This window comes from Diplotaxodon limnothrissa, linkage group LG4 (genome assembly GCF_057381915.1).
Source record: "Diplotaxodon limnothrissa isolate DT_005_m linkage group LG4, D_limnothrissa_male_GT1.1, whole genome shotgun sequence".
Taxonomy (NCBI): domain Eukaryota; kingdom Metazoa; phylum Chordata; class Actinopteri; order Cichliformes; family Cichlidae; genus Diplotaxodon; species Diplotaxodon limnothrissa.
The window spans coordinates 25690766-25834944 of NC_140599.1; the positions used below are offsets into that span (position 1 = coordinate 25690766).

A 144179-nucleotide genomic window follows, 5' to 3' on the forward strand; every position below is an offset into this window, starting at 1 on the left:
TGCCACTTCTACTGTCCAATCCATTTTTTTAAGGACACACTGCACAGTATGCTGAGATATGCCACGTTTTCAGCTAATAGCTTTTTGGGAATCACTATGTTGGTGTAAAAATACTATCTTATGCCTGTCAAACTGTATTTTCTTTAGCATTTTTCATACATTCAACTAAAGAAATAGGAACAAGTGATATTTTTGCAACAGGCTTTAGTGAAAAGAAGTGCCTAACTATACAATTTGCTAAGTTTTCTCTTATATGTAGACACAACACTGGTTCATCTGTTGAGGTGCTCTGTGTTATTGAATGATGGAATGATTCATGGGTCAGTGTTGAGTGCTTCAGCAAACAAACAAACAATTCCTCTGAAAATCAGATACAAGGTCTGGACTATAAATGTGCGAGAAAGCAGACAACGTCCAAAGAAATACTTTGAAAGACCTTCAGAAGGCCTGGTAGAACTATTGCCACTTTAAAAAAAAAATTACAAGCAAGTCTGGCTCCGTGGAAACAAAATATAAAGAAATAGCAAGTGACTTTTGCACAGTACTGCAATCAGGGACCAAAGCAGCACATAAAAGAGAGAAATTACTTTCCACACTGTGTAAGAGACTGTAGAATAACCACAGCCGCAGTTTTAAAAAGGTAGAAAGTTCATTAAGTCTACAGAAACTGTTAAAGTCAGATTATTCATTGTGGACTAATTATCCAGCATCCGTGACACTATTTCAGCATGAAACCAGTAACTCATATCTATGTATATATGTATATATATATTACACTGTAGGTTAATGTCTCAAAAATATTTTCATAAGTAAGATATGCATGTTGGTACGTGTTACCATAATATAAAAACAGTATCTTAAAAAATATTACGATCCTGTCCAACGCCATCAGTTGTAAAATGAGTTCATGAACGCCATCTGCTTGGGGTTTTTTTTCTTTTAATTTTTACTTTTCCATAACTGAAAATCTTGTGTAAAAGAGTTGGCGAGGTAAAGTCATTTTAAATTTCGAACCTTTACACCTTTTAAGGAAAGACTTAGCCAATAGCCATTGATTAAAGTGCCACCTCCCGGTGTCTCCCTTGCTTTCACAACAACAAAGAAACGAAGCCAAGCGAGAGTATTACGTCTCTTCACTTCCGTGTCCGTTATCTTGGCCGTATGTACATTGGACTGTTCGTGCTTGAAAAAGTGTTTTGTTGCCTTTATGTTTAGCCATAATATATCGACAGTAGCGTTAGCTAACCTGTAACAGTTTTTACAAAAACAAGAAAAAGTTATCTTCAGTTGTTTCAGCGTGCGCATGCGCATTTCCATTATCCCTGTTTGCCCACGAGCTAACTGAAACTATTAACGTTTAAACTTTGTTTGGTTGCGTATAGCTATATTAATAATGCGTTTTCAAAATAAATGATTAAATTGTTTCTGTTTCTACGTTGTCACGCGCGAGTGTGGACAGAAGAACAATTTTAGCTGTTGTTTCCTGAATACTGGACCCATCCTGCTTCCTGTAGTATCTTTGCCACAACCTACAACGGATTGTACACAATCATCATGGCGACGCAGGATGGTGAGTATTGAGAAAATTCAGCAGTATTTCAATAATATCTTTAAATTGAGCTCATATAATGTTAATGAAATTATACGTACCTCTAAATATACTGTAAATATACTGAACTAATAATGGACATTTTCGTCTTTCCGCAGGGTAATTTTTTAACGTTCACTAGTGTTGCGGCTAGCTAATGTTAACGGTTGCTAACTACCATTTACATTTAGCTGGATGTGTGAAGCACTGCGGTTAACGTGATGTCATTTAACATATGTTTTTTGTTTTATCAAGTTAACTTAAGCTGTTAAAGACTTAACTGTATAGGATTAAGTATTGTAGCGATCAAACACTAACATACATATTTACTTTACTAGTTTTGCAGTAAGGCCATTCTTGTTATGAGATGTGTTGTTTTGCGAGTGCTTATTGTTGTTTAAAAACGTTTTTCTGTTTTCTTTTGGCGGCTATTCGCTTTTATGTATCCCATTTCTCAGCACACATCGAAAGACTGCTTACTAGAAGCGGTGGAAAGACCTAGAAAAACCACGAGGGGGAAAGTGGTTAGCAGATAAGACTAAATTAGACTTCGTTACATCTTTGTTATTAACTCATAATAGCTCCATACATAATTGCTTATTGTGTGAAACTATCGGGAACTGCACGAAAGTGAGATTCTTATTAGCTCTCTCTCTCTCTCTCTCTCTCTCTCTCTCTCTATATATATATATATATATATATATATATATATATATATATATATATATATATAAAATAAAGAGTATTAAGTATTAAGTCAACTTCTAGTTTATTGATTTAAACGCTTCCAAACACGTCGATGTTTTGTATTATATCAAGGTAAACAAAACAAAAGTCTTATTTAAAGTTGCAAAGTAGACATAGATATGATAGGTAGCTAAATATAGTTCACAGGAATGTATTTTGTAAGTGATAAAGGTGAGCTGGGTTTCCCCGTTTTATTTTGTTTCGTTTTAAGCCATTGTGAGTAAGCCGTCTAGGTTCAGCCTCATTTAGTTTTATTGTTAGTTTTTAATGAGCAGAGTTTTGACACTTAGTCACTCAGCTATTTCACAACTATTTTGGTAAATTATTTGTGTTAAATACAACCTGCACAATTGTATGTAGTTTGAGTCTTCCATGGAAAGAAAGCATTGCTACCTTTCGCTTAAGTATACATATATGTGTTCTGCCGCAGCAGATACAGTCTGATTCTGTGGGAAGCGCCACATTTATCCCAGAAAGTCAAAATACATAATAAACAACTCAATTGGCACTTTACTCCTGGAATTTTTAGGACTGTAGCCTCTTTGTCAGCCAGTCATTTTTCCTTGATATGCTTACCAACAGTCTTTCAAAACAAGTCCTTCAGTGGAAAGAGCTGTGGAAAAAAACTTAAGTTCAGCATCACAGCTCTGTTTACGTTTAATCTGAGTCACTTCCAGACTAATTGACATTGTGTTAAAGATGTTATGGCTGCATTTTGCTATAACCAACAGCAAAAAAGTCTGTTGTAAACTTTGCTGCAGTTTGCAAAGAAACTGACACGTCATCCAAAGGCAGTAGGTTGACATGAGGCTTTGAGTTCGGACAAAACTGGATTCAAGCTTTGAAACAGATATTGATATTTCGGTGGACGTTTTGTGAAAAAAATATCATGATTTGAGGCTGTTATCATTCTTCAATTGTTCTTGTGCAGGGATTAGCGGTCGACATACAGTTAGTTGAGATAGTTCTATTTATCTGCTGGTCTGCTCATAGATTGCCGTTATCATTTTGTTATGCAATGACTGGGTTAAACTCATTTACTGCAGATACTAGCATTTCATGTCTTATTAATTTACGGTAACAAGGCTGGGAGGATGATTGTTCCCCCCCACTAACAATGAGAACAATAGCCACAATTTCTGACAACTAAGATATCATCACTATGTTAATCTTTCTGTAAAAATCTGATATTATATATGTATGTCTGCCCTAATACTAATCTAATTCATAGGAGACTGCGACAGTGCAGGTGGTTGTCATTTAAGGCAAGGTGGTCAACCTCCAGCATAAAACACAAGAAACACTTGTAATAAAAAAGTTCCCTGAAAGAAAGACATTTGTAACAAATGTCACGGTAGAGTGAATATAATAGGAATATCAACATTTTGGTCTGTTGTTATTTTTAATGCAAAAAGTTTCTTTGTTGTAAAAGAGAGACAAGTGTAATCATCTGATAGGCTGAGACAACACATTTCTTTCTCTCTTTAGAAAACTTTGTGGTTGTTATTGTGATACATTGTTTTTTGCAGTGCTGTTGCTGGCACTGACGGCCTTCCTGTAATCAGCTTCTGTTATGTGTGTCTTTTAACATCTCTTTGGTGATTATGGTGAATGTGATTAACTATAACTGGGAGTTTCCCTTCGCTAGCATAAAAAGATTTGCCTGACAGCACTCATTTGAGTGACCAATAACCAGAACAATTGGAAAGTCCAAGGAACTCAGGGAAGATCTAAGAAGAATTGTAGATGTACACAAGTTGTAAAGGTCTCTTGGAGCCATTTCTAAACAACTGCAGATTTGAACATCATTAGTTCAAACAATTGTACATTAGTACAAGTTAGTCAGATGTGTCATTACTTTGCTGAGGGCTGGAAGAAGAAACAAACTGGAAATTGGTTAAGATGCTCTAGCACCCAATTATTATTTTGTTATTGCCATTAAAGATGTATATTGTACTATCATTCGATCTTGGAAAAATAAATTTTCAAAGAAATCATTAAAATCCCCAAATTACCACCACATGTGAGTGTATGGAGACCTTTGACCACATCTCTATAGGCAGTATCATAATGCATAGGCACTCTTATATGGAAAATTTGAGATATAATAATTTAAACTTGGAAGGGTTACTTTAAAGGAACATAAGTCTAAGATTTCATTCTTTTCCAGGAAGTGAAGAAGTCATAATGGAAACTGAGGCAAAACCAAAAGAAGCTGAATCACTAGGTGAAGATGTTGAAAAAGGTGGTGCAGAAGCGACGTCTCACACAGATGCAGGAAACTCCACAACTCAGGACTCTAATATTAGCAATGGGGATGATACAGAGGACAAGGAAACAGTGGACTTGAAGATCATTTGGAACAAAAATAAATATGATCTGAAAATTCCTGTTGATAGCACCGGAGCCAAACTAAAAGAGAGCATTCACTCACTCACTGGTGAGAGCCAACAGCATACATTTCTTCTTTTAAATTAATTGTTACAATGAGTGTTGTTTAGCAACGCATAAACAATAAGAACTCAAAGATAGTTCTTTCTTTCCTTTTTATTTTAGGTCTTCCACCGGCAATGCAAAAAGTGATGTATAAAGGATTGCTTCCAGAGGACAAGACGCTACGTGAAATAAAGATTACAAATGGTGCAAAAATAATGGTAGTAGGATCTACAATAAATGATGTATTAGCTGTAAATACACCCAAAGAAGTCATCCAGCAGGAAGTTAAAGCTGAAGAAAACAAGAAGGAGCCTTTATGCAGGCAAAAGGTTTGATTTGTCGCCTTATTGTAGAAAGAGTTTTTTTGTTGTTTTTATTTGTCATTTTAAATCTGCACTATTATCTCAGCAACATAGGAAAGTTTTGGACAAAGGTAAACCTGATGACATCATGCCAGCTATTAAAGGAACAAAGGTAAGAGGAAAATTAACCTGTTATTAGCTGTAGATAAAGGTGCTTTTACAGTGATACAGTGTGTTTGAATATACACAACTAAACACAACTGACAGCTGTCTTGTGCCGCTTAACAGGAACGATTACCAACAGTGCCTTTATCCGGAATGTATAACAAATCCGGAGGAAAAGTTAGACTCACATTCAAGCTGGAGCAAGATCAGTTGTGGATTGGAACAAAAGGTAAGATTATAGCTAACCTACTTTTGCTAGCTGCACTGCACCATAAAGATGCTGATAATTTAAATTTCTCATCTGCAGAGAGGACGGAGAAAGTCCCAATGGGCTCCATTAAAAACATAGTGTCTGAACCCATCGAAGGCCATGAGGACTATCACATGATGGTAACTATCTTTTGTGTGGTAAAAAGCTGGTGTGGCTGTTCACTAAAGTGACTGAACTATGTGTGCCTCAACGATGGAGTCACTGTAATAGAAGGTTTTCAGTTAAAAAAAAGTTTCTTTGGTTGGTATACTATCCATTTTTTTAAGTAGTGATGTAATGACACTTGTTCCTAGCTAGGGTTAGGGTTCTTGTCTTTTTAAAGTGCTGTAGCGTTTTGTCTCTTGTTCTTTTGATTTGCGAATAGATACAAAAACCCCAAAAGGGTCACTTACAGGACCCTCAACACATGTCTCAGCTGTGTTCACACGTGACGGAGAAAAGGAGTGGGAGATTAACAGAGTGTGGTGGCAGCAGTGATGTGGGTGCTGTACTGGTCTGTTGTGGTGAAGAAAGAACTCAGTGTGAAAGCAAAGCTGTCTATTTACCAGTCGGTCTACGTTCCTACCCTCACCTATGACCTGTGAGCCCTGGGTAGTGACTGAAAGAATAAGATTGTTGATACAAGTGGTAGAAATAGGGCGAGGAGCTTGGTCACAGTGTAGAGCCACTTCATATCAAAAGGATACAGTTGGTCATTTGGGTTGAATGCCTCCTGGACGCCTCAAAGGAGAGGTGCTTTGGACATTTTCCACTGGGAGGAAGCCCCAATGTAGATTCAGGACATTCAGGAGAGATTATGTCTTCTGCAGGCTTGGGAACACCTCATTGTGGCCAGGGGAAGAGCTGGGAGAGGTATTGGCGAGAGGGAGGTCTCTATTTAGACTGGGATAACCATTGGAAGATGGAGGACCCTCAGACAGTTTAATACTCATCCTGTCATCCTACATCTTTCCTGTCCAGTGTCCATAATAGCCTGACAATAGATCTCTGGCTAGCTACAGTTGTTTCTTGATTGTTTGTTTTTTTATATAAAATGTTCGTCAGGACATGGTATATCATCTTTAGCTAACTAACAGTATTGCTAATTGTATTGCTGCAAGTCTCCTTCTTCATCCAGTTATTGCTTTTTATTGTTGCTTTTTATTGTAATACCTAGTCAAACAGCCACATTGATTATTTTATTGGAGATTAACAAATCTGAAGTATTTTTCACTCTCAGGAGTATCTTGCTGTTCTGGAGTCTTTGTACCCAGAAATGGCTAACAACATCAGGACGAGCAGATACTTTGTGTGTGTATAGAAGTGATCAATACACCAAAAAAGACTTTGAGACCAAAGTATGTCTCTGTGTAATTTTGTTTGAATTCCATAGCAGCTTCACATGAGTGCATCCAATCAAATAGTATAATGTCTGAGCACATATGAGTGGGGCTTTGAGGGACTTCCCTGGTATTGAGCTTTATTACCACCTCATCAGATATCACCCTCAGTGTAACAGATCTAAATGCAGATAATGTTACAGCTGTAGAGCAGAGATATTCAAATGTATGATAGTGGAGTCAAAACAATGCTTTGTGTTGTCATGTTTTTGGCTCAAAAATGAAAAGTGATGCCTGCAGCTTCCTCCGAGTTTGTTTTTGCATCTCTCAACAGTTGAAAACATATTCAAAGCAGATAGACGAGGAGATGGGAATGATTTAAGATAGAAGAAAGATAAAAGCCAAACATTGGATTTGGTTAGCCAGGTTGTTTACTTTAAAATAAAAGAAAGATTCAGTACAGTGGCTGTTTTTAAATTAAGCATACTATATCATATTAAATTGCAAAATAACATTTTAGTGGATTATAATAAATGACGCTTTGTGTTGAAAGGGCTTCTAAGAGGCACTGCGCACACTCAACATGTTAGTACTGGGTTGTACCCCATTTTTCCTTTAGAGCTATCTTAGTGGTGCAGATTCAAAAAAGTACTGGAAACATTCCTTGGAGATTTTGGTCGATGTCATATTCAGTTGACAGCATCACTCCAACATTCATGCCACGTTCACTATCTCTTAAATCACCTTTATTCCCAATTCTGGTGCTCGGTTTGAACTTCTGGTGTTAGTCTTGGCCATGTTTATGTGCTTAAATGCATTGAGTTGCATTAGAATAAGTATGCCTGATAAAGTATCCAGTGAGTATGTATGACAGTAGACATTTAAGGCTTCCTGAAGTCCAGATTTTTGTGTCTTAACATCTGTTCATAATGCAAGTGGTTGAATTTTATTTATTGCAAAATAAGTTATTTTTTCTATAAATTAAATTTGCTTTTAAAATCTATACAAGACACAATGTGTTTATTTATTCTCAATACATGTTTACATTTGCAAATGCCTCTGAAACCACTTAATGTACTTACCGGTTTGTCTTCCACCTTTGCAGGCTTTTCAGCTGGGTCCAACGGAAGCTTCGCAGTATTGGGTCTACTGGGTGCCTGCACAGTTTGTCGATGCAATCAAAGACACAGTCCTTGGAAAATGGCAGTATTTCTAATGTGCCTCTTTTTTGACAATGATGAACTGGGATTGAGAGGAGATGATAACATGAAACTGGAGTCAGCAGTGTCAGCAGTTTAAGGAACCTCTTGGAGTGTATTCCAAGGACACTGACGGATGCCTGTGGACTAATCATATTCTTTTTAGGTTTAAAGTGCACTATGTGGCAGCATAACATTTCTCAGCCCTGTTGATCATTCAAGGTTTTCAGCAAATCCAAGGGAAAACAATTACAAAAAAAATGTACAGAAATTGCTAACACTTTTCTTCAGTTATTCTTAAAGAAATAAAAAAAAAATATTTAATGAATTGAATGTGCCAGATCATTGCTGTCTGTCTTCTCCATTCAGTATTAAATCCACCTAAACTTCGTCTGCATTATTTTATTTTTCCAAGTTTTACACTTAAGAACAGATGCAGTTCTTTCCAATTCTCTTGGCAAAAAACTGCTCGTGCTGTCTAGTGGAATAGAGGCTGTGAACAAGCAGCAATTTTCATGTCCTGCCACAAATTGTGAATTAGATTGAAGTCTGGAATATGCCACTGCAGAACCTTTAAAGTCAATCCTGTGCAGTTTTGGCTTTCTTGTTGTGGGTCATTGTCTTGCAGACAAACAAATCTCCAGAGTAGCAGCTTTTTTGCAGACCGCAGCATGTTTTCCTCCAGGATTTTGCTCTGTTATTAGCCCTGCAGTGATGTGAAGTGCTTGCCTTGTATTAAACAGCCAACAAAAAGTTTTATTATGGACTTGAAATGTTCAGACTTCCTAACCCTTAATTTTCAAGGAAAAGTTACACGATGAGGGGTGGAAGTGAAGCTGAATCTATAAACCACATTATGCAACTTTCTCAAAATGACTTATTAGTCTTGTCATAGCGGAGGTGAGTTGCATAAATTCTAGTAATAAACTCATTTGTCATGATTATTGTCATGTCCAGAGTGGCATTATGTAGTGTTCATTAGTCTTCAACACTTTTTGGCAGATTAATAAACAGCTCTGTATTTTTAGGAGCTGAACAACAGCAGTTGTTGGTATGTTTAATTAGTATTAATTTGTGGTTTTTCATTTTGTTTATTCAAGCAGTGTTTTTCCACAGTAATATTAATCAGCATCACTCACCCCTATAATATGCAACTAAAGCAGTTGTTGAGACCCCCCTCCCATGTGGCTTTAGTGAATATTATGCTGCAGTTAGAGCTATTCCTATGCATCAATGGAGTATGCATCAGATTTAAATAACAAAATGAGCTGCTCCTTGGACTCAGATGTACATTTTTTTTTCTTGGTTTCCCTTCTTTATTATTTTTGATTAAAGTATCACAACCATTATAACGAAGATGCATAAATCGGAAGGTCGGGGGTTCGATTCCCCTGAACAGCTACCCTGAGGTACCCCTGAGCAAGGTACCGTCCCTACACACTGCTCCCCGGGCGCCCAGTGGCTGCCCACTGCTTCACTGAGTGAATGGGTTAAATGCAGAGAGGGATTTTCCCCACGGGGACCAATAAAGTACACTTTCTTTCTTCTTTTCTTTCTTAAATGGCTATCAGTATTTAAAAGAAAAACAAAAATACCAATGGAGACACTTTCTATTTTGTCCATTTTAAAAAACATGTTTTTTTTTATATAGCTTCAGGATTGTCGGATTGTAAACATACACTACTGTACATTTCATTCATTATCACAGTTTGCCAGGCTGATTTCTATACAAGGTTTTAACTCTTTATCACAGCAGACTAAAACTTTGTAACATTCACAAATGGACCTGATGCCCAGAGATCCCCCCTGTGATGCTTACAAACAATACGGAAATGACAGTTACACTAATTAAATGTGTTTTATCTGTGAATTTCCCCTCTATCATATGCTGCCTCCTATTCACCTGCCTGTGATTGAAGTTCAGTTTTGATGCTTTTACTCTGAAGAAATCAGGCGAGGACGTGTTTTATTGCCGGAAAAGAGTGCTGCCACGACTTCCGCTCGTGGGGAGGCGGGAAATGAAAACGCTGTCGCAAGTTGTCCGTCGCTTGACGCCAGCAGCAGTCTGTCAGTGATGTCCAAAGTAGAGAAGACAGACGTGGAAAGGACACGTCCCCCGCCTGTTAAAGTGCTGTCGGGACAGCTGAGGGCGGCAGGGAACTGGGGCACCGCTGATAGCGGGGCCGGCTGTGTAATTAGACTGGGCAGGGGACGCTCTTTGCCTGTCTCGCTGGTGTGGATGCAGGGGACTGTGCTGGAAGTCCAGCAGGACAGAGACACCGTGCTGTTGATGGATGAGACGGGGACTTTCATTGTTCAGGGTGTTAACAACATCCCCAAAGGGAAACCGTGCTTGTCCCAAGGTAACTGACCCAGACCCAAGCTAGATTCTGTTTCAATCCACACAGAAGCTAAAATTTAATTACACCCCCCCGAGAACAATTATTGGCTATTAGGCATATATACCGGTAAGTGAAAAGAAACTGCTTTTGTTGCTTAGTCATTTTTTTTTTTCTAAATGTTGCTTAGTCATTATTATTGGGACCAATTAGAAAGGGGACGTATATTCTGTTTGGTTAGAGAAAAATATAGCTTTGTCCCCATTTACTGCATTTTTATCTAGTGACAGAATCAAACACAAAATGACATTACATTCTAGGAGTTATTATGAAGTATCTTAATAGAAGAAAAAAAATCAACAGGATAGACTCTTTTTTAATTACAAATAAAAAGTAGAACTACTATTGTTAATGAACTCAGACCTGTATTTTAAAATTCTAATACGGTTTTAACACACTGCAAGTTCAAAAGCTGTAGTTGAACAACAATTTTTAAATGAGATCATTTTCACTCTAGATATTAGTGGCCTGTTATTGAATTCATGAGAATCCTGGTTAATGTGAATATTTTCATCAGTGCACAGCTTGTTAGGCTGAAAGGAGAGCATTAATCCTAAAATCTGTAGCAGCAAGCTGGCAGATTTATCTCTCCAACCACGATTTACCGTTGAAATCACTGTCGGTCAACAGTTCACCACTTGCTGCTGTTCTTACAGGGAAATATGTCATGGTGATGGGCATCATTCAGGCGATCTCACCAGAACCAGCCATCCGTGCAGTGAAGATGGCAGACCTCTCGGAGCTTGCTGCACTTCGCAGACGGATGTGGAAGCTTGAGGTGGATGACCTGCAGCAGGTGCTGGCTTGAATGCTGGGCTGAAGTGCTCCTCCTCCTGTAGCTTGCTACATACTACTGAAGTGTCAAATGTTACCTCAGCAGACTTAAAAGATGACTTTCCTTTCTGCTGGACTTGTTTGATGGAGGTCAAGTGATTAAGAAAACTGGTGTGTGGCTCCTAATCCAAAGTTGTCACTGGAGCTGTTAGATGGATAACTTAACCTTGACCAAAAAAAAAAAAAAAAAAAACTATCTTCATTGTACTAGTACCGTTTTGAGGTTTTGACTCTTTTTCAGAATACCTTTGTTAAGTAAACATGGTCAAATAACTTTTCAATAATGCATCAGGTCTTTATTAAAACACTGCATCAGTATTGACATGAGAGTTCAAAACTCCCCATTGTGTATAAAGCCATCACTGAGGATTGCTCTGAACTTGTGTTTAATGTAAATGATTTTAGTTCAACTCTAACAATGTTACCTGTAACATACAGGCTTGTAATATATGGACCATTATAAGACAATACAACAATCAACAATGTATGAAACTGCTTTCATAATGATTACAGTGAGATGGACACCTTTTCTGTATTTAGTTACTGGAATTGGGCATGTGTATGCTTAAATAAAAGCCATTTCAAAACAGATTAAAAAAGGAGCTTTATTTGGTGTGGTGCCCATTACATTGGTAACACTATTAGATAAATGGAAAGTGAAGATGACCTATGCTTACTGATTAAAATAAAAGAATGTCAACTCAACTCTTTATTTAAGTAATTGATACTTAAAACAGTAAAAGGTCATTAACATATACAAACTGTTTGTGGGGGAAAAAAAAATTTGTTTAGGTCAACTGTAAGAATCTGAACATGACTCTGATCAAGGTTTACTCATGCTTCCTCCCTCCCCACCATTTTCAGGTATGACAGAATGGTGCACTGCAAAGCTTCTGGAAAGTGTTTTAACACTCAGTATTTGCTTTTAATGATAACACTCCTGTAATTCTGATCAGAGCAAACAGCCATCATTCAGGGGGCCTGTCCTGTATGCCCTCCTTTAAAATCATGCTGTGATCAGGCTATTTCCTGTGCACGTCAGAGGCCCTCAAAGATGACCTGATTCGAGACTGAATACTGCATCATTTGCAAGTGTGCATGAATATTGTGATCACGTCATTATTTAATGTCTTTAAGCAGAAAACTGTATTTTCCAAAGTCATTGTCATTTGGTGCTATAAGATGGTCTTTTGTGGCTTTGGCAAGTTTCATCAAAAGGAATTCCCTGCGCTCCCTCCATTCTTTTAGTTCCTGCTCCCCGTGAGCCAGCTTACACAAGTCATCCTCTGTGCACGTGCCTTTGAGGAACCTGCCAAAGAGTGACAGCAAATGTCAACCATCGAAAACAATCAGACTCGTAACAAGACACATAGTATGCGTTGTTTCTGATAAACCTACCTCTCACAAACTTTGAAAGTGCCTGTGGGAAATCGATACTGCCAGCAATTCTGATCATCCTCAGAGTTGAAAACTCGTTCTTTGTGTTTTTCTGAAGTGATATGCTGCTGCCACTGCTTCTCACTGTTGCAGTTTTTACCACAGAGCCAACAATGATTGCCAGCCTGCAGAAACAATTCCATTTAATTAATTAACAAATAAATACATTTTAGAAATTTCACAAAAATATGCAGAATAGACACACTAGATCCAACTATTTTCTGCTTCATCAATAAATAGCACTAGGAACAGAATAACATTGTTGTTAATGAAAACACTTTCATGAAAGACAGGATAAATGATGGATTTAGCAATCATGGTATCACCCACTATTTGGCGAAGCCCTGTTACATAAAACTTTCACACTGGCCATCTTGTTCAATTAAAGCTGGATGCGACGAGTGCCGTCCGAATAGGATTGTAAAACCATATGCTAATTGGCTAACACCTATTCAAGCAGAAACCCTGGATAATTGCCACAATGCTTAGAATAACCAACATTTCCAAAAAGAACTTAATGTTCTATACAATAAAACTTAAGTGACAGAGCTTGTTGAACTCGACAAGAACGCCTTTTACAGAGGTCAGCTTGAAGGATAGTTTTCCATAGACTTATACAGGATTTGACCTTTGACCTCATGGCCAATAAATAAAAAGGCACATTTAACGAAATTCAGCACTGGCTTTGCTTCCAGTTAAAAAAAAAAAATTAAATAAAACATTCATAATTCAGGATGCATAATTACGGATGTTGCCACTGAACAAAGCCTCAATTACATTCTACTGAATAGGACACAAATAGACTTTCCGCTTATAATTCTGAAGTATGCTGCCTGGGGCGCATGTGTAGCTAGTGCATTATAATGCAAATTCTTTATATACGAATCCACACAGCCACAAAAAAAATATAGACATCCACATCCTCATAACTCAGTCTAGTCTGATGACTAATTTATATCACACAGACTTTAGCGATCACACGGACGCAGGAAATATAATCCAGGCAAAAGAGTGTACTTAAAGTAAGCACAGGCTTGTACTCCAGTCCCCACATAGCTATTCCTCTCAATTCTACCCCAAACTCACATTCTGTTTAAGGATCTATGCCCAAGTATAATTCTTACTATTTCAGCTCCCATTTCGATCGCCCATTCACTCTCTCTTTCAGACACCCCTTCCAAGTATGTATGAACACAATGAGATTCATAACTTTATGCACTCTTTGGCTTAACTTAATGGGGCGATCGTGGCTCAAGAGTTGGGAGTTCGCCTTGTAATCGGAAGGTTGCCGGTTCGAGCCCCGGCTCCAACAGTCTCGGTCGTTGTGTCCTTGGGCAAGACACTTCACCCGCTGCCTACTGGTGGTGGTCAGAGGGCCCGGTGGCGCCAGTGTCCGGCAGCCTCGTCTCTGTCAGTGCTCCCCAGGGTGGCTGTGGCTACAATGTAGCTTGCCATCACCAGTGTGTGAATGTGTGTGTGAATGGGTGGATGACTGGATATGTAAAGCGCTTTGGGGTCCTTAGGGACTAGTAAAGCGCTATATAAATACAGGCCATTTACCATTTAATTTGGGCAATTTTTGGTCCACGCTTGGGCTTGGTTAACCTTCATACTACCTATCACACCACACCTGGGCCCAAAACGAAAAGCGAGCCAGGACATAATGCACAGCGTTAAAATGTATTCTGGCATGTATGCATCACTCAGTCCAAGTACACTTTAGTGTACTAGTCGATTAAAAACTGCTAACTTATCTAAAAGGCAGAACTCACCAGGAAACAGGAATAATTAGGGACAATCTAAAAAACAAGGTGAAATAGCATCCACACAAATACCATGTTGTTATACATTAATGAAATAGGAATGATTAAACTACCAGGTAGTGTAGTTTACTTGCAAATTAGGGAAAGAACCACAATTTAATAGTCTAGCTGCAAACATCCCTGAGCACAATATTAACTAGATGCCACTGAGCTACATTTCATATCCACTAACTTATCAACTCACCACTTCCTCTGCGTAGTCAGTTGGCATGTGGATCTGTTTCCCATTTTCTCTGACTGAGTTAGTGGAAGTTTCATCACCCCAGCCAGGCCTTTGAGACTGCAGCCATTGCTCATAAAGTTGATCCATATCTCCAACTAAATGAGGGGATATAATGTGTTTGCCACATCACATTCACCAATTAAATTTTACACATTAATAGAGCCAATCGCTTCAACAAAACTCACTGTTGTTTTCCTTCATGTAGGTCCAAAGGTCTCTTTCTTCCACACTGTGAGCAAATGTGCAGTTCCCAATGTACTGACACTTCTTGCCAGCTGTCACATGCATGCAAATCTAAACAGAGACCAGAAAACATTTGGTCTCCATTATTCGAAATCTGAATATATTATATGTCTGGCAAATATAAGATGGGAAGACTGTGCTGGAAACATACCTCAAATTGAGATGGAATGGGTTTTTTGGTTGGAAGCGGTCTTACAGTTGTCCACTTTTTCCTTTCATGGGAACTTACAAGCACCACCCGCCTGTCTTTTGCCCACCTGAGACAGAAAGACAGCGTGACTCAATAATGACATAATGGATTGTAGTCCCCCACATACACAAAGACATCCAAATACTTACGTGTGTCTTGCCTTGGCTGTGCAATACTTCTTGTTTTTGTCAGCTTCACTTAGTTGGCCGTTTCTCCAGCACTGGCCACAAACAAACATCATCTTCAGATTCGGAGGTCCAAATCTTCTCAGTGCACTGGGAAGCTGCTGATTATATTTTGAAGGACTTGTTAAAATCTGTGACTAAATATAAATTTTCCCTTCGCGACAATGAAACAACTAAAAGAATTAAAGGAATGTATATACTGCAAGGCTAATGACAATGGCAACAGCTTAGCGTGGGGAAAATAATTACAAATTCAGCAGCAGATCAAGTAAGTTGGCTCACTTACAAGGAAATGAACAATGTGTCATGTTTGTAGTACTGTCATTTTAATGGAAAGAATATCAACCACAAATCCATAAAAACCACATTACATATAAGTTATAAACTGATTTGGATATCATTGAGTAAAATAACACTGAATCCCCAAACAAAGCATCTTACAGCTTGGTGGAGAAACCCCTGTTGCAGCCTCTTGTAGTTGGTCACCAGGTTTGCACACATCTCAGGAGGGATTTTGGCCTACTCCTCTCTATAGAAGCTGTCTGAATCCTTTAGGCTTCTTGGCTGCCAGTTGGCAACTCAAAGCTTGAGCTCCCACCGATTTACTATAGGATTTAGCACTAGAGACTGGCTAGGCCACTCCATGACCTTAATATGATTCTTTAGCCACTTCTTTGTCTGTTGGCAATGTGTTTTGGATTACTGTAATGCAGGAAGACCCATCCACTACCCATCTTCAGTGTTCTGGTTGAGAGAAAGAGGTTCTCGTCTCGCCTTCTCTTAGACACTTAGAGGTTCACTGGCAAACTTAAGATAGGCCTGTACATGTTGATGGTCTTTCCAGCCTTGTGCAGGTCTACAGTCTTGTCAGTGACATCCTCTGACAGCCCTTTGGTCTTGGTGGTGGAAAGGTTGTAATGGAAGACATTTCATAGCCCTTTTCCACTAGTACTTACTTGACTCAAGATGTTTTCCATTTCAACGGCGCACCACTTAAATGTGCATGGGGTCATTATAGCAACGTAGCGAAAAGTCCTATGACGTCATTTGTATGCAACACAAACACCACAACGATGGAGATGGCATACCTTCTGCTTGGTGTATGTAGGGACCATGGTGTTGTTTTAATTGTAGCAATTTCCCTTGCTGCCGGGTTTCAAAAATGGCCGTTTTTATTTTCATAAAGGAGACGCTCTCATGACTGATCAAGTGACGTCAATCAGTGGCATGCGGTCACATGGTCGGATTGCCTCAGATTGCTTGGAATCCCAGCCAAGTAGGTACTAAAAAGGTTCCAGGTACTATCACCTAATGGAAAGCCCTTAAAAATGAGTTGAGCCGAGCTGACCCAAGTACTTACTAGTGAAAAAGGGCTCTCTGTGAGAGCACAAGTATCTGTAACTGACTAAATGGCTGTTTGCCCAATCTGTGGGAGTCAGAATTCTGTTTGGGCTGTAGGGTATCAAATACTTATTTCACTCATTGACACGCAAATCAATTTATGCAATCGATTTTTTGTTTTGATTGAATTGTTGTCTCCATTAAAATGAATATACCATAAAAATTAGAGACTGTTTATTTCTTTGTGAGCAAAAAAGAAATTCAGCAGAGCATCAAACAATTACTTCCCCCACTGTACTTTAATTCAGGGCAAAAAACGGTCTAAAATACGGGTTCTTCATTTCCTTATTGTTAAATGTAAAACAGAAATGTTTTACACTTAACCCTTAAATTCATATGTCAGAGACAGGAATTTTCCTTTGGGATCAATAAAATTCTTCTTATTGTTATTTTATGTATGTTTAATGTAGAAATACCTACTAGAGAAAGGGAAAAACAAACAAACACTGGTTTTACCTGAGCTCCCTGCAATGAAGCTGTTGCATTCCAAAACTTATTAGCCTCTTGGACAATGTTTTCGTGAGTGATACCTGTGTAATCCAGAAAACCAAATATCCATGTAATTTGATTAATTTTTTAAAAACATAGCATTTAAAATGACAATCTTTTATGGGAAAGAAAAGGGAGCATTTCAGATGCAATACCACCCAGTTCTTGTATCATTTTCAAAGAATAGTCTTACCAAGCTCGTGCTGCATCATCCAGACCTTCAGCTCGATGAGGCTGTGGGCGTAGAAACAGTCATCCTCTCTCACGCAACCGTACCGGACTTCGTGGCGACAAAGATCCAGCTGGCAATGGGGACTCAAGGGTCTTATTTTGGAATACCGGACTGTATTCTCTTTCAAAATGTGGACCAGGCACCTTCAAAAAGAAACAGAGTGATCAAACTCGCAATCTGATAATTCTTATGTATTTCCAGAATATCTTCATATTCTAAGATCTAAACACTGTAAGAGTAAATCCTTTAAGTCACAAATAAAATGAGGATGGTTTCATGTGCTGAAATGGTGATTGACTTACTTATGATCCTCAAAGTCATGCTTTGTCACAGGATGAGAACAAACTGAAGGGTCATCTTTGTTGGTCTTGCTGATTATTCTGGGTTTGTGGTCAAAGCACACCTGCAGAACAGCACATTTCCCATAAAATATCTGTTTTAGGCATTAAACTAACAAGACAATAAACTATATATATACACACTTTTATGCTATACACCAGGGGTGCTCAATACGTCGATCGCGATCGACCAGTCGATCGCAAAGGTAGTATTGGTAGATCGCATGGCATTAAAAAAATAGATGCCAGCCTATCATCCATCCCGTCACTTGATTGATACAGGGAAGCCAGTCAGATGACAGCAGATTTTTTCTGACGCTTAGGTCGCTGCGCATGCGCAAACAGCGGCGCGAAGTGTAGTAAAACTGACAAGCTAGTCAGCGAGTTAACTCCAATTTTTAGCTCTCGGTTTTTTCTCTTAAACCTGGCCGTCAGCAGCTACTGTCCGGACTATGCATCCCTGGCTGATTCAATTCAGTGCAAGTCATCAGAGTAAACTCAGGTAATGACAAAAAATTTACATAGTTAATTGTGTTGTGAAATATTGGATATTGCGGTTATGCATGTATATACATTGTAGATATAAAGAATCCTCAATATATTTATAAATAAGTATATGTTTTGGATTTTTGTAGTGGGTAGATCATTTTGACTTGGTCATTTTATAAGTAGCTCACATGCGGAAAAAGTGTGAGCACCCCTGCTATACACACTTTGATCACCTATAAAACGTGAGCAGCATAAAAAGTGTCTCTCATTCCATTCCAATGAAAATGAAAAATATATTTACTACTGTGGTTAAATGAGCCAGTTTATTCATTTCATAAATGTCTGCATTGTTTTCTGCATTTAACATATTTGAGCAAAAGAATCAATTTACAACGAGGCCAAAGATTTTCTCCTCAACTCACAAGGAAAAAACAAACAAACAAATCCCCACATGGCCACATGCAGCAGCACTACAACACTATCACTACAGTCTATGAGATGAATGCACACTGATAGATATCCTACTTCACCATCTGTGCATCAGCACATTTATTTGAAACAAAACAGTTTCGCACCAAAACATTTAGCATAATATTAAATGTGAGGATTTTTCCCCCTTGAATTTGTATTTCCAATTACTTTTAAAACACTGAACCGAAAATATAAATCTTTTTAAAGCGAAGATTTGGCACTTTAATATAACTTAACCAGAAGTACTGGTCATGCCTTGCATACATCCACACTAGTTTTGGATAAGACACTAAATCAAAATACACACCCCACAGAGAAACATGAATATCCCATGATGCTCCTGCAAGATCTTGGGAACAGTCAACCTGATGTTGGAGTTTGGCCCAAAAGGATCGAAGAGCAGTTCTCTGGAAATAAATCCTTTCCGCTCCAGAGTCCAAACATCAATTTCTTCTTGGCAGTATGCAAATGTGCAGTGGCCAGGATACAAGCAATCTTTTCCAACAGCCACCTCTGCAACACGCAAGGTCACGTTTTATTATCACAAAGAGTGCTAGAAGCAAAGTCAGTCATAAAACATGTTACAGATGTTCCTCTGAAGATAAATGTGTACATGTTCAGTAGGGATAAGTAGGTAAAATAAAACAGGAAATAGCAGTGCTGTTGCATGATTTTTTCCTGCCTTGCTTTTCTGAGTGAAAGGTACAGAGAGGGAATGGGGCATATTGTTGTTGCTCCTTTAAGCCAGAGGCAGACTTAGTCACAGAGCTGAACTGACATCTGTGTTCATGAGAAAGCCAGTGTGGGGGGGGGACACGCTACACTAGACACTGACACTGTTGTAATACACGTCATGCCTCTGATTTCAGAATGCTGGCAAGCTTTCTGAAAACGCACACTGGGACAGCATTACGCCACATTTGTTGGTTTTAGTGTAAACAAGCAAAGAGGGAATGGGACCTACTAAGAGGGATTTCTTATCTTATTCAGTCTCTGTAAAAAGGTGGTAAATGATTCGAGTTTAAAGTGGGGCTATTAAGCTTTTCCTTATTTTCTATGTCATGTATACAGTTAAAATGGTGGATGATCAAATAAAATACAGACCAAACTTCTATTTGGGAGTGGCGACCAATCAGAAGAAAGTTTAAAGACAGCGTAGCCTTAAAAGGGAGAGGAGCTGAACTGGTAATTATATGATAATTAAGGTTTTTTTGCAAAGTTATCAAACAATAACAATGCGGAGCTGAAGATGAACATAACAAAATAAGCGCAATGTAACAATGCAAATGTGCAAAAAGAGCTTTGATAATTCAGGTATTTCTTGGCAAAACAAACGTAAATTAATGTTTTGATTTAGTGTAAAGGAGGGGAACTCCAGGCCGGTGTCCTGCGGGTTTTAGATATCATCCTGGGTTAACACACCTGAATCAAATAATTAGTTCATTACCAGGCTTCTGGAGAACTTCAAGACATGTTGAGGAGGTAATTTAGCCATTTGAATCAGCTGTGTTGGATCAAGGACACATCTAAAACCTGCAGGACACCGGCCCATGAGGCCAAGAGTTCCCCATCCATGCTTTGGGGAATCAACATAAATAAATGAAACAGGTTGTGAGAAAGGCATTTACACTAAAAATAAATTAACTAACCTTTGCAAATGTAATAAGGTCCAACATATTGAGTTTTTGTTGGTCTGGGTCGAATGAGTTTCCATGTTTTGTCTGGCAAATGCTTGATTCTGCCAAGTAATACATCCTTTTTGCATTTATGGTCTTCCGTATGAAGTGTGTAATCCAACACTCCAGGCCCTGTGAATAGAGAAAATATGAAACAAGTTGCACCAAACCCTACTTCCCATCCCATCCTCAAAGACGGTGACAAATTTGAGCTTACAGCAGAACAAAAAGCAGACAGTTAAATAAGTGTACTGTCAAAACAATTCCTCACCAGTTTTGACATAGCACACTGAACAGGCTTGTTTGAATTCATGCGTTTCAGCTAGGGGGTTCTTTGCTAAATCAACAGCAGCAGGGAGGCCTTTTACATCAGGCATACCCACAGCCATCCCCATTGGGGTGTGATTATTGTTGATCTGTAATAACAAAGAAAAACAATGTGATATGAGCCTGTAACAAAGATTGAACTGATGATGGTTCGATATTATTGATAAACAGTAATTACCTGTGGAAGGAATCCACTTGGAGCATAATCTGAAACTGTGACAGTAGGAGGGGAAAAAATGCTTATTTGTGTATCTGATACAGATGGAAAAATAGTGATCTTAGCCCAAGTAAAGAGGTGAAGTAGCATACCTGGTTTAAAGTCTGATATGCTGAGACTATCCAGAGAGTCCAGTGGTGGTGAAATGGGGTCAAAAGTGTCCATACCAAAATACGCACTTGACCCCGATTTGTGATAGAGAGGCGGCAGCGTTACAGTGCACTGATGTGGACCACTGGGGAGAAAAGGGTTGATGTGCGATGGCATCAGGAATGGACTTGACATGGAACTGCCTGAGGCAATACTGGCAGGTAAAGGAAGAGGCCCCTTCACCGTAGGAATAACCTGACAGAGGAGATTAGGGAAAGTCACACGTCTGTTCAAATATAAACTCACTGTCTTATTGATTTGCCAGGGATTCTGCTAACTAACCATAGTAGATTCGGGGCCAGCTTGGTCCAGAAGATCATCTAGGTCGTCCCCAATGATGTCCGTATCAAAATCTTGACTAGTATCAAGAATTGGGTAAGGCTTACTGGCTCGGCACCCATTTACGAATGTGAGTGCAGGGAGGGGATCGGACGTGGATGCAGACACAGGCAGGGCGACAGATTCGAAGCCTGGAGGTTCAGATGAGGGGACAGATGAAATATTGTTGGTAGAGGGGAGTTCATCCACCACTGCTTCATTCAGAGGTAGGTGCACTGCCACCGGAAGTTGGATGGGAGTTGGTCCTGGAGTCAAAACACTGCTATCCTGGGTTAACTGAGGCACTTCTAAAAAACACATAACAGGATGGACAGATTGAGTGATTTTAGCCCTGGCATCTTTTGATATGCAAATAAAAAGGTTATCAAGGACCAAAACTTACCAATTTCTATATTTTCAACCGAATCTGAGCCATAAGAAAACTGGAAAATACAAATTGTTATTGATCACCTTGTGTCTTGGAAAACTACTGCTACATATTTTCTTTTGTGTGGCTGAGGTTGCTTACCTTGTCACATGACGCATCTTGATAACTTGATCCTCTCAAAACATTCAAGGCAGGCTGTAAATAAATAAATAAAATCTTTTTATGAATTCACTTCCTTATCATTCGATTAACACAGCAATTCATTGAAAACCACCTCCATGAATCAGAGTGGTTTTACTTGTTTTGAGCGTAACCGGGGACCCATTATGCTCCAAGCTGGGTTTTTTTTGGACAGAGCAGTTTTAGCTCCTTTTCCTTTAAGCAAACTTTGTTCTGAGTGGCTATTCCATTGTGAACAGAAAGTCTAAACAACAGGTGGTCAGGTGGAGTATGTGTGGAGAGCAGGTGTGGGCTCACAGGCAGGGACAACTGCAGTAAGCAAAGCAACTGATTAGCATCACATTAAGCCAAAAGTTGTAAAATCTGACTCAAGCTTAACTTTTAGTGCACTCTGAATCCTGAGCTTTTGGATTGTAGGGATTACACGTTTATGTCAAATATTTTAGCTGCCTTAAGTCTGACATCATCATCATTTCCAGGTCCAAACTCAAACAAACACTGATATCGCAGAGTTAAAATTGCCCTAACTTGTCAATAAAATGTTCCGTGTGGTTGCTCTCCCACGTGTTACGATAAAGTTTAACATCCGGGTATCCATGAAAAAGGGGCTTTACAGGATTGAAGTGTAACAGAACCTAAAGTCAGCAGGAAGTTAGCTTGCTAGTTTCCATCTAAAGTTGATCCACCTTGTTCTGACAGAGGGATTTATAAATAAAACAAACAAACAAACAAAAAAACAAAAAACGTGCAGCTCTGCTCTCTCTTTGAACATCAATGGAGACTGAAAACTAAACAGGAATGGAGGATGAACGTTAAGTTGAGTGTCCCTGTTGGGCAGAGACAGATGCAATCATGTGGCAGTGAAAAAGATGCTGAAAACAGACCAAACTTCAGTCAAGAGAATGCCTGTGATGATCGATCCACAACACAGGGTTAGTCATGCACCTACTGAGCCTCAGAGATATTCTTTTGTGAAGAATAGTTACATCGCAGGGTTTTAAAAACTAAGCCTAAAGATGTGATACATATGAACTGTGCTAATGAACAGCTAGAGAAGCATACAACAATCACAGGAATTTAAGGGGTTTGTTTATAAATAAAAAAAATATACAGAGCATTGCAACATGTAAAAAAGAGAACAGCCTTAATGAACACAGTAGGAGCTTGGACCCAGAAGCAGGGTTTGTAAGTCATTGCTTAATTAGCGGATATACAAAAAAATAAAGAAAATTCTGAAAAACCTAACAGGTCCCCTTTGTCATCATACATCCATACCTTACTCCTCACATAAGCTTTACGGATTTTCAACCCCAAAGTTTTGGCAAGGTCCTGAGTCAGCTGTGTGACACTGGAGTCCTGGGGAAACAACATAGGACAGTTACCGCCTTTGATTCTTTATGTTTTACAGCTATTAATAATCTCCTACATCCTATTCATGTTAAATTAAGATTTTTTTTTTCTCGAAATTTTTCACTGCACTATTTTACCAACCTGGAGAGTCTATCTAAAATTAAATCTGACAGATACCCCCCTCCATTCATAGTATTCTATACAAATACATGACAGAAACATGGTGCAGTTGAGACCACTACTTTATAAAGCAGAGCTTCTTAAAGCATGGCTGTAATACAAAGTCTTCCTGACATTTTTTGTATCCAAGGTTACATTTGCAGTCCTTCAAGCAAGCAAATTTCTGTACCAGAATGCGTACAGAGGTTAGGGGAAAGAAAGGGTGTGGGTGGAGGTGGACAAAAATTTGGCTACAGACCAAACTTTCTTCATTTTTTATATTATCTATGATGATTCAAAGTGCACATGTAGAATTACTACTTTTATACCTTTACTACAAAGATCCAGTGAATGTAACAGCACATGTTCATACTTCTGGTATATGGTTTATGCAGCACAATACACCTTTTATGAAAACAATCTCTAACTCACTATAACAAAATCTTTAAAATCTCTGTCTGCAAAATACTCCTACACGATCAAGAGTTAAGCAGACAAACTTGGCATACAGGTATGTCTGCCCCTGAAGGTGCTTCTCTGTCATATAGGCCATGTGGCCAAGCAACCACCTACCATTAGGCTAAAATGACCAATTACTGGTGATTTATGCTTCTGATACGTCGTAACCTCAAACTCCTATAAAAACCCTATGGTCTCTGCGCTCTACAAAGTCTACCTGTGGAAGTCTAAAGCAGGCCTTTGTTATGGTCAGGTTTTTCCCCCTTCAGGGGCTAACATTGTTGTCCCTCACGCTTTTCCACATCTTTGTATATTTCCCTCGTATACGACAATTGCCACGATTACCCTTCAAGAATTTGCTGACATTTGTGAATCCTTATGTTGATGCTATGGTTGCTATTCCTTTTATTGAGAGGATGATTGTTATCCTCTCATTGATAAATTCAAAAAGTGCAGCAAAAAAGCAGATAGGAGGAAACAATGATGAACAGGCCAATCACAATATTTTGAGGCTGTGCCAACTTGACATGTAGCTACATTTCTCGGGCGGCGTACGTAAGGCTATGCCGTTTGAGCGGTTTGTAGTTACGACATAGATGGCGTATTTTTCCTGCTGAAGCATAAATCCCCAGAAAGAAGGGAGACCCAGGGGGAAATAAAGTTCCAGCATTTTATTTATTTCTCTCAGCTGGGACACAACCACAAGATAATTAACACAAAGCACCAGCACAAACATAAATACCTGCGACAATGTCAGCCATTTATGTAGGTTTAGTTGTAAAGAAAACTGTAAAGACTCCCCACAGAAATCTAAGTCAGGCCTTATTAGCATTTATGCACTCGTAACACTTAAAGCAGAGTATTGTTTTCATTTCACAGCATTAAGTAGGAATAACTCAGTATTCATTTGAATCCAATTTTATTTATATAGCACCAACATTAGCCACAAGGTGCTCTATACTGAAAGATAAAGACCCTGCAAGAATACAAAGAAAACGCCAACAATCAAATGACCCCCTATGAGCAAGCGCTTTGGCAACAGTGGGAAGGAAAAACTCCCTTTTAGCAGGAAGAAACCTCCAGCAGAACCAGGCTCAGGGAGGGGCGGCCATCTGCCACGACCAGTGGGGGTTGAGTGATTTGGCAACATTTGGTAATTTAAAACTTCTCCTGAGCTGAGATTTGAGCACTATTTGTACGAAAGGAAGAGAAATCAGTAAATTAAGATGGCAGAAAGCAAAACCGATTGCTAATTACACTGAAGACCAGGGTATATCAGTCTATGAAACTTTCTTAAGTCCCGCTCATTTGCTAAAGCAGTCATTTGGTGTATCCTCTATATATATCCAGTATGAGAATTACTAGCTAACTTGTCCATGACAAAAAAAAGGTGGGGTGATTGGGCCTCCTTACCTGAGGCACTGCTAGAGAGCATTTGGCAACAGCCTCATAGGCCTCTTGATGTCGCCCCAACTCTTTCAAGGCTCTTGCTTTTCTGTACAGAGCTCTGTAGTTGCCCTCATTCAACCGGAGAGCCTTTTCACAGTCTTCTAGTGCTTGGTCATAGAGTCCCTATGGAAAAAAAACATGTTACATAGTAAGAATACTGAGGCATGGTCTGTGTGCACAAAACAAAAGTTTCCTGTGTCCTAAATTGACATTACACGTTCAGTGAGTTGACTCAGGTAAGGGTGTGGTGTGTTGTTTTTCCTCCCTGAAGACAGCAGAGTGCTTTTACTGCCATGTAACATGACTCAATACAGGCAAACACACTAACAGGAAAGTAGGGTTGATTTTCCACCAGTTTGATTTACTGGAACCCAGTCTCTCCCATTACTAAGTTACATTTTGATGAATGAAACCTACACCTTTCTGGTGTATTGTTATATGTTTTCAACTAGTTTCAAATGGATTTAATACATGACATACACTATAATTTAATATCTTAGAGCAAGACTAGCCATTTCTTAAGATTCTTTGTCTTTGTGCTAAGCAGTTGCTATCTGTATTTAGACTTGAGAGGTATTACACTCACAAAGAAAGAAAGCAAATGAGCATATTTCCTAAAATGTGACATTTTAAATATATTTTATTTTTTCTAAATGCAGAGTGTTGGTAACAATTTAAATCAAAGTTAAAAGCAGCACGTGTTATTAAATCACTGTCCAAAATCGAATCAATCTAGTGTCAGCTTCACCAGTACAGAACAGAACTCTTGGATGTGTTTTTATAAAGACCAAAAATATATATCTGGCATAAATCGATCTGGTTATCAAAGTTAAACACCCCACATTCAAGAAGAGATATGAAAAAAAGAAAGAAAAAAAAAAACCCCACATGTTTTCAGAGGAGCTAAGCACAGGGTTAAACAGGGGGAAATATAAACCGTCTGTACAGCTATCATCACGAGGAATGCGAGGACCCTGGACAATATCATGGATGAGCTCAGAGCAGTGATTAAGTTCCAGAAGGAATATGGTGAGTGTAGTATGATGTGCTCCAGAGAGACATTGCTACACTTTCTGGACTGCATTTAGACTGTGCTGAGCCCCTGGAATGTGTCCATCTTACTTACAGAGGAAACTTTCTCCTGTCAATGCAGTCTGAATTCAAACTGAATTCAATCTGAACACACTGTTTGTATTCCTTCACTACCAAATTGCTCTGGCAATCAGTTGAGCAACCAAATTTGGCACACAGATAAATCTTAAACCCATTAAGTTTCTTATTTACATGGCAAATAATGACATTATCATGCTGCCTAGCAACCACATACCACTGGGTTAAAATGACCCATTTCTAGCATTTATGCACCTAAGAAACCTTATTAAAACATTCTGTCATTTTAATTTCACAACATCTTCCCATCCACAAAAAATTGAATAGTGCATGACATGTGTCATAGCAACCATCTACCAACAGACTACAATAACAATTACACAGCAGAGCAGGGGAGCAACAAAAAAAAAAAAAAAAAAAAAAAAGGGCAGTAACTATATTTAACTGTATTAACTCAATATGATTAAGTAAATCACTTTGCCAACAGCACAAACAGACCAAACAATAAGGTAGCTTGTTTTTCACATCCAAAATTTTAGTACAGTATCTTATCCTTAAAGTTTTCCTTCTCACCATTATGCATTTTACTAACAAAACTAATATGTAAAATTTAAGAGCAAAGTTTGAAAGTGACTTGTGATCAATGTCGTGCTCACAACTTACCGGAACAATATTTAGGTATGCCGCAGCTCGATTTGCATACAGCTTTTCTAGTAAACCTGTTTGAACACAGATATCTTCTGATTCAGCATAATCTGCTATATTCAGTGCTTCAGTAAACATCTCGATGGATTTTGTCCATTCTCCTTCCCTAAACACGTCGTTTCCTTCTCCAAACAGATTCCACACAAGGTCCTTTATGAACACCTGGAAAATTTAAAACATACAAATAAAACAAAACATACAAAGTCCAGTAATATAGTAATACGTCTTTACACAGATGCAGGAAATTACATGTTGCCTTTTATTTTTTTACCCAATAAATTAAAATAACGTCAAATTTGTTTAACTCAAATTTTGATGGAACTGGGTCACCGTACATTCAAATTTACACTGCTTACCTCATACTGCTCCTGACTCCCAGGAAATGGAAGGGTTGATCTAGAAGAAAGAAATAAAAATGAAATTACAAAGTGCCAGCCATTAAATAAATTATGTATGTGTGTGAGAAACTGTAAATTACATTAATTACGCTGATCTTTTTTACCCTTTTTTTTTTTTTTTTTAAGTAAAACATCCTAAAAACTGTATTGAAACCAAACCATCCATTTTGTAATCGGAAGGTTGCCGGTTCGAGCCCCGGCTCGGACAGTCTCGGACGTTGTGCCCTTGGGCAAGACACTTCACCTACCGCCTACTGGTGTTGGCCAGAGGGGCCGATGGCGTGATATGGCAGCCTTGCCTCTGTCAGTCTGCCCCAGGGCAGCTGTGGCTACAACTGTAGCTTGCCTTCACCAGTGTATGAATGTGAGAGTGAATGAATAGTGGAATTGTAAAGCGCTTTGAGGGGTCCCGAAAAGCGCTATATAAATGCAATCCATTATTATTATTATTATCATCATCATCATCATCATCATCTACTGGTTTGGTTCTGACTGTATTGTTAAGTTATACTAAATAGTAGTGACTGCCAGGAAGTAAAATTGTATTACGATTCTAATCAGGGTGTGGTTTATGTCACAAGCAGTTCACAAACCTACATTTCATTTAGATGTCAACACAGACCTACAGTCATTATCAAGCTTAATATCATCAACAGTCATCAATTATTTGATGCAATGTTAAACTAGCTGGATAAATTGCTACACTAAAAGGTTCCATTGTGCCATTAAATGCTATCATGGAAAAGTTTGTCTTTTTTTTCTCAAAGGCTGTTTTCCACTACAGCTGCTGCCTGGTATGTAGAGTTGCATTTCTTCTTTTAAACAGTGGAGTAGGAGGGCGATATATTCTAGGCAGTCCTTTCAACCAAGGCATGATGAGCTCCTCTGCATACAACAAAATACCACTTCGCTCATTGCCATGTTTTTGAACAATTAAGTATTTAATGATTCGGTGTGAAAAAATCTAAGTGGCAGACCTATTTCATTCATCTTTGTCAACTTTACACACACAGACTACATCAGAGTGACGGCATTCACCATAGTATTTTAAGTATCACTTTTGTTTTAAAACAAAATGCCCTTGGTGGATTAGATGAAATGAAAAGCTAAACTGCTTTGCTCAGCTCTAAAACAACATGTGGTCATAAAGGAATTCTGCCTGATGCTTGAATACGAAGCTAGAAACAAAACTGAAGTAATACCAGTAATCGGCTGTCTCTCTTACCTCCAACTGATATTAACAACCCAATGAGATTGTGGTGGACTGTTAGTTACTCTTAAAGGGGGGGGAGAGACACTGTACCGGTCCATTGTGGTAAAGAGAGAGCTGAGTGTAAAAGCAAAAACTCTCGATTTACTGGTTGACGTGCTTACTTTCACCTACAGTCATGAACTTTGGGTAGTGACTGAAAGAACGGTATCGCAGATCCGAGCGTTAAAAATCAGCTTTCTCCAAAAGGTGGCTGGCCTCTCCCTTAGAGATAGGGTGAGGAGTTTGGCCATCTGGGAGGGGCTCAGAGTAGAGTGAAGAGCAAAATAGTGAAAAAAAAAGAAAAAAAAAAGTGTAATATCATATGAAGAAGCCATGTGCTACATGCTTAAAACCTCAAGAAATGTATTTATATTGTGTGACAGGATTACACTGTAGGGGGGACGTCAGGGATGTCACCAGAATCAATACTACTTATGATTCCATACCAACATCCACAGGCGATGTATGCACAGAGGTGGCCATTCTTCTGAAACTGAAGAAGGATATAAGTGTTCTAATCTAGCCAAACATGCTGAAGTAGAATACTAGAAACAAAGCCCACAAGCACAGGGAAAAATACAAATGGGACAGCAAAAACTACACTTGGAAGATGGCAAGTAGTGCAGCTCTGCTCCAACTCAAGAAAGGCAGATTCAGCTATGAGAGTACTTTGCACTCAAGGGTGGCTGACAAAGGGATAATGGTTCACTCTTAAAAAGCAGTGTTCAAATAAACCAAACCTTCCACGACACAATGGAGCTGTGATGTCAACTCTGAATGATCAGATTTAGGGCGTTAAGTTGGTGCATTGCATTGATGTCTCATTTATGTTAATGTTTGTACGATAATGTTTAGGTTTTTACAGTAATGTTTATGTTAGCTTACCTGTCGGAAAACTTCTCAGCATGATGCTTGCTAAGCGAACACTATGTAAATTTTGTTAGCCAATGAGTGATACGCAAGAGGAAACAATTAAACAGAAGTAGCTACAAACTTAAGTCCCCCCCCTCACACATTAACATTTCTTCTGAATAGTCTTTCACCTATCTTTAGGTAGTTAATCTGTAGGTTGGATCATGTCAATAATTATTTAGTTTAATTGACATTGAACACTACGCCATCTGAGAAACTATGATATATAACTACATTTCTGATAAGTAACAGTTTTTTCTAATTCTGTTTTACTAGTATTAAGATGAGTTTCCAGGCTTTGCACCTCTCAAATGGCTGAAGTAATGACAGAGAGCATCTTTAGGATGGTTATCAGCATCTGGGAACATCATCTCAAAGATAAGAGCAAGCGTCACTCCAGAGCATGTTCACTGCAATCGTGAATTCATGAGCTGGAAAGAAAATCTTTTTGATTTAATTTAAACCCTAACTTATGGACAGAAGCCGTTTTTAATTTCCTATTTGCACATTAACTTTTGTTTAAATCCTACTAGCAATTAAATTTGTATTACTAACCTTTAGTTGCAGCCCTAATGCTGATGTAACGTAGCTGTAATATTAGTAGGCTATTCTGCAAACATCCTAACATTTCAGTCTGTATTCTGTCAACACAACATGCATGCATTTTAAATAAAAGATCTGACTCCATGTTTTACAACAACTTTTTAATACATATTTTGTTTAACTACATAAGAGGATCATTTTGTTTGAGTATTGAGAATCATGCGATTCTATTGAGTACTGACTACTAAATGTTTTGGTATCGTGGCATCACTATATATGTTAATGTCAATGATACCCAAATTCAAAGAAGGAAAAAGTGAGTCAAACTGATGTTAAAAAAAAATGTATGTATGTATGTATATGTAAAAATTCAAAAGTAACTTGTTTGAATACCCAAGTAATCTAATATTCTGATACAAGGATATAAACTATTATTGTCACTGATTCCTTTTGCCTATGAATTTTGAGCTTTTGTACCAGCATGTTTCTCCCACTGTTTCTGCCTTAACCTGGAGTAATGAGTCAATGAACCTCACCTCTGACCACAATACTGAGGAGAGTTGTTGAGGATCTCCTGAACCTAAGTAAGCACAGCTCATTACTCAAATTTTCTTTGAAGTGGGTGTAATGTTGTTAATGACTCGTAAACTTAGCAAATAAACTCTCATACGGTCTGACAATGTAATCAAAATGTGAGTGAAAGTCAGAGTGTTTTAGGACACTGGCATAACATTAGCTTACAGCCATCTGTCGTTAGCTGTCCAGAGACAGAAGGGCTGCAAGTCTGATGACAGCTAGTGACAATAACTTACTGTGACAACACTCATTATAAATAAACATTATATAGAGTTTTCTTTTGTTAGATCCCTAATTTGAAATCAAGAGATTTCCTCCTCACATCAAGGCTTGAAGTGAGGAGGAAGTCGATAAGGTGGAGGCGAGGGAGGAGGCGGATGAAGAGAAAGATGATGAAAATTTTAATGTACGAATCTTAAAACATAAATGAGAGATTGTGGTTTTGCAGACACGTGATCGCTTCCCATGTGACATGAACGTTTCGGCCATTTTAGATGTGTAGCAATCCTGACACGTCAAGTAAGTGAATAACCTACTAAACATTATTATGCTAGAACCCTATGTTTACTTTTAAGTATGGCAACTAACGTCAGTTCAGGAGTGGGGAGAAAGAGGATGAGAGCAATGAGCAGGAGAGAGTAATGGTGTAGGAAGCAGATGAAGAAGAGGCAGTAATATAAATATGAAAAAAAAATATATATATACAAGTTATTGGATGTGATCTCTACCGGTTATCACATCTAATGAGGCGGACAGCTCTTGAGCAATATGCACATGACATCACATGCAAAACCATAATAGAATGAAAAACCACACTTTCACAGACCCTAATTTTTTGTATGTAAACAAACCAATAAGATGATTATCAGATTATCAAAATAGTTGCCAAAGCTGACCAAGACTAACTAATAAATGGCTCAGGAAAACAGTCACACACTGAAGAAAAAGAAACAAACCAGGGACACTTACTGGATGAACTGGAGGCCCTTTTGAATCTCCTGCCAGCGGGTCCTTCTGTCCAGACACGCTCCAGACATGTCTGCGTGTTTTGTCCCTTTCCCTCAGTCAGCACCTGAAATTGTATCAGAATCAGAAGATTCAGTAGAGTCATTTTAAAATGACAGGTGAAAACGAAATAAATAAAAAAATTACTTCTCATCATTGACTGGACACGGGCAGATTGTACTAACTAAAAAGCTCCTTTGCTCAGTGTTAACCGTCAGTATATGATTTCAACTTATCAGGGGCTTCTTTGCCGCTTGCCTTCCATTATTTCTAGCTTCCGCATTTAGTAATGACGACATGCTTTTAGTTCCGGAAAGTGACGCTAAACATTTTGTTAGCTTGCGAGGTAATAACAGTAACAACAGAGCAGATACGGGTTAGTATAATGTAGAAGCCATAGAAAGCTACAAAACCTACACACCTGAAGAGTTTGACAATAAGCAGAGCCGTTAGGACCCATTTAAACTTAGCATCTGGAATCAAGCGCTCCATCATCGGATAGCTCATTGCCTCATGTAAATATTTTTGGGTTTGTCACGAAATTCATCAACACAAAGTGCACACTGTGTGCTAAACAATGTGCACAAGTCTTCGAGCATTTATCACCTTCTGACAGTACTGCGGCCACGGCGCATAAACCCGGTAAATGAAGCAGTCAACCCTGGATGGTCATAAATAACATGATATCACCTGTCATTTCTAAACATTTTCAAAGGCACTTCTTAATTGTGGTTGCTAATCGGAAGAGAATATGGGCTGCTACCGAGTCATGCGGACGGTTATACTAGCTTTAGACAGTCACCCGTTATGTTCCATTAACTTAACAGTCGGACCGAAATTAACTTTATTATTGCAGTGCTTTTGTGTTTAGACACGCTTTTTTTTTTCTTTCTAGCCACTAAGCACTCTCCTCTATATGAAGACAGCACTGTGTGGAGAATACATTTATTTCAACAAAGTTTTACAGGAGAGGAGGGAAAGCGCTTCGTGAATATGTCCGATAATGGGCGCATAACAGTTAGCGCACGTGTGTTACCCGCGGCCAGGGACCGTCCAGTTCTCACCAGCCATCACCATCGGCTAGCAAATATTAGCAATTTTCATACTGTTCCAAAATATACCGAAGTGATACAACACACGTCTTCTATGTATGCAGAAATACGCGGACGTTACCAAAAACACGACGCTACTCGCCTAAGTTTCTAGGAAGTAGACTGAACCTAACAAAGCATAGGCATGCCTAAGTTAAACTAGTTCCTCAACGCAAACAATAGCGAGGTGTAGCTGTTTAGCTGTAGCTAACACACAATAAATATCAAAGAAATGGATAAGAAGTAGCTGTCGTTCACACTTACATGAATGAGTCTTTATTCCGCACAAACCTTACATCGGCTATCTAAAGGGAGGGAAAGTGATTTTTCGTTATAGCTAAAAGAACTTGGCTAAATGTGGGATATCGCTGAAGGCCGCCCTTTGCTTCTTTTTCTGCTCTGATGCAAGCGAGCGCAAACATCGAGTCCATTAGCTCTGGTGCCCCTACAGGCACTGAAAGGTTGTAGCAAGTAGGATTTAGGTGTGTGGCGATTAATAATAAGACAAAACACGTGGATATTTGTTTATTCTTATTAGCAACAACCTGTCCAAAGTGTACCCTACAGCTAGAATAGTCCCCTAATCATTGGAATCAGTGTAGCTTACAGAGATAAACTTTTATGTTTTAGACTTAAGGTTTTTTTTTGTTTTTTTTGTTTTTTTATCTTTTTTGTTGTTGTTGTGATTTTTAACCAATACATTAAAATATACATATGCAGAAATTATAGCTAACTATAATCTGCATATAATTTTACAATATATTATATAATAAACTGATTGATTCTTTTTTCTTTCTTTTTTCCCCTTCTCTCAATCCATACATGGGGCTCACCATAATTCTAAGATTGTCAGTACTTCAGACTCTCTCTAATGCATATACATTGGCAAGGCACCCACTTTCAATCTCCTTACAATCTACAAAGCACAACATTTCAGACCGCTGAGCCCGAGGCATCCACAGCTCCTCTCCATCAACCCTTGTGCAAATCTTTCTTTGACAGCGCGTTTCCTCCTTGAATTTATCAGCACACAGAGCATTTAAAAATAGAAGTGTGGCTCAAAAACTAGAGGGAGGAGCCCATAAGAGACTTTCATGTGATAGAGGTAAAATAAGGTTCACTTTTTCTCGGAGCAACCTGCAAACAGCTCAAGTTGAGTGATTTGGAGACAAAGTTGGAGAGGCAAGGTTGGGGTACTCTGGACATGTGGAGTGGAGGGATGGTGGTTATATATTGAACAAAGGACATTGTATATGGAGCTGCCAGGCAGGAGGAAAAGAAGATAAGCACAGAGATTCATGGAAGTGGTAAAAGAAGACATGTAGATGATTGGTGTAACAGAGGAGGACATTAGGGATAGGATGGGAACAACTTCAAAGAAGAAGAAGAAGACTAAAAAGCAGTTTAAAAAATATGTTACTCCACTGTAAATGAAAAAAAGAAAAAATAACTACTAGTGGTCCACTGCTTCACATTGAGCTTCACACTTATAAACAAACCAAGCTCGAAGTTACTTTACTAACAAAGTCTGCACAACACACTAATTATTCTGTTTTTGTAAAGGAAGAGGATGTGATAATATATACAGGAAATTCAGGAAGTTTTGACCACAAGTAGTACACCAATATATGTGTGTGTGTGTGTGTGTGTGTGTGTGTGTGTGTGTGTGTGTGTGTGTGTGTGTGTGTGTGTGTGTGTGTGTGTATATATATATATATATATATATATAGATATATACACACACATAAAGTGTGTGTGATAAGGACATAAAGTGGTTTTAGTGTGTATATATTAAGTGTTGGTTGATTAAAAAAAAAAAAAAAGACATAGCTGCACAGATCTTTTTGAGCAAGCACACAACCTGTTATTTGCTTCTTTTTCCCTTCCAAACTCAGTTGGAGAATTCAGGAAATTTTGACCACAGGTTGTCAGCAGGGCAGACAGCGCACATTTAAATATTTAACATTTAAGACATTTTCTTTGTTAAATAACAGTAAAAAGCCAGTAATCCTCTGGTACCATGGAAACCTTCAAAAGTGCCTTCATCTTTCTGCAGTTTCTAAATGATGACTAAAATGTCAAATTCATTATAACACCAGTTTAGTAATCTGTGACTCACAGTAACATCTAGTCATTCATCAAACAAACCCAGGTTTGTCCTAACTGGGTAAACTGTAATGTCTGAACCAGGATGAAATGCTGTTCATGTATTAGTATTGCTTCCAGTTTTAGGGAGTTTTATGATAAAAAAAAAAAAAAGAAAGAAAGAAAGAAAGAAGAAGAAGCAACACACTGAATGTCACCATTGTGCTTAGTGCTATTTGACTCATTTTACATTTGTAGTTTGCTCATGTTTAACATTAACATCTTCAGCAGTGTGCATTGAGCCTGATGGGATCCTACTGCTGGCTGGATATTTTGTGGCAATGGCTACGTTGAGATAAGGCTGATCGGATAAACAAGAACTGAAGGATGTGTGCCTCAGGAAGCAGTCTGCCAGGTGTAATAACTGCCAGGAGGAGGCACTTATCTCATATTGTGCAGAAGCATCCCCGAGGAGCCGAATCACAAAAGAAGTGAAGAATACTGTATGTCTTAGCTATCCTTTTTATGATTTAGCTTCCCTGACATTGGCACATTATTGATGACGACAGAGTCAAGTGTGACAGATCTGGAAAAATACTCTCAGAAAAACATAATAAAAAAGATGAGAAGCAGTGATACAACACAGTGCCATTTTCAAATCGGGCTTGAAATTTGTCATTGAAACAGTTTCAGAAGTTAGACACTTGAAGTGCTGCTCTGTAAATCAAACAGACAATAATGATAGCTGCAATATATGCTGAGAGTTTTAAGCAGTGAAAGCCTCTTCTGTTCTCCTCACTGAATTGTTTATTTAGAAAAAGAAGAGTGACAGATGAGACACATGAGCACATCTCTTTATAATTAAGGAAGAAAAGGTATATTATTAGGGTTTAATGACCGTAATTAGCTTGTCTGGTTGCAATTGTTGTGAAGAAGTGGAGACGTATGAATAATGATGTGCTGTTTGAAAGCTTCTATACCTTAAGACGGTGATTCTCAGCCAAGGGTAATTGTAACTTAGATGGTGCTTTTGTAGTTTCCAAGGGATAGTTGAAAAGTTGCAATTGTGTGGCGTTTAAAAAAATAAAACAGATAGTGTCATAGTAAAAAGAAAGCACACCCTCTTTCAGTTCTACATTTTTACATGTCAGGATTAAATAAAAATAACTGGGTCCTTAAAATTAGGAAACTACAAAACATGACTCATTACACAAAATCGTTATTTATTGAGCAAAAACTGAGCCAAAATGCAGAAGTAATGTGTGAAAAACTAAGTACACCCTTCCATAAGAATTAGGAGGCGAAATAGCAGCCAGGTGCTGCTAATCAAATGCACTTAATAACTGATCACCACCAAGTGTGAACACTGTTAAGAAAAGGCAGAGGTTTTAGCAGTTTGCAGGTCAGGTGTGTTAACAGCTAAGGGGGGATTTTCTTTTCTTTTCTTTCTTTCTTTCTTTTTTGTTATGGCTGAATCAGAAAAACATTAGAAATGTACTGTAAAGCACAAGTTGATTAAAAAGAAAAATGAGTCACCAGTGGACAGGAAGATTGTGGCAGTGTAAAATTGATCTAAAAGCAATAAATAAATAGAAAACAATTAGCTGAATAACTCCAAACAATACATATAAAATAGCCAGCTGAAAATAGAAAATGATTGGATAATGATCCTATTATACATTGGTAGATCATCTGACAACAAAAACTCGAATTGTTCAGGAAAAATATTGAAATTATGGAATATGGCCAAAATGTCCAGGTTTAGCTTACAAATACTAACACAAATGCATAAGTATGAGTGGACTATACAATGACTCTTCAATAGTATTAAAATGACTGTTTAAGTTTAAAAAGTTTGAACTCATTTGGAACATGTAGGTTCAGTGGGTTGGGAGTGCTGGAGCTGATCTAAGACATACTTTTATTCTCCAAGAACAAATATTTTATTAGTTTTTATTTACTATTGTATGGAGACAGAACATTTAAAAAGCTGAAAATAGTGCTCTATAATGCCCGAATTACAGCTCTTCCTGTGCCAAATGAAGTATAAGACAGTTCAAAATCTTACATCACACTCACTTCGGCGAAGTGAGTAAGATATGCAAGTTACAACAGGTGTCAGAACACTTGACCCACATGTTTTGGTCATGCCCAGCTTTAATAACATACTGGTCTAAGATTTTTAAAACACTGTCAGAAGCACTTAACATCACTATCCAACCCAGTGCAGTAACGGCCATATTTGTTATTACAGATAGAAGACATTTGACAAGAGGGAAAAAGAGGGAACAGGGAAAAAAGACATAAAAACATCATTGCTTTTATAACACATTACTGCTTTGGTTTGGTTTGGTTTGTGGATGCAATTCATCCAATTAGAAAAAAAAAAACCCTTTCAGAGGGTCTAGGGACAATTTTTTCTTTGTCTGAGATCGAGTGCTAACATATTACGGTAGACTTAAAACCTTTCCCACCTAGCAGCCCCTGATGCTCCCTATGTTCTGAGTGGGTGGGTGGTATTGCTTTCCAAAGGCAAAGGAGGGGAATGTAATAATGATTATATGTCACTGTCAACCCCCCAAAAAAGCTGAAAATCTTTTTTTCTATGTTTAAAATTCTTATAATAACGATAATAACAATAATATGTGTCTTTCCATAAAACTTCGACTCATCTTACACCTCTAGAAAATCTAAAAACAGAACATTTTGTTTTCTCAATATTGCAGTGTTAATGCTAAAACGAAAGAAAAACACAAACATTGATCCAACTTCAATAAAGCACTAGGGGGAGCATAGATTCAAATCAAATCACTTTTTATTGTCACATCACATGTGCAGGCACACTGGCACAGCACATGCGAGTGAAATTCTTGTGTGCGAGCCCCACAAGCAACAGAGATGTGCAAACACAACAACACAAACGAGCAAAATACAAGAATGGCCAACCTGAAACTAATAAATATATGTACAATATATAATAGTGTATGCATTTCTGGATGTGTATACTAAATATTTTCCTACGTGTGTGTGTGTGTGTGTGTGTGTGTACACATTTTTACAAATTAAATAGTAAAAAAATAAAATAATAATAATAATAATAATAATAATAATAATAATAATAATAATAATAATAATAATAAAATATATAAAATATACAGAGTTGAATATGTGCAAAACAAGTGGCATTTATATACAGTGTGGAGTTCACAAACACTGGATTAGCCTCCAGCCAATAGTTACGCTCAGGAGATTATTCAAACAGCGTCTATAAAAAGCTCTCCACTCCTTTCAATGTTACACTCAGAGGGTGGAAGTGAAGAGCACTTACAGATGAGATTTTTAACTACCTGTTGCATGCCATGGCAGTATTTTATCGGATACTTCTCCTGCTATCTGGTAAGGTGATTATTTACTTTAAAAGAGAGCTCCACAGGGAAGCATAGTGAAAACTACACGCTTAAGAAGTTATTTCAAGAGGTAGTCAGTGCATGTTTGAGGGGAAAACTACCTGTGTTTACACAAGAACAGTGATTCAGTGAGCACTTGAAATGGAGCAAATTGTGTTGATTTTGCTGTAAAATAGTATGTGCTTGTCTGTGATTTTAAGCCTTAGGTATGGTGTTCAGGGAGAGTAACAGGAAAGTCAGTCCTCTGAGTACTGTTACCTATTGCAACGGACATCTGAACATTTCAATTCCAGCTACAGAAAGTTTCTTATATCCTAAATCCAATTTGCAGATACATTTTACAATATAAAGCCAGCAAATAGCAGCACAAACGTCTTTGCAACTCTTTAATGTATAATTTTATCAAGATTGTGTTGCATACCAAATCACTAAAGCATATATAGTACATGGACCGGTGTAGGGACAGAGAGATAACTTCTTTCCTTCTCTTGTGTTGTTTGTGTCTCTTTGCAGTGACTGTGGCCTCTGCGGCAACACGCAGATCGCAGCGGACAAAGCGAGGGTTACTTGAGTTGGCAGGAGCAATCAAATGCAGCACCGGGAGATCTGCTTTGGCTTATATGGTGTACGGATGCTACTGTGGTCTGGGCGGCCAAGGCTGGCCCAAGGACAGGGCAGACTGGTGAGGCAGCATTTATTATCACATTCCCTTAAGAACCTGACAGAAGAAAATACAAATTGGTGAGGATAGTATATCTGGTCACCTGAAGATAGCGCACTCCAAAATGTAAACAGTCAGCTGACACTATATATAACCAACCTAGGCATTACACTTCGCAAAAAATATCCTTCCAAGTACTTAGGTCAAGTTTAGCCTTTCGTCGCAGGAGGAGGAAATAATGTGTACATATTATTTTCTCCTCCTAAATGCCGTTGGTTCTTCCCAGTCTATCCACATCCTGATGTGTACGCATAGTTTCCGCTTCTGAATGAGTCGAGTGAACCACAAATGCAGTGCGACGGGATGGAAGGAGGGAATGCTGTGTAAATTCAGCAGACTCACACGGTCCAATACTTACTCCAAAAATTCCACACCCAAATCCTAATTACCGTCTCCTTCTTTTCCTTCTTAACCACAAGACATCTCACCCCCTCAAGCCAGTTAACTTCTAACTATCTGTTGTGAAAACTCATGTGGTGATCCTGCCCTGCCTTTTAAATAGTCCTGGTGTGATTTAAACCACAGCCTTGCAACCACCCACCTACTGTTTTCTTTACCCTGCCTTTCCTAGATTGAGATCGGGCCGAGTTCAGTTTTCAAAATAATGGATTTATCATGTTGTTAATCTGTCTGTGTGCAGGTGCTGCCACAGACATGATTGCTGTTATGGAGATGCAGAACGTCTTGGCTGCTATACAAAATTGAGTCAGTATCGGTGGACCTGTGAGGACAAGACAGCTGAGTGTGGTATTGCGATTTCTATCATTCTTTTGTTTTTCTTTTTGCGATCCATGATTTAAAGTTAAAACAGCTGATGCTCTTATTAATTCCATGGCTTTGAATTTTAGGATGTTCTTCACTAAGTCCAATTGTACTGAGATTGAGATCAGTACCAATATAAAATCTTCCTTTGCTACCCCTCAATGTCTCCTAGATGGATTCACAAAAGGCAGACAGATAGCTTTAGTGTAATCTTACTGACAAACAGTGGCAGAAGCACACAATTTTGAAAGGAATGCCCCAGCGGAGACCATTACTGACATTGCAGCGCTGTTATTTATTCATTTTATTTTGAAATTGGTGGTCAGATGGTCATCGCCCTTGATCACTCACTCTTATAATCAGCTTAACTGCCATGTGGGCACCTGCACCTTCATGTTTATGCCACAGAAAGGATGAGGCTGCTCATGCTTTCCCATAGTGAAACACAGAAAGCAAATAAGAAGACAGTTGATTGGAGAAAAGAAGGATTTATCCAGGATATCTTAATGGCATAAAGCACAGTATTTGCTTATCAAAAAGACCAGCTGTCAAACCCCCCCCCCCAAAAAAAAAACAAGACAAAACAAATATTTTAGAAATCTGTCAAAATCCTGTCTTATCTTAAAATTGTTTTGTTTTTTATTAGGCAAATAGGAAACTGAATTCATGTTTTTATACCTAGCACACTGGGTTTCTCCTAGAGGTCAGAAATGAATCAAGCATATTATTCATTCACTAAATTTTTTTCTGTTTAGAAATAACTGTAATTTGGCATCTGAATCAAAAAATAATAACATGGTTTTTGTATAACAGTAAACTTGGAATTTCGTGGATAACAGCAATAATTATATTTTCACATAAAAAATCTAGTTTTGACTAAAGAACTTGCACTTACTGGCAGATTAACCATGACAGAAATATATAAAAAATGATTTTGGTGATTACCAAGAGTGTTAATTTAGGTCAGCTGTGTCATAAACCTTACTTCGAGTGTTGGTCTGCTAAATTTATTAAGCACTGTACATTATTAGGTTTAAACATGACCCAAATGGTATTTATAACTGGTTACTGAACTTCTCTAATTATAGACAAACTGCTAAAAATGAAACAAAAATATAGCTGGAGTTCTCCAAATGTTTGTATACGTAGCTATGAAACAGAAAAACATAAAAAGAGATTCACAATGTTAATGAAAAATTGACTGAAAATGAGTGAAAATCCTGTTCTTCATTGCAGATAATTTGAAGGACCAATGCGAAAAGCTGCTGTGCAAGTGTGACAGAGATGCTGCCAAATGTTTGAGAAAAGCACCTTTCATTCGGAAATATGCACTATGGCCAGATTTTCTATGTGGCCATGAGCATCCTACATGCAATATTTACTGACACAATAAATACATCTTTATGTGTCTTATGTGCCTTTTCTTTCAATATACGCAGCGTTACAGTAAGTCAGTCACTCTGCTTTTGCAGAAATTGTTTTAATAAAAAACACAAAACGTATTACAGTAAATGAACACCACCTATTTTCTTTCTCGAGTCAAATAGAGGGAACAATCAAATACTCAGACCTAACAATAGTACTTTTATTGGCTAGCATGTGTTACTGAACTGTGAAGTGGAGTGCCTGCTTCATAACAGTGAAGCTGACTCTATGCTTTGGGTGTGTTTTTGACTGGATTTCATTTACTGGAGTTAAAAAAAAAAAACTCCCCACACTTGAGCTAATGGTGAGGGTTGTTTTCTTTATATTTAAAATCTGCTCTGACACGACTTCCTCCACTTTTTTCCAAAGCCAGTGAGGGAAAAGTCTCAGCAGCAGCGCCAAATTTTATTTTTGTATTTATTACTGAAAAAAAAAATTGAAACCTCTTGCATGTTTACTTCCTTTTAAGGTTTTAAAATATGGTCACAGTTGCATGTGTTTTCCTATGATGTGTACAGATTACCTCATAATCCCTAAATAGCTACCAAATGATTTTGCATGTGCAACGGCCTGAAGCCTCTATATCCACTTCCTGGATTCGCGGTTAGGAGAATGACTCAGCTGCGGCAATATTTGGTCTGTGATTTGATTGTTCATCTAAGGTATATAGTGACTCAGTCTTTTTATTTCTCTCCTCCAGCTAATTTGAGATTGTTAGAATATTGCGTGCTTTATTTCTTAATTAATGTACCTACCACAAGTACACACATCTGCATACCACACAGGTTACTGATTAAAAGATTTACATATTTAATTTTAAATTTTTCTTTTCATAAGGGTTAAAGGTGATCTCGGGTGATTTTGTCTGGGTTGCCATTAGGAAACTTTGCTTGCAGAATCTTATTGTTTCTTCAATGGTTTCCTTTAGTCGCTGAAATAAAGAAACTTTTTTTTTTTTTTACATCTTCAGCCCTCTTCATAACAGGAGGCTATATGTAAATACACTGACACATTTGATATTCACCTGTAGATGGAGCCACATCCACAGCTATGCAGGCATCTTTACACATCCAAACAAAGCTCTTGTTAGTGCTTCATAATGATCAGTAACATGTCACTGACTCAATAAAGTATATTAACTAAAAAGCATTAATGTTTTATGTTCTCTTGGATCCACAACTGGTGTTCTGGTTTTGGGACCAATTTTAGATAAAAGGGGTAAAACTTTATTTCCTCTCTGATGTCCAGTAAAGAGTATCTCAGCCAGTAATCAAAGTAGCCAAAGCTTTCTTCAACGTTACTTGATCTGATGTTATCTGATATTACACTTCTGTAAGCTTGGTCAGGGAATTCACATAGGAAACACGTTTTCTTTGAATTAGTGCAGTTCAGTTGTGTGGGCTGAAATGGGAGATGACGCCAAAGTGCTCCACCCAAAGTCCCGAACTGGAATTAAGAATCTGGGTCACAGCCCCAAAACACTTGTGTGATTGTGTCCAGGCTTGGCCATGTGTAAACTCTGAGGTTAAAGAAGTCATCTCTATCCACCGCATGGCAGACAAAGTGACTCAAAATTCCACTCTTCTTCTTTATTTTTTCCTTTTCATTTTCATCTGTAAAAATGAAAAGATAAATACTATGAAAAGCTTCGGTCGCACTGGTCTGGTTGCTACAGACGGTGAATGAATATGAATAAATATGTAAAAATAACACTTTTAGCCATTATAAGTTTCTGAAGAACAAACATTTTATTCCGTTTCTCTTTAAAACACATTTTAGATACACTGTAAGTTTTAGGTAGTCATTACATTTAAACTGCCGAAAATAATGTTTCCTTTAGCGCATACAAATGCAAAACCTGGTCTTAGCTGACCCTATATTAGCATCTTGCAGAGCAATGTGGTCCTCTTGAAGAAATCGTGCATCGACTCATAGCATTTAAATCCCCAAAGGAGAGCTGACAGAATCTGCTCCATGCTAATTGCATTCTTTAATCAACTGTTTGGGTCCCCAACGGAGAGCCAGACGGCACGCAGTGAAGTCTGGCTTAAAGGGCGCAAAACATAAACAACAAACAAATATGTGGATATGCCTTGCTAGACTGGAGGCTATCCACATGCTATGTCAGATGATTTTGTATTCATCTAATTCAGTGATGATACTGAAGGACTTTGATTTCCATAATACAATTACCAACTGAGATCCGAATGTAAGAGCAGGTTGAATGGGTCACTTTCTCTTGCCTTCACTGTATAAAAATCTCTTTTGAAAGCAGAGTATATAGCCCACAAGGAAATCAATGTGAGCGCAGCCTAGACCTGCTGCCAGTCTGCCACGTGCTACTGATTCCTTTGTTCTCCTCCTCCTGTTTTACTCCTGTTATACTCCATTTGTGGTGTTTTTCTTCTTTCTAAGGCTTAAATTGCAGAGGGCAGAAAATGAATTCAAGGGGATTCTATTACAGAGATGATACAGCTCTTCACATGGATTATTCACAAAAATAATAATGTTTATAATTAGGGAAAAGTAGAATCTGTAGAAATCTTAACAGTCCCTTTGTAATAACAACCTGCTACTTAAATACCATGTGTCATTATATAAGCAACAAGTAGCTGAATTTATTCAAGTTTCAGCTTGGGGTGGCACTTTTTATATTTGGAAATACAGCCCTGACTCAGCCCTTTTAAACTAATGAATGACTCTGTGATTCTGTGTGAAGACGCATTTTCAAAGTATTTTCCTCCATGTTTCTCCACACAGCCTCCACCTGTGACGGAAAACTCTAGAGGGAAAAGCGATAAACATCTGTCATTAGGCAGTCCAGAGGCTATTTGAGCTTACTAAGTGTCTTGGTTGTAGTATCTTACTTACTATATTAGGATTTTAAAAGCTGCTGTGAAAGCCAAAGCTATTTTGAAGGCGATAATTGCTTTTCTGATCTCATAGGCACTAAGGTGAGACTGTGTCATTATGCGTACATGCTGGTATATGTCATCTTGGGTGACTAGTATAGATCTTGAGCTGAATCTTGAATTAAAAGCATTAAGCACAAGGTTGAAGGCAACAAATCTTAGGATGGAAAAAACGCCCACAGCATTATATACTTGGATGGATGTAAGTAAAAACTCATCTTAGAAAATTTGTCGTAAACATGTTCCTGAAAACTTCTGCTCATAGAGTCAAAAAGACATTTCCACTTCACAATCATGACAAGAAAACCCTCCAGAACCAGTGAATTTGCCATGTGATATTTTTTAGTGACAAAGGTGCTGATTTAGGACCAAGGAAGTGTAGCACTGAGTCTCAGTGATTGTAGCCAGAGTCTGAAAATCAGCCGTCAGCGGTGTGTTGTCAACATCACTGATTAAAGCTTTTGCAAAGCACTGCAGCATTTTCCAGTTGTTTTCCTTCTATCACCTCTCATTTCACAAAGGGTCACTTCAGCACACAGAACGTGATTGCAATGCAACATGAACCAGATATGAATCATTGATGCTGCAACACGAAGCGTTACCCAGGAAACTGCACTAGTCTACCATCAGTGGTATGTTTGCAGAGCATAAAAAATACAAATATATATTTTTGAGCTAATGAAATGTTTTTGGGGAATAAAATGTACACTCGTGATGTCATAATAGTGTTCAATAAGAAAATGTGGATCTCTGCTAGAGCTGTTTAAACACATGGGTAAATATGCAAATCTACTACAGATTTTTCCATTTCCATGTAATCTTCATCCATGGCTCTTTGCAGTTATGCCTTGCATTGAAATGAGTTCTCATGATACTGATTGCGCCAGTAATTTGATCTTATCCCAAAATTCAAATTAGAAGGTGTGATGTCTCTATACACATAGAGACATCACACCTTGTCCAGTTACTTTTGAGCCTTTATACATTTTTGAAGGCTCAAAAGTAACTGGACAAGCTAATATAATTTTAAATATAACGGGCTATATATAAGTACTCAATGACTGTCTGAAATGTAGAATCCATAGACTTGACTAAATGCTGCATTTACTTCCTTGAGATGCTCTGCTAGGCCTTTACTCCAGCCTCCTGCAGTTGCTGCTTGTTTGTTGCTCTCTCTGCCTTTGTCTTTGGTTTTGTCTTCAGTACATGAGAACAATGTGATATTGAGTTCAGACCAAGTGACTGGCTTGACTATTGAAGAATATCCTGTTTCTCTGTCCTTAGAAACTCTTGGGTTGCTTACGCGATATGTAAGTATAGTCTTTTATAATTAAGAATTTGATTGCACGACCTGTTCCCATGAACAGATGCCAGGTACCTTTTATCTGCTTGTAATGGAATTACAAAGTACCAGGTCTCATTTGTCAGTCAAATATCAAAACCTTTTTGAAAAATATGTATTTAAATTCTTAAACATTCAATACAATACTTTCATCAATGCATTATTTGAAATAGATGAAAATATGCACACCTCGATTGTTTCATTTAAAATTTGCCGTGGTGATGTAAACAACATGTCCAAATATTTATGGACCTTTTATCTATATAGGAAAGAGGGTGGATTCTGAATACATTTTGTAACAAATTGAATTTAATTCTGTCTCAGAGCTGATCACAGTGCTATGTGACCAACATGTGTTTCATTGAGAATTATTGAGCAGATATGGGGTACAGAATTTCAAATTTCATAATGTTGAACTGCTATTTTAGTTTATAAATGACAAAAAAACATATTTTTTTAGTTATCAAGCTCAAGCCAAGTATTATTTGTACAGTATTTTCAATGTATGACAAGACATTAATGCAAGTATTCAACATCCTGGATTACAGTGGCTAATTTTCTAGCTATATACTGTTTGAAAAATAATGAAAAAGGTCCCAAATGCAATTACTCTCACAAAAGTTAACGTTTAAAAGTAATTAATACTACAAAAGGCACGGACGGGGTTCGAACCCGCGATCTTCGGTTTACGAGACCGACGCCTTACCACTTGGCCACCGCGCCTGCGCTGTGTTCGTCATCAAGATATCATTTAATAGTTATAAGAATAGCTGTATTTTCATTGTGAGTTTATATTCCATGACTTATTGTGGAGAGCTGCTACTTCAGGTCTTTTCCCCCCGAGACAGGCGCCATTATGCTGCTGAGATAAAACATGCAATCGGTACAAATGTATTGTCGACATTTGGCCACAAGAGGGCGCTGTTCTCTACTCCGTGAAAACAAGATCGGTTTGTAATCTTTGGCAGGCAGAGGTCTCTGCTCTCCTATGACTAGTGTTAGCAACAGAGAGCTACACAGAAGGTAGGTTTGCTGTTGTTGTTACTCTTTGTTACTCTTTGTTTCTGTTGAAAGCTACTAGAAATGGTGATGTTGCTACACTCTGCAAAACTAAAACAGTACACAATGTAGAATTGAACTAATTTAAGCAATGGGGTCAAGCAAAAGTAAAGATGATGTTACCTGAAGGTTTACCCTTCTTATATATAAATAATTATCTTATTGATAAAGTTATTTTTCTTAAAACAAACAAACAAACAAACAAACAAAAAACTGTTATCAAACAATGTATAAAGTGTAAGTGATTGAAATAATGTCTGCAAGCTCAGGAACTCAAAAACATTGTATTTCCCAGCTTGGCCTAACAGTGGTGCTACAGAAAATGTATGATCAGAACAAATCTAAATCGAATCCAATTTTGTGCAGTCCTATTGTTTTAGTCAGTATGGAATTGACAGAGATGGACATGAATGAGAAGTAGCTACAAAAACCAGTGAGCTGCTTGCAATTCGTTGCTAAGGAATACAAGGAATACAATATGCATGAAATCAGACTGCAGCTTTCCACAGTATTTCTTTGCAAAACATCAAAGATGAATGCTTGGCCGAGCTGCTTTTTATATTTTATTTTATCAGATATGCTAGAGGCTGTTTGAAAAATGAATAAGACTCATTTCCAGTGGGAGTGTGTTAGCAGTGGAAACTGCAGATGTAGAGTACTCACCTTGACCTGCTTATAGCACATACAGCACTACAGACTGAAAATTGGCTTTCTGTGGAATAAAAACACACAGGTAAATTGAATTCAGAGTGCCTTGAAACGTGCCAGTTTCTTTCTGTGCTTTAGTAGACCAAAGCAGCAAACTTTCATCTAAAATAAATAGCAAAGTACTTAAAAACAAGAGTGTTACATTTATTAATATACTAATATATTTTTTCAGACTGTGAGATTTTTTTAAGTTTCTCAAGTATTTAACAAAGGTGACTGTTGAACTACAGTTCCCATCTAGGGAATTATGTGATTTGATTTGGATTGCATGCTCTTAAGATGAACTTTTATTGAGCAGACTGTAACTGTCTTACGGGCAGGTTTCTACAATAAAACCAGATAAGTATCCAGCATTGAATCAAAAGGATTTCAAACTGCTCAAAGGGCCTGTGGTTTATTTTATAGCTCATAGATGATTTTTTCCCTGGTCTTCTTTTTCAAATCATAAACCCCTGCAACATTACAACCTGAGAAATAGAATATTTTCCAGTGTAAGATTACAGTGTGCATTCTTCTTTATGAAGGAAACACCAAGCATCTTACTCCCTGAGAGAATAAGTAGTATCACTGTAGCAGTCTGTTTAATTATTTATTGGTCTGTTGCTGTGAGAAATCCTATTTTGCTATGCTGCCTGTGAATGAATACTCTTTTGCCCTGAAACTATGAGAATATTTATTTATTTATTTTTTGTGGTAAACAGACAAGATTTTTTTTTCCTCTAGACTGAAGCACATTTGCTTTGTCTGAGTTCTGGTAACTGACAGTAAGTGGACAATAAATAAATATAAAAATAAATAGTCTGCACTAACCTTCTGGTTGTTTTTCTATTTTACATCTTTAAGCATTTTTATGGCAGTCACGCTAGACTGGTTTTGATAAAAAGTTGTTCATTTCATAAAAAAATAATTCCCTGTATATTCTTTCATATTGCAGAGATCACAAGTGCTAACCATGTATGCACTATGTTTAAAGTTTGCACTTGTACTTTAGCAGAAAGTATGGAATAAAAGAAAGCCAACAAATTGACAAATTCGACCGAACCAGAAAGTTATCATTCTTGTTTTGATTTGATCGATATAGTTATTAACCTTTTTTTTTGTTGTGGCAGAAAAGCTAATCAATTGCCTTTGGTGCCTTTAAAATTAGTTTTATAGAATTAGTTTGAAGTCAATGTAAAAGTGCCTCTAGATGGTGATGGCTATTATTGCAAAAAGACTCCTGATCCTGTAGAATTTTATCAGAAAATATTTTTTTCTGTTTGGCCCGTTAAACACTTCCCTGCTGTGTTTATGCACTCAGTAACTTATTTTGTGTCACACTAAATAAAAACCTAAATCTATTTTGGAAATTTTGGTCATGCCGTGGCATTTTCTCCCCACTCTCTGGCTAAGGACTTGTTACTAACAAGCTATGGCCAATGAGCCAATGAGCAAGTGATGTTTCAGACACGCCTGTTCTTATCACATCTGTTTTCCTGGAAAGGCTGATCTCAAGGCTTCAAAATGGGACTTCACAAACCAATGGGTGACATCTCTGTAGCTATTTCTATCTTTTATAGTTCCTTAAAAAGGGCTACGTCAACACGAGTTATTTTAAAGAAAGGATTTTCTGTTTTCATTTCATCCATGAAAAATGCAAAGGAAGTGCTGTCAAGAACATCGTAGCACATCAGGTGGTCAACTGTAGAAAAGTGCTGTCGAGAATACTGTGCACAGTCTGAAGTTAAAAATTAGATAAAAGCATGCACAGTCAAAGCTGATGTTGACTCTTATTTTCCTTGTCCATGCATAAAACGCTTAGAGATGTTTTCCTTAATAACCATGTACATGCAGAGCATGCACATTAGCACCACCATCACGATAACAGACCTTCATTAATCCCTGAGGGCTTCTACTAAATGCTGTCAATACATTGCTCCTTTGACTTATCAGTAATTGCAACCATCTTTGGCTGCGTGTTGATACTTTGTAGCTGCTTCCCATCACTGGGGGTCACTGTCACAAGCAAGTGGCCATGGAGAAGAGCAAAGTTATACAAAAAGCTGATGTGAAATGAAGTGTTAAAAAGAAGGAAAAGCATCCACTGTAGCAACCAACTGTGCTTTTTGCTTTTTTGTGTTTCCACTGTTTGTGGTGAACTCTTCTATTCCTCCCATTTCTGTTATGGCCCAATTTTCAGTCAGTCAGCGCACGTTCATTGACTGAGCTTCATACTGTTAGTTCCTTGGAGAGCTGGATGCAAGCGTGTTTGCGTAAGTTGCGTAAGTCCCTCTGCATAGGCAAATACTTATGGAAATGAAGATACATGCAGAACCATAAAATAAACTTTAGAAGTGCAGAAGTATGTTAGATTACCTCAATAAAGATAATTGTTTCCTCCGTTTTTTGTAGAAAATCACATAAAAAGAGCACTAACCTCTGTTAAAGCAATACACAGTAAAGTTACTTGGACAGCTAAGCGGTTGGAATTTTGTTGAGAAAAAGAACAAAGTAACAAAGTGATAGTAATTTTGACAGATTTGCACAAATATGTTTTTTGTTTTTTTTAAATAGAGCAACCTAAATGTAAGTTTTAAGCGTAGATAGTGTAAATTAAATGTGATGAAGTGGCAGCCAACGCTGCAGGTCTCTGCTGGTGTAGTTTGAAGGGAAAATTGGTCATTGTGCGAAGGGTATGCCGGATTTGACCCTGGTCGCAAACAGACATGCAAGTGTGAAATCCACTTGAAAGGTAAGCAACTGATTAAGCTGCATGACAAAGGGAATATCATCTCTCTTTCTCTCTCCAAATATTCTGTTCACCCACATCTCTTCTCTTTTCTTTGCATTCATTTGCTTATTAACGGGGCTGTTTCCACCGCCTTACACAGCACATACGTGTAAGTTTAAATAACAAATCCTCTCATGGCTGAAAAGCCTGCAAGACGTCTAAGAAACAATTCAATTTCAGTTCAGTTCAGTTCAGTTCATTTTTATTTCAAACATTTCAAACATGTGCCTTCACAATCATTACAAAATATCATTCCATTATTTGTTTGAAAAGGAGTAGGCTGAAGTATTTACTTATTTGTCCCTACCCCCTCAAGTTTTACCTCTCATTCATTTAATTTTTTTTTGTCTTAAATTAAACAAACAACATATGAAACATATAAACATATGAAGTAAAACAAAACATAACATACATAAATCAAAAACAAGAAATTAGCAAGCCCCACCACAGTATAGTTTCTTTCATATGAAAAATACAGAATGTGTATATTTGCAGATACACAAGTTATGGAAAAACAACAAACCAAAACAAAACAAAAAAACAAAAAAACAACCAAAAAAGAACTGCAACACCATTACCAGCAACATTACCGTCCTGGGTTAACCCCGTTTTCTTCATTCTTATACTTATTTAAAATTAGGTTTTTATATTTTACTTTAAACTGTTTTATGTTTTGACTGTCTTTTATTTCTTCTGTTAGACTGTTCCATAATTTAACTCCTGCAATTGAGATTGACATAGTTCTTAAAGTTGTTCTAGCACTTTGTATTTTTAAATTCCATTTCCCTCTTAAGTTATACCCACCTTCTCTTTCTATGAACAATTTACAGATTTCTTTGGGAAGCAATTTATTTCTGACTTTATACATTATTTGCGCTGTTTTAAGCTTCACCAAGTCTTGGAATTTAATAGCTTGCATTTTGACAAAGAGTGCATTTGTATGGTCCCTGTACCCTACATTATTTATTAATCTAATGGCCCTTTTCTGTATTATAGTTATTGTTTGTGTGTTACTTTTGTATGTGTTTCCCCAGACCTCTACACAGTAGCTCATATATGGCAGTAGTAAAGCACAGTATAAAATGTGCAGTGCTTTCTGATCCAACATATGCTTTGCTTTTCCCAGGACGGCAATGCCCCGTGCCAATTTCCCCCGAACATACCGGTAAGTAATGTGTGGCTTCCAACAGAGCTTGTGGTCAATGATCACCCCAAGAAATTTTATTTCATTTACTCTTTCTAAATATACATTGTCAACACATATTTCTACTTCGATGTTTTTCTTTTGGTTTCCAAACAACATAAATTTGGTTTTATCGAGATTCAATGATAATTTATTTATATCAAACCACTTCTTTAATATCGTTAATTCCTGTGTGATCATTTCCAAAACCTGTGGCAATTCCCCACCTGCACACAGTATATTTGTGTCATCTGCAAATATTACAAACTTTAAAATCTCCGATACTCTGCAGATATCATTTAAGTACATAATAAACATTTTTGGACCCAGTACTGAACCTTGAGGTACTCCACAAGCTATATCCATCAAATTAGATTTATATTCATTTATTTGTACATATTGTTGCCTATTCCCTACATAGCTTTTTAACCATTCCAAAACCACTCCCCTAAACCCGTACTTTTCCAGTTTTTTTTAATAGAATTTCATGATTAACAGTATCAAACGCCTTCTTTAGATCTAAGAAAACTCCGAGCGCATACCTCTTATTATCCATACATTCCGTTATCTTTTCCATTAAATCTATCAGTGCCAAAGCTGTTGATCTGTTGTTTCTGAACCCATACTGACTATCTGTCATTAATTCATATTTTTCCACAAAACTGTCAAATCTTTTTATGAAGAGTTTTTCCAGTATCTTAGAGAACTGGGAGAGTATTGACACTGGTCTATAGTTTGTAAAATTATGTCTTTCACCGGTTTTGTAAATGGGAATAACTTTAGCAACTTTCATTTTTTGTGGAAAAACTCCTTTTTGAAACGACAAGTTGAATATATATTTTAATGGTTTTACGATACCATCAATAACTGTCTTTACCGTTACCATATCAATATCATTCCAGTCTGTACTGGTTTTGTTCTTAAGTCCTCTAACCATGTCATAAATCTCTTTCTCTTCCACTGCTCTTAAAAACATTGAGCTACTATTCCTTTCAATATTTTCACCAGTGTCCCTTTCTATTCCATCAACCTTTATTTCTTCTGCCAGTTTTGGCCCTATGTTTACGAAGAATTCATTAAAGCCATTTACTATCTCCTCCATGTTATTAATACTTCTTGTCCCTTCTATAAAGTATCCAGGGTAATCATTATTCCTTGATTCATTTTTGATTATTTTGTTTAATACATTCCATATATCTCTTGTGTTATCTTTATTGTGTTCTAACCTTTTAATGTAATACTCTCTTTTACAGGATCTCATTATATTAGTTAATTTATTTTTGTAAGTTTTATACTTCATTTCAGTTTCTATTGTTCTCTTTTTTATGAATTCTCGATATAAGGTATTCTTTTTTTTGCTGGCATTTTGTAGTCCTTTTGTCATCCATGGTCTTCCTGCATAGTTGTGTTTCCTATTGATTTCAATTACTGGGCAGTTTTTATCAAGTAATGTGTTAAATGTTCTTAAAAATCCTTCGTAAGCTTTATTAACTTCTGTTTGTTCATATACAATATTCCAATCTTGCTTTAAAAGTTCGTTTCTAAGACAATTTAAGGTCTTCTCTGTTCTTATTCTTTTGTAAATAATCTTATGTCCATCGTTGTTCACTTTATAATGGCAATTATACGATGCAAAGACTGGTAAATGGTCACTTATATCATTGATTAACAGCCCACTTTTTTATCTTTCCTTCTATTATATTTGTAAATATATTATCTAATAGAGTTGCACAATGAGATGTTATTCTGGTCGGTCTTGTTATCAGTGGAAATAAACCTATGCTGTACATGGAATCAATAAATTCTTCTGTACTCTTATTATGATTTGGATTCAATAAGTCAATATTAAAGTCCCCACAAATAAACATTCTTTTCTGATTTATATTTGTAAATAAGTCCTCCATATTATCCTTAAATATCTCAATCTTAGATCCTGGTGTTCTATATATACAACTGACAATTAGGTTTTTCCTTTTTTCTATAATTATTTCCACTGATAAACATTCCATCACTCCATCAATAACAGTTGTCATTCTTCCCATTCTTTTGTACTTTAGGTTTTTATCAATGTAAAGTGCCACCCCACCTCCTTTCTTGTTGATCCTGTCTACATGAAGGAATTCATATCCATTTATTTTAAAGTCTTCTTCTTTTCCAGGAGTTATCCAGGTCTCCGATATGGCTATCACATTGAATGGCTGTTCAAACTGTGTTATGTAGTCTTTGATGGATTGAAAGTTTGCATATAAGCTTCGACTATTAAAGTGAACCATTGTTATACCCTGTTCTACCTTGAATTCCTTTTTAAGTTGCTCATTTGTATAATAATTGCATTCATTTGTCTTATTGTTAAAGAAATTACAATCAGGATCTATGTTGCTGTCATACATCAATGTCTTATTTTCAATATCTATATGAGTTGTTAGTTGAAAATTGTCAGACATCTGCGTTGGTTGTGCACTTGGACGGTCACATCATATTTAGCACTGCTTTGCATTTATCGGTTATATTTTTCTAGTTCCGTCATCTCTTTGATGACTAGAACCTTAGCCTGCTCTGGTGTTCCATTTAACTTAATGAATATTTTACAGTCTGACGTCCAAGTTGACTGTATTTTCTTCTGTTTTCTTAATATTCTTGCTTGTCTTGCAATGTCTGCATTTTTCTTGATTAGGTGTTCATTTAAATAAACATTTGTACCTTTTAGCTTTCTTCCTTGCTTGAGCAGTTCTTTTTTCTGTTTTCTATTAACAAAACGAATGATAATGGCAGGTATTTGATTTTTTCTCGGAAGAGGATGGCATCCCTCAATATTTTTACTGTCCATTTCTATACCTTTGCTTTTAAAGAAGGCCATTACCTGCTCTTCCAAAGAGCGTAGCTCTTGCTCGGGTGGCTCCCCTCTCTCTGCTGCTGCTACCCGTGCGTATGTCTGATGCTTGGTTTCCAGTTTGACTGAATACTTATATTTCTCCCTCTCTCTCACTCTTTTCCTTACTCTCTCTCTCTCTCTCTCTCTCTCTCTCTCTCTCTCTCTCTCTCTCTTTCTTTTTAAAATTTGTACAAGCAATTAGGTGCACGTCCTCATGCCTGTTGGGTCTGTTACCATAGCTACAATACCATTGTGCATGCAATCATCTGGTCCTTGTTTCCTCCAATAGGGTCGCACGGCTAAAGCTGTAATATAAAGTAAAGATGCTCATCTTTCAGCAACACACTAGTAAGAATCATTATGAGCAGAAAGTATTGTAGAGTGGCAGACAGGGGACTGCGCCCAGTCATGGCGGACAACAGAAATAAGATCCGACGAGCCAAACAGCAGGAGAGAAAGGTGAGAGCATCTACCATTTTGAAATTCAACTCCTTTCATTGTTCATTCAAAGAGTTTGGTGCAACAACAGTGACAGTAAACAATATACGGCTTTGCATTCAAGCTTTGAAAGCCAAAAAGGAGCAAAAAAGAAATGTCACTTTAAATGAAATGCATTAGCTGGACGAAAGCTGGCAGATACAGTCTTTAGACTTATAATTGTGTCCGAAGGTTCTTAAGTCAAACTGAGCTTCAGTTGGTGAGATCAAAGAATTTCAGCTGAGCTTTGCTTTAAAGGAACGATGTTCTTTGTACATTTCATATGACGGAATAGCTGAAAATAAGGGGAAGAGACCCAAAACATTAAAACAGATTTGAGGCTTAAACGATCTGAATCCTGAATAAAAATACATGAATTTAATTGTAGTTACACAGATGTGGCCTAAATCAAAGAGAACCCCAAAACACATCAATCAGAACATCCAAAGAAAAGATGCATTCAGGAGCAATCATGGAGGAGCTTTGAGGCCAGGCTTGTTGAAATCAAAGGCCTGAGAGCAGAAATATGTTACGCGAGCTATCCATATAAGTCAGAGAAAAATAAATGCGGTCAGTTCAACTGCAGCTTGGAAAAGGACAACAGCCAATGCAGCATGTTCAAGCTGCTCCCCTACTGGGCGGCCCATGAGCCTGTCGATATGGTGGTTTGATGTTGGATGGAAAATAAGAACCCCCCCACAACAAACAGAGGGCTGGAACAGAGAGACTGGAACAGAGAAAGAGAGGGTAGAAAGGGAAGAACCATCGACAGATGGACTCTGTTGTGATTAAAGATGGCGGCTGTCTTTACTGCAGACTATGAAGGACTATACTCGATGCCTAGAAAAGCGGTGGGAGTAGTCTGCGATTCAGCACAACAAAACCAAGAAGCACACAGTAAGGTAAACCAGCAGGTCTAATGTTTGCTTTGGAATCTGTGAGGATGAAAATTGGTGTTACGTTCCTTTGTCTTGTGTATCGTTCCCTTACGTCTGTTACCGTCTTTCATGTCTGTGCCGTACTGTTTTGTTGTGTCAGCCCTCTCATCAAAAGCAAAGCACATCATCTGATTTGACCAGTGAGTGTGTATCGGATGACCAGACAAGTGAAGACCACGATAGATTGAACACTTAAATTAATTTGGATTTCTTCCAGCCGGCTGATGTCTGGCAATGTATTTTCGCCATTTGGTACATGGTTCTGCATGTATGTCTTTGGTATTATATCACCATGGGAAATGTAGGCCTTTTAATAAGCTTTATTTTCCCTTTTTCTGGGAATATGGTGCTCTGCAAGCTATAATATCCTGCAAAATAAACTCAAGTCTGCAAATTGCTCAATCCTCTGTGGCTAATCCATTCCAAGACTTGTTAGTCATGATCTATTCAGCCTGGACAAAGGATATCAGCAGGACATCAGAATACATTTTCTGACAGTCTTTTGATATTACTCTTTGGATCATTTCCAGAACTTAAAACAGATACAGAAAAGCTTTAATATTCGTTCGTCATATCAACGGTTTTGAATGTTTTTAGTCCATAAGCCCCGCGATTGCTTTACATTATAGTTTTGAGAGCTTTGAAAGATGCATTGTCCTCTTCGTTGTTTCTTTTATACTTCTTAACTTTTGGCAAACTCTTTGAAGACAGCCAGCTTGAAAAATCTTTATTGTGTGCACTGAAAATGGGAGCTTCCATTTAAATATCTTAATGTGGCTTTGTTCATCAGAGAGTCTTCAGCAGAGATAAGCCTGTTTCAGCCAAAGCCTACAAAAGAGCCTAAATCCACACTGACAGGTGGAACAAAAGAATGCATAAAGAGCTGAACTGGGAGACATGAAGTTGTCCTCTGGTAATGCTTAACTGCAGCAGTAATTTGAGAATATTTTAAAATATGAGAACAGTTTTTAAAAGGTAGCTTTGTAGGGTTGTGAAAAAAAAATCCCCCCTGCAAAGTACAGAATAGTGAATGTGCATTTTTAGAATTTAGTATGAAGGATGGGTGCATGCATAAAGGAATTAAGAATAAAATGTAAAATCTTCTCCTTAAAGGTTTTATACAAGTGTGTTTCCATAACAATTCTGACACAAAGTGCTTATTTTACAATAGGTTTGCTGATTTTAGTGAAAACTTGTTCACACTTCAGAGTTAGGCACAGAGAAGCCTCTTCTATTGTTCCTCTGTGCACTAAGCAGCTTGGCCGAGCCAGTTGCTTGAGGGTTATTTATTTGTAGTTAAAAAGAAAGGGAAGAACATTTTTTTTGTACAAATTTCACACCCAGCTGTTTCAAACTATCAAAGAGGTCCAGTTTGAAAAGCCTTCTGGTTACAGGACTTCTTGAGCTTATGTTTTTAAACCTTTTCACTGTTGCAGTTATTTACAGTTTGTGGTGTTATGTTTTGGACAGCATGCCAAAAGAGGTCAAAGTGTGAATTTGTCTTTTATGATAAAGCACACTTATTTTTAGGGACAGTTCTATGCAGAAAGGCACATTTTATTTCTTGTTAATTGCTGAAGTTAAAAGCAGATAACTGACTTCTGGGAACCATCAAATCTGTTAATTTTGGGGACTTTAACCTCCTCTTATTTACTTTAACTGTAATATGAGAAATCTCTCTCTGATTACTCACAGACACCTCCTGTACAATCAGGAGTTGTGCAACCAAAACTGGCACAGAGATACCTCTTGGGCATCTGAAGGTTCTTATCTATATCAGATGTAATGTTGTCATCATATCATCTTAGCCTGTTACAAAGTTGCAAGACAATGTGACAACATCATTACATGTGGTATAGATAAGAACCTTTAGATGCTCAAGAGGTATCTGTGTGCCAATTGTGGTTGCACAACTCCTGATTGTACAAGAGGAGTTTGTACAAACGGGGAGATTTATTTACGGTAAGATTGTTATTCATCTTTGAACTAAAGGTGGCAGCAGGGCTAAGGTTAGAGAGGATGCTATATTGTGCATGGTTTGCCTGCTTCTTGATTCTTTGACCTACTCCTGTACTTTCCTCAGTGTCAACTTGTGTCAGTGGTTTTTGTAGTGCAACAGATCCTACTTGGGTGGTGACTAAGAAAACATCTCAAATTATCTCAGGAGGGACTGAATGACTCTTCTCTCCAATCATTAAACTGTAAAAAGTTGAGCTTTTTAAGTCAATTCAGTTTTATTTATAGGGCACCAAATCACAACGCCTCAAGGCACTTTATAATCTAAAGTAAAGACCCTACAATTTTATAGTTTTTTACAATTTTAAACTATCGGTGTAATGGACTGGGTCATTGTGTTGGGCATGAGGCCACCCTACCCTAGTGTTAGGAGCTTTAGCTTTGTTTTTTCAAGAATATTTCGAATGTAGATCAGTAATGGTTTTGGTTTCAGATATATTGCAGCAGAAACATCTTCAAATGAAAATGTAACTGTTCCATAATGTTGAACTCCTGCATTTTTTCAGTTATGTAGGAACTAGTCTTAACCAATATTTCTTTCTTTTCAGAAGCAAATGGATGGCAATGGCAAACCATTATGGCGACATTCTGCTTCAGCCAGGACTTTCCATTTCACGGGGGTGAGAAGGGCTTTACCTTTGCAGAAGAAATGTGTGCTGAGTAACAATACAATGGAATCTTCAATAAAAGGATGCACTACTGGAGGATGCGTGAGGAAGTCAATCAAACTCAAGGTAATGCAGGTGGATTTGCTTGCAGATCTGCCTTTTCTCCATCTGTGTGTTCACCAAATATAAACATGTAGACCCAGAAGCTGTTGACCCTTGGAGGAGAAAATTTCCAGTTAACACTACAAAGGAGTATACTACAAAAGAAGTTTGACATAGCAACACTTCCTTTGCGCTAGCTGGCTTGACTAAACCTGAAACTCTCAGTCAGTGATAAGGGGTATCTTTCAACTTTCTCCGTTAAACTTGGTTTTCTGGTTCAGGCTTTGTGTGTCCTGACATAAAAGGAGGCGTTTCACTCGCCATATGACTTTTCTTTTTCACAAAATGATTCCAATCGTAGACATTATCAGGTCATGATGATTCAAAAACAATCTGACAAAAAGTACAACACTACTGGAAATAAGCAAAGAGAGTAATGCTGCAACAAGAGCGTTAAAATAAAGATTTTGACTGGAGTTCATGTATTTATTTTAAAGCTGATTGCACTCTTGGTGCTGCTGGTTGTTTTTAATTGGATTTTTAATTGGAGCTTGGAAACTTTAGATTAGATACAAGTAACATCACATGTTACTATTCCAAGTAGCCCACTAAAGGGGATATTAAAATAGCTTTAGTAATGTACGCCTTAGCAAGTTGCTCATGTAAAACTCTGACTTTAAACTCATCATCGCTAACCCATTGATCTTGCTTCATAGTATACTCTCAAGTCTCCAAAAACAGGTACAAAACGCAAGAACCCATAACAAGGCAATGTGATAACAATAAAAAAAAACTAATAAAATATACAATAAATAAATAAAATGGTATGCAAACCCTAGGATAAAATGATTAATTTGTCAGTTAAAATAAGCACATAAATATGTTCTTATGTGGGACGATTCCAGAGTCTGGTGGCAGAGAATGGTTGCCTTTAGATTATAGACAAGACGAAGAGAAATTGTTGGGATGACCTTAAGGAGCAAAATATGGAATTAAAAAACCTGTAATATTTTTGTGCAGCTGATTCATGAAGGGCTTTAACAATTAAAATGTTTAAAATCAGTTCCTTATTTCACAGCTGGCCAGTGAGTAAAAACAACAGTGATGCGTTGTCTTATAATACTATAAGACTATAATACTATAGCCTGGCCAATGCAAGATTTTTAAGGCCAATACTGATATATGGTCATTTACAAATATAATCAGCCATTTTTTTCCCTTTCAAACATAAACAGATTTGCCTATCATTTGATAGGAGTAGTTATTCACGAGTCCTTATTAAGATAACATCACAATGCTTGATTATTGTCACAGCAAGCCATGGATTACTTGTGTACACTCTGTTTACGCTCTGCCCGACTCTGCTCGGACAAACTGGTTGTTATGATTGGGATATTCCAAACAAGTGTTGCCAACTGGGAAGTTACACAGTGCCCCCTGGCTGACAGACTATGCAACATCTCCCATCTTATATTCATCGGCCATTACAAATTCTGATATCGATATGTCACGAATATGTGCAGGGATTTACAGTTAACCAGCTGAGGAGTGACAAAGGTTTGGATAACTATTTGTATTAGCACTTGTAGTTCGTAAGAAGCTGTTCTTCACAACATTACCTGTTTGATTGTTAAAAGCTAAGAATGAATCCATAAAAACATCAAGATTTAAACTACAGATCTACATATGTGACTAGAGGACCAAATTATTTTTGTTTCACTCAAAGAAAGTACCAGTTAAAAAATTGACAGTGCTGGAATTATTCTGATTTGCTTTTGGAAGAAACAACAATAACACAGAGTAACTGATGCTATAAAGAGAGAACTGTCAGGGTACTTAAAATGCTTAAACTGCTTCTGCACAAAATCAATTTTGCCTCGAGGAGGCTGCAGTGCATTGGGCCTTTTTCATGTTTTATGTTGCCCGCATAAATATTGTAAGAACTACAGTTCACACTTGAAAGGTTTCCAGGTTTGAGCCGGTGTTTGGAGTGATACGTTGAGACAAAGTGTGAAATGTTTGTGTTCTTGTTGTATACACCTGTATCCTGTTATCCTACTCTAGTTTTTTTTTAATGATTTCATGTAATTACTTACTAATCAAAAACAATATGTTATTATAGTGTCCCACTAGCTTTACATCTTAGGCTCAGTAAAACAGTGTGACAGCTGAGGAATTCAAATGACACAATCAGTCAGCAGCTGCACATTGGCTATTGCAAACTGCTTATTATATTTGTTAATTCATGCATTTCAGTTTTCTTCATAAAGACACTCGAACAAGATCTCTTTATCCCAGTTGCTTTAAAAATACTTGCAAAAATTGCATTTACACAGAAAATGTACCATATTTTTTTGTGTCATGAATAATGAGGCCAGCCAGATTCATTGTTTTCACACTATTAGTATGTTAAAGTTTAGCTGATGGCCTCATCATTATGTGTTATGTACCGGTACGTTTGATGTCTGCTTTATCAGATGTTCTAGCGAAACTTCCTGGTGGTAAAAGTTTATGATAAAGGCCGCCTGAATGCAGCACATAACAGGAAGAGTAAACCTTTGCTGATTTTAACTGATCAAAGCGGCTCTTGTAGAATAATCAGTAAAGTCATCTAGTGCAGTCTGTGGTTGGAATGAAACCTGTAGACTCTCTGACTCCGAAACAAGTGGTTGCCCAACCTGCTCTGAAGTGTAGTCTACTCTTGCTGATAAGTGCTACTCATTCCCTGAAGAAGTTCTTTAGTGTCTTTTGTGGATACATTCTGAGTCTGTGTCATGGTTTCTGCCTGGCAAGACACACTCTGACAAAATAAGGCTCCTCAAACCCATTAAGGTAAACATTTGAGCATTTTTGAATCTTTATATATACCAGGGATTAAAAATCAGGGCAACGCTGACATCACAGGTTATCATACTGGCTGTAGATCTGATGTGAACAACAAAAAAACGGCTTTTCAGCTTAATGTGCACAGTGATGCTGATGTGTGTAGCAGTTAATCAGTTGACTTTTTAAATGTGTTGTTATGTCGTATTTCTGTGCATTATGCATGAATTTTCATGTATTTCACCACTTGAAAGAGAGAGAGAGGGGAGGAGGAGGCGGGTGGAGAGGAAAAATCGGTGTACCACATGTACCGAAGCTTAACACCGGCAGTTTGTGAAGTGAACAGGCGAGGCGCTGTGCATCATCTCCTGTAGCCTCAGCTCCATACAGACAGTGAGAGACAGCCATGGAGAGGCGGAGAGCGGGCTGCTTTCTTTGTTATTTTTAAACTCTTGCAATTCGCAACAATGACACTGTCGGCTGGGACTCGTGTCGGTCCGATAGCCCGATGCACTCGCAAGCAGAAAGATTTTCACCGGTTAAGTATATGTCACTTTTTTTAATGGCTCCCCCCTTGCTCAGAGATTGGGATTGCGGTAATCGGGGGGGGGAATATACCATCGCTTTGCTTTGCTGATTGTAAATGTGTTCGGAAATGGTTGCTGGGATTCCCTCTGTGTCCTCTGACGGTAGGGGAAATGTTTACGGGTGCTTATGCTGTGTGTTTAGTTTAGCAGCTGTTAGCGGGTACACCACAGATATTATTAGTGTGACAAAGTTGTGCACTTGTCGGTCGGCTGCTGATAGGCCTGGCTCGCTCTCTCCCTCTATGTGTGTGTGTGTGTGTGTGTGTGTGGAGTTTGTTTCTGGCTCCCCTCCCCCACTCGCTGTCGTTCTGCTCATTCTGGAGAGGCCAAGACATGGATGTGATGAGAGGCTCACTTCAAAGGAACAACCCAACTGACACGGTTTCAGAAAAAAGGGTCATTTCCCCCCCTGTTTTAACTCGACTCTGACCGGCGGAAATTGTATGGAATCCCTTCTAAATATACCTCCGCCGGAGCCGCACACCTGAGAGCACAGAAGGTTCATTTATATATTAATACGCGGATGCATCGTCTTTACAGGTAGCAGCAGTTTGCCCGGGTGATTTATTCCTACCAGCATCGTTAATAGGCCTGAAACGCTCGTTTTCTTGGAGGGGAGGGCTAATTTTCATTCCAGCACATCTGGCCTGATGCACAGTGCACGTGCTGCTCACACTCCAGGGCTCTGCAGCGAGCAGAGCCGCTGCTGCCAGTTTTGTCTTCATACAGCCTTTGTTCAATCAGAAAGAAAAGATTTGTATCAGTACTGAACCAGACAAGAGAGTGGGTGTGCCCTAAAGGGAAGGGTGATCTTGCTACAGTAAACCCACCTGTCATTTGTTCTGAAATCATAATTTGGCAACATTTATATTTAATCCTATTAGTCAACAAGTAGGCTGCACTGGGATTTCGATTGGGAAGTGATTTAGGCTGAAGTCAGGGCTATTTGCGTTCAGCTTCTCTACCCGTGATTTGGATCTGCTTGCAGCTGTCAAGAAGTAGTGGATATGTAGTGGAGCTGCTGTGGATATGTGAATTTAAAGGGTCAGCTGTGGCTGCATTAGACCTTAAATTGAATCCTGACACAGTATCTGGGAAGCTTAGCCATAAGCTAAGCAGTCCGGACTGCGTAGAGGTGGAGATCCGGGCTCTACGGTGTCGTTCCTCAGCAAAAAAGCAGCACACTTGGTTATTACACAAAGACTAAGATGTGTCCTTGATCCCTAAAATCATTTGATACACCATCCCAGGTCCTTCCCTAACACCAGGGGGTATCATATAAAACGAGAATATGGCATAAGGATGTAGAATGTGTCATTTGCAGTACTGCTATGTCAGCTAGTGGGAAATAGACTTGGGCTGCTTCATTATCAATTTAATTTTGTAAACCCCAAGTGAATTTTCACCCTTCCAATACTAATTTGAATGAAACTGGAATAGATGTGTGAGCTAATGATATGCATTTGCTACACTGTATTCATACTGCTGTCTAGTAAAAATACGCCTCTAGACTTTCGGCGCATATTAAAGGCCTAATAGCTGTAGATTTCGATTTCTGCTCAGGTTTGCAGATTGAATGTCGAATATCTGATCCTAGCGCATGAATGCTTTTCTTTCACTTTATGCTTTTTTGATTATAAAGTACCGCTGTACTGATTTTTACTGTGGGTGTGTTATTGGACATGACTCAAATGTGAGATCAATGTGCTTTAGGGCTTTAGAGTAGTTTTCAAAAGCTGACACAGAAATAAGTGATATTTATTTACCTGCTTTAAAAAAATCCGGCAAAAGAAAAAGCCCAAAAACCACATTGGTATTCTATTGATTGTGAATTTCTCAGTGTGGAATAAATTGTATTGTAAAAACCTCAGAGCAATGTTACACTGTTAGTGCCCTGTCACTGAGTAGCAAAAGACTGCCTTTCTATGACGTGTTGAAGCTGCATCTCATTATAAATTTTCCTCCTTGCAGTTCTTTTGCAGTGGCATAAGTAGAACTCTGGATCGAATAGTTGTGCAGTGTGGGCTCTACGGGGACGTGGTATATGGATGCTGGGACTATGAGCATAAGCGACAAACGGGGCTACTTAGCAGACCTAGGAGGCAGCTTCACTGAGGATGCTCCCAGACCTCCTGTCCCCGGTGAAGAAGGAGAGCTCATATGCAGTGATGGTCGCCAGCACAGCAACCTCAGCTTCTCCTCGAAGAATGAGAGCCTCAAATGTGAGCCGTCTGTGGCTACACCCAGGCGATCTGACTTGGACCTGGGTTACGAGCCGGAGGGCAGCGCTTCGCCAACACCACCCTACTTAAAGTGGGCGGAATCTCTTCATTCTCTCCTGGATGACCAGGATGGCATCCTGCTGTTTAGGACGTTCCTCAAGCAAGAGGAATGTGCAGATATGTTGGACTTCTGGTTTGCCTGCAGTGGTTTTCGGAAACTTGAAGCCAGTGAGGTTACTGAGGAGAAGAAGGTGAAACTGGCAAAGCTGATATATAAAAAATACATCCTGGACAACAATGGGATTGTCTCTAGACAGATCAAACCAGCTACAAAGTCCTTCATCAGAGACTGTGTGATGAAGCTTCACATTGATCCTGCCATGTTTGATCAGGCTCAGACTGAAATACAGACTATGATGGAGGAAAATACCTATCCATTATTCCTTAAATCTGACCTATATTTGGAATACACACGGACAGGGGGTGAAAGCCCAAAGTTGTACAGTGACCAGAGCTCGGTTTCTGGCAATGGAAAGGGGCTATCGAGCTATTTACCACCTTTAAAGGAGTATGAGGAATGGAGATGCGACCAAGGACCAGAGGAGCTGCCTGAGTGCGACCCCACGCCAAGCAGCCGTCTGACTCAGAAGCTGCTGATGGAGACGGCACAGCAACGAGTTGCCAACAGCACAAGATTCCAGGACAGTCACGAGTACAGGTAAATCCTCTGAGCAATCGAAAAAGCTTCACTTCAGTTTTAGCTGCACAGCATTCCTCTGAAAACTGCTGAATTAGAAAAATAAAAAAGCCCTGAAACTGCACACCAGCACTTGGGCTGATGTGACTGTGAGTGTAGCTCAGGAGATGGCAAAGACTGTGTGTGAAGAGAGTTTTAAGTATTTGCACTTATGGTGGTGAACAAATCTCAGAAGATAATAAGGCTGCATTACCGACTGTTTGGAGGTTGCAGCAGAAATCTCTGTGGTGCTTGTGAGGGCGCTCTAATAATCATGTGTTTTGCTTAGGCACTGGAACAGACTTTGTATTGAAAGAGTCAAACAATGATTTTGTTTAAGGAGGAGTTCTCCTGAAATCATTGACCCTGGAGTTTGTAATCTTTGCCTTCCCTTTCCTCTGTATATGAGGGCTCCATAATAAAATATTGCAAAAATCCTGTTTGACTGTTTAGTCTAGAGCTCCCAAACATTTTTTTACTGTTAGCCAGGGCTGTTAATAGATCCTTAAAGTAGGGATCCTTTTTGAATTTTAATTCACAAAAATATTAAAATCTTCACAACAATATGACATGTTGGAATGCACAATCCTATATGATCTTTTTTCAGTTTACACATCTGCTACAAGCTTTCAGTACATTACATGGTCAATAGTGCAGCTTAAAGTCAAAGAAAATATGCTAATAAAAAGTGGAATGTGTTATGTAGAATTGGGACAAAGTTCATTTTTTGTATTCTGAAGCACATCAGCTGCATACCAATGTCCAGGTCTACAAAGTCTTGGCTTTTTAGCGCCAGTCAAGTGTTGAGTCGAGGTGTACTGTTTTGTGTTTGCCTGTCATGCTCCTGCACATGCTCTTGTTGTTCACAGTATTTATTCCAGTGCTGATATTTCTGATTGCATTGTTAACAGCTGAACAGAACTGGTGGTTTATTAAATTACCTATAGCTATGTGCTGTTATATTTGGTAATGTCTGCATGAGTGAACTGGAAATGCCCCGGAAGACCAAGTCTGATTAATCAAACAAGACAAATCTTCACTGATGCAACACTTGGATTTCTTTCTTGTTCTTTTTTTTTTTGTATAGGCTGGCCTTAGGTTGTTGGTAATCTTTTCCTTGATTTTTAAATATGCATAATAGTGCAAATAATTAATAGCTTGGAGCTGTATGAAGGGAAAGAAAACTTTGGTTTAAGGTTGGTTATATTACAGAATGTACTGGATATATGTGGGTAGATCTCAGTGATATTTTATGCATGGAACCTTTCCAACATACAGCAGTCGAGAGACTGGCAGAAAGAAGTGATATTTTATTGGCTTTGGTAGGTTCTGAGTATTTAGACCAGGATCTAGATGATTCAAAGGCAAAGGAAATTATAATCCTGTTAAATTAAAAAAAAAAAGCAGCTTAGAAACAGAAACTTTGTTACAAGGGCTGATAGGAAGTCAACTTCTAAAACTTAGTGTGAACTAAGGTTACGGCTTCAGCGGAGGGTTAAGGACTCTTGCAGTAAAAATGGCCAACAGAAGCATGTTTGGTGTGCGTCACTGTTGAAATCTCACAAGGAGCACTTGTAGCATTGTTCGGTTATTGCTACAACGTAAATAGCTACATTGTAAGACTTTAACGCAATTGCCTAATTTGCTGTTATGTATAATTTTCAATTTGCATCACTGTCAGACTACAAAAATGTTGCCATGTTTGACCTCTGTTCCTGCAGTAGCAGCGGTATGATGGTGGGGACAGGAATTTACATCAGCTGACAAACATAGAATACCTTACAGATAGAAAGTTCTCTGTTGCAGCAATATTGAACACAGCCCTGTACTATGTATCTGTGACTGAAAAAATCCCGATAATCATTTGGTCAGTTAAATAGCGTGAGCATGACTACTACCCTTTCTTTCCAAATTCGTTCACTGTGGGCACCTAGACTCTTACTAGCTGATATCTGAAGATTGCAGAATGCAAAAGGCTCTGTTGGAGGATATGAATGTTTGAAATCTTATCCAAAATATAGAAAGGAACAAAAAACAAAAAAAGCTTCTGCCGCAGGCATTTCGGGCGTTTGCTGGTGAAAATCTACACGGCAACTGATAAAGAGGTTTTAAGTTGTGATTGAAACACACTTGTGAGCTTATTTCCACATCATTATTTCAGCAATCAAGCATTTGGCCAGAATTACAAAAAAGCATTTCATTTTTAAAGCATCACCCATTGGGTTTTTGTGAAACTAAATTTTACAGCAGTTTTGTCAGATCTCTTCAGAGACAGGCAACAAGAGACATTAAATAGTCTTTCAGAACAGCTTTAAGAAATCAGATGACTTGAAAGAGAATAGCCTTTAAGTGCGTTAATGTTTTGGGAGATTTTTGCAATGTGAACGAGTCAGATATGTTCTCATTAAAGTTAAAGTTATATTTCAAAGGCACGACTTCACTATATTTGTTATTTTCAATGAAAGTTGTTGTTGCCTCTGAGTAATATTAAAAGCCACCCCACAACAATCACCAGGCTTAAGTAGAGTTGAGTTGCACATGGAATAATAATATTAGTCACAATTTTTATATTGTGTAAGTTAGATAGAGATACTGAGATACTGTATTGCATTTTTCAAGTTAAAATCTTGAACTGCCAGTGCCACCCATGCTTTCTTCCTGGCTGGCAAAGAATGCTGAAATGCACATGTTTCGAGAGCTATGCCTGAATGTATCGAAGAGACGAGTGTTCAGTGTTCGGTGACAGAGATGGTTCGATACGACTAATGGCCCTACGCTCATTATCGCGGGTGTCGTGTGCTGATTTTGACGTAGCTTCGTGTGTTGCATGCCAAAATCTTTGTGGCGCTTCAGCCAGTCAGGTCGTGTACCTCGCCGTTTTTGAAACCGGGTGCCAAAGCTGGGTTGAAGACACGAGTGTACGATCGTGTCGGGTTTTTTACGGCCACTTTAATGATATTCCAGCACAGAAGCTCAAAGACTTACAGATATACAGAGGAAGATTTTGCAACTTTTTGAAAACTTGAGAATTTGTGAATTTGCGAAAACTTTGCAAAAAAACAAAAAGTCAAATCTTTGCTTCTGGTTTTGGCTTATTTTCCTTGTATATCAGTATTTATGTGCCAGTATTATCTGAGTTGCAACACCTATCATTCAGGAGAATACTGCAATTTGAGACAATGTTACAGTGGCGAGAAAAGCGACAATTGGGCCGGGAAAATCTGGCCTTAAAGAAAGCATCTATGTACCCAGTGAATGACTATCATTGAACAGAGGTGGTGGGTTAAGAAACCAGTAAACAGATAACACCTTTTCTTCTTTCAGTTGTATCAAAACTGTTACCACATACTCCACAATTACCAGTTTAAAGGTTTTGATAGAATGCAATTTTTATACTTGTACTAGCCCTTTGCTAACCTGGCGTTCTAATTATTCATAATTATAACATATTTATAAGCTAAATGTTAATGAAGTTGAGTGCAGTGATTTTGTTTTGAACTCTGGCTCTTAACAAGGAAACTCTTAACTCTCAAGGGAGACCTGGCCAAGATAGGCAGCAGCAGGTGTCTCACAGTTACAGAAAAACATTTATAGAAATGTTTTCTAAAAATGTAAAAGGTTTTAAAAGAAGTTTCCCTAAATTTCATTAAATCTATGAGGAAGAATTGCATCTGGATGTGTCTGACATTTGACTGTCCAATACTCTGGTATTGAATTTGAAGAGTATGGCATGATGGTGCAGCAGTCAGCACTGTTGCCTCAGAGCAATAAGATCCCTGATCAGGCCATCTGGAGTTTACATGTTCTCCCAAAGTACTCCAGCTTCCCCCGACTATCCAAAAGCATGCACGTAAGGTGATCCTATAATTGTCCGTAGGTGTGAATGTGAGCGTGAATGGTCATCTCTGTGTTCCTGCTGTGGACTGGTGGTCTGTCCAGGTTGTACCCTGCCTTTTGCCCTATGACAGCTGGAATAGGCCCCAATGCCCTGTGACTCTGATTTGAGCCACAGGGCACACAGGGCATTTGAGTATTTTACATGCTGAAATGCTATCAAAAATGCTGTTGCTAGCCTTTCTTGCTCTCTGTTGCTCTTACTTTACTCTGGTTGAGAGCCTGTTTGTGTAAGCCATGCCAAAGAGATAGAAGTGCGAGTGACAGGATATTACAGCAGCAAAAAAATAAATAAAAAAGATAAAAACCTTTTACACTGTATGAACAAACGGAGTCACTCATAACTCGCAGTTAATGGCTGTTTATGGCCTTTGAAGCCTCTGCTTCCTTGTGCCAGACATTTTTCAGATGTGAATCACTGGCAGTCAGGTGGCGCGAGGGGTCAGGAGGGGTCAGGGGATTGATATAAACTAGCATTAGGCTCACTGTCAAACTTGGGAAAACACTGTATAGTATTTGCAAATGACCTAAGTTGTGTATAATTGGTGGGCCTATATGAACTTAAATCCAATCTCACTTATGCCAACAATGGCAAAAAATTAAGCAAATATGAAGAATTAAATCGAAGGACTCTCATGTTCTCCTATCCTCATTCCTGTGGTTGAAGATAGAAATCTTCATCCAGCTACAAGAGCTGCAGGTTCTGTTATAATAGTAGAGCTTTCTGACAGATGGAAAACATTTAAATGAGTATGTTACAGAAAATAAATAGCAGGAACAAATAAACTCCAGAATGTAGTGACATAGAGTTTATCCATCCTGCTTACTTCATCCTTACTTTGAGGCAAACTCAGTTTAAAAAAAAGCAAGATAAAATATCAATCAATCAACAAATATTCATTCATGTATTGATTTGTTTTTATATGCAAATTGTATGTCCTCTGCTCCTTTATTCTTTGCTTCAAAGTTGTGAAGACAGCACACTGCTGCCTATACTGCACAAAAAACAAAACAAAACTGACTTCTCATTAATGCACTCAGTTCAACTGATTCTTGGCCTGAAGGCTGGTGTTTTACAAGATGTAGCATTTCTAATCTTGTTTATGTTGGTATGTTAACTACCTTAGAAATCATCCAAAAAACTTGAGGATGCCTTTCATATCTCGGTCTACTTCTGTTTGTTACCCTTTTGTCACCATGTCCTGTTTTTTGTTTTTTTCTTCTTTCTTTTTTTCCCCTCATTTTTCCAGGCATGCACCATGTCGGGAGACAATCAACCCGTACTACGTCAACACTGGCCATGTTATGGCTCCTGCCACCAGCGCCAATGACAGTGAGCAACAGAGCATGTCCAGTGACGCAGACACCATTTCCCTTACAGACAGCAGTGTGTATGTATTTTGGCTTCATCCAATCATCCAAACATTTCACACACAGTTGTACCAGTTAAAACAGGCTATGCAGGTTACAACTTTTAGGGGAATGACAGTTTTACCTTCACCAATAAAATAGACAGGATCCTATTATATGTGGGTATAGTTTATATTTTAGTGCAACTTAGATTTCAGTGTTTTTAAGTCATTGCCAGTTGTGTGCTTTTGAATGAAGATATGCAAAATAAAGACTTTTAGTTGCAGATATGACACTGGGGAATTCAGCCAACGAAGCTTCAAAGCATGCACAACTGCACAAAAATGTTTTTGAAGCTGAATGGATTAGAGGCTGTTATCAGCTAACTGATCCAGGACTTCGAGAACAGGAAAAAAACCCCAGAATGAGTAATATCATATAAAATTACACTCTTCTGCATGTGATATGTGACCATAATGTGCAACGCCGCTTGTGCAGAAGGGACACTATTAGCCTGTGAGCATACCTGTCCTGCTTTACGAATTAATCACTATCTAGGTGTTCATTTTAGGAACAAATTCTGTGAAAAGCTTTCAACTTCAAAGCTGCCTCTGTTGTTTATTCATGAGCATGTTTTATGAAAATGTCTTTGTTTAATTCCAGAGACGGGGTTCCACCCTACAGATACCGCAAGCAGCATCGCCGCGAGATGCATGAAAGTGCCAGAGCAAATGGGCTAGTGCCACTACCTCATATTCCAGTGAGTTATTCATGGGTTATTTCCCTTTTCTCTCCATTTCTGCCTCGACACCTTTAGCTGTCGGTTCCTGGCTTATTTTTTTCTGCTCCGCCATTGGAGATGTGCATATTTAAGCTCTGCTGTGTCGCGGGGTCCTGTGATGGAGTATAAGAATAGCTGATGGTGAAAGAGTAGTCTGTCTAAATGCAGCAGCTTGATGCTTTCCTAAGCTGCGTGCGCTTGAAGCCTAGTAGACATGAACCTTTCCCTGTGACAGCCTGATGCCTCCCTCTGCAGCTCCTGCTCTCTCTTGGTAGGAAACTCGAGCTCTAATTAGGCCTTGGAGTAAAGCGTCAAATTAAAATGCCTCATCCAGCCTCTCATTAAGATGTAAGAATTGACTATATAGAAGAGCCCAAATCTCTACCCCTAACAAATTACTCTTCAGTTTTTTTTTAATAAGAAAAAACAGAGATTATGTTTTAAATATGTTTAAAGAAGAGTCTCTTGTCAAGTTATTTTTGCACTTACTGGATTCAAATCGGGGGCACAGTTTGAATAGGTAAGATTGCAGTGTAATTGCATACACTGACAGGAGAAGAAATTGTACACTTTACAAAAAATCCCAAGACTAAAGTTGCAGTTCCTGTGTAATTAAGTAGAATTTCAGTAGAATTTATTTTATTTGAAATGACAATGTAATTATATTAACATACAAATACTTAAAGGTAGGTACACTAAAAAAGCAATCAAACAAGGAAATAAATTAAAGTGGTGGAAAAGTGGAAGGAAATCATGCAGTACTTAATATTATTTAAAACCTTATTTAAAAGAACAAAAAACAACATTAACTGTCTTTCTAAGGTGTTGGGCTAATGAATGCTGGCACAACAGCTTTAGTGCTCATTGGTGTTAATTCTCGAGGTCCCAGGAACTCTACTGGACAGTTCTCCCAAAGCCTCCATTTAGAGTTTTTGTGACTGTGGTGTGTTAAATCTGCAGTCGGTTAACAAGGTTTAAATATGCCTATGGTAAAAGCAGTAGAATATGTTTTACATCATTTTGATACTCATCCCAACCCCCACAAGACCTACGCATGACTGTCTTTCAATTCAGCAGACTACTTCCATCATGACAGACATGAAAGACGAACACCCGGAAAAGCAGGGGTCTAGTTGGGCCCAGCTATGCCAGAAAAATGCTCCCACAGCATAACAGCTCTGGTGGATCCCCCTCACTGTAGGGACCAAGCATTCCTGCTTTAAATTGAATTTGTCACATATCTGTAGAATGAGGCCGTTATTAAATCTGGTCTAAATCTCTTTATGTCCTCACAAAGAAAGACACCTTTATCAAATATATGTATTATAATGTAAGTAAGTAAAATAATGTAAGTGATGTATTTCTAAGATAACTGTGTTTATGAGAAAATGTGATTTGATCTTTATGTTAGTTAAATATATGAACTACATTGCCCTGTTGTTTTTACAACGGGGCAATAGCCCTAATCAGTGCTAACAGCTGACCTGATTAGCTATTTTTGTGGGGGGGGCAATAATGCACAATGAACATTCATTCTTTAATTTATTATTCATATCTTTTTTTTGCACTTTAAGGTTTACTGTGTTGTGTTTTTTTTTTTGTGTTTAGTGCCGACATGGGACAGTTTTCCAATTTCGTTGTGTTATTGTACGAGGTATGACTGTGCAATGACAATTAAGAGTTATCTTATCTTACTTTTATGTCAGAGAACCTCCTTAAGCAGCACAAACAATAATTTTGTGCCATTTTATTCCAACAAAACAGTTTTAGCTCATTAAAATTATCATTAATATTTTTAGTTCATGCCTTAAAACTTCAATAAGATTAACGTCTTGTCATTCATACTTATGTTCTTTCTGTCATTGTCTTTTTCCATTAGTCAACCTCTCCTAAGGTTGTGCTGCCCTGATATTCTTCTGTAAAAGTTCTTTGTACAATATGGCAAGACACTTGTCAATGAAATATTATTAACTGAATTGAAGACTAAATGATTCAGATACCAAACTGGTGAGTCCCTACTGCTGGGGAGCAAACCCACATCTTCAGAAATAATTACTGTTAATACTTATTTTAAGGTTTTTCATGGTTCACACCAATCAGTCTTGAGCAAATACTCAGACTTGCAAGGTTAAGAGTATTTTACAGCAGTGAATGAAGCATACTGAAAAAAAGCCCATCAGCTTTAGTGATATTTAGTGGTAAAGTTGTGGCACATTTGCTAATACTTAAATTTATTATCCCTTTGGTGTTTTTAACACTCAACACCATCTAGTTTAATGTCTTCCTGCTTATGTTTAAGCACTTTAATGTGATTGCTGAAAGGATGTTGGAGGCCAAGGTGGGAAAACATCCTGGGACTGCTGAAGTGGCTTTGACAGTAATGCAGCAGTGCTTACATTTTGACATTTCTTTCTCCAGCGCCCAAACCGGATTCCAAAGGATATACACGTGGAGCCAGAAAGGTTTGCTGCAGAGCTGATCAGGAGACTGGAGGGCGTACTGAAAGAGAGGGAGGCTCAGGAGAAACTAGAGGAACGACTGAAGAGAGTACAGTTGGTATGTTCTCTCTGTTTTCTGAAGAAGCGTATACTATTGAAAGAACAATCAGAAGCTGTATTTTGTTAATTCTGCCTAATTTATATGAATAAGAAGCATCCTTTAGCGGTTTCTACAGAGGTTCAGGCTCAATGGAATCACGTGTTCACTGAATGACCTCTAATATAGTCTCAACAGTGCAGAGCTACTGGTTACACATTCAAGTCATGTGAGGAAGTGTTAGGAGCTGAATATTGCTACTACTGTGTAACACAACTGAAGAATTTTAGTGATGAGGGGATAGGGGAAATTAAAGTATGAGTTCCTAAAGTTAAAAATGCTTTGGGGCAAAGGAACAATTCTTTTTTATTTGCTATATCATCAGTAATATGTCAGCTAATAATGAAAAATGCAGTACAGTGACCTAAAGAACTAAACTTAAAACATTTTTTTCATTTGCAAAGCTTGAGTCAGAGACTGTTTGTGATTGCAACATGAAGGGCTGGTTTTAAAGATCACATTTAAAGTCCTCACAGTGCAAATGGTAAAATCAAAGAGCTCTGTTTTCCCAATTTACTAAGTTTGGTTTACTTTAATAAAAGAATACTTGAATAGATTGTGAAAGCTTATTGAAAAGCAGATTGCTGGTTGAAGTGTAACAGTAGATTCTACCGATGCTTATTTCTGAGCCAGACTGTGAGGTGTGTGCTCGGCCGTTGAGCTTTAAGTCTTCAGTAACAAAGGAGACTTAAATCCACCTGGCCTTAATGAAATTAATGAGGCCAACCATTTGAATAGGGAATAAAAAACATTATGAATCACTTGGAGAATTCTGTCCTTGGCCTGTCAGCAATCTGGCTTTGTCTGTGAATCAGATGGAGCACCTGCACATTCCGCCACTTGTAAGCCTGGAACAGTGAGCCGCCTGTTTGATGTCACTTGAATGTTGATGAAATGGTTCCTGAAACCACAAATGAAATCTCCCTCAGTGTACGGTGCCAAGTATTAAGTCTCAAGGCAGGCAATTTATGTGGGTAGCTATGAAAGGAAAGAAGGTGCCATCACGCAGCTGAAGGTTTGGCCTGTGGAAACGGGAGGCGAGGACGCCATTCATCAAGTAATACTTTGGAAATGTGAGCTTGGGTTTTAGCTTGTAAATGAGGATATCAGAAGCAGTAAAATGTGATATAGTTATGGTGTCTGTAGCATAAAATTAGATTTTTAAGGGTGTGCCATCTTGTTAAAAAATCCAAAATCTGATTCCATGACAATGCAACTTTTCAGCTTTCCACAGCTCCGTCATGCATTCTGCACAAAATTTGATTAGGACTTCACATAATGTAATTATTGTACGGAGTAAGCAAATTATCGGCAAAAGATTGTGAGCAGGGCTCTCATTGATTCCTCGAAATATCTGCTCGTCTCTTCTTCATTGTTCTGTGTGGATTTTGTGGGCTCGGCTAGCGCAGATATCCGGATGGAACGCGGAGATGTAAAGAAACATCAATTACTTAAAAACTTGCCAAAAAATACTTGGCTGCATGGGTCATATTTTGCAATACAGCTGCATCTAAGAAAGCCGTGGGCATGAGAAAGTTAACTGCGTGTATGAACAGGCCGAGTTTCCTTTTCACACAGTTGGAGTAAGAGGATGGCGAGCACAGAGGCAGCGCTCAAAAGATGGTTTGGCATGTTTACAAGTGGAGATCTATTGAAGGTTGATTTAATTATTGACATAGCTGGCATGAAAGGTTTGAGCTTGTGCTGGTTAAAAATGAAAAGTAAAATCTGTCTTTCCATATATACATATTCTCTCCTTTACCTTCTTTCTCTGCCAAAATGTTCCCACCTTTATACAGGAGGCAAAATAAAAGGCGTATGGTGCTCATTTCTCCACCTACAATAAAATGTTTTCTCTTTATCCAAATTTCCCCGGGAAATTATGATGAATATATTATTATCAGGGTAAAACTGAATGCTTAAGGTCTTTACTGTCACCCTGGACAACCTACTGGCATGACTGTTGAGATTACAGGGGGCAGTAGGATTACATGATGACTGTGTCATCAGTTTTAACCACAAGTCAAGAGCCGTTGTTGTAAATAGGTGCTCATTTTGGTTTGGTGTAAACAACATGTGTTTGGATAGGTGGAGAAATAGTTTTAAAGTGCTCATGTAAATCTGCCCTTTGCTTAATGCTGCTTCGTTTAAATAGCCACGGGGCCTTATTGTATAGTAGTGAAGCATGCTAGTGCTAAGCTAAAATATCATTCACATCAAGGATTATGTGGAAACAAGTTAGAAGAGGGGAAATTATATATCATTCGTGATCCTGTCATGATCGGTAATCTCTGATAGGGATTTATTTTTTCAACCACGAGTATCAAATAAAAATGCTCGAGCTCAAGTGTGGATTTCTAGAGACATTACACTCCTAGAAGTTTACATTAAAAAAATCTAGTAATGTTTTATGATGGTTTGTTATGTCAGTATTTCATTTAGAATAAAGTATTTCTGTTAACAGAGGCGTGAGATCCTGGGCCATATAGGAATAACAACATGACCATGCAGTTCTTGACCGGCATTCTCCGTTCAATCTTTCCGTTTAACATTGCACGTCCTGCACTTCCTACAGTGCCTGCTTATCAAAACCTATTATGAAAGCCTGCAGCACCCCACCCTTTAAATCCCCCTGGAGACGAGTCTGTCAGAGAGTTTTGTCCCAGTCAGTCAGCGCTCGAGCTGTAGCAATTCTGCTTGTCATGACACGAAGCCACAGAAATATGCTATTTGGATGCTGAAACGGTTGTATTCATAGATTGTCTCCAAACTGCTGCATTAAGAAGGAGAACACACATTTCAACTTAAGGTTAAACCTGCCATCTTCAGGTTGAAATAAGTACTGCAGCTGCAGCCTGGTGGAATAGCATCAGTTGTGCTGATAGTGCACATGGAACACAGCTGGTGAATAAATAAAATGCACATTTACATATTTTGTATTTCTTTGCTATATGATTTAAACATTCATTGTAATCCATGCTACGAGTATATATACATTATTTATAAATTAGGTTAGCCTTTTTTGTGTTTTCTTTGTGTTATATGTTGTGTTTATCTTTATTTAGATTTTTATTTCAAGGTTTTATCTTTTACATTGTGCGTATATGTGTTTGTGCTAAAGGAAGAGGAGGCTGACGAAGTCATGATGGCCACAGCAACATCATTATCCAGTCACAGGTTCCCCCCTGGTGCTTATTCACAGAATTACAACCCTCGCTATGCTGACAACACCTACAGCGCTCCTTTTGTCGGAGATGCTCATGAAGAAAACCCAGAGAGCATCTTGGACGACCACGTGCAGCGAGTCATGAAGACCCCGGGCTGCCAGTCGCCGGGAACCGGCCGTCATTCTCCGAAGTCGCGCTCACCAGACGGTTTCCCAGGGATAAAAGGGATTGGGATGCCAGGCCAGGGTAAACATGCATCCAGGCACGGTTTCAAGGGAGAAACTAGCCACTTGTACCACCACAAACACCATGGCCACCACACAAGCGTGGGCAAGCCCAAAGAGCAGGTGGAGGCTGATTTAGTCACGCATGTGCATGGGAGCTTTCCCTGGAGCACCGAGTCAAGTCATTACGGATCAAAGTCTCGCAGCTATGCAGACGGCATGGGATCCAACCCCATGGACTATGCAGGGTACATGTAAGGAACAAACTAAGAAAAACTGAATTCACACATGAAAAATACCTGTTGTTTTCTACTTATCAGTTATTTATTTTCTATTTTGCAGCGGCAGAGGTGGCACACAGTGTAAAAGAGCATCAAAGAGAGGTGAGGAATTGCGGCCTTATGACATGCCGGGGCCTGGAGAGGAGATGGAGAAAAACCAGAAGATCCTTTTGTGGCTGATGGAAGGACAGAAAGAAATGGTTCAGCATAAGAGAAGCCCATATGGGTCAGTGATTACCTTTTATTAGAAAACATAATTTTTTTTCCTTTTTTTAAATTAAATAAAACTAAAACATTTTAGACATGTGCTCATGCCACTACGTCACCAGTGCACAAGTAAAGCTAAAATATGCTAAAATAAGCATGTTTCTTTATTTTATTAAATAAATTGCTGATATGTTTTTTATCATAGGAGCACCACTGGGTCCAAAAGGACTGTTGGACATGAGGGATCCCGCCTCGGCTCAACGGGGTCGATGCATCCGTGCATCAGTGGTCAGCTGCGGAACAGTGTGCAGCCGTCTCACCCTTTCATCCAGGATCCCACCATGCCGCCCAACCCAGCTCCCAGCCCCCTCATTCAGCTGGAGGAGGTTTGCCGGCGACTCGAGGAGGAGAAGATGAAGTCCGGAACATTGCAGCCTAAGCAAAGGTAAAAGAACAGATATGACTCATGTCCACTTGTTTAGTTCTTCAGTTTTTCCAAAGAATATAATATTCTGCCATATCTGTACCCTGCTCTGTCGTACTTGTGACAATTGCTCCCCTCTTCAGCTCTGGGAGCTAAGTCATTGCTGGCTGTCAGCAGATAGAAATCTCAAATATATTGTGAAATACAAAGAGATTTAAAAGGCACAGACAAGCTTGTGTAAACGGTTTGAAAAGGGTTTGCATGTCACAGACTGTAATTTATATATATTAGTTAAGCCACAAAAGAGAAAGCCAGCCCTTTCCCTGTTATCTAGTGAAAATCTTTAGCCCGTGTGCCTCTTTTTTTTTTTTTTAAGCTGGTCTGTGTCTAACCACCGGGGTTTTTTGGTCTCTCAGGTATGTGCTGGAGGTGATCCAGAGGGATCGCACAGCAGTCAGGCCCGTACAGTTCCCTCAGCTCAGCAAGCTCTCCGAGCCCGAGTACGTCCACTGTGTTCCACAAATAGCTTTTAACATTGTGTGCGACATGTTAAGTCAGTGGAAAATAATGGACAAATAGCACTTTCCTGCAGTACTGCCCTTTTGCAGGATTATTACTGATTTAATAACAATGGTTTTACTGTTAACTGTATGTGGCAGAATATTTTCATGATCTAAGGTTTATCATTTCCTCAACTGCTCACAAATAAATTGATCAGACTTGAAGGCTGAGATCATCAGATTACTTGGTGATTAGTTTCTGTGAAGACCAAAAAAAAAATTAGGTCACAGAGGAAGTAGGAGTGTATGTTTTCTCTGTTCCCGGAGCGGCAGACTAGCTAGAGTGTTACAAAAAGGATCTGTTTTTGATGTTATTTGAGAAACATGTATTTCTGTTTGATGTCTGACTGCCTGATAGCTGCCTACCAGATGAGGAAGAGCATGAGAACTGCAGATGAAAGAAAGATTACGTGACACCACCTCCTGAATCCTCCTGTTAGATTTGCGAGGTCTGGCATTCGTTTACTGACCGGACCTTTCCGTAACTCGAGTACGCACCTCTAAAAAAATTACTTAAAGATGACAGCAAAATTGGAATACAGAAAATATGAAGGACAATAGGATAATAATAATAATAGTATTTAGGAATTATAATTATACATAAATCTAAATTATAAATATAGAATTTCTGATACTTTTGGTGAGACAGCTGTGGGCTGGGGCGTATACTGGAAACCCTGCATCACTGGCAGTATAAAAGCTGGGCGTAGCCACTGTTGTCACTTATTTTCTTCGAAAGCGTTTTTGTCATCACCGTCTTAATATTTTGAAACTGAACTTGTTATTCACGATTCATTAGCACATGAGCATAAACTGGAGAATCCACCAGTCCTTTTAGATGGGCCGTATTTTACAAAATGAACTTTATTCACTGTGACCCAAAATGACGGAGCCTCTAAACCTGAGGTGTCAAACTCATTTTACATTGCGGGACACATACAGCCCACTTTGATCTTAAGTGGGCCGGACGAGTGAAACTCCGCCTTCCTGTCAGTGTAAAGAAATTCCATGTCCGTTTTTCTACACGATAACGAAAAGGCTCCTGCGACAAAGAAAGAAATCTGTCTTGACTCTTTGGACTTAAATTGTAAGAAATAAATGTGTAAAATTACAAAACAAGTTCTGTTAGCTCATTGCCCAGACTGTCCTTTTTTTCAGCTGTAGTCGTAAAAAAATGTCTACAGTAGAAAGTGAAAAGCAGAAACTATTCTGTCATTTGATTATTTATTGTTTAATTACTTTGTGTAGTATGAATGGCTACAAGGGAGGGTTTTATCAATAGGAAAAGCTGCAAAAAATATGAAAATACAGTTAAAAGTCCAAAATGTCTGCTTGTGCTTGTTTGTGGTGAGCAGCAGATCAAACAAGTTAAGAATTATAAGAATTATAAATGGCTTCATGATGCTCATTTTACATTTTGCTCCTTTCTTCACTTCTTCCCGACACTTTTGAGTTTGCTTCTGTGTACCTGGCCTGTATGCCTATACTGGCTGGCTTCAGAACGTCTGCCCCCCTTTCTTGTTTCACATAAAGGTTTGCATGTGATTGGCCGGATGGTGTGCCCATCAAAATAAAGTCCCACTCCTTCCTGGATTCTCAGCAGGGCTGAAGATTCGGCTCGCACATACCAATGGGCCATTAATAATTGACATATGAAATTATCTCACTCGCCTGATACAATTATATCCGGCCCACGGGCCATATGTTTGACACCGCTGCTCTAAACTCATCAGGAAAGTGTTTACTGAGGTCAGAGCTGAGAGCAGTTTTACCTCAGATTTCTACAGATTAGATTTTCTTCATTTTTGAGACTCGGAAGCTTTTATGCTCTCTGTGCTGTGTACTGGTATTAGATTATTTGAAGTGTCTTATTAAAGAAGCTTAAAGGCTAGGTTCTCACAGAAATTCTGGAGTCATAAGTATCTTCTCTCTAATCTTTCTGTGATTTCTAACTAGATTTATGGATGTTTACTTGAGGGAGCATGTTTGAGGTGGATAATGACATCTTTGGTAAATGTGACACTGAATCCAAAAGCATGCGTGTCGTGTTTGCATGACCAGCTGTGACTCACAAGGATGAGGATTTTGGAAGCAAATTGTGAATATCAGGCTTAATTTGCATCCGCAGTTCTTGCAGAAAAGAGAAAATCATGCGGCAGAGACGTATTAATACGAATGCATCAAAACCAATGTATGTATCCTATAATGAAAGCTGTGTGTTTAGATCGATGGAAAAACGGCCACCTGCATTTTGCCATCTGTTAGAGGCCAGATGGATGCGATGCTATGTAAATGCACTCCTACAGTAACGTGTTGACTAATGATAGCTGCTTATTCATTGACATCTCTCAGTTGTGATTATTGGCCTTGATTCATCATGAAATCACAGGCTATAAATTGCGGACAAAAATCAGTTTATATCTGAAACTTTCCGTAACTTGAATCAAGTTATACAATTGATCAAGTTTGTAGCAAAAATGTAAACCTCCTTTCCAGTCCATGAATTCAATTAGTCTTTTTTTCCCCTGTTCTTCCATCTATTGCTGTGATTTTTTTGAGTAACTTACAATTGTCACTACTCTAAGTCTCAGCAAACTCTATTCAAAGTAGACTTTTTTCCCTCTGTGTGTCTTTTAAGTGAAAAATGTTTTACATAGCTTTGGACATGAGAGAACTTCAAATGTTCTAAAAAAAAATCCTCTCTTTACTCTTTTCAGACACAAAGCTACTAAAAAGCAGCCATGTGAAAACATTACTGTGGCGTACTACTTCTGTGAGGAGCTGATACCTTACAGGACTTCTGTCAAAGGGAGGGTTGTCACGCTGGGCCAGTTCAAAGAACTGCTAACAAAGAAAGGAAATTACAGGTGAGACTCACGGTGCTACTGGGTAACATGTGGGGTGTCTTCTGGTATCAAAGAAAGTCAAGTTGACCTTGTATTATTATTTTTTTCTCTTTTTAGGTATTATTTCAAGAAGGTAAGCGATGAGTTTGACTGTGGGGTGGTGTTTGAAGAGGTACGTGAAGATGACGCTATCCTGCCCATCTTTGAGGAGAAGATCATTGGCAAAGTAGAAAAAGTTGACTAAATTTTAAAGAGGAGAGAGCCGAGTAGCCAGTGTATGATGGACTGAGGAGCAAGTGGATGGTGAAGAGGAAGTGCTTTACAAAGAAGAATGGATAAGGAGGCAAGAAAAAAGGTGGATCCAGCATCAGAAGATTATAGTAGTGGTCATTGACTTCTGTATCACGGCTGCAGTGAAGTTGGACTTGAAGAAGAAAAATCTCATTTTCTTTTTGGAGTGTAATGTAGCATTGTAAAGTTTACTAGAAAACAAGAACAAAAAGTGCTACTAATGCTACGTATTTTTGATAATGACTTATCAAAGGGTTTCCTTTCTAAAATAACTGCACTTGTAATTTTTATATGTATTGATACCAGATGTGTACAGTTTGTGTTAAAATACAGCAAAAATTTTCTATCTATTTAAGTATTTAAATTGCTACTTTTAAGCCTAATTAAAGCTGAAGCGTTGCCCCTCGTGAAGACGATCCGATTCCTCGATAGGGCTGATTCTTGTTTGCTTTTTTTCATTAATTGTAAGAGCCCTCTGGACGCTAATGTTTGTGACTTTAAAGTGCTTTTAATACTTCACTTCTCAGAACTTTATTTAGAGGCATCAAATCAGACTGCTTGTTCGTTATATTATATACTACTGACTCGGTGTAGACCTTCTTAAGAACCCATTCTTGCAACCCAGTGTAGGAATTTTATTAATGTATTTAAAAATATATTTAAAAAGTCCAATACAGAACAGATTATAATGTCTGTCTTATGGCTCAGTCACACATGAGTAAAAGTAGGATGGCAACCTTCTTGCAACAGTTTGATTGCACTGAATTTGTTTGCTGTTGGACTGCAAGTAGTTATGGTCACAAGCCACCAGTGGTTTAATGTGTAACACCCTCAACCTGTGGGTGACCACTTTAGATCTCCTCTGCCATTTGAACAGGGCCAAGCAGTAACGATTTGAGTTGGACTGACTGCAGTCACTCTTAGATTAGCAAAGGCTGACAAATATCTGCCATTTGATTTATAAATGCAGACTGCAAACATATTCCAGTCGTTCTGAGTCAGTCTTGCTGCCTTGCATCATTTTGCATTAGGGGACTTGATAGGTTGTCAAGCACCCATGCTATTTTGCAGTTAAATTACTGTCCTACAGAAACTATGTCACTATTTTTGCAGGAATCTGTGTTTCATATCTGTGAGGTTCTGGCTTGACTCTGAATGTAAGTAGTTAATGTGAATTTCTGTGTATGTTGTTGGAAACAGATTTTCTCTTTTTGGCGATTTATTGCGTGCCAACTTGACCCCAACGAAAGTTGCTTTAAAAATGGCAACTTACTACATCTGGTTGAAGCAACCGTTACAAAGGCAACAAGACCACAAGTTTATTGCATGTGGCTTCAATTAATTTTTTTTGTCACAGTCTCTCAGCCACTGTTTTCCCTGGTATAGGTGACTGTAACAGAGAACAACCATATCCTCCATACATTTGCTGTATATGGCATGTAAGTGTGGCTTATTGCTATGTTCTTTAAGATTTGTCCATTACATTGCTTTTATCCTAAATTAAACTTAACAGGTGAAAATGGATGCAATAATAGTGACGAAAAAGTTGTGATTAAAAATCCCAAGGTGAATACCTATGCAACTTGGTTTATAATTTTGGTTACTTAACAACAACAAAAAAAACATTAGGCGTTGCGTTTTTTAAGTCAAAATAAGCACATTAAATAGAAAAAAAATATATAATTAAAGACTTCACATATCTGTCAGGCTATAAAAAGTCAGTATCAATAAATTAAATAAAGCCAATATTTGAAACGGCACGAGATTTTGCAGATTTTTCGTTCTAATTATTTATTGACTTGTGTAAAACTGATATTACCAGTTAAAATTCTAACTTTTGCTTGTTTGAGGTAAACAAGTTTTAATTTTTTTTTAATTTTTAATTTTTAATTACAGAATCTATTTGAACATCGTGATGCCAAAAAGCATCTCAATATCAATTTCAAGTTTTTTTTTTGTCTTTTCAACTTTGAGGTCCGTAGTTGGCTGGTAAATTAATAAGGGACTGCACTAAGAGCTCATGTCTACTCGATCGCCTTTTCTAGCTTATAACAGTCACATATTGTGCCTGACAGGATGTGTTTATTGACGTTTAGTAAATTTGCAACGGACACATTAAACCAAAGAGGAGGAAAAGGAGGCAAATGCTCATAAATGTTGAAGCCTCGTTTCCAAAATAGCTGTAAGTGAAAGCCTACAGAATTGATTTGATTTCAGCCACTTGCTTCAAAAAAGATTGGGCAGTTTCATAATATACAAACATGTAAAATGTATTATCCAAGTAACAGGGTTTAAACCATTTAGGCTTTAATATATTTGAATAATACAGTTTAACTACAGTGGTGTTTTTCCACCTGTTTGTATTTTCTGACTTTTTGATTATGGCACCAGGTTTATACTGAAATATCTCACACAAAAAAAGTCAGCTAGAGTGTCTAAGGTGACATTAAGATTCAAGGCCTCCATGTTTTATTTTTTCTTATTTTCTGTTCTTCCCCATTGTGCTGAAGCAGTGTGCTCTAATGAGTGTGTATTCCTTTGTAATGGAAAGACCCGTGGGCCTTGAATTCAAAGTGCTGTATTGTATGCGTTGTTGCGTAGAACCTTGTGTAAAGAATGCCTGCTTTTTTTTTCTTGACATGCTGCTTTTTTTAGATTTCTAATTTAAGTCAGTTTAATATATGAAGTGCGTTAGCCTTCTGTTGTCGTTTGCCTGGTAAATTGTGCATTTAACAAATTGAAATTCCCATTTATTATTTCTTTTAAAATATCAACTCTATCATCAGTCTTACTGTAATAGTCCCAGAAGTGAACTTCTCTTATTTAAGATCAGTATGTGGATAACAAACAGCAGAGTGCCTTTATTGCTATGCTAATGATGTCTTTAGTGTAACTTTCAGAGGGATATGGGGACGAGCTTTAATTTTGCATTGCCATGAGTTTAGTTCAGTATTTGTAACAGTTCCACCTTTTAATGTAAATATGTAAAACTTAAATTGCCCCTGACCAGCAGCCCAACTGTCTCATTCAGTACCTTGGAGCGGTTTCTGTTCAGTGACTGGCATGGGAACCATTTGAGGTACCAATAAATACTTGCAATAAAAAAGCACTTGTGTTCAATACAAATTGTTCCGTTGCATCTTTATTTGCTGAATTGGTTACGTAGTAGTGAGTGTTGTGGCACAATAAAATTTGTAGCCGTGCTAGGAAATGTAAAGGTTTTGTCAAAATTTTCCCAAGTGCTTTTGGTCAGATGAGATGAAGCGAGAGCTCTCTGGGCATAGAGACGCTACTTACATTTGTCGTTGTTTTGACTTCCAACATGACAGTGACCCAAAACATATGTCGCTCCCGGTGAAGAACAGCCTCGAGAAGACCAGAGTGAACAATACTGACAGCCCTGCACAAAGCCCTGACTTATTTATCTGTGGGGTGAAGTGAAGGTTGAGGTCCATGCCAGAGAACCACTAAATCTGGGGGATTTGACGAAAAAAGAGTGGGCTGGGATTGCTCAGGAGACGTGTGGGAGACTTGTTGAAAACTCAAATGACTGCAGGCTGTCATCCCCCCCCCCCCCCCAAAAAAAAATACACAATTGACTGTTAGCATCAGTGAGGCTAAATGTTTAAAAAAAAATCCTTGCTCTATTTAAAAGTAATTGGGGAATACTTTAAAAATAAATACTTCATAGGGTTGCTAAAAATGCCTTACTATTTCTATAAGCTTTTAAAGTGCAGCACATTCTGGAGCTACACCTTAAAACAAGTGCTAACCCAGGGATAAAGTAGGCTAAGACACAGTGATAGGGGAAAAATCACATTAGCTAATTTCTTCCTCCATCACAACTATGCAGGTTGAGCTTTTATTTGTTGTTAAAACATTTCATATTGTTGTAGCTTAAATTTATGATCTTAGCGTACTGACACATGCAACTGTACCCATCTGAGTCATGTCATCTTTCAACCAAATTAGAGGTGTTGATGGCTTTTGGAGCACTACAGTACTGCATGATACACACCACTAGAGAACAATTGTGCCTTTGTTTTGGTGAGTGTGGTGGTGGTAAGAATTTTAGCATTTGACTTGTCTGTTTCTACTCATTAATTATCAGGCTTCTATCTTTCATATACAACCTATGGTTGGAGCTCCAGTCCATACGGATGGAGTGACCTGTGACACCAATGAGCAGGCCCCCAGGATAATGATATTTAAAATGTAAACTTACTTTAAATAGCTAATTACATACTGAATATTAAAGAGACTGGATATTCAACCATGTTTTGTGGAAAAAGGCCACGGAACCCTTTGACCCCATAGTTCCAGTATCCTTTAATCATTACCCTTGGGTCAAACCACATTGATCTGTAAACTTGACCTCTATTTTGATCCCAGCCACAAATTTTGTGTCTTGGAAAAAAAATCTGTCCACAGACATATACCACTAACCACACCTAACTTTTTGATATTTACTGCTGTTGTAGTCATCTCCAGGCCCATATTTTGCTGCGATAATCAACATGCATAGACGCACAGACTCATTAGGTGTAAACAACCCTGTCCACACTGTCACTGCTGGTAATCATACCATGCTTCAGATAGCAGCAGCTTGGTACAACTGCAGTGTTTTGTTGCAGACTGTAGATGGCACTCACAGGGTGCTGGTAATAATAGATTTGCTGCACCTTATTTTTACATAATACTCATATTCTTCCAAGCCAAATGGTTAGGACAAGCATATCGGATGCTATACACGAAAAATGAACGGTGGCTCAATGTGTTTACTGAGTATAAAGAAAGAAAGGATATTGTGGATGTGAAGAAATCAGAATCTCGCCGGGAAATCCTGCTGAGCTTTGTTCACCAACATTAGAAGATTACAAGAATGGAGGATGCAAACACTGCTCAGTTCAATTCAGTTCAAAGGGGTCTTATGGGCATGAAAGTTTTATAAAGCAATATTGCTGAGGCTTTAGGATATAATTTGGACAAACATATGGATTGGAAGCTACACAACTACAGTGAAATGAATTTCTGTGCACAATTACCACTGATTCATGTGAAACGTATTTAGTGTGTATAATATGTTTACTTGTCTGAGAGAGAGTGAACAGCTGAACCAGAAGATCTCCTCACACATCTCAAACTTGGACCAAAAAGAAAAGAAAAGAAAAGAAAAAACCCATTTTACAAAATAACATTGAAACAAATCTCCTGCAAGGAGCAGGTAGCAGAGTTAATAACTACTCGCTCTCATTGCTAACGATGGGTTTCCTGCATAGATTACCAGGAAGTGCTGTGTTTGTCACTTTACACATAAAGTCTGATCAGCATTTTATATAATGGAGAGTTAAATGAACATGATGCTGAGAGCAAATAAGGCAATCTCTGCTGATGCTGCCATATTGTTAGTTATGTTGCTGTGGTTTATTATCATATTTGGGGAGGTGGGTGGGGTGTGGGGTCTTTTTAGGTGACTAACATCTCCTGATTCAGTTAAATAAACGAAAGTAATATGAATGGCATTATCAATCAGACTATTTCTCTGCTTTTCTCTTTCTCTTTGTACTTTTGTCTTTCTAGTAGAAAACATAAAAAATACTATATGGATATGCATTTGTGTATAGAACAGTATGCAAATGCTTTTGTGTATACAATGCACAATAGCATTGCGGGAGTTTTGATGTGATTATTCACCTCACCAAGAAACTACATGACAAGGCTACACTTGATCTGTCTGAGCCAGTCTGACCTGAAAATCGACACTATACTTCACTCTCCTCCTCCTTTGAGTCATTTTGCCCATTAGTCTGTAACCTTACTCAGTGAGTCACTGGGTTTAAATGTTAAGGAATATATATGAATATATGTGAGTTGGTCTGCAAAGGCTGTAAGACTGTAGTTACATGGCCTCTGTACAGAAAGTTAAGAGAAACTAGTTTCATATAAGTTAATAACATTTAAAATGTTCTGATCACTGACATAAATGCACAAAATGTCATCATGAAGTCACCATTATGTCACCAATTGAAGTTATACTGAAAATAATCAGGTAGCAATTGTAGAAATAAATATTTTGATAATGATTTCACTATCAAATAATCAGGCAAACATTTGATTTATATTGTTTTGTCATTGATTTATACAAGTTGCCTTCATTATTTTTCTGGAGTTACATGTCAGCTACTCCAGTCCTTCCTGGTTTGAGTAAAAGCGGAGTCAGAGAACAGAGCTAGTTCTAATGGATAGGTCAACAAAATAGACCCAAACACCCACTCTGACTGGATGAGGGAGAACTACATTCCTTTATATCACATTTATTTATTGTTGCAGTGGTTCAACCCTTTGCATTTAAAATGTTTTACTCCACTAGTAAACAGATTAAGCTGGTTCTTATTTTTTAAGGTCTTATTTTGTTAACCATTATTTTTGTGTAGTTCTGTGCATTACAGTTAGTTTAGTTAACTTTTTATGATCCCACTCTTAAAATGCACTTATGTTCATTATGTTTATGTATTATTTTTGTCTTTTTCAGGAATAATAAAACCCACATGTTGAAAGTAAGACCTTCTGCCAGTATTTCCTTTGAATACTTGGGCCCTTACAAATGCAGTCACCAATGTTAGGTACTCTTCAAATGACTATATACACTACACATGAGAATGACGCATCTGCAGCAAGTGAATTTTTATTTTATAACTGGATGTTGTTGAATTCAAATTTAACCCTAAGTTTGATATTTTTCCAATACCTGGGGTCATTAGAGAGAAATCAATCTCCAGATCATATTTTATGTCTTCAGCCATTTTAATTTAGATTTTAGTGTTTTATTTATTTATTTATTTTTTAACATTGCCCTTATCATGTAAGATTATGGATTTTTCCATGTCTTTGGGCTACTAATTGCTGACTCACGGACTCTTGCACTGTTTTATAGTTACAAACAACTCACATTGGGTGATATAATATGTTTGTATTCTTAAGCAACCTCTAACACAAACTGCAGAGTGGTTTCCAAAGCAACCATAAAACCAACACAGACACTGTCAAGGTTGTCAGTGACGTAAGTATAACTTTCCTTGAATCATTTCCAACCTAAGAGGGCTAATTTGTGCATCTTTCTGGCATGAAGCATTATCATTCACTAAAAAAGACCCACAGTGATCCCACTTTGTAGCTACGCACTTAGTCATCTGCAGGTAAGAGGTGTTTTTTTTTTCTATTAAAGCATTGTTCCATCAGGAATAGTACACTAGTCTACTACAACAAAGAAGCTGCTGAAAGTGTTGACACTTCTGACATACAGAAGGCAGAAAACACCACGGGTGTAAAATACTTTTTACAATAAGTATTTTACACCCGTTGCTGTGATAACAGCTATTGAAAAATTCTGGCAGTCACCAAAAAACTGTAGATTTGTGTGTTTGAGATTCTGATATAAAATATGCTTCTATTCTTCTAATATGCATCTATCTATCTATCTATCTATCTATCTATCTATCTATCTATCTATCTATCTATCTATCTATCTATCTATCTACAGACACCAGAATAAGCTGTTCCTGCAGAGGGAATAAAACGTGTATAATAAAATGATGTAAGAACTGCAACAGTGTCTCACTGACTAAGGAAAATTTATTATTCTAGACATGTGTAAGAACATGCACTTGTTCAGTCCCAAAATATAATTTGATATATTGCGTTGAAAAATGCCCTTTCCCCTGATATTTATATATATTTGCAACAGATTGATACTATAATGTAGCCTCTCTTGTTCCGGCCTTCCATTAAGGATTCAAATAGCTGACAGTGGCTGTATCCCAATTCAGGGTCTGCAGCCTTAAAGTACGCATTTCAAGGCCGATTACGTCACAGCGGCGCGCCGAAGGCTGTCCCAATTCAAAGGCTGCTGGAAATGCGGCCCTGAAATGCGTCCTTCATTTCCCTGAATTTTAAGGCTGTGGCAGTGTAGACTTCGTGGCCCAACATATCCCAGAATGCATAGCGCGGCGGTGGGTGTGGCTAATTTTGCTGAAAAAAAACGGCGGATGAGGGGCAGCCGAAGAGCAAACTTTAAGTAAGTACTGAATATTATGTCACTTATTTATGTGCAAATGTTTAATAACGAAGAACATTAAAACATTACTGTTGGCCACATGTCGGCAAAGTTATGTGACATTAGTGACGTTTGTACTAACTTGATTTTAAAGCCTTTACTTTAAAATATACGCCGTTCAATAGCTGAGCTTAATCTTACAGAGAATGATCAAAGCTCATGTAGAAAGAAACAAACAAATGAACAAAAGATTTTCTCCTTCATTTCTGTTAAACAAAGCTGTATGAAACGTTTCCAGCTGTTAGTATCATGGTTGCTAGGCAACCTGGGCAGCGCAACGGAGGCTAGACCGTCCCATTTCACAAGCCTCGCACTTCCGGCCTTAGCGGTCTTTGAGTACGCGGCCCTTGAGGATCGTTGAGGCTGCGTACTTTAAGGCTGCAGACCCTGAATTGGGATACAGCCAGTGTCTTTGTTGCACTTTATTATCCATGATGTACTTACCATTGTGAACCTAACAAATCTTTTAGATCGCTCAGCAGACATCTGCAGCTAAGTCTTGAGTGTAATGCCTAATGCCTCTACAACATCTTTACAACATTCCAGTGTACTGACTGGTTTACCACTTCATTGATTCATTAGTAGCTTTCATTCAAAATGCAACATCGCCTGTAATGCCTCTGGCTTTGCCCTTTATTTTCACTGAAGCAGTAGTCTCTTGGGGAACTCCTCTGGCATGCTGTATGTGTATGTTAATATCTCTTACTCCAGCAGCAAAACAGTAATTAACAATATACAGCAGCAAGTGAACACAGTGGAAAACCAAATCGATTTTTTTGTCCCTGTGGAAGAGGACAGATATGGGCCGTTGAGTTTCTAAGCTTGCTGGAAAAGACGTTAACATGCGGCATTTGGGAAACTCTCCTTCAAAATTAAATTAAAATACAAAAGTAAAAAATGTGAAACAGTAATATTCTGCTACAATATAAAGTGAAAATATCTAACTATGAATTCATCTAAAATGTACAAATAAAAAAAGCAGTAGCATTCTTTCAGGGCAAGCAAGCCGAGCAATGCTTGCCCATTGAAATCGAAACATAGACATCAATTAAAACCTACAAAGTTGAAAGTAATCCCTGTTCTTGCATATCTACCACTGATCTATCCTAAAGCTTGTTGCTGGTTTGCATCCGTCATTCATATTTTGTGGCAGCCACTGGAAATCTGTTGCATCTTTTGTTCCCATATCTGTTTTGTTTCATTTAACAAAAGCTGGTGCTGCTCAAGCTGTGAGGTCAGCGGCCTTTCTGGTTGTTTGTACACTCTGTTCTTTGAGAGGAGACTGATGGGAGACTCACATGCCAGCTAAGCTGCTGCTGACTCTGCTTTTACTGCTCTGAGATCATCTATAATCTGTGCTTTGTGTTGAAACAGAGATAGCATTAGCTAGTAAACAAAAATGTAAAAAACTGAAAAAGAGACTTTGCGTAAGCTTTCGCTTACAGATAAGCTTGCCCAACATGTTTAATATAGAGAAATTAGTGTGCAGGTTGATGATTTAAAAAACTCCTTTAGCATGTTAACAATAAAAGCCTTGATAATGGAGAGCTGACAGCCACTAACGGACACCTGATTTTTAATGCATTATAAGAGGTTGAACACAATGTAAACTGCGCTACTTAAAGTCGGTTATTTAAACTGAACATTAACCCTCAATAAAGAAATATTAGTCCAGATAAAACTGATGGGGAAAGGTTTTTTTCTGCTTTTTCATAGTTTGGTAATACTCCTTTCACTAAAGGATTATAAAAAGCAATACGTCCAGAACTCCCCATTGTATGTAAAAATGGTTCACAAAGCTGAATATAGCAGCTAATATAACCATCATTGCATAATTAAGAATATTAAGTAAAATATTTTGGATTACTAATAGATTTCTCAAAACATACATTCCAAACATAATCTTACAATCAGATTTGTTGTTATTTTTCAAAAACAGTCATTTGCAGTATAGATAGGGACAAAATGCATACTCTTTTTGTGGATTTTGTATCAAAAATGTTTTACAATAGCAGACCAATCACTAGATCTGACAAAAATCTACAGAAAATCCTTTACAGAGCTTTTTTGTGGCTGTTGAACATTTACCCGTTTACTTCACAAACCTCTAACTCAGACAGTTTACCAAGTATGGCGGGGAAATTTTGCATGGCTCTAATTTTAAGCACCGACTCATGTTCAGTTGAATGGCCTAGATGTTAAATATTCTTTGAGCTGCTTAATGCTAAGTTTTATGAAGTAAGCTTCGCAGTAAATGAAATATTTCTTCGCTGAGTGGACAAGAAGAGCATTTGAAGATATTCAACACAAACAGTTTAAAGCTACAGTGAGTGTTGCAAAAGCAGAATTTTTTTTTCTGCTTTTGCATTGGAGAAATAAGAAAGAATTCTATTTACCTCAAGTGTTAAACAGAGCTCCTTATGTAGTATAAAATAAGCAAAGACAGATGGCACTGACCTAGCATTTTTGTTGGTGGCAGGAGAAACCAGAGTACCTTGATAAAAAAAAATACGAAGATGCAAACTCCACACAGGTTTGAACCCAGGACTCTCTTTCTGTGAGACAATAGATCTAACCACTGTTCCACCGTGTGCGAGGTAGCCTCCTGGAGCTTATTTTGCTACAACAAATAACCTCAGTACAGTTTCACAGCAGAAAATAGTTTATTTGTTTTTAGGTGTGATACACATTGTTTTAAATCACTTTGATAGATATTTATTTAAATATATTTTCTTAAAATGTACAACAGAGATATACTTAAGTAAGCTGTATACCATAGGATGGGATGGGAAAGTATTACAGCAAACACATTTCAGTATAATTTTGCAAAGAAACGTGTTGCATCTTGAAAGAAGTGCAATCTTTCAAGGTGAAAACTGCATCTCGCACAACCTGAACAGAAGACAACAAAGAAGCTTTGTACAGCTCTGAGGTAGGAGACAACCATACAGCAACACAAAATAGGGACACCCTGTGGGTGTGCTTTCATTTGGAAAAATAAAGCAAATGTATGATAACCAGTTCACAGTTTTTTAAATACACAAATAAAATACACTTAATACATACATTTTAAAATACATAAATCTCAATATATAAGTATGCCTTTTGAGAAACATATTTATTTAAATATAGCATTTCACACCAAACATGCCATGAATTTGTTAATCACAAAATACAATTATAGCAATAAACTATGCCCAGTTTTTTTTTTAAAGATTTCTACCAACAACTGCTTGGTATCAAATTTTGCTGACACCAAACATGTTATTTTTACTTAACATGTACCACCTGTCAATATCTTGAAAAGACAGAACAGCATCTTCATGCAAAAATACAAAACAATGAATCCAAATAACATTCTGCTCCACTTATGGAGCCCTAATGACTTGGAGGTTGAAGTAGGTCAAAATGTTGTATATAGTGCAGCTAAAATTGAGCTAATGCCGGATATATTAGGGCTCGAAGCACCTGAACACGAAATCTACAGTTGAACATGGTGTTGGAAATGCTAATGAATCCCATAAGATGGTCTTTATATGGAGGAGGAGCACTGCTTTGCTGTGCATTGCCATATTTCTGACTTTGATGCCTGAGCTCTAGAGGGACCCCAATCCTCCATGAAAAAGCTTGTTTGAAGTCAGAAAAGTAGCATATAGTGCTGACTCACATGAAATTCCCTCCCCAGTTGCCAACGTATTAATATTTTTTTTTGGGATCAGGTGAAGCATACCATAACATTATAGGACAGGTTCTGTGTTGGTCCTAGAAAGTGTTAGGACAATATGAAGTCTCAAACATTGTGACAAATGACAATATGAGGTAAAGTGCAAACCATGATTAAGGCAAATAGTGAAGACAGGGGAAAGTGAGAACATTTCTCATTTAGCTTAACAATAAACATTTCTAACTTTCTAAGTAACAGGAAATTGTTTTGGGATATAAAATATATGTTTAGGTAAGTGATAAAACAAATACATTTCTGTAGTGGACTAGCTTTATGCTCCTTAATATCTTGTCTCTCCAAATATGAACAAATCCCTGTTCATCTTTTTTGCCATCAAAAATATGAATATATGACTAGTAAATTTTTAAACATTAGCTTCAACGTCTTTCACAAAAGGCAATCTGTGCTGAGCCAATTTAGCCAATCTGAACCAGTTGTCAAGTCTGCTGCTGCTGAAAGGGCAAATTCAGGGACACGGTGGCTTCTCTTGGCTCTGCGACTGGCCTGTTGATCATTTCACATTCATTCTGTCGCACGTTCTCCTCGTTCATCTGTGACACCTCCGTAGAGCCGGCTTCAAACCCAGGCACAGTGTTGGCCACATGAACCACGTGAACCTTATTTCTCCCATGCTTACTGAGGATGCAGCTGAACACCTTCTTGAAACCTTTGCGAAAGTGTTTGGAGACCAGAGCGTACACGATGGGATTGACACAAGAGTTGGCGTAGGCCATGCAGTGAGAGAGAAGCCTGAAGGCATATGTGGTCTGATTAAATGGGAAATCTCCATACAGGTAACACAAGATCACCACGTGGTACGGCAGCCAGCATATACAGAAAAGTACAGTGACGATGATGATCATTTTGGTGACTTTGCGTTTAGCCCTCTTGGATTCTGACATGCCGTCCAGAGGGTCAACAGCCGTCCACAGGTACTTGATAGTTCGAGTGTACGAGAGGCTCACGATGAGCACAGGGATGACATAGCCAAACAGGAAGGTGCACGTATCCAGCACCTTACGATTCTGCTCCTCCCAGCCGGGGATACACACAGTGCTGTTGGCATAATCAATCAGGTCATAGTAGCTGAGATATGGACCCGCAAAGACCAGGGAAAGACCCCAGATAACTACCATGGCAACCACGGCATTACAAGGGGTTCTTAGCTCCCTGGAGCGCAGAGGATAGCGAATAGCCAGATACCTATAAAGACAAGAAAATAACATGTTTGAGCTGTAATCTAGACTGCAAAATACAGAAAAATGGGGACAGCAGGTTAAAAACTTTAGTAATTAAGTCTGAATTTATAACTGTATAAGTTAAAAAGTAGAAAGTGAAAGATTACTTGTGACTGCATATCTTTAGTCTATATAGCTGTAATGTACTTTAAATGTTTTAACTGTAATAATACAAGAACAATACAAAACAGTCAACATATCAAAAGCACTTAAGGGAGAAAAACAGCTCACATGAGTGTGTGATTATGTTGCATATGTGTCCTAAATTCTTGTATATACTCATGGATAATATAACTGACAACAATGCATTACATTTAATTAGATTTACATTCTGTAATATTTATTCTTAATTTGCAAAATAACCAGTAACCAAAGCTGTAAAACCAATTTTGTGGAATAAAAGGTGAAATATCTGAGCTTCAAGAAACTGAAATCAATGACTTGTCATTTTATCATTGTCTTGACCTATAAAAGTCACTTGAAAGCAACAGTTTCCTCAAAGAATAATTTCAAGGGCAACAAAATAATGGAATTTTATTGCACACAGTCACATGTGATTGTTCAAACACAATTTTCCCTAGTGTGATTGTACTATAAATCCAGAGATTTATAGTAAAGATACCAGCTTTTTGGCATATTTTCCAATACAGCACAAAAAAAATAAAAGAAACACTTTGAAAATAAATCAGATCTCAATTGGGAACAAAAATGAAATCTACACTAATATGAACTGGATAGTGTATTATGAATGAAAGGATGCCACATTATTTGATCAAAAATCAACCTGCAGACGGCTGAAGACAATGAAAATCACAGAGGATAAAATGATGTGACACATTTGTCCATTTTACTGAAACTTCATTGCAGCAACTCAAACAGGTACTTAGTAGCTTGTAAGGCCCACATGTACTTGTATGGATGCATAACAACATTGGGGCATGCTCCTAAAGAGTTAATGCACGGTGTCCTGTGGGATCCTCCTCCCAGATATGGACCAGGCCATCACCAAGCTCCTGACCGAAACATAATTCCCCTCAGGTGTTCTATTAGATTTATGTCATGATATCAGTTCCTTTATTCTCCGAGAACTGCCTACATACTCTCACCACATGAGGCTGGGCATTGTCACATACCAGGAGGAACCCAGGACACAAACCAGTGCAGTCAGACCATCACTGACCCATCCACAAAATGGTCATGCTGAACAATGTTACAGGCAGCATAACGTTCTCCATGACTTCCTTCATGTATGTCCCATTTGCTCACCCACCTGCTGTGGGAAAGGATAGGGTGCCAGTGGTGGACTTGCTAGTTTTGGTATTCTATGGCAAATGCCAACTGGGCTACACAGTTCTGGACAATGAGGAAATCTTAAGTTATTTCTGATTGGTCAGAGAGATTCACTCAAGTGTCCAGCTGAAGGTCATTTTGTAGTGCTCTGGGTGTGCTCATCTTATTCTTACTTGCACAAAGAAGCAGATACCGACCCTCTGATGGCTTAAGGAACTTCTACGGCCCTATCTAATGCTCCTAGAGTAACTGCCTGGAATATCATGCTCTTGTGCTTGACTGTGCTGGGAGACACATCAAACTTTTCAGCAATGGCACATATTAAAGTGCCATCCTGGAGGAGTTGGACTACCTGTGTGATCTCTGTAGGCCCCAGGCATCGCCTCATACCACCAGCAGCAACAGGGACCGCAGCCAAATGTAAAACGAGACTGAAAAAGAGTCAGAAAAGATGTGTAGGGAAAAATGTCCCCTCTAGTGCATCTCTAAGTAATTTCATTGACAACAAAGCACCTGAAATTGATTAACCACCCTCTCTGCTACTTAACCGACCAGATCAGTATCCCAGAATTTTAACTGACTTGATTAAAAAGTGTCTCTTTGATTTTTTGAGCAGTGCAGTTGGATCCTTTGAGTAGGTATTATTGTAACAGTAGTGCCACCTATACATTCACAATGAATTCACTCACACTGAAGTTTTGTGGTTGACTGGTAATCATTCACTTACTCCACTGCTGTTTGTTGGTTCTACTGAATAAGACACCTTAGAGACAGTAATATCCAGAGAGAGGGCTTTTAGGCTTTTTCAGTAAGACGAACTTGCATAAATTGTAAAACAGCAGGAATAACAGAAAACATGCTTGCTGTGCTGTGCTTTTGATTTTACTCAGCAGGTAGGAGATGAAGGCGCAAATCCCACAAGACACTATGATGCTTTCAATAAAAGCTGTCTCTTTCAATAATCTTACAGCATACTGATTATCACATATTATCTCTGCAGTTGGAACCTCATCATTTCTTGGTTGGTTAGTCTTTAAATATTTGGCATATTTAACATGCTGCTTTATGTGTTATATGTTCTCCAAGGGAGTATTTTGCCAAAGGCAGGAATTCTCAGAAAACAAAATGTCCATGTCCTTGCTTTTCACATTTGTAGGACACTTCAGAAAGCCCAGTAGAAACTGAGAAAACAGCCTTTCTGGTTTTTGAAAGCTCAGTGAATTGGGGCCACGGTGTTTTACATTAAATTCAAAAAGCAGTCACTTTGAACCTGCTGGTAACTTGAAACCTCAGTGGTTTTGAAAACTACAAGTATTCAGACATTACTCTTTAGTTAAATTGAATTATCTTTATAAGGATTAATATAAAACAAATGGGTCTGTTTATGCGCTCATGGCAGAAATGAACTCTTTATGTATCCAAATAATGTTTTACTAAATTTAAACAGAAACAACATTTATGAATGATTCATCTGTGAGCCTTTTTTAATACATAATTCTGCACCATAAAATCAGAGAATACATATTATCTGCCTGCAGATAGCACATTCAGCAAGTCATCCCTTTACACCGTTTTGTCTGTGTGTGTGTGTCAGTGCTGCTATTCCCCCAGGCTTATCTGTGGCTTAATTTCTGCTGGGGATTCTTGGTGTAAACTGTAACAGTTAGCTTTTTCTATGCGATGTTGCTGTTTTTGTTTTGTTTTTCCTTAATAATCAGTGAAAGACAAAGGGAGAAGACAGGACATGTTCATTACCCTCCCGACTCAGGTGTTACTGTTCTTTTCCACACTGAGGGGGAAATGACTATTGAATCCTCTGGAGTGTAAACACAGCCAGTGTGAACAGAGGGGTCTGCTGGAGAGGGCAGCTGCACACTTACAGCTCATATTGACTGATTATTGCTGCCCAACAGCTATAATGATGGCTTACGGCTTATTCTCCGAGGGATATAATTTTTAGCTTCTGGAGTCCATGTTTAAACTCCAGATGCGAAAAATGCATTTGTGACCAATTAAATGTGTAATATTTCGCAGACATTGCGGGAGAGTAAACAAAATAAAGCACAACAAAAAAATTAACAGCGTGACCATGCAAATAAAAGCTTTCTCAATGCTTTCCTTAGGGAGTTTTGAAGGCTTATTGTATGTCCTAGAAATGAAAAACAATGGATTCAGTCGTTCAGTTTTTCCCAAAATCTTGGCAGATTGATGTATTTTTTTCTTCCTTTATTTAAAACTATATTTGTTGTCATATTTGCAATGTGGCAGGTGGAATATCACATTTTTCATCATTTACACAGGCATTTTTCATCCCACCTTTAAACTAAATTTGTATTTGAGCCCAGATATTTGTGCCCTCAATATCCTTCTCATTTCCTCTCTTTAATAAATTTATGTCCTTGCATTAAATAATTTCCTTACATTAATAATCCATGCCCTTGCTTGTTTTTCTCTTCTCCTTTCTCTTAGATATAAGACGCTAGAAAGCACTGGCAATACACATTGGCATCAAAGACACTGAATGTCTTAGATGTTAGAGAAAGAACATGTCGGCTTTTAACATGTTTTGTGCAATATCCAAATGCCTACATTTAGAGTTTAACAATAAAGGACAGACTGTGAGAGACACAGCTATAGCTGTTGATTTGATGGAAGTAATTTCTGTGTACAACAAGCTTGAGGCTAATATTTTCTAGATTAAAGAGAAATATGTGAGTGTGTGATTAATTAGGTTTATTTTAATTTCAGATCCATTTTTTTGTGTTAAAAAGTATGTGCCACCTGAGTTCCCTGAAAATTTATGTTGACACCAAGAAAATGACCAACAGCTACTCATAGTTTGATTAATAGAATATTAGTAATGAATAATATCATTTTGGGTGATATATCCAAGCACAAACATAGAGACAAAGAAATACAGCAAATGCTTAAATTGCTGTGGCTCAGACTTCGGTGGTAGATCTGCTAAATGAAACGTAGGTGGTTCGATTGTGTTTTCTTTTTCTTGTTAGCCAAAATGATCGTCCTGTTTAATAAAACAGAGTATTGCAAGGCATGTTGCTAACCAAGCTAGCTAGTCTTAGCTAGCCTTAGCTGATAGAAAAATAAGAGCAATAACAACGAAGTGGCAATAGCCAACATAGCAAACTTCACTTCAAAATGTTATCCACAAATGGGAGATGTTATATATAGGCTATGCATTTATCAAGCAAATAGAACAAATATGATTGATTTCAGATTCTTAAATATGATAATTTGCTAATTTTTCTGTTCTTTGTGGGTGAAATTTGCTTTAGATGTTCGGTATTTCAGCAAAACAAGTATTTTGAAGCAATACCTGTCAACAGACACGGTGGCCAATGTGAAGCTGCTGGCGTACATGGTAAGGTTGATAAAGAAGTGGACGACTTTGCACATGAAGGAACCGAATACCCATCCCTCCAGAGAGTAGATGGTAGCTTGGAAAGGAACGCAAAAGATGATGAAGAAGAAGTCAGCCACGCTCAAGTTGAGTATGAACAGATTGGTCGTGTTGTACGCGACCTGTCCGCTTCGCAGCAGTACAGCGAGCACCAAACTGTTGCCAATGGTGCCGAGCAGGAATATGAGAGAGAAGACCACTGACACAATCACACTGGTGGGGTTCAGTTGATAGCTTTCAGATACATTGGCCTGCCCTCCCGGCCAGGTGAAATCCTCAAAGTCTGACATTGTGCAGGTCTGGAATGAGAGAAGAAAGGAGACAAATGTTAGACACCACTATCTTGGTGGTTTTAGAGTCACTTCTGTGTACGTCTTAAATCCCATTAACTGATAACACTGTTGTCCGAGCCAAACCCTTTCTTATCGGCTTATGCACTGGTGGTCGATGTTGACAATATGATGAAGAGGTAGTTTCTTGACAAGTTATTTACAACTTTTCAGAGTATGCAAAAAAAGGCTGCATGCACCAGAGGATTTTTTCATCCAAATAATCCCTAGTTGGCTCATGTTACATGTATTAATGAGACAACAATGAAAGGCTGCTTTTAATTGGATGATGTTTTTGACAGATGTACTGGGAATATTTTGAGTGTTTAATTGCAAGAAATTTTGCTTTTAAATGTTACAGGATGAATTTCAGTGGTATTGCTTATTTTATTCCCTTTATCACAGCATTAAGTATTTTTATTAATCTTTCTAGGCTTATTCATGTATGGGAGACTTGCAGTTAACAGTTTGCTGCTGTTTAATCATACATCACAGCTGCTGGTTTTGAATATGAAGCAGGTGGTTTTCAGTTTAGTGGATCAATCCATTAACAGGTGCTGATTGAGTAATTCCCCTTTGTAATTCAAGGAATTTTTGCAATGCTCACCGGCAAAATCACTCTGTGAAAATCAGAAGACCAGAAGCTCATCTCTGCTTGAGGGGATTTGCTCTCAGGAAGATTACATCAGAAGGGATCATCTGTTCATGATGACAAATGGTGAGCAGAGTTTTTTTTTTTCTTTGTGTTTCTTTCAGTTTTTGACCAGCAACAATATCATATTAGAGCTTGTGATGTGCTGCAGTTTCATAAAGTGATGTCTCCAGTGAAATCAGGGTGCACTTTCGGCCATTTTTGGTAAATTGTTTTGTGACAAGTGGCGCAAAATAAGGACTTGAAAGTAAAGAAGTGCTCTTAATTGTGACTTAGTGAGACATACATGAGGTAGTCTCCAAATGTTTTATTCAAGCCCTTTTATTTGTCTGATTTCAGCTAGATAAAAATGTTTAATCAGCTGTTTTTAATTATTATTATTCCCAGCTGTCATTTAATAATACTATTAGCTTCTGGTTGTCATTAAAAAGAATGCTTGCTGAGTACATAAGAGCCTAGAGTTTGCTTTGTGTGCTTTGTCCTTTTGGGCCATAAATATTTAATTCAGAAAATTCTGAGTACCATTATAGGTAGCTGGAAACAAATACACTGCTTCCAGCTATTGGGAATACTAATTTTTCTACTGAGTGAACTTCAAGAAAACACTGACATTGGTTCCTAATAAGACATCACAAAAGAAATCAATGATTTATCATCTTTTAAGGATGGGCTGAAAAAATATTTTAAAAAAGTCAATATTTTCCTTTTAATCGTTTTTTTTTTTTTTTTTTTTTGTAGAGTATGCCATTCAATTTGAGCAAAATAAAAAACACACATAAAGCCGATATTTTGAACAGATTATTATTTTCTTAACAATTTATTTATTTGATTGTTATGCCCGGCCATGAAAGCGACTAAAGACAGAAAACCATCCACATATTTGTTGACACCCATCTTTGTCTACCAAGCTCAAACTACAAACATCAAAATCAAAAGAAAAGAAGAAGAAAAAACATTTTTAATAATAGATTGCATTTATATAGCACTTTTCAGGGCCCTCAATGCACTTTACAACTCCACTATTCATTCATTCACTGGTGGAGGCAAGCTACAGTTGTAGCCACAGCTGCCCTGGGGCAGACTGACAGAAGCGAGGCTGCCATATTGCGCCATCGGCCCATCACCAGTAGGTGGTAGGTGAAGTGTCTTGCCCAAGGACACAACAACCGAGACCGTCCGAGCCGGGGCTTGAACCGGCAACCTTCCGGTTACAAGATGAACACTCAACTCTTTGAGCCACGATCGCCCTTCCTGAAACTGGAATCTCCCTAAAGAAGGAAAACAGTTGGACTAAATTGAAGCGATGTGAATAAAGGTTGCTCATTATCCTACCTTAATCAATTTTTTTTATGAAAGACGTGGTGAATGATTAATGCTTCGAGTCTGTGGTAGCAGAAAACTGCTTGTAAAAGAAATCACTGAGCTTGGGTGAAATTACAGCATGGACACGTTCTGACTGCAAATGGACAGAGTGGATTTTAATTTGGCAGTCTCCTTATAAATTATGAAGAAATCAATCTTCTGTTTTTTTAAAGAGAGGGAAGCAAAATCAAAATGAAAAAAAAATGCTGTTAATGCAGATAATAAATCGTCGTATGTTGTGGCTTACTTTGACTCACTCTCAGCCTTTTTTGCTTTTATGTATCAGTCCTCAGCAAGCTGAAGATTAATTATTGAACATTGCTATTAAACATTCAGCATCCTTTGGGTATTACACTGTACTGCCATCTACATCCACATAATCAAAATTGTGACAGAGCAAAATTAGGAGATATACTGATTACAGTCAGTGGCAAGTAAGTGGAACTTAACGTCGTGAGAGGAGATAAAGTAATATATCCTCATTAACCTTACAAAGAGACAGGAGTATAATATCAGCTGGTTGTTGCTGCAGAGGTATTTTCCTCACAGCTTTGAGTTCATGCCAGGCTTTAACTTTCTCAAGCATGGTGAAGATGAGTCCCCTTCTTTCCCACTAGGAAAGGTAGTTGGGGCTGATATTACATTTCCAACTGCAGAGGGATATCTTGGCTAAGACTCCACTGAGCAGGGAACATGTTTAAGCCTCAGTGGAATCGCAGAAAACAGAGACCCGTATACACGAGTTTGATCGTCTCATAGCAGAGCGTGCAGTACCTAACAGGTTGTGAAATTTACAGACTGTGGTTGAACTGCAGACTGAATTTTCGGTGGAGAAGCAATGAAAATAGCAGAGCTAGAGAAAAAATAGAAGTGCGATGGGGATGTAGGGCAGCCTGAAGCAGACATTGCCAAATGCGGCTTTATTGTGAGTCTAAAAATAATGACCACAGAGAAGACATTGCATCACTGGATTTCACATCATTATCAATAAGAAACAGAGCTCGAATAGAGTATGTCATTTTAAATCTTCATGTCCGGCAAACTTTAAATATCAGCAGAGGGGCTACAACATTGTTGCATCCTATAATCAGGTGATACAAATATGCTGATAAATATAGACCGCAAATGTTCTATACATATGAATGTTTACACTGCATGAACAGCAGAATTAGCATGCAGATCAGGCAGATGCAGTATGATAAACCTACCAGATGGGTGGACAGTATCCAAAGCGTCAGTACTCCTCTCAGATTAGGAATGACACTCCCAGACCCTTTCTGTTGAGATGCTCATACTCTTTGCTGTGAAACCTCTGTTCTACCAATGCACACTGATATCTGCCTCCCGTTGCTGGTATCTTACTCTTTCTCCGCCCCCCCACCCCCACCACTCTTTCTCTGGTGAGGACTCCTCCTCCACATTCACTTTAATGTTCACACTTCACTGCAGAAAAGCATTGCAGAGCCAAGGTATGAAGGCAAGCCGCAGCAACTGGCGGTCTATTCATGCTCACTGTAAAATCAGGGGGATCACTGACAAATAACCACAATAAGTGGCAGTGATAGCCCGTCTCTAAAGACTACTCTGCACCCAAGCCAGCCTGCCCTCAAATGAGGTGCGGGTCTTAGCATTTAGGCTTTACCCTATCTTACAGGTTTGTAGCGAGTTTAGCTGAGGGGGAGAACAATTCAATTTACTCAATTCAAGAGGGAGCAAAGGGAATGCAGTATTGTCAGTGGTGGAAGTTGAATTATTGGGTAAAGTTAGGCCAACATTAGGTTTTGATATTTAAAGGGGTGTAAAGTCAATAGGGAATGCAATCCATTTTACTGAATGGATGCTGCTGTGATGTCACATGACCAGTGTCAGAGACTATTTAACTGCAAGTAATTAAACAGAGTTAAAATTAGTAGTTGTTTGCTGGATGTTGGACTACTACTGTTAAACATGAATTTGTAAAGCTGAATGTGAATATTTCAGGTTTTTTCTAGTTACAAGTTTTAATTTTTGTTATTTTGTAGTAGTTTCACAGAGGTTGTTGCATGTCGTTTTAAAAGTGTCCATTAGATGCAGTGCTTCCTCCTGATGGATATGTACTTACACCCAGCGAATATGGGGAAAATGTACTTATTTATTTTTACTGCACAATAAAAAACAGAATGGTCATTAAATACACATAAATAATACTGCACATGCAACATGTAAAACAAGGAAATTGAGATTTTTCTGTATTATATGTAGTTCTCAGTTTTATGCTGGTATTATGAAGAGAAACATTTGGAAGAGCCCATGTTTACTACTGCATTATATTTGCTTTTAACTGAGAGACTGAGCTTGTGACCTAATCTGTGTTCCAGCTGTTTTGACCAGTAAAACAGTTTGCAGTCTCTCATGTTGTAATGTCTCTTTCAAAATGCCCCAAATGTTTTCGGTGGGTTACAAGTATATCATATTGAAAAAAAGCATGCAGGTATAAAACTGTATTTTTGCACCAACGAGGACAATCCCAACATTCCCGTTATGGTGTGCAGCGTACGCATTGCTGTAAATGGAGAGACTCTTGAGGGATGGCTGTTATGAGGAAAGGCAGCACAGAAACTTTACCAGCAGCACATATCGTTGTGTTCCTCAACTTTCGGTCTTTTACCCATCTACAACCATCTACAACCATCTGTAAAAAACACGCCAAAGACTCTATCATTGTTTGGGACTGCATTCAGCCAGTGCTGTTGGGGAGCTTGTCAGAATTGATCCCTGTTTTCTTTTTTTAGCACAAACTCCCAAACACATGGCAAATGCAGTAAAAGCATACCTAGATAGAAACAAAAATACACAATGGAACATTATCAGTCATGGACTAGCTTCCCCAGCGCTCCAGACCTAAACATTATAGAAGCAATGTGGGATCATCTTGACATAGAACAGAACAAAAACCAGGCAACTTACAAATAATAGCTTTGGATATATTCCTCAGTAAGACTGGAGAATCACTCCTGAAAACCTCTTAAAGAAATTACAACAAAGCTTGTCTAAGAGAGTTCAGGCTGTGTTGAGGAATAAAGGGTGGTCATCCAAAATTATTGACTTGCAAGGTCGTTAGAGTTGTGCAAACTGTTTCAATAAACCTATGTCAAAATTTCCTAGCAAAATATAAGGAAATGAGAGGTGGCTCAAGACTTTTGCATAACACTGTAGTGTTTAGAGATTGTCTGTGTCAGACTTCTGTAGTTCTGCCTAATGTTTTACTGTATGCATTCATAGCCAATAGTAGTTGTAAGTGCTTTCATATCACTATGCATGTTTTATATCAACATTACTAGACAACTGCTAACAAACAAACAAACAATAAAAACCATAGATAGAATCTGATTCATGTCAGGTATAAAATTAATGCTTTGAGGGCCAGTAAAGGGTCGAGTTGATCTGATTCATTCAAAATGAAACGGGGGACCAGAATGACTCATGCTGCAGGGAACAGGCACTCATGACCAATATCGCTTATTACTCATGGCGAGTTATGATTCATTTAGTCACAGCCAATACAGTCTGCTAAATAAAAAGCCTCTTAATGACATGTTGTCTGTAATACTACAGAATGAAACATCTGCACATCAATCAAATTTTTTAGTGTTTGTTTACCTGATAAAATAATTTACATTTTATTAATAGCGCTGATTTTTGGGGGGTATTTTTGTTTGTTTGATATTGTGATGTTTTATTGGTTATATTAAGGGTAGATATGGGCTCCTCATGTTTCCTCTTGTTCTTTTTCGCCCGATCAATTGTTCCTCTGGCCACCCATCCATCTATCAAACTGACAAGTGTGCACTCAGCATTACCCACTGCCTCTGCCATCTTTTATAAACAAACCACAGCACATGTCAGAGGGAGTATGGATTACCACTACATGTTACAATGAGGCCAAACAACTTTTATTAACGGGCTGAATTTCACATTGTGTATTTACACACTAATTAAAATGCAAACCCAATTAAACTATTCAAGCTTTTGGGCATTGTCATTCCTACGTCATATTGAGTAGAAAATCAGCAGGATCTGACGTGGGTCTGCCCTCGCTGTGCTGCTTGGAGTGAATCAAATAACATTCAGATTCTATCCCAGGAGCATCAATCTGACACATTTCCACCTCTTCCTGTTCCAAACACAATCTCTGACAGTCTGTTTTCACTGCTGTCAGCCACCATCCATCAAGGAATTACATGAAACCAGGCTGGACCAAACGTCTGGGCACATCATCATTTCTACACCTGTGGATAAAACACACACACACACACACACACACACACACACACACACACACACACACACACACACACACACACACACACACAAAACTACCTCCATCTGCATCCATATTTAAGATGACCATCCTATATAAAAAATGAAGGTCAAAAGAACAGCCAGTGAAAACAGCTTAGTTTGGTCAATGTTGGATTGTGCTCTTGGTGTAGCATGGAATAACATTCAGAAATACCTCTAGGTTTTGTTTTATGTGAGTGTTTCCATGGCAACAGCATGGATCTCTATGAAGTGACACACACACGCACAAACCCACCGCCCCCAAAACAGGACGGATTTCCACCTAGAACACGAGGACTAGAGTAGTGTGACATTTTACAAAGTGGTCTACGAGGAAATGCAATGATTTTCTGAATTATTAAAAGTCAGTCTGAGACTAACGATAGCCAGCATTAGACATTTCTTTGTAGAATTCAGCAGCGTTGTAGTAAAAACACAACAACCTTTTTAGCGTTCACCCTTGACAAGCAACTCAAATCAATCAGGACTCGTTCAATTTAAAAACAAGGGGGCGCACCAACTTATTAGTCTTCTGCTGAAGTACAAAAACAAGCGTTCAGTATCGATGTTTTACAGTATAAGTTATTTTGCGCATTGTTTGTATGCTGCTGTGATCCTGCCTCATTAGTCCTTGCTCAGTGGAGAAGATCAATTACAGCAATGGTCTCAGAGGAAATGAGAAGTGCATATAAGGTGAAATGTTAAACTCACATTCACACCTTGACTCTTGATCATTGGAGCGTTTATATTTGCTGGAGCCTGCTTTGTAGTGATGGGATTTCCGGCTCTTTTTAGAGATCCGGCTCTTTCGGTTCGGCTCACTAAAAAGAGCCGGCTCTTTCGGCTCCGAACCGGCTCTTCAGGTTGTTTTGTTGCTTTAATTAATTTATTATTAACAATAATATAAAATTATGCACAAAAGGAATTACTAACGTAAAAACAAGTGGTTTTATTTATATATGTTTATATATAAATATATGCGGTGGCCCCTAGAGACAAAACACGTACAAACTCCAAAACACATTTTTAGCATTAACTGAACTTCCAAAGCAGAGCTACTAGATCACTTAAATTACACAATTGAAAGCATGTGTGTATTGTTTGTGTATTTATACACAGGCACTCATATATATATTCAAATAATTTAAAAAAAAGTTCATTTACCTGTTATTACCACACACCAAATCCGGTCGTTGGTACTTGCTGGCTTGTGTAGCCACAAGATAACAAAGGCTCAACACTGCGCCCAGCATCCTGGAGCACTTCTGTTGTCTTTTGTACGTGTTTTGAGTTTTTATGTGCTTCTGAGTTTTTATATGCTTCTGAGTTTTTACGTGCTTCGGAGTTTGTACGTGTTTTTACGTGTTTTGGAGTTTTTACGTGTTTTGGAGTTTGTATGTGCTTTGTCTCTAGGGGCCACCGTAAATATACTTTTATTTATTCACTCCACATAAAATGTAATAAATAAATCATATAATACAAAAATCAACTATTCACATTTCAACTTTTAACTATTTAAATTTTCAGCTTTTTCCTTTCACAAATTTAAAGTGAAAAGAACACAAAACACTGCAAACCACAACACAATTAAATATAAATTATAATATGAAAACTAAAAGAACATGCATATTCTCTGTCATATGGACCTGCATGAATAAACTTTCTCAATCCTTTATCATCTGCAACCGAAAATAGTTGTGGATGATTACTATACCTTTCTAATGTTGTTGTCCCTGCCTCTCTTTCTCTCTCTCTGGCTCTGTTCCTGTGCTACTGAGTGTAACTACCGCCCCTCCCCCCTCTGCCCAGCGTAAAGCACAAGGCTCGCGTGCAGAGTGAAACGGAAAAAAAGTGCGAGAGAGAGGCTGAGAGAAAGAAAAAAAAAAAAAAAACCCACGTGACGGCTCGCGATAAGGAGCCGGCTCGCGTCGTTCACGTCAAAGAGTCGGCTCTAAGAGCCATTTCGTTCGCGAACGACCCATCACTACTGCTTTGCACAGACTGGTGAACCTGAACTGTGTCTGCACTGTGCAACTAACCGAAGCTGGTAATGGAAGAAGCACTTTGATGCAACCAGTATGCAACTTTAAAGACAGAAAACATACAAAATCATACAAAATCCCACAGAAGTCCGGTCAGTTGGAGCACAGGTGATTCCAAAATGTCTCCCGTGACTGATATTTGGTATCATAGGAAGTTCTGCTGCACACAGTTTTACTTATTTTTATCACATTATTTGTCATTGTCAATCAACTAGCTCAGAGTTTTTACCAACAGGAAGTAATGAATTGACAGCCAGCTTATTCAAAGCAATTTCAGCACATCAGCCAGGGGGGCTTTACTCAATATGTAATATTTGACAGCAACACATTGAATGAGACTGAACTGGATGATGGTGCAGTGATTTTGTCTTTCTTGTCTCTCTTTGTGCACAACTTTAAACTCTTCTGAAAATGACGCATCATATATAACAAGAGGAAAATCACTATTAAAGGTGAAAAGTGGAAATTTACATTTTGTTCACTGTTGAATTGTTACCAATCACATTTGGGGCCAGTGTTAGCTTGTTCTATGAGCTAGCAAGCTCGGTAGCTAGCAAGTTCTCATTTGTAGCTGAGCTGCTGAACATAAAGAAGCCGGACTGGTGACAAAAATTGGGAAGAAATGTGTTTTAAGCGACTTTGAATGTGGCAGGGTAGATTTCCTATTCTCCTGAGCGTGGTAGAAATATTCTTGCATCACCAGTAAAAGTTGTGTTTTTGCACTTAATATCAACACTGCAGCATGTCCATGGATAGAGCCTGGTCAGTGTTCTGAATGTGGCTTATTTATTAGCAAGTCACAAATATTCAACAATGGCTTTACAGATTACAAGTTTTAGAGTTTTATTACTGTTTACATGGACTACCACCATCTTGGATTGTGAAATTGGGGTTGGTGTGACTGCTCTAACGTTCGATATTGGAAGTCTATCTTGAGGAGAAATTACTGTACTCAGAAATTATGACTTCTGACTTCAAATAAAAAGCATGAATATTCAAGAAACTGCTACTCTACTTGGATTTTCCCACAACCATCTCTAATACCACATGAGTATTGTTGCTGAACATTTACGACCACTATGTATCCATTTTCTGACGACTGCTTTCAGCAAGGTAACACTTCACGTCTTAAAGCTCAAATAATCTCAAACTGGTTTCTTGAATGTGAACATGTTCACTGTGTAAAGTCCTCCACAGTTACGATCATACAATCATACCTGCTATTAATCTCTGTCTCTCTTCCACAGCATTTATCCTGTTTTCCTTCTCTCACCCCAACCGGTCACAGCAGATGGCCCCGCCCCTCCCTGAGCCTGTTTCTGCCGGAGGTTTCTTCCTGTTAAAAAGGAGTTTTTCCTTCCCACTGTCATCAAAGTGCTTGCTCATAGGGGGTCATGTGATTGTTAGGTTTCCTCTGAATCTATTATTGTACGATCTACTGTACAATATAAAGCGCACTGAGGTGACTGTTGTTGTGATTTGGCGCTGTATAAATAAAATTGAATTGAATTGAATTACGAGATATTCATTCTGTAGAGCATGTTTGGAATGTGGTGGAGATATAGCTTCATGCCAACAAATCAGCAGCAAATATGTGATGCTAGCATGCCAATATGGACCAAAATAGAATTGGAGCAATGTTTCCAGCATTGCAAAAAACAACAATAAAAAAAAATTACTCTTAGATGTTAAAAAGGAGCACCTTTTCCACTTTCTCTGTTTTGTTTTGATGGTAAAATTTCATATTAATGTAATGCTACCAGCATGGCTTAAGGACTGTCAGTGGTCAGCCTCAGTTGTTCATTAGGCTTTTCATTCTAGCATCATTAACTAAGATGGTGAATATGGTAGCTTGTCAGTATGCCCCATGTTACCATGGGCACTTCATTAATGAGGCCATAGCAGTCTCTGTGGGTTATCAGCCATAATTGATTATTGATAAAATGAGTCTAAGAAAGAGAGGAAATGTAGAGCGCTAGAATGTCGTAGTACATACAGACGGGGAAGCTAGCCACCCAATCATAAGATAAATACATCAAAACACCACACTAATAAAATGTGGCACAGCAAACTATATCACCATCAGGAAATGGCAAACACTCAGCCCACCACTACAGAGAGTGAGAGGCTAGATTAAATCAATTCTGAAATGGCAAATAAAATGGCAAGATAAAAAAAGAGCTGAAATACCTGATAGTATATTAACTCTAAAGTAAGTGGCAGCCTGCACTCGGTAAACAAACAGGACACTGTCACGGATTTGTTGGCAATCATCTCTTTTCAGCTTCACTACAGGAAGAGTTATGGGAGAACCATTAAATCAATACTAATAATAAAAAAATACAACGCCACCTCTAGAGCCACCATACAATAAAAACACTAAAATTAATACAGCGAGTGAAAGGTTTGGCTTTCCGAAGCCACAAGCATACCAAACAATCTCAGCCACGTGAGCTGACTTTATTGTGTCTGTGTCTCTCACCTGATTGGTTATTGTCTCCTGTTTGGTTCTGAGTGTTCCCAGGAGACATTAGCATTTTGCTCAAAGTGCTGGCCAAGCTACAATTTTAGTCCTCTAATAAGCTTATGGAATAAATTACCTTTTACTGTGAAAGTACTTTTGGTACTTTTTAAGTGAACGTCAAACAACACTTGGGCTGTGTAAAGTACATTAAAGAAAACAGTGTGTTGCAGTGAATCCTTTATGTTTGAGCTGTTCAAACACTAGAAGTTGTTTTACCAACTCTGCTGTGTGCTCTGGGACTGTGAGCCAGAGGAATTAGAGATGAGAAAAGAAATTGAAACAGAACAGATTTCCTTTCCGACTGTCCTAATTGCTTGCTTCATGAAAAGACTAATCACGGTGACAAAATGAGGGTAGATTGCAGACTGAAATAATGCAAGGATTGCAGTGCTCCCACAGGTCAGTCCAGGTCTAAGCTACACACTATATATGAATATCCTGTTGTTGTCATAGAAACCGGTACAAATGATGTCTCATCTGTACTTACTGTTTAGTGCAACACATTTGTCTTACTGTGCATCTGGCAGAAGTGTTTGGTTTTTGTTCTTTTTCTGTCAGGCTGTGCTGAAGCTCTGTGAACAGGCTTCTCCTTCAAAGGGACTTTTTTTTTCTTGAGGTCTCTGTAGGTGACAATGTTTGAACTTTTGCCAGGTTTACTTTCTAAAAACTGGCATCTTAAAAAATGATATCGATCCATGTTACATGCTGTGTTCACGCCATGGGGTTCAAACTGACTGTGAAAACAAGCCATTGTTTGACTTACTTGCAACAGGCTAATTGGTCGCATTACAAACAACTAATTTTCACCACTGTGCTGTAAACACATCTACTGTTATTTATTCAAGCATCCAGTTCAGCTTTGATGTGATCCAAACTTAATGTGGTGACACTAAATGACTGTGTGGATTTTGGTGTGATTTAAGAGAGAAGTCAGTAGTGGCTTGTTCCTGCTGCGAGTACAGTTATGAATGATAAAGGATCATTATTTTTTCAATCCAGTAGTCCCAATGATGTTGAACCTTCTGCTCCATGGAGAATCTGACTGATTTAATTGATTAGCAAAGAGAGAAAACATTCATTAGCCTTAGAGACACCACTTCAAACAAAACATCATCAAAACAACAGATGCACATCTCTTGTGATGTCATGATGAAAGGACTGCTGCTACATAATTAAAACACTTGAAGAAGCAAGAACAAACAATGGAAAGCTGATTGAAAAAGAAGACCCAACTTTTGTCACTGGAAAGAAGACCATGAGATAACTCAGATATGGTTTTTGTGATATTACAAAGTGAAACATTTCAATTAGTAATGTCATAGCTAACTCGTGTCCTGCAGTTTTGAGATGTGTCATCAATCCAACACAGCTGATTTAAATGGCTAAATGACCTCCTCAACATGTCTTGAAGTTCTCCAGAGGCCTGGTAATGAACTCATCATTAGATTCAGGTGTGTTGACCCAGGGTGAGATCTAAAACCTGCAGGACACTGGCCCTCGAGGCCTGGAGTTCGAGACCCCTGCATTAGAGTATTAGCATGAGAATTCATTAATGCAAAAACATTTCCTGTTTACCCCAGAAAGGTAGGCATATTGGTCTGTCAATGAAATTAATCTATTTATTTGTTTGTGTTGATTCTGATGTACCATTGTTGAGTTCTCCAGATAAAATGTTTTTAATAACATTGACATCATCTGGTTCTTACCAGTAGGGCTGGGCCATATCATACCGTTCACGGTAATACCGGTATAATGTTGGGCAACGACAAGAAAATGAAATATCGCGATAGAATATGGGTAAAACGCGCATGTGCAGTGCCTTTGTTTTCATACGCACATGAAAAAGGCACTTCGGCGACGGAGAATGACAAGGGCGAAAGCGGATCGTTGAATAAAACGGATGAACCAGAATTGGTTTGTAAAAATGCTGCAACTTCAGTGGTGTGGAACTGGTTTAGCTTTCGTCCGTTAATACCGTGTTTTTTGGAAAATACGGCACACTTAAAATCAATCCTTTGATTTTTCCGAAAATCGACAGTGCCCCTTATAATCCCGTGTGCCTTATGTTTGAATTCTGGTTGTGTTTACTGACCTCGAAATGATTTTATGTGGTACACGGCGCTCGAAAATCTGTCAAATGTTTTAGTACGACTTTGCAAAGCTACGAAGCCGCACCGCTTGATGGATTGTCGGAGCATTACTGCTATTGTAGGCAGAAGCCTCGCGGAGTGATACGTACTGTGCTTCAACATAATATTACCGTATTGCGTGTGTATAACCTCTTTTTCGGTTTTGTGGATATTATACATGGTTATGCTGAGGATATGTTGGCCAATTTCCACTGGAAATGCCTTTTGGTTAAACTGTCAGCAAGGAATTTGCATTTGCACTGTTACGTTTTTATATAACTTTAATGCAAAAAACAGCTGCTTGTTTAAGTGAAAATACATTGATGTTTTTTTTTTTTGCACTAATAAAATTGTGGAGTTGTAAAGTATTTTGTCTAGTGTCAATTATATTGTCAGTTATATCGTTATCGCAAATTTTCAAATCTATATCGTGATAAATATTTTTGGTCATATCGCCCTGCTCTACTTACCAGGTTCTAAAATTAGGGAAATATCACCTCAAATAACCAAGAACATATAACATATTACACCATATTTAACAAAAATGAAGCCAAAATGCAGAACCAGTGTGTGGAAAAACTCAGTACACTCCATGATTCAACATCTTGAAGAATCGCTTATTGTAGCAGTAAGCTAAAGAAATCATTGTCTGTTTAACTATATCAGTCTCTTACATCATTGTGAAGAATTTTGTCCCACTCGTTTCTTTTTTTTTCTTGCATGACCTTAATTCTTTCATAGATTTACTGCTGCTGTCTTTGAAATCACTGACCTGATGCAGGACCCAACTCCAGTGAAACCTCTGACATCTGACTCTAGAATACTTTGGTACACAGAGAGTTTATGGTTGACTCAGGATGCCCAGGTTGTCACCCCTCCACCATCATGTTTGACGGTGTTTGTTCTGATATGCTGAGTTTGGTTTTCATCAGATGTATTAGGTTAGATTAAAAAAAAAATAGTCCTGTTGCTGTGCATTACAACCAGGCATCTCCACTTTGCCTCTTCTGTCCAAATTACATTTCTCCAGAAGTCTAGTTTGTGCAACTTTGCAAACCTAAGCCATGCTGCCATGTTTTTTTTTTTTTTTAAGATAAGAGGCTTTCTCTTGGCAACCATTCAAAACAAGCCATACTTTTTCAGTAAGCCATAACACTGTTATGAACTTTAACATCTATCATGCTAACTGAGGCGTGTAGAGTCTGAGATGTAGCTTTGGGTATTGGACAATCTGAAGGTAAATTTGCTGGTAAAATTGGCAGCTGTCTTAATATTTTTTTCACTCGTGAATAACCTTTATCATTACAGAATGATGGATTTCAAATTGTTCAGAAATGGCTTTATAACTGTGCCCATATTGATGAGCAGCAACAGTCACATCTTTCAGTTCAGTGCTGATGCCCTGCTTCCTTGACATTGTGCTAACACACACCTGAATGCTTCAGACCAGCAAAACTACCAAAGTCTCTGCTTTTATAGAGGTGCTCACACTTACAGATGAATTTAGATTTTCACTGCTTTTACATTTGGCAAGATTTTTAATGACATGCTGTAATATGTCATTAATATGTCATGCTTTGTTGTTCACCTGAAGTTACATTTACCAAATTTTAAGTCCTACATAAAAAAACAGATACCTTTTCATGTTGTGATACATAAACCCTAAAAAGAGGGTGCATTTTATTTATCATATGAGGACAAAGCAGTGTATCTGCATAGTTAGTTGTTTTTTAAAAAAACCAATAACATGAAATTGCTGTTGTAGGTCAATTGATATCTTAAGCTTGACTTCACACTTAATGATCAGTCCCACACTATGACTTCAACAAATCTATGATCAGTCAAAGTAAGAGGTACAAAAATGTCAGAGCTTACAAAAGACCTTCCTGTTATTCTTTAATTATTTCTTTGTGGAAAAACATGCATACGTTGTCTAAAACAATTTATTCTGAGATATAAATTAAAGTGTGCCCAAGCGTCTCATGCTGTCTTCCTTGGACTGGCTTCTTATTGATCATAGTGCAGTGTCAAGGCAGGCACTCCCCTGGGTCCTTGGACTGACTGAGATATGAATGTAGTGTTGGTTAAATGAAAAGCACAGATAATTACACACAGAGGTACAGAGCCATAGCACAAAAGAAGGCATATCAATTAATGGGAGCTGAAGTGGAAAAATTGGCAGCACTCAGAAATGCCTCAGCAGTTTTTACCAATCTTCCACTAATGCTCATCCATATTTTATGCTTTGAGATTCTATTGAGTGCTTTTGTTATATTTTATAGTCTTTTTCCATCAAGCTGACAGCAATCACACTACCAAGATGACTGGGTCAGATCTGTTAACACTTATATTTAGCTTAACAAAATGCCATAGGTCTGCAAGACATCACATTGACAGACAGGCACACGATAATAGCTGTGCATGTCTCTCAGATTAGTTCAGCTCAGATTGTAATTTGTAACACGACTGAAACATTTGTTTGTGATGCATTATTGTCATTCCTGTTGCAGAAAGGAGATATCTGTGTGTATGTGTGTGTGTGAATCTGAGTGAAGGGCGGGGCAGTATTTATAGTGGCAAGACCTTTGAGTGTTGTTACACCTAAGTAGAGTCTATGCTGCTGCTCTTTGTGTAAAAACTTTAATTTAAAGATGACCTATGTTTGAGTGACATATGTCATTAAAGCGCTGCCACTTTAACAGACTAATGAAACCAGAAACTGGCTTTATAAATCTTTTAAAGTGGCATCATATAATTTTGTTTGAAAGGGGCTTAAAAATGTAATTTTATGTATGACGACTTCCAAACGATTGCATGGTGCTTTAAAGAACATTTGCATTTCATGTCACAATACATTTTAAGCTTTTGCATTCTCCCTTGGCTCTAATTATGAAGTTGTGTTTTGCACCCTGCTTGTATCTGCCAGGCTTTATTCTTGCACACTACTCATCTGTTCAATGACAAAACATGTTACACTGTGGAAAAGAATAATAGCACTCAGCCAGAGCTCTTTCTGTCCACCGTCCCACTTTCAAACCTTAATGAGTGTCAAGTGTACTTAATACCTAGAATAAAATTACTCTGACTGAGCTTCAGAGCTCTTGGTGAGCCTCTAGCTCCCGGTGTTTAATGGCTGAAATTAATGTTTTTCTGCTCAATGACACGTTGTTCTCAGAGAACAAATATTCAGTAAAGCATGAACTGTTGTTCCTGTTTTGAAAATAAAAAATATGAAGCTGCTATTCTGTTCTGCTGCTCGAGTCCTGGGAATAACCAACTGTGCCAATTCAGCTAGCAGTGTGTGTGACTGTGCCAACTGTGTCAGCTGTGCAGGGCTTATGGTTTCTTTGTGCTAAACAAGTTGCACAGGTGCTGGTGCTGCTGGTAAACTAGCAACTCAAGTATAGTGAAAAAGCAAGTTCCTTAAAATTCAGAGTATGCTAACCGCTCCCGAAGCAAAATCCTAAAGAGCACTTTGCTTTGGTTAATCTGTTTTACACACATATACATATGCACAAATTCTAATGTTATAATGTAGAAATAAATACCCTGAATTTCCTACTTATATTAGATGTGCATTTCAAAAATACATGTGGAAGCACCTTGCAGGTTTGGAACTTTTCAGCAGAAGGTTTTCTGACCCCTTAATCTCACAACTTTTCCATTAGCACTGACACAACAAGGCCACGTTTTTGCCCGTTTTCTTGTTTTCCTGCTGTGCTGTGAAATAACATTTGTGATACCGGGAAATTGGAGACTCTTACAGATTTATGTTTTCCTCCTAGGCTATAAAACTCCAGCTGGGAAGCATGGCTCCATCACTCTATACATAACAACATGAGCTCTTATAAATGCATGTGTTTGGTCTTCCTGTGATCCTTATTACCTGTAGACACCCTTTGGTTTAAAATGATTATATTCCTGTTATTGGGAAATGCATATATGTAACTTTTATGAATTTATGATAACAAACTGAATGGTTATTTTTTGTTTTTCACTTAAGAAAGGGAATCTTTACTTTTAAATTTTAATTTACTTTATTTTGGACACACACAGAGAATAACAGCGCTACTGACAAAACACGATTAGTAAAACTGACGCATGCTGAACCACTTGTAAAGTCACTCACTTGATCCATGATCGCATTTCGTGGCAAGCAGAGCTGACTCATTTTCTCCCCACAGAGATAATCTTTACCATTTACCTAGAAACAGTTTGTCAATTTCTCTGCAACAGACACAGCAGCACTCCAGCAAAAATCTCAAAACTTCCCCTGAATCAACAACACAAACGAGATCATGTCTCCATTTATTACCGAGATTAACAACATAATTTGTTTTGGCTCTCTTGATGGATGCTGTCGTGTCTGAGAGCCCAGGTGCATAAAGTGTACGCCTCAGAAACCTCCATTGTGACCTGGAGTCAAACCAGGAGAGACAAGGGCAAGGAGAGACGAAAAGCTGCTATTGTAAACCTGTCAAAGTCTGAATGTTTTCCACACCTAGAGAAATGACCTTTAAGAAAATCCCAGTGAGATTTCTATTTTTTAACATTGGGTTTTCTGCTTTCCCTCTTTTCACTTCAAATTTTACTCACCAGTTATCATGAAAGTAGAGGAATGTGAGAAGGTTTGTCTGCTTTAGTTGTTAGATATCCCAATCACCTTACTTAACAAGTCTGACAATCTAGGGAACAGCCTGTCTTCAGTTTCCACTTATAAAACTATTTACAATGACGCAAGTAGAATCTCTCCTTTTCATAATTATGAAAGTCGTTTCCACCAAGGCCACTGAGACTGCTATCAGGGAAACACAATTATGTTTGACAGTGTTATGCAACCATCTACATTTAATATGAAGCAATTTGTGCCCTTCTCCTTTGTGGCTTATGTAGAGATACTCACTAATAATGTTTAATAATAAGTCTGGAGAGGGAAAAAAATGCTTAGCTTGTTTGCATTTCTCTGGTATAAAAAGAACTTCCAGTGGAGAAGACTGGACACATGGATTTATTGCAATTAAATGCAAAAATTACATTACTGTTGGCTAATAAGGTTGACTGGAATATTTCAAATAGTAACAATTTGGTATTCCTTACAATAAATTAATTGATTAAATTAATGTTGTGCATAAAATGTAGGTTTTAATGTGTGCCCCAAATCCTGTACAGCTGTTAGCATCTACATTAGCTTAAGGAAAATGACTTTCCTAATGAATATGTAAATTTATGCGGCAAGATCTTACAACTGATCAGACCTTCTAGTGGCTACAAAATTAAAAAAAAAAAATCATCCAGTGTTTTTAACAGCAAAGCATGCTTTGAATAACCACAATTGGCTGTTTGCAGATAGCTGAAATTACAATTACGATCTATAAGGGATTAAATCACTGCACGATGTAAGTGATGCATGCATAGATATCTAGTGCATCGTGCAAAGTGTGAAATGACTGAGTAACCATTTCACTGTAATAATAATAATTATAGTTTTGTGACACATGGTAAACGCAGTAGGTTAAAGAGGTCATGTCCAGCAGCTGTTCGCCCTTCAGCCATGCTTATTAAATATTATTATGTAAATTGCTTTGGGCAGCTAATATCACAACACTCTCCAACACTTCATCTGCTGCCACATAAACTGAAAAGCTTAGTGAGCTTTTTTTTTATCCTGACTGTTCATGTAAATGGCAGCAAAGGAAAAAAACAAACAAACAACAAAAAAACATTAAAATAGTTTAAAAAAAGTTTTCTCAAAAATAAAGAGTTTGTTTCTGACTAACAGTTGTGGGATAATAATCAGCCTCCTATGGAAAGAAAATGAGCACCATTTATGATGCCTTACTGCCCTCTGCTGTACAACACCTGAATAATTGCTATAAGTAAAAGAGTATAATAACCAGTGTAACCAGTTCCATTCTTATATCTGTATTTTAAAGATTTGTCAACAAAATTTCCCACATCCCAATTTACGTTGCTCAAAGAGGGATAATCTCAGGTACAGCAGGCTACCCTGATAGTGCAGCAGCAGTGAAAAGTGCATTTATTATACGCTGCTAATTACACTGCTGTCCACATATTTTTATTCATCCAACCTTATCTAGCCATTGTTCACAAAGAACATTACACTTTTAAACATAATGATTAAATTAATGCTTGCTTTAACTTCTTATGTAAAATACAGAGCAGCCAAGACCAGCATGCTGTTAATTATTTGCACGCATTTTCACCATGGTTTGCATTAGACCTTTATTATGGCTGCTGAAGGTCTGAAGGTCAAAGCATTGTAAAATAAAGTCCTTAATTGCTTGTGGTAATAAAATTCTCTGTAACTTCTCTTTAACTTTTTTTTCTCTTCTTATGGTTCAAATCACCATTAACATGTACAGAGGTGGTCAGGAGAGCGGTAGAACAGTGAGTATCTACAACCATTTGTAAAACATAGTGGAGGGTTGGGGCTGCACTTCAGCCAGTAAGTGTTTATGAAAGTAGAAAAATACAGGCAGATTTTCATTGACCATGGAAAACCATTTGGAAAGTGTTTGGCAGAGTCTTCATTTTTCAGTATGACAATGCAGTAAAAGCAACCTAGAAAACAACACACAATGGCACATTATAACATTATTTACAAATGACAAGAAAGCTTGCCTGAGAAACCAAATACTCATTTTCAATCTTAACATACTCAGTTTTCACCTTTTAAATTGTATTTACATGCACATTTGCAGACATTTCAATAAATTGCTGCCACCACTTCCCCATTTTCAATATATAAAGAAAAAAGGAATCCCTCAAGACTTCTGCATAGTACTTCATAATTAGTAAACCTGACCCAAATTTAACAAACTCTACCCTCAACAGCTAAAAGGCTTTATAGATCACTTGACAATTCCAAATCACTAATGGATTCAAATGGACTTACAGATTAGACCAAATAAGAGCCCATCTTTTCCAAGTGCAAGTGTAAATCTGAATTAACTGACAAACTCGAGGGTTCAGGGTGCGTCTTTGACATAATTTATTCAATAATCATACATTTTAATATAATGGATTCATCATGATAGCCATATAAAATATTTACAGAGCAAATCATTTGTAAAAATGACAGATTCTGCTGGAAAGTATATGTGCTTATATTGTAGAAGGCGGTAATGTATCAGCAACTTCCAAGAGCGAGTATGTGCCACTGAAGAATCACTGATCCCGGAAAGTGACACCTCACATGTGCAGTTTCTAGGAAATAATTAGCACAGCTTGAAGTCTAAAATGGTGATCTGAGATTAAGAAAGGCTGCAGGTGGACTGTTTGGAGTCTCTTCCCTAAGCAAAGAGAAAACAAAGTTACAAAGATTCACCGCACTTGTACACGTCACATGACAAAAAATGTATTAAAAAGCAATTTGGTCTCATCTTCTACCAAAAAGACTGTTTAAAAAGGAAGGGTTGCTGTGACAACAGTGTACCTACATGCGTTCTTGTTAGCATGCTACTGACGGATAAGCTTTCCTGGTACCTGTTGTCTCTGCTGTTGGCGTCTGTATTCTTCTTCACTGGCAGCGAGAGCCTGAGCGAGAGCCAGATCCTCCTGCTCCTGAGGGCTGAGACACAAACAAGAAAATGTTAGTGGGGAGAAAAAAAAAAAAAAAACACATTGGAAGGACTGAGAGAAATTTGTTCAAAAGAAGGAATAAATAAATAAATAAATAAATAAATAAATAAATAAATAAATGAAGAATATAATTATTATATGAAGCTGATTTTCCTGGCTCAACATGGACATTCAGTCCACACGCAGAGATGCAGTTAAAGATTTTATCTTTTTATTTCTATCCATTTTTAAAACTAAATCAAAGTCCACGTGATTTTTCCTTGATGGAAAGAAAACATTTTTGCTGGGCACCAAAATTGACCTCCCCCAAAGACAAAGAAAAAAAAAAAAAAAAGTCAATGTTTGCATAAACACATTATGCAGTTTTTGTTATGGACTTAAAATTCACTGCTACTCTGCTGATCTGAACCAAGCCCATAAAAAAGGTCAGCAACTCCATAACGCGTCATAGCACCATGAATTTTACATGAGTTTATGAAACATCCTGCATCATGTTGTAGTGAGTCATGCATTAGTGAAGCATCACTTGTGTATATAATTTACACCACCATACATTACATTTTATAAACATCAGGTCTGCTAAATAGCTGTTTTGGAGTTTCCTATCATAAGTGTGAAGAAGCTAATGATTGGCCGTGTGGTGAAACTGTCTCTGTCAATTAAGACCGCTTGTTTAGGGGAATAAACTTGCAGCAAGCAAAGCTGAGGATTCAGTTTCCTTTAGCAATTCCAGGAAAACTGTCAAAACAAAATTTTTAAATATGTTCACACCATGTAAGATAAAAGGAAAAACTGCAGAGCACGTTTCCTCCTTTATTAAATCTAATAAACCATCTCTATGGTTAAGATATGACATTAGATATTATTGCTTTCTATTACCGAGTTGATTGGAGGACTGAAAGTCAAGAGATGTATGAGAAGCACATCTCAGCCACACTGTGTGCGTCTCACAGGCTATCTGCTACTGGAAAAATGTTTCCAAGTGGAATAATATTTCCATAATGCACATAGATATGAGTGTTATAAAATATTTAAACCCCATAGAGGATAATGCAACAGCGATATTAGAGGATAAAATAATAGTCCCCTCTCAACATATCTGACACTCAAAAGCTGCTTTTACACATTTACCTGAACTTTCCTAGACACTGCATGTCCGACACATTTAGATCAGGCATTAAACAGTTTTCAATTTGGCAGCTTGCGCATACCGAGTCAGTGTTATGTTCGACTGAATAAATTTGTCAATTATCTGGTTGGTTCACAGTCAGTGAGTGGTCATCATGTTTCCTGTCTGCCTGCTCGAGTCAGGCAGTACCTTTACCCAAACCAAGGTATTTCAAGTAATTAAACACAGCTGAAGCCGACTCTCTGCCGCTCTGACCTACATGTAAGAAAGGACTTTTGAATTTATGTGTGAAAATAGACAACTACTACTTTTGGCTGCTCCCTTTAGGAGCTGCCACAGCAGATCATCTGCCTCCATCTCACCCCATCCCTAGCATCTTCCTCTGTCACACCAACCCTCTGCATGTCCAACTCCACTACATCCTCTTTGGTGTTCCTCTTTTCATACTGTCTGGCAGCTCCACATTTAACAACCTTTGTCCAATATATCCACACTCTGTACTTTATCCAGACCATCTCAGCCTTGCCTCACTAACCCAGTCTTCAAACTGCCCAACCTCAGCTGCTCCTCTGATGTACTAATTTCTAATCATGCCCAGTCTCACTACTCCCAAAGAAAATCTTAGTATCTTCAGCTCTGCCTCTTGTCTTTCTGTCCAAACCATATATGCTAGTAAGGCTCTTGATGATTGTTTTATTCAAATACAAATTCAACTGCTAGAAAACTTTGGATTTTTTAATTTGACCACTCCTTGAGGAACGTCACATGAGGTTAATTTCCTTCTCATCAAATGCAAAAAACAATACAACCTGATAGCCATGGTACCATAAGAGCACTTGTGTTTGCTGATTCAGTCTGATTCATTAACATTGTTTAACACTTAATTTTCTCCGTTTGCCTTCCCTTTCATTGTTGCTCTCAATGACTTTCTAAGAAGCAGCACTTTTAAGCTGAATGTCAGTGAGAAAAACACTCCTCCATTCACACCAGCACAGACATGAGTGGCTTCAAGGGGGGTGAACAATTTTGGCATTCGGAGAAAAACATACTCACCTAAGTGCTGGCGCAACTGTCTGCCTTGAATCAGCCAAAGACATCTCCAAAGCTCTTTGTAAAGCCTGTTCTTCTGTCTGCAATGAGAGCACAGCACCACACCTATGTTTACATTGACCAAACTTTTTTTTTTTTTTTTTTTTAATTAATGGCATCATGCTGTGTAAACAATATACATACCAGGCCGGCCTGAAATGATGCTGATGGTGGTATAACATTCTGAGCTGAAACTGAAGTAGAAATTCGCTGGGCAGAGCTAAAAAACAAAATTGTGCATAAATAAAAACAAAAAAACAAATCTTAAATTACAAACATTCCCCATTTTCTCTGACACCTTTAAATTCAATACGAGCTAAAAACACTCACCCAGTGCTGTGACTTCTGCTATTTGCATTCAGACCATTAGAAACAGGTCTTGTGTTTCCTGAACTAGAAGAACTGGAAGTAGAGGCAGATGTGGAGGAAGTACCTTGGGTCCTCATTAAAGCAGCATGTCTGAGACATCAGCAATTAAAAAAACCAAACAAAAAACACAACAACAACAAGGGGAAAAAAATCAGTTCAAAGGTCCACACTGTCAGATTTCAGATGAAAGAACAGCATTATCGATGAACAGTTCAACGGTACTCACCCAGATTTGGACAGAGGTTTCCCGTCAGTCTTACAATCGTGGTCTAGTGGGTGACGGTGTTTAAGACAGTAATTTAAACGACACTGGTCACAGGTAACTCTTATCATCTCCTTCTGCTTACAGCCTCCTTTCGAGCATTTATTTGTGAAAATCTGAAAAAGAAAACATCGTCAGTTATTACTTTGTGGATTCTAACTGGCTGCTGGGTAAAACACAAATCAGTGTTATACTAACCTTTCTCTTTCTTTGTGCGGGGTCGGATTTACAGTCCCGATCAATGTGTTCACCAACTTTAATGTCAGGCATCTCTCCTCTCTTGACAGGAATGGGAGTGTCACACAAAGGGCATACTGGTACCTGGATATCCTACAGGGACAAATATAAGAAAAAAAAGGAAATATTATTTAAAAAGGAAACATGATTACAGAACACCAAAACAGTCCAGTAGATTACTGTGTCTACTTTTGCATTTCACTTCAGTAACTGCTTAAACTGAGGGGGAGGAGAGCCCTGGAGTCATGGTAGGTGCTTATTGTTGCTATGTGGAGAGTTTATTTCATTTTTTGGCAATATTTTTGTTTGTATTTATTTATTTATTTGTTTGTTGTTGAGGGTGAAATCAGATTTTCCCTGTCTTTTAGCCTTTTTTTTGCCTGGATCCTGCCTCCTTTTCATTCAGGAATTTGTTACAGTCACCTGGCAGAAACAACAAAAACACCTAGTGGAAAAGGAGACAAGGAGGCAGAATTTCCTATAAATTTTAAGACTTTATTACTAATTAAACTCAGAGATAGACAAGCTGAAAGAAAACAAAACAACAAAACTCTGGACGCAAAGATTAAAAAGTCAAAGCACTCTCCCCTCCACAGAGGAGGAGTAGACAGACAAACACTGAGCTACTCCCTCCCTCATCTAAAGTACTCCCTAACCTGATTACTGTGTGGAGTCGGCTGCAAAGAGCAGCACCTAATGCAGGTGAATGAGGGTAAAACACACACAGGAAAACTACAGCAGGCCCTGCTAAGGCCACAACAGTTACCACAACCTCTCTCACTAACTGTAAACATAACATCAATTGCAGCCACAATAAGAACAAAAATGTGAAAAGCATGAACAGCATTTATCATGATGCAAATAAATGCTAAAATATACATTTTTCTTAGACTCTAATATTAGGTTGAAATACCTGAAAATCAGGGACATTTAAAACTAAAGGATTTTTAAATGATCATTTCTCTAATCTTGTGTATTCTTGCCCAGTAATTACATACTTTAAACAGCAATGTTGACTTTAATGAAATTTATAAGGATGTTGTAACTAAATAATAATAAAACATTTTCAACAAAGCAGTAAATCTGTACTTTAGGTATCGCTTACCTTTTTGTAGGATGATGTGCATTTGTGATTTGCATAGGTTATGTGATCCTTGCAGAATATCTCTTGACAAGCATCACATCTCATAGGCAGAAAATCTGTATTGTCGACAAAGTTATTATTATTAAAGTTCCAACCAAGCCTCGAAACGTAAACAATGGAGGGAACATGACTGTGCGCTTTAAACTCACCTAAACGTTTGCAGGTCTTCTCAGAGCAGTGCTCTCCTAAATCTGGGAACTCCATCTCTTAAAGCTACTTTTGAAGCAATATCCTGTGAATTTCAAACCTAAAGGAAGAGAAGGGAACATCTCACGGTAAGACTGGTCTTTCTGTACGCCAGCTAATGTTTTTATTGTGATAACATATGGTTACGAGTCCCTGATCTACGATGAGATTGCTAAATTGCTAGCCAGAAGCTAAGCTAACTTAAACGATTAGTTTAGTTACATAACCAAGTTTCTCTCAAGCTGGTTGCGATCTTGTGACAGCAAAGGGAAAAAAAATGTCCGATATTGAATCAGAATTATAAAATATTTTCAGCTGACGCTATTAACGCTTGCTTGATATAATAACACAACTACTTAGCACTTAAATAGAGCTAACAAATAAGCCAGTATGAAACTGTCTGTAAACGTCGAACAGGTGAAACCAAACAAATTAGCTGCATTTGTTTTAGACTAGACCTCAAAAAAAGGCGTAGTAAACATGTTTAAAAGACAGCTGTTTTGTTCATGTTTATGTTTGCTTAGCTGTTTGCTTAGCTAACAAAGCTAGCAAGGTGAATCTGACAGTTAACCTTAGCGTTGGTCTAAATTTCACTCACCAGATTCCGTTTTCCTGTCGCTCTGCTGTGCTACTGTAGGAGGCAATAACGTTATCTTAACTCATCCACCTTAATTCTGACTTTGTCGGTCCTTCTTGGTAATAGTTTCACGGGTGATCCCTTAGCACCGACATCTGCGTGCTGTTATGCTCAGCTGGCTGTTTTCGTCGAATTTTGATGTGTCACGCACGCTCCTCCCACGTCAGGACGTACTCTACGTCAGAGAAACACGTCATCCTGGGTGTAGTTTCCTAGAGCTGAATCACAGATGAAATGTCTGGAAGGATCCACAGTTTTACTCACTACTCATGATGACTGTCATTTATCTGGACGCCATGTAGCTGCTACAAAGAAATTGGTAGATTTTATTATTTTTTTAAGAAAGTTAAATGAGATTATTATTGTTTTTATTATTTTAAACAGGGGTATACAAACACTGCTCTATTCTGACAGTTTTTTTTTTAAATTTCACAGGAAGTGGTGTGACATTCTTAAAAATATTTTTTAAGTAGGTGAAACCACAGGCTGTGAGTGAAACAAAGACAAAGCACAGTATCAGATTGTGTCATAGCATACTACAGTATCTACCTGGCAGACATGGCAACATGAGCGTTTTATATATTTGCATTTACTCTCGTAAAAATGAACAATCTTCAAAAGAAAGAAACGTAATAATAAATGAAAAAGTTACACTGTGATTTATCATGAAATTCTAATGGCTTTGTACCAACATATACACTAACTGAATGGTAACACTAGTGTCATATAATTATAAAATAAACAGCTATAAGCATACAAAGTCATTCATTACAGTATTCTGCATAGCCTATTTCTATGAACTGTACCAGTAACAATCCTATTGAAGGCTTTTGCTCTTTTATTTTATTTTATTTTATTTTATTTTTTTGGTCTTAAGAAAAGCCCAACTTGGATCTTGACTGTGCCTACCAATCTCTTCCCTGAGACATTTTCACAGCTTTTTAACAACATGAAACAACCTTCAGAAGCTCTACTTAATGTAACAAATGGGATACTTTGAATTTGATTGTGTCCTGTATCAGTTTGTCTGCTTTTCCCCTTAATTTTTTAAAAAAGAAGAAAGAGTTAAAAAGAGTTGAAAATACTTGTAATTTGTTCCTGGAATCACTAGGATCTCTGGCAAACTGATCACCACATTTATATCAGCCGGAGAACCAGGTTACTTTTATTTTGAAACATTTAACCTGAAAAGCTGTTGCCTACAAGTCACAAAAACATGTGTAACCTGTTTGAATTATGATTTTATGATGTGGAGACCAGTGCAAACTCTACATCTAAAACATTATTTAAGAGGAGTGAAAAATTAGTTTGTGGTTTTAAAATATTTCCCAAACTGTGATGAACAAAGTATATCTTGCCATACTTTGTTTATTCAGCTCATAGAGCTATAACCTAAATAGACACTGAGCGAAGAAAAACAATGACAACCTTTAACAATCACATTAGTGCTGTGTGTAGAGTAGTTGGAGTTCTCATACATTGCAGGATGTTATCTTGTTCACACCGACCCATAGTGGTCACAATGTATAACTGCTCCACAGAGAATAAGGACACTGTAAGCCAGCTTAGTAATAATAGTGGTGGCTTAAAGTTTGCTTGAATAATAACCACCTTAATATTGATATTATGAACCCCAGCAAAATGTAATGCAGTTGAAAAAAAAAGGACCTAAATAATAATCTATCAAGCATTCTTCACATCTGTGTGTAAGAACACCCGCTTTTCAGGTTCCCTGTAGCTCTGGCTAGCATTGAACAAAAGACTCCCATGTGTTCCTCTCTTGAGTGCAGAGAAACATAATGACACTTAACATCTCTTCAGCATTTTCATTTTCTGAAGCACATTATTTTTTTTCAGGCAAGCGATGCAGTCAAGAACACTTTACTTGTCAGGGGCTATTTCTTTCCCCAGCCTTGTATGTACTTCCAACACTTCACAGTCCCTGCCAGCTAATTGTCCTTGAAAAAAGGGTTGTATCTTAATTAATTTCTCACTACAGTTCCCTTTGTCTGGCTCCTATTCATCAGTTGAAGTGACGCGTAAGAGTGAATCATTATCATAAATTCGACATAATAGTCTAAAATTGAGTTTCACCTTCTGGGCTTTTCCAGAGCCTTTCAACTGTATATAGGTGTTTGTTGAGTTTCATTGCTTTTATTCACAGACAAGGTCAATAGAAGTCAGAAGTAAGAAAGGGTGTAACGAGGATCTTTATAGGACTATATTATTTACAAGACCATTTCTCCTGAGTTTAATACCTTTCCAGATATTTCAGACAAAACTGTTTAATGACATGAAGTCAAATTTATATTGGTTGTATGTTTAGTAGGAGTTCATTTAGTGTGAAAAAGCAGAATGTCTCTCATTATTTCTCTTCCTTATCTGCAGGTTAAATCTAGGCTGAAAAGAGTAATTTGTTACTCTTCTGTATGCATCTCAGGATATCTTCTTCCTGCAGGCTGTGAGGGAAGAAGGAAACAGACTTCTGAGATTGTTCCAAGTCATCAGTAAATAATCAAGTTTTACATTTTGTACTGCAGCAGCATTCTGCAAATCTTTGTTGTTAAAGACCAAACTTGTTTTCTAGAAAAGGGACACATCCTTACATCTTCACAAGTCCAAAACATATTCATTAAAGCACTGTAAATTTTATCCATAAAGAGTGGATTTTTCCAGTGGAGTGGGTTATGTTAAGAAACTTGAAATAGGAGAGCAATGGGTTTGATACTAGATGTTAAGGATTATCAGCATATTATCCAGTTCCTGTCATTAAGTCGTATTTGAGGTCTTGGATCCAAACCTTTTGAAGGTACAGAGTTTTTTAAAAGAAATGTGACACTTTTGTTTAATTTTTGATCCCCTTGTTTGACTTTGTTGATACTGAATGCAGTGTATGTCATGTGTTTTCGTTGGTTTATTAATGGATGAATGGATGGATAATTGGCAACACAGATTGACAAAGAAAAGGTGGGACAGTTAGGGTGTTAAATAAGGTAGACAGGAGTACTTGGAGTCCAGGCATATGTTAAGAGAGTTGTGACAAAGGCAAAGAAAAAAAAGGCTTGCACTGAGTTTTATGTAAGGCTGGACAATAAGGAACGAGAACAGGACTTGTATTGACTGGAAAAGCTGTGCAGCAGGTTAGGGTGCTTAAAGATAAAGATGGACTACTTTGAACCAAATAATTAAACTGAGGTTCCAGTGCAATAACTTTTTTGTCGTGTTTAAGTTTTTCATTGCCAAATTGTACAAATTAGTGCAACTTATTAGTGTATGAGTAGAATTCAGCTGAAAAGACATGAGGACTTTATTGGGTGGGGCTTGACCCCTGAGGCCCATACATAACAGACACTGGAGGAATATAGAAATGGTCAGAAGGAGTTGCACTGTGTCTTTGTGGATCTAGAGAAAGCAGATAGAGTACTGAGACAAGAACTGGTACTGAGTGGGGAAGTCAAGAGTGAGAGTTATCCAGGGCATGTATGAGGATAACAAGATAGTGGTAATGTATGTGGTAGGAGTGACAGATGTGCTAAACGTACAGGTGCAATTACATCAGGGTTCAGCTCTAAGCCCTTTCTTGTTTGCAGTGGTGATGGATAGGTTGACAGATGAGATCAGGTAGAACTTTCCATGGACTACGATGTGTGCTGACAGCTACTCATACAGTAAGGAACAGGTGAAAGAGAGCCTTGAGAGTGGAGGTATGCTTTGGAGAGAAGAGGAATGAACCTCAGTAGAACAGAGTACAGTAAAGATGCAAGGACTAGAAACAGAGAAGGTGGGTGATTTTAAATAACTTATATCATACCAAACCAAAAAACAGTGCACCAGAGATGTGAAGAAAAGAGAGCAGGTAGGGTGGAGTGGATGTAGATGAATGCCTGGGTATAAGTAGTAAGAATAGAAGGAAAGGTTTGTGAGATGGTAATGAGACATAGTGAGGCCTATTGACCAACAGGATGTCAGTGGAAACTGTGCTAATGTTAGAAAAGGGAGAAGGTGTGTTTGGCATCAGGGGGAGAAAAGGAAAAGCAAGAGTGTGGAGGTGAGAGTACTTTAAATGTCGGGACTGTGACTGGTAAAGTAAATTGAAACCCTGTATAATGTATGGTTTGGAGATGGTAGCACTAACATAAAGACAGGAGGCGGAGTTGGAAGTAGCAGAGTTGAAATGCTCAGATTCTCATTGGGAGTGACCGAAAAGGACATTAGAAATGAGTATATCACAGGACCTGCTAGGGTAAGAGGTTTGGAGACAAAGAGGCAAGGCTGTGATGGTTCGGACATGGAATAGAGGGATAGTGGATACATAGGACAAAGGATGTTAAGACAGAGCTGCCAGGCAGAGGAAACAGAGGGAGACCACACAGAAGATACATGGATGTAGTGAAGGACATGCAGAGGGTTGGTGTGACAGAGGAAGATGCTAGGGTTAGCATGCAATGCAGAAAGATGATTTGCTGTGTCTCCTTAGTGAAAGCAGCCAAAAGAAGAAGAAGAAGAAGAAGAAGAAGAAGAAGAAGAAGCAGAAGAAGAAAAGGAAGAAGACTATTAAAAAGGATTTTGTGTTTCATATGATGTTTCACAGCTTTTTTATAATAAGCCTTTTGAGATAGGAAGAAAAAAAAAACTCCAACAGGGAATAACAATCATCCATACTTTGGTGTTAATTATGTGCTGTATTCAAGGTTTGGCTAAAATTCTCAATTTTACTATTGTTTGGTTTTAGCTAACTTGATTTAGACTGAATAGGATTCATAATACATGCCATTTTGTGGTCCTGGAATTACAGTTAAGTGTCTCCCTGGCAAATTGATCATCACAGATATGATTTGTCAGCCAGAAAAATATTTTAGTGCTCTCTATCTTTTGAAATATTCAACCCCAAAAGACTCCTTGAAAGTAATGCAGTTCATGACAATGTGTGTAATTCAGTTTTATTAAAAAGTTTTATAGAGCCATATAATAATAATTCCAATTGACATTAAATATTTAAATCCAGGACCAATCATCCAATCTTCTGATAATTTGCCAGGAATGGATTCCTAAATTTTAGTTTGGACTGTTCCCTATAATGAGTGAGCATAATGTAGTGAAATAGACTTTAGCATTGTTTTAGATGGCACACAGTTTAAATCTTGCGCAAAATGATGGCTTAAAATGTTAATTTATCAGAGCAGAAACCCTGTTGGTTTAATTCCCCACTAAGTGGTGTCTTTGCAGGTTTCACCAGATGATGGCAGCAGGATTCTTCCACAAGCTGGCACTCTCTGGGTTAAGGGAGATCCACAATTCCTGACACAACAGTTACACTTTGCAAATGCAATGTTTTTTTGTTTACATGGTCATAATGACTCAGAAATCCAGTCATTTCTTTAATGATTCAAATTTCCAACACAAAGACAAAGAAGTTACACTAAAAAAGACATTCGCATGATAACAGCAGCCTATATTTTACTGCATTTAAAGCTTCTGTAGTTCGAATGACTGACCAAATATCTCCAGTACTTTAATGATTTACACAAATATTTAAAAATGTTGTGTGTATTTGAGATCCTTCATAATTACAGCATAATTATTTATAAAAGAATCAATAAAGGAAGCGATCTAAGTGACATCAGTAGAAATATTTCCCCACTGAGATGTTTGTGTAGTAGGCAAGTGGATCACAGGGTACTGACAGAAGCAGTTACACAGCTTAAATATCTCTGCTGTTCTACAGCACCTGCCTCATAAGCTGCCAAAGCTGAGGCCAGATGGCACTACTCTGAAAACACCTGGTGCTCTGCACACATCCCTTCCTCACACATTGTGGACTCAAACCTCCTCTTCTTCTGCTATTGTTCAGGATGCAGTTAGATTATCAGTTGTATTAGAGGATTACAGCAACAACTCAATAGAGGATTTGAGTAATACAAAAGTACATCTAAAGAAAAGAAAAAGTCTTAAATCTCTATTCTTCACTCAAAATCTGATGAAACGTCTTCACCTAAATTCAGGCCATCAATATTTAATAAAAAGCTATTTAAAAAGTCAGCGTTGTCAAACTTGTGTGCTTTTGACATTTCGAGCTGTGGGCTTATTAAGAGATCATAGGTCAGTGACATGGTGAGGAATGTGTTTCAGATTAAATTGCACCCATCTGTGGTATTTGTTTTATTTTGTGGGATTTATCTAGATATAGTGAACCTCTTCAAAGGCGTCTTTATTATTTTTGTGTGTCTGTCCACTACCTACCTTTTGCCAAACAACTGAAAGTGACCAGCCACTAGAGGGCACAGCAGGTCTTATTATCCACCACTAACGCGTCCCTTGAGACGGGGTTTTGGTGGAGCTCTGATGTGGGGTCAAGGTGGCCTGTAGGTTTAGAAATGTATGGATCCATAGTGTGTAAGTGTATAAACTGTGTGAGAGGAAGGCTTGTAACAAAGTAAACCACATAGAATGTGTGAGCATGATTGTATTCATGGAGAAAATACCAGCTTGATGAGAAACACAATAATAACAGCAAGCAAATTTTTCAAAAATCCTTTGTAGAGCATGAGCAGTCTTAAAACATGCAGCTAAAGTTTGTCGAGCAAACATTTGAAAAGCTCATATTGAGCTTCAAAATGTATTTTTTTCGCCTTGTTTATCCCCAGTGTAGTTCTAGTGAATATCTCTGGGGTTGGTTTTTTTTTTTGTATTTTTTTGTACAGAAGCAGATGGCCGGGCTGCAGAGTACAGTCACCGCTCTCTCTACCAGCTCTGCAGCGAGGAAACAGCGAGGGATTGATGGCAATCCTGCCATCACTTCCAAGTTGGCTTGTAAAGTGAACAAGCCTAGCAACTAGTTAATATTGGACGGTTAAAAAATAGCTACATGTCTGTGGCCTCCACTCAACTTTATCCGCAGTTTTTTATTTAATACTTTGATTAGTTGTCAAAGTTTGGGGATGCGGCTCTTGAGCAGTTTACCTGCACAGCGTGTAGGCAGAAGGTGAGCTGAAGGGCAGGAGCGTTTATTTATTGAAGTTTTGGAGGATGCTGCTTCAAATCAGACAAACCCATCACTTGTAAGTACAAGTCTTAAGCACAGCCAAGCACAGAGGCTGCACTGACTGCAATAACGCACACGGTGACAGGCAAACTGCATGCATATATGCACCTATTCACATTTTCACCCATCCACACCCATTTGGGATTATACGCAGGGTGGCTTAAAATGTGGATAGGCTACACTTTGTCATATAACTGTAGAGTTGAATTATTAGATTGAAGTTGAATAATAAGCACTGAGTCAAACAGCACACCCTTCATCTGCGGAGCTGTAATTAACGGGGGCAAAATGCAGGCGATGGCGAAGGAAAAAAAAAATGCAAATTATTCTGCACAAAGGCTCCTCACAAATTGGCGTCACCATTTCTCAAATTATATCATTACTATATTTTGAAAATGTTAATCTGTTGAGCGGATTTCCCGGGGGAGTTGAGTAAATTAGTTCTATTTCCGAGACTGCCTCTCTGCAAAGGCACGGCAGCGACAAGCACCTCTGATTTGCTGATTACAATTAGACTCCCCAGTTTGGGCTCCTTCAAGCATTGATAATTTTCGGCATATTAAGCACGTTTTAGCAAAGGTGATAAGTCAGTTTTAATTGAAATGAAATTATTATTCTAATGGAAGTTTGGTTATTATTATTAGGAGGCACTAGTCATTCTAGCTTCATTTTTAATATATAAATGCTGGGGAGTAAAAAAAGATTTTGAAGGGCATTAGGGTGTCAGGATTGAATGAGGTAATTTGAAGGGAATTACTTTCTCTTCTATCAGAAATGAACTGAATTAAAAGTCCAAATCAATCGCTTTCACTTCTCCATTCTACTTTGACAGCGGCACAATTACAGATAATTAGATGGGAGGAAACTTTTAATTGTGGGATTAGAGGGAAAGAGAATTTGTAGGATCAGAGGAAAATTTCTAGGCAGAGTTTCTTGCTTAAAATCGAATCAAAGGATTTGCGAGCTTAAAATGGCAACCAGCTTTTTTTTCCTCCTGCTGTTTAATTGGAATTGCATCTAGTTCATCCAAATCATCCAAAACAATTAATTTAGATTTAATTCTATAATTATCATCAAATCGAATAATGTGCAACCTAATTTAGATAGTTAAAAATTAACGTGCGTGAAGTTAATTGAGTAATTAAACTCCTAAACTGCTGCCTATTAATTTGCCTGCCTAATTAAAAATGAATTTGATTCTCTGCTACTAAAGTAGGCATCAGTGTTGGATGGGCATGTTGATAAGGCCTCTGTCTTTTTTGGGGTGAGGGGGGTGGTTGGGAGGGGATTGGGGTGTATCATTTGAACACCTATATTAAGTTGGCAAGCCTATGAATTTCAGTTATCTGGTTATCTGGAGTCAGGTGAGTGTGCTGCTGCAAAATCCTCTTATTGGATGCTCAGCCAAACAGACAAACAACACACAAAGTTGGCATTAAAGAGCCTTATTTAGGGAGGGGAAGATAAAGTGCAAGTACACAAAGTTAACTTCAGGTTATTTAGTTAAAAATAATAACTTTAATGGGTGTAAAACTCTAGGCAAATATGCGTCTGAGTTCCTATAGTCTGCTCGCTTGGTCCTTTGATCCCTTGATTAGAGTATGACTAGTAAATGAATGAGTGGGCATGGGGAGTTTGTGTGCTAAGGGGAGTTTAGCACTGCCACTGCTGTTTTTCTTCACCTAATTCATCACTGTGGCGAGTAGTTGATTTACAGCCTATAGCAGCCACCTTAAGAGCACCCCTAAGAGAATAAAGCAACATTTAACACTCCTATAAATGATTTAAATACGCGAGGATTGATGCAGTGGTAGAATAAAACTATAAGGTGTGCGTAGCTCCGAGTATATGGCGCTCATATAAGAGGAAAAACACACTCTCAGGGCTTCAGTCTGCGTGACTATTCTGCTATTAGCCTTAAGAATGAATTTAAATATATTACTAAGGGTTGGGGAGGCCTTTTGTCATTGAATCTGTGCATAAGGAAAGAGACTAAGCCTCAAAGTGAGAAATGAGCCATCCATAGGGAAATATCAAGTAGCAGGAAAATGTCACGATAATGTTGAGTTGCTTTAGACAGAGCAAGCTGTTTTCTACGTGTAAGTGCACACCTTAGGCTTGTCAAGTGCTGTAATTTACAATTATTTTTTAAAGGAAAGTGTTGAAATTGCATTAGTGTGTATCTGTCAGCCTCCCCTATTTACTTGTCGTGGAATTTATCTTCCTGGATAGAAAGTTAATCAATTAGTTTATAGGCCCTGTGCACTTATTGATTCAGATCAACAATACATAAATGCAATAAAGATGTTGTGTCCTGTTGTAACAAACGGCGTGGACATATAAATCAGGAAGACAAAAAACATTAATATTTTCTTTTTCTTTTTTGCCTCTGAACAACTGCCAAAAGGTCCAGTTGTAAAAAAGGTAACAAGGCAGGGCAGCGTCGCGGCTGAATGCTGGCCTTGTTCGCCTTATTATCGGGTTAATTAAAGCTAGAATCTGACAATGTCACCCGTTGTAGAAAAACGGATTTGAATGCAATGTCTCAGGAGACTGTGTCAAGGGCTGCTTTTCACTGAGCTCCTGTGTGCGCCCGAGTGGGGGGAGTGGGGGGTGGGGTGGGGGGTGCAACCCATATATATGCTTGGGATTGACTAAAAGCAATTATTGAATTTTAGATGTTCAAAAAAAAGGGGAATGAGCGGGGAGGAATTATTCATAAGATCTTGGCCATGTGCGTTAAAATTAAAGTTAAAATACAAAGAGAGAGCGCTTCAAAGACAAGCCCACCGCTGCTAAAAAGGAAGATGGATAAATGGGCGAGATCATTTCTGAGGAGTTCATTAAAATGTAGAGCTACACGCTGAAATACAGAGGGTTGTTATTTGGGCTTGGGGGTCAAGTGACGATCGGATTATATACTTCCTCATAATAATATTAATTAAACAATTTGCATGCTAATAGGGTAACAATTATCGCAGCTTCTGTTGAGAGATTCAGGTTATTACAACATGCCAATCCGGGTGCCAAGGGTCAGGGAATGAGTGGGGTGCGAAATTTCAACTCTGATTAACATTATGACAGCGCCAGACTTGGGATAAATAAAGTCGAATTAATTATTTGAAAACCTAATGAGCAGATAGGATTTAGGCTAGTCACATATTGAGTGCCAGGTTGCACAAGCAGGGGAGCTTTCCACTTTTGTTTCCTGACATGAAATGTTGTGTATGTTTGTATAGTGCACATATGGGACTGGCTTTTTTTTTTTTTTTGTTGTTGTTGTTGTTAATTCTGCTCGCTTGTATTGTCTTTGATGTTAAGCAGTAATCTCTAGCAGCTGACGCTTTTATTCATATAGTTATGTATTTTGTTCATAAAACCCTGGTCGTAATCGAAGCTTTCGCCTTGTAACAGTAAAAGTATTATCGGTTGACTTTCACTTTGCGCCTTCAGCTACCCTTTAAATACACCCATATTTCCAACAATCACCCTATTTGTTTTACGCCCTGCAGGTGACCTGTCTGAGTATAAAAGGTTTAGTGCATTTAAATGATGATCCATACCTAACGTGGGGGGTTCCTCTTAACTCAGTGGTTCCCAAAGTAGGGTTTAGGGACAATGCTTGACCCCCACTGTCCGCAGAAAAAGGATCAGCCATCCCCAGGATCGGAGGTCTTTTTTTAATTTTTACTAATATATATCTTTTACTTTATCCCCATCCTTTGCACTTCATACATGCAAGTAAAAAAGAGAAAGAAACAATGGGTCAAAAAATAATATCAGCAAACATATTTAAAGACAATGGGTCTACGTGATAAAAAATACATATATATCATTACTGTCGTTATTATTTAATCAGGTCTAATATTTATCTATCTGCAGGTCCTCTAGTGAACAAAAAGTCTGGGATCGAGCCTGTGGCCTAATCTATCCGCCTGTAGCCTTTTCTTCCCGGCATTCAGTGAGCCCTTCCTCCCGGTGGGTCCCCCGTGTAGTTGCGATGTAGTTCTTATCAAAGCCCTCCTGTCTTGTTGTGACAGCTCTGATATTGTTTATTGAGGTGGATGTCAGCTTTAATTAGCAATCGATACGGGGAGCGTTTGCAGAGCGCGTCTCTGACGTCAGAGTCCATTACCGCTTTTCATTGGGTCTCATATTCCCAGAGCCTGGGCTAATTATTGGGAGGTTCATGTGGATAAAGTACAGCTCATCGCTCCCTTCACATCATGTCCCCTACTCGTTGGCCACACTCACTGCATGCTTTTTAAATTCCCATCACCGGCCTCCAGACGTCGTTTCCTTTTGCCTGCGGGATGATGGACAGCAGGATACTGGATCCACCTCACGCCCAGTTCGGAGGCTCTCTCGGCGGGATGGTGGGCTTCCCGTACCATCTGAGCCACCATCACGTTTACGAATTAGCCGGGCATCAACTTCAATCTGCGTCCGCGGTTCCTTTCTCAATAGACGGATTACTTAATGGTTCGTGCGCGGCTTCAGTGGGTAATTCCAACCCCCTCTTGTCTTCGGGTTGCGGGATGAATGGAGATAATCAGCAGTACAAACTGACAGGTAAGCCACATTACACAGCACACAATAACCTCCCATCAATGCTGGCTTGTTGCACAGAGACAAAAAACCCAGAAAGAAACAAAGACAGGATGTTGCGATACAAGTTGTCTTCTTCATCGCGTGTTTAAAAGGCGAGCAGAACCTCGCACACAGGCACAGATTTATCTTCTTCGCCCCCCGACTTCATTTCATTCATCGAAAGCTGAAGATGCATCCAAGGAAAACAATGTTTCTGTCAGTCAGTAATCACTGGAGCAGGGGAATGCCCGTGTTAGTGTTTTAAGCTTTGCTTATTTATTTATTTATTTATTTAAAAGAAAGAATTGCGTGGAAGCTGCAACACACACGTGTGAAATGCTGCAAATTTTCAAATGAGACCATAATTTTCGGGTCTAAACTTTGCAAAACCCTTTACCCGTGCATGACACCGACGCTGTTAAAAATATACTAAAATGTGACAATTAAAAGAAAAAAAAATACTTATCCTCTGTTTACATTTATTCTCATTCTGCTGTCAGACTCGGGAGACCCAGACAAAGATAGCCCTGGCTGCAAGAGGCGAAGAACTCGCACAAATTTCACAGGTTGGCAGCTGGAGGAATTAGAAAAGGCTTTTAATGAGAGTCACTATCCGGACGTGTTCATGAGGGAGGCACTGGCTCTCCGGTTGGACTTGATAGAATCAAGGGTTCAGGTAAATACGTATTTATTTTTATGAATCCGAGTCGTGACTGTGAGCTCTGTCTCTCTGTTATCTCTTTGTTTACGTTTTATTTATCCATGATAAAGATTAGGTTTTCAATTTTAAGCTATACAGAGACAGAAAGTGTAACTCAGTCTTTCAGCAGTATGGGGAAATTTGGGAAATAATATAAGCTCTATTATATGTAGGATATGTTTTTGTAATAAATAAAATATTTCACAATATGATTGTGTTTTTTCTGGCATTTCATAAATTATGTTAGTGCATAAATATAATAATAACAGGTTTCTTTAAAATAACAAACAAGTGATGAAGTTTTAGGTAATTATTTGGGGGGCAATGTTGGCTTATATTCGTCATATATGTTAAAATATAACCAAAAATAATGAGATATAATAAGACATGAGATATATGTCCCTAACATACCTGTTTTGTTTTGTTTTGTTTGTTTTGGTTTTATTTGATTATTTTATTGGTTAAATTTTTGAAGACAGCCAAGTAGAAGTTTGCAAAGTTTGATCGTATTCGAGAGTTTACCTTGAAAAATATTATTTGAAGTCTTCTAATGACCCACACTTCAGTTATCATGTAAAACCAGAGCTTTTTATTTAAGGCTATTTGGATGTAATCAAAGGCCTAATTAAAAAGCTGCACAGAATTCAGCAAGAGCGAGACATAACCTGAGTATTTGTTTAATTACCATATTGTTAACACACCGGCGATTTTGGGCCTAATTAACTTCCCCTTTGCAATGACAGACGTGCTCATTACACACATGTTCACCTTTCTTTTCTCCGCAGGTATGGTTTCAAAATCGCAGAGCCAAATGGAGGAAAAAGGAGAACACAAAGAAAGGTCCAGGTCGACCTGCTCACAACGCCCACCCCACCAGCTGCAGCGGGGAGCCCATGGACCCGGAGGAGATCGCCCGGAGAGAGCTGAGCAGGCAGGAGAAGAAGAAACGAAAGCAGGAACGCCGGCTGCTAAAGTCCCAGAACAAGCTTGTTTCTGGGGATTTATTTCACACCCCGGGATCAGACAGCGACAGCGGGGTGTCGCATGTGACCGACAGTGACCACAACACAGGCCCACCTTTTGACTCTGTGGGGGGAAATCAAACGCAATCGAGCTGCGACCAAACACCTCACTCTCTCCAGAGCCAAAACCACAACCAAAGACACTTGGACAGGGACGCTGGCGACTCCGAGCTGGACTCGCCCGACCCCAGTCACGGGCCAAGCCTGTGTTCCAACAACAGCAGAGCCTCCAGCATGCAGAAACTCAACCCTTTTAGCGTCGAAAGCCTCCTTTCGGACCACAGACCGAGACGCAACCCCGCGGCCTTACCCTCCTCACGGCCTTTGATAGGGAAGGGACACTTCCTGCTCTATCCCATCACACAGCCGCTTGGATTCATTGTTCCTCAAACTGCCCTGAAGACGACAACAGCAGTAAACTCTGACTGTGACACGCCGGCGGAAAGAACCCAGGCTCACGTCCGCTGCAGCGTCTCTGCGAGCTCTGCGGGATGTACGAGCAGCTCGCCGGACTCTGCAGAAACCACGCAAAGGGCACAGGTGGGATCAGAGGCAAAGACAAATTCACCGCACACGAGCCCGCCCAGGGCCGCCTTTTCCACTGGCAAAAGTACTCAGACCTCGGTTATTTGCAGCGATTCGACTTTCGCTCACGAACACGGTTCACAGCTCGTTGAGTCTGTGGATGCAGGCAAAAAAGAGCATTTAGAAAACAAGGATCACCCCAGCAGCTCCGAGTCTGTCCTCAGTGACTGTCCTGCAGATACAAAGACAGACTCTAAAGAACATGTCGACATGGAATAAATGAGCAGGGGGGGTTAAAGAAAAAAAGAAAGAAAAACAGCAGAACCATATCGATATAGCCCCTAAACTACACATTTCATTAGGCCAAAGGTTAACCAGAATCTACATCTTTGCATCTAATTTCTAGCCCCCCCTCCCCAGCTGATATTTTGACAATGTGCTCTCTCTCTCTCTCTCTCTCGTCTCCTTCTCTCTCTCCCAATCTCTGCGAGTGTGTATGTGTGTGCGAGTCGGGAGTCTATAGATATCCTTTAATGTGTGATAACTTGTCAAGAAAAACAAAACACGAGACCATGACACCAACAAAAATCCTCAAGAGCTGTAAGAAAGGTATTATACTATTTATATATGTAAGGTTTTTCTTAAATAAATCTATTGTATACAAGCACCTCAAACCGTGTGAGACCTTAAATAGCAGCACATCCAGTGCAGGACTACAGTAGGAAGGGCTTTCTTAAGAAATCTCATGTTGTACTTTGTATATTGCCTTAACAAATTTATTCATCTATAAGCCCCCACTGAAATGAGGTTACGAGCCTGAGGCGAAAAGGACCCGCTCGACTCCTGCAGAGTTTTGATATGAAAGTAATTATTTTCCCGGTGGCTACTGCAGGGGGATTCAGTTTATTTTAGCTCAAAGGGGGTTATAATACATTACCGATTTCTAGTGATATGAAATCACATAAACTTCCAAGAATAATAGAATTAGCATGAAAAGGCCTGGGTGTCAAATTGAAATAGGAAAATAATAGCCCTGGCAGCTGGGAGTGTGTGTGTTTGTGCATATTGGATAGAAGATGGGGATTCGTGGGGAGGCATTTTCATGAGCTTTTTTTTCTTCCTCCTCTCCCCTTCTTCTTCTTCTATCTCTCTCCCCACTTTGTCAGGGCCCCTTGTAGCAGGGCTATATTAAGATAGATGTTCGATGATATCCCTCATTGTTCTGTCGCTTTACATTGATGTTTCTGTGTTATCAGCCTATTGATCATGCGTCGGCTGTAATAGGACGGGCTGAGGCAAACGTGCCTATTTACAATAGCAGAACACATTTGTTCTAATAGGGTTGGTGTTCCCCAGGGATGCCGTGCAGGATCTGGGACATCTGCTCCCTTTTGCAATATTAGCAGTGTTGACCACAATATCAAGACGACCAAAGGAAGAAATGTCGAGGCGACTGTGTAGCAACATATATATATATATATATATATATATATATATATATATATATATATATATATATATATATATATATATATATATATATATATATATATATATATATATATATATAAAATCTTTAGACAAAACTACAACAAAAACAACAACAAAATAAATCCCGTCCAGCTATATGTAGAGTTGCTGGTTCACTATTAAGAGCCACAAGCCCTTTAGTGTTCTCTTTGGGTCTTGATTTGCAAATAAATTGAAAATAAGAGGGGTGAGCTTTACATCTGAGCCGGCGCAAATGAATTTCTGAGCCAGTGTCCCTTTCAAAATATTTACATAAATTTCAACCCATGCAGCTGTTTGCTCTAGGAAGCAATGTCTTATTAGGTTGGTGGGGGGCAGGGGCAAGCGCAGCCAACATGGCACACGCAGTGAACACGCACAAGATTAGGCCTGCACGGCTCTGGGTTAGAGGTGTATCTCTGCATGGTGTTTATAGTGCTGAGATGATAGATTCCACATCGATTTTGTGCTTCTTCTTTTATTATTAATTTATTTTACATTCCGCTATTAATCCCAGTTTCGAGGGGAGTTTTGCAGTGTTTTTGTATGATGCATAATGGATTACATTTTGCGCGTTTCCGTTCTAAACTCTGACACAAATGCAGACAGAAAAGACCAAACTGCAACCACTGCGATTTGATTAAAAAAATGGTGTATTTACTAAATTGTGGGATAACCGAAGCCAATTTGAAATAACCCCTAAGATTCTTCGGTGTGTGTTTTTCCATGCTACTCTGAGGCTATTTGGGACGTATGCCCAGTTCATCCATAATTCATTAGCGCACTGAATAGGAGTATCGCTGGCTGCACATTGGTGGCCTTAAGGTGAAATTAGCGATTTGCTTAAGTAGTTAAGCTTTTCTTGCCTGAGAGCTGCACGCTGCATGATTCAAGACAAACTATCAATCGATATGCCCAGGCAGCCTCCAGGAGATGTGTCGTCCATGAATCATACTTTATGAATTCAATTTATACCCGGAGAAATTTTCAATTTGAACGCCGGATCATTATGGGAGAGTGTAAATTGTTTTTGCTCTATTATGCATCGGACGCCATCATTTTTCTTTCTAATTACGGAGGTGTCAGGTCGGGCTGTCATGCAGACGCTGATTTTCAATTTAACTGATCATCATGCATTCATTTTCCCATTTGATAAATCTGCTATCTCGAAGCTTCTCCATGCCCGGAATGCTAAAAGAGAGGCACAGATTGGCAAAGTAATAGGGGCCTGTATGCGGCAATAAGTGCAGATCAGGCAGCTAATTTAGCACCTCCTGGTATTTCCATTTCCATTTCTCATTTCCAACTCTCAAAGGAGGAAAAGCAGCCCAAAGGCAGAAAGCTGGTAGGCTTTTCATATCGGAGAAAGACAGAGAAAAAAAAATCTACCAAAACGGCTTGTTTTCAGCCACACATTCCCTAAATTAGGATATCAAGCTTAATTAAGGCTAATAGAGTTTTCTCAGTATGTGTTAGTTTTATTTAATAGAAACAAATTTGCGCAATTAATTATGGCCGAGATATTAAGAGTCTCATTTGCAGCATTCGAGCTGCAGACTAAATCAGCGTCCTCAGAAATAAGCCTCTCATTTCCAAGCCAAATGACTATCCAAATGTTTTTATACGAGCTTCCATCACACACGGTTTATCGGTTGATTTTCTGTAATATATACAAGCAAACTAAGTCAGATTGGAGACAAATTTACACAAGTGACGATCTATTAATGCACAGATTTAAATATAGATTTGTGGGGTTTTGTCTCGTAGAAATTGTATTATTTTGCGCACTGAGTTTGATTTGATATATATATATATATATATATATATATATATATATATATATATATATATATATATATATATATGATTTGCCAATATTACTCAAATATATTTTCAAATGAGAGTGGCGGGAAAGGATTTACAATTTTCATGCTCAAATCAACTCAAATGGACAATGGTGTTCTCCCCACAAATCCATCTGTCAGTACAGGCTACTCTTGTGCGCTTTGTGTTCCTGCATGAGATCTTAGAGGCTCTGAAGGCTCAGTTTGGATAAGAAAAAACCGTGTCCCTTTAAAAAGGATCCTCCATAAAATAAAATGGCACTTGACATTTGGCTTCTCCTGCAGCAACTCTGCCATGCCTTTAAGGATTATTTTACATCTCATACTCATTAATGCGCCGGCGGATTTAATCATTCTTATCTTTCCTGTGCATACCTGGGATAATCCTGAAATTACCATCTGCATTGATTTCTGGACAACCCTTAAAATAATTTTAATTATGGCTGAGTATTGCGCGAAAAAACCCTCTAATCAAAATTTAGTTAATAACGCTTCGACTCTCAGATTTCGGTACGGTGTACAGGTGAAAACTCAATTTTAGGATTTAAAAAAAAAAAAAAAGAGCTTCACGGTTTTGCTAAGATCATCTGCTCATTTTGCCCATTTAACCATGTGCACTCAGGTTTTTAAAAATAAATAATTTTTATTTTTATTTATTGTTTTTGCACACATTCAAGTATTTTTGTTGGGCTTGATGATTTTCACACAATAAAGTGATAAAGTATTAGAAGACATATTTCACTATGCCACAGTTATTACACACTCTGAATAGTTGATCTTAATAGCCAGATTTAAAAAAACCAAGTGAATCATATATACATACATATATATATATATAGAAATGTCTGTGTTGATCTATGAGCGGGTATAGATGGATTTTTTAAATTGTTTGCAAAAGACTAGCGGGGAGCTAATTAATATATAAAGCTTTCTGATTAAGTATATAATCAATATGATCTTCCTCAAAAACTCTAACATGGTACATATAAAAAAGAAAATCACTCTGCAAACAAGCATTTCATTTCCTCAACACATCTCTTCCTCCTGATGAGTAAACTCATCATTAGTTGTATTTACACAACTTTTCTTTTTTAACAGTGTTTTGTTTCCCCTGCATTGCAAACGTGGGAGTATGCGAATATTTGCAAAACACAAAACATGACCATTAATGTACATCACTGACAAGTTCTGCTATAACACACAAAAATAACACAAAGGACTCTCTTCGCTGTGACAAACGAAACAGTTAAACTGATCTTTTTTTAGACAAAAGTGAAGAATGGGATGGGAGCGACAGTTTTCTTAAGTCCAATAACACAAAATTTCCATCTTCTCTCTTTTTTTATGTCTTTCTCATTAAATGTTGCATATTTCTACATTATGAGAGTATATTGTCTTGAAATGGCTGCAGGGAAGGATTAGATATTAGACTCCTCTTCACAATGAGAGCACTTGAATCCTGGTATGTGAGAGGTGACAGGAGCCTTTTCAGAGTAGTAACACCTGTTGCTATCTGTCTGGCCTCATTATCTGAAGGGGGCTGAATTGTGCTTTTGGATTACACAACCTAACAATTCATATGACAAAGAAAATATTAGAAAAAAATAGATAATGGTAGTTTAAGAGGGATTTATGTGACTACCACAGCAGACATGCTTCTAACATGGCTTTTTGACAGTGTCTTCCTTTCAAAAGGCCACCTTGAATTTATCATGTATCAAAATTTC

The 144179-nt window shown here is 38.2% G+C and overlaps 8 protein-coding genes and 1 non-coding gene across 13 annotated transcripts; 5 read left to right on the top strand and 4 right to left on the bottom strand.

Moving 5' to 3' along the window:
- Nucleotides 1-1502: 1502 nt before the first annotated feature.
- Nucleotides 1503-8302, top strand: ubfd1 (ubiquitin family domain containing 1). The gene is made up of 7 exons (XM_085352677.1): nt 1503-1570; nt 4506-4775; nt 4892-5100; nt 5180-5245; nt 5362-5467; nt 5546-5628; nt 7934-8302. The coding sequence occupies exons 1-7, from the start codon at nt 1555-1557 to the stop codon at nt 8042-8044; spliced, it is 861 nt and encodes a 286-aa protein (XP_085208803.1). The 5' UTR covers nt 1503-1554; the 3' UTR covers nt 8045-8302.
- A 1799-nt stretch (nt 8303-10101) lies between these two features.
- On the top strand, nt 10102-11234 carry rmi2 (RecQ mediated genome instability 2). The gene is made up of 2 exons (XM_085352678.1): nt 10102-10390; nt 11083-11234. The coding sequence occupies exons 1-2, from the start codon at nt 10102-10104 to the stop codon at nt 11232-11234; spliced, it is 441 nt and encodes a 146-aa protein (XP_085208804.1).
- An 802-nt stretch (nt 11235-12036) lies between these two features.
- On the bottom strand, nt 12037-33433 carry zc3h7a (zinc finger CCCH-type containing 7A). Of its 2 annotated transcripts, none has more exons than XM_085351745.1 (23): nt 33311-33433; nt 31920-32022; nt 27626-27665; nt 27228-27431; nt 25419-25577; nt 23313-23393; nt 21999-22052; nt 21873-21912; nt 21434-21777; nt 21094-21346; nt 20963-20997; nt 20729-20873; nt 20431-20589; nt 19089-19294; nt 17786-17886; nt 17445-17626; nt 17219-17292; nt 15326-15459; nt 15138-15243; nt 14929-15037; nt 14705-14838; nt 12659-12822; nt 12037-12569 (listed from the first exon to the last, which is right to left on the bottom strand). In XM_085351745.1, exons 2-23 carry the CDS (start codon nt 31985-31987, stop codon nt 12380-12382), a joined length of 2982 nt encoding a protein of 993 aa, XP_085207871.1. In that variant the 5' UTR covers nt 31988-32022; nt 33311-33433; the 3' UTR covers nt 12037-12379. The 2 variants fall into 2 exon arrangements, with proteins under 2 accessions (XP_085207871.1, XP_085207870.1); XM_085351744.1 differs by having other exon boundaries at nt 15326-15462.
- A 5057-nt stretch (nt 33434-38490) lies between these two features.
- Nucleotides 38491-41406, top strand: pla2g10 (phospholipase A2 group X). The gene is made up of 4 exons (XM_085352679.1): nt 38491-38527; nt 39052-39220; nt 39900-40006; nt 41258-41406. The coding sequence occupies exons 1-4, from the start codon at nt 38491-38493 to the stop codon at nt 41404-41406; spliced, it is 462 nt and encodes a 153-aa protein (XP_085208805.1).
- Nucleotides 41407-46351: 4945 nt separating this feature from the next.
- Nucleotides 46352-46423, bottom strand: trnat-cgu (transfer RNA threonine (anticodon CGU)). Its single transcript has one exon. It is a non-coding gene; the product is annotated as a tRNA-Thr (tRNA).
- A 15227-nt stretch (nt 46424-61650) lies between these two features.
- axin1 (axin 1) lies at nt 61651-81533 on the top strand. Of its 2 annotated transcripts, none has more exons than XM_085352680.1 (10): nt 61651-61794; nt 63815-64783; nt 69946-70086; nt 70709-70805; nt 73245-73382; nt 76543-77066; nt 77155-77319; nt 77506-77745; nt 81002-81151; nt 81248-81533. In XM_085352680.1, the coding sequence occupies exons 2-10, from the start codon at nt 63888-63890 to the stop codon at nt 81372-81374; spliced, it is 2478 nt and encodes an 825-aa protein (XP_085208806.1). In that variant the 5' UTR covers nt 61651-61794; nt 63815-63887; the 3' UTR covers nt 81375-81533. The 2 variants fall into 2 exon arrangements, with proteins under 2 accessions (XP_085208806.1, XP_085208807.1); XM_085352681.1 differs by having other exon boundaries at nt 76543-77060.
- A 12162-nt stretch (nt 81534-93695) lies between these two features.
- On the bottom strand, nt 93696-99497 carry galr2b (galanin receptor 2b). Its single transcript, XM_085352682.1, has 2 exons — nt 99124-99497; nt 93696-94461 (listed from the first exon to the last, which is right to left on the bottom strand). Exons 1-2 carry the CDS (start codon nt 99495-99497, stop codon nt 93696-93698), a joined length of 1140 nt encoding a protein of 379 aa, XP_085208808.1.
- A 20064-nt stretch (nt 99498-119561) lies between these two features.
- On the bottom strand, nt 119562-125342 carry zfand2a (zinc finger, AN1-type domain 2A). 3 transcript variants are annotated; one of them, XM_085351748.1, is made up of 10 exons: nt 125182-125342; nt 124547-124644; nt 124359-124453; nt 123215-123346; nt 122981-123132; nt 122716-122844; nt 122530-122605; nt 122350-122426; nt 120072-120156; nt 119562-119878 (listed from the first exon to the last, which is right to left on the bottom strand). In XM_085351748.1, the coding sequence occupies exons 2-10, from the start codon at nt 124599-124601 to the stop codon at nt 119840-119842; spliced, it is 840 nt and encodes a 279-aa protein (XP_085207874.1). In that variant the 5' UTR covers nt 124602-124644; nt 125182-125342; the 3' UTR covers nt 119562-119839. The 3 variants fall into 3 exon arrangements, with proteins under 3 accessions (XP_085207874.1, XP_085207872.1, XP_085207873.1); XM_085351746.1 differs by having other exon boundaries at nt 124359-124644; XM_085351747.1 differs by having other exon boundaries at nt 119826-119878; nt 120026-120156; nt 124359-124644.
- Nucleotides 125343-136575: 11233 nt separating this feature from the next.
- uncx (UNC homeobox) lies at nt 136576-139378 on the top strand. Its single transcript, XM_085352683.1, has 3 exons — nt 136576-136834; nt 137353-137528; nt 138338-139378. The coding sequence occupies exons 1-3, from the start codon at nt 136576-136578 to the stop codon at nt 139376-139378; spliced, it is 1476 nt and encodes a 491-aa protein (XP_085208809.1).
- Nucleotides 139379-144179: the final 4801 nt, after the last annotated feature.

What these genes read in the sequence shown, in the direction of transcription:
- ubfd1 (XM_085352677.1), top strand. An exon ending in GAGCATTCACTCACTCACTG is followed by an intron (nt 4,776 to 4,891) that starts GTGAGAGCCAAC and finishes TTTTTATTTTAG; the next exon opens with GTCTTCCACCGGCAATGCAA. An exon ending in GTTGTGGATTGGAACAAAAG is followed by an intron (nt 5,468 to 5,545) that starts GTAAGATTATAG and finishes TCTCATCTGCAG; the next exon opens with AGAGGACGGAGAAAGTCCCA.
- rmi2 (XM_085352678.1), top strand. Translation starts at nt 10,102, where the DNA reads ATGTCCAAAGTAGAGAAGACAGACGTGGAAAGGACACGTCCCCCGCCT. An exon ending in GAAACCGTGCTTGTCCCAAG is followed by an intron (nt 10,391 to 11,082) that starts GTAACTGACCCA and finishes CTGTTCTTACAG; the next exon opens with GGAAATATGTCATGGTGATG.
- zc3h7a (XM_085351744.1), bottom strand. Translation starts at nt 31,987, where the DNA reads ATGTCTGGAGCGTGTCTGGACAGAAGGACCCGCTGGCAGGAGATTCAA. An exon ending in GCTCTCTAGCAGTGCCTCAG is followed by an intron (nt 23,394 to 25,418) that starts GTAAGGAGGCCC and finishes TTGTTTCCCCAG; the next exon opens with GACTCCAGTGTCACACAGCT. An exon ending in CCATTCCATCTCAATTTGAG is followed by an intron (nt 15,038 to 15,137) that starts GTATGTTTCCAG and finishes GTCTCTGTTTAG; the next exon opens with ATTTGCATGCATGTGACAGC.
- pla2g10 (XM_085352679.1), top strand. Translation starts at nt 38,491, where the DNA reads ATGGCAGTATTTTATCGGATACTTCTCCTGCTATCTG. An exon ending in GATACTTCTCCTGCTATCTG is followed by an intron (nt 38,528 to 39,051) that starts GTAAGGTGATTA and finishes GTCTCTTTGCAG; the next exon opens with TGACTGTGGCCTCTGCGGCA. An exon ending in GGACAAGACAGCTGAGTGTG is followed by an intron (nt 40,007 to 41,257) that starts GTATTGCGATTT and finishes TCTTCATTGCAG; the next exon opens with ATAATTTGAAGGACCAATGC.
- axin1 (XM_085352680.1), top strand. Translation starts at nt 63,888, where the DNA reads ATGGATGCTGGGACTATGAGCATAAGCGACAAACGGGGCTACTTAGCA. An exon ending in CAGGACAGTCACGAGTACAG is followed by an intron (nt 64,784 to 69,945) that starts GTAAATCCTCTG and finishes TCATTTTTCCAG; the next exon opens with GCATGCACCATGTCGGGAGA. An exon ending in CATAAGAGAAGCCCATATGG is followed by an intron (nt 77,320 to 77,505) that starts GTCAGTGATTAC and finishes TTTTTATCATAG; the next exon opens with GAGCACCACTGGGTCCAAAA.
- galr2b (XM_085352682.1), bottom strand. Translation starts at nt 99,497, where the DNA reads ATGTCAGACTTTGAGGATTTCACCTGGCCGGGAGGGCAGGCCAATGTA. An exon ending in GCCACCGTGTCTGTTGACAG is followed by an intron (nt 94,462 to 99,123) that starts GTATTGCTTCAA and finishes TTGTCTTTATAG; the next exon opens with GTATCTGGCTATTCGCTATC.
- zfand2a (XM_085351746.1), bottom strand. Translation starts at nt 124,601, where the DNA reads ATGGAGTTCCCAGATTTAGGAGAGCACTGCTCTGAGAAGACCTGCAAA. An exon ending in AAACCTCTGTCCAAATCTGG is followed by an intron (nt 122,845 to 122,980) that starts GTGAGTACCGTT and finishes CTGATGTCTCAG; the next exon opens with ACATGCTGCTTTAATGAGGA. An exon ending in ACAGTTGCGCCAGCACTTAG is followed by an intron (nt 120,157 to 122,349) that starts GTGAGTATGTTT and finishes TTTGTGTCTCAG; the next exon opens with CCCTCAGGAGCAGGAGGATC.
- uncx (XM_085352683.1), top strand. Translation starts at nt 136,576, where the DNA reads ATGATGGACAGCAGGATACTGGATCCACCTCACGCCCAGTTCGGAGGC. An exon ending in TCAGCAGTACAAACTGACAG is followed by an intron (nt 136,835 to 137,352) that starts GTAAGCCACATT and finishes TTCTGCTGTCAG; the next exon opens with ACTCGGGAGACCCAGACAAA. An exon ending in TGATAGAATCAAGGGTTCAG is followed by an intron (nt 137,529 to 138,337) that starts GTAAATACGTAT and finishes TTTTCTCCGCAG; the next exon opens with GTATGGTTTCAAAATCGCAG.